The sequence below is a fragment of the Nesoenas mayeri genome (genome assembly GCF_963082525.1).
Source record: "Nesoenas mayeri genome assembly, chromosome: Z".
In the NCBI taxonomy this organism is placed as follows: Eukaryota; Metazoa; Chordata; class Aves; order Columbiformes; family Columbidae; genus Nesoenas; species Nesoenas mayeri.
In genome coordinates, this window is record NC_137542.1 from 44894460 (window position 1) to 45038638 (window position 144179).

The window sequence follows — 144179 nt, forward strand, 5'->3', positions numbered from 1 at the left end:
TGCACATTTATAGTTATCCCTAGTCAGTCTTGTGCATTTCTAATTTCCAGCTCACTTTAATTGGGAAAGAACAGCATCACAACAGACTCAAACTACATCCATGCAAAGTCAGAGAGGTGACAGACTATATTAGTGTAAAGAGGACACCTTTGTAGTTCAATGAAAGTCTTGTAACAGCAATAAAGGCCAAAATATTGCTAAGAAATTATATAAATTCCCCTCTTGAGAGAGAATTTTGCAATGTTTGTGTGTAAATCAGAAGGTGCTGTACCACAACTTTCATGTTTGTATTTCACCAAGCCTAAAAAGCCTTGTAATGTCAGATTCACAGTAAAACATCTGAGCTGGTCTTTTGGTAAGCTTCTGTTGTTCTCAAACATATCAAAAGAAAAGGGGGGGGCTTCAGCACTAACCAAAGAAAGTTGACTAGAGCACTTGAAGAAGTCAAGTCAAAAATTGTAGAATGACTCCCCTAAAAAGTGAATCCATCATGGTTCTTATGCATCCCATGGAGAGAGATGCCTTATAATGTCTACAGAATTTTGGGGCCTAGAACGTTGATTCACATGCTTACCAATAACATTGAACTTGGGAAGCATTAGCATTCTTAACATACAGGCCATTTTAAAATGTTAGCTTGTGTCTGACGAATCAGCCTCCTGGGACTCTGTACCACAGTGGTCCCTGCAATATCTGACAAAAAAAAGGTGTTTCCTAGTAACATTGATATTCATGCATGTATCTAGTTACACAGTTAATGTTTATAAAACTTTAATAAGGTTTAAAAAGACAGTTAAGTTTTACCATATTCAAATACTTCCTGCGGTAGACATGTTTCCCAGAAGTGGGGCAGGGAGCAGATGGAGAACTTGCACTCTAGGGTCATTTGGAAGAAGTTCAGTTTTATTTTTAACAATGCATCATGTCATAATTTTGTGATACAGGCAAGGATAGACTTGTGTGTTCAAAGGAGGAAGATGTAGATAGTGCAGAAATAAGAACTGATTGGCTTGGTATACCATTACTCAATATAGTTCTCACCAAAATTAATATTTAAGAGAAATCGCTAAAGTTGTATATTGTATGTGTTTGAATGTTTAATTTGAGTGTGGACTTGATTTCTTAATTGCAGCTATTTCCAAATTATGTTAATTTTATTTGAGTGAAAATGCAAATTCACTAAGAATGCTCCAACAAGAGCAGATCTCATACTTTTCATCTGTGGAGAGATTTTTTTTTTAATGTCCCTTTCAGTAAATCAAGCAGAGTGAGCACACATAATCAGGAACAAAGTACAGCTTTTAGTCATTCCTCTGCCTTGTAAAGACTTGTAAGAAAATTAACCCTCTGGTAGATCTACTTTTCTTTATTGACATGTATATAAAGTTGAATTTGTATTCTTGCCTTAAACATCTCTTTCTTCAGAAGTTTTTTCCACTTGAATGATGTTAAATTGAAACATGGTGTATCAGTCCTGACAAAACCTTAGTAGATGGTTAATTTACCCTCTCTAGGGTCAGAAAGACCAAGCATGTATTTGCAAAGATTTGCAGCAGACAAATAGTTCCTAGCATACAAACTGCATGTTAAGTACAGCAAGATAATGTCAGCAAGCCTAATTTTTCAGGTTTTATTCTGTTGTGTACTTAACTTTGTACTTCTTAAGCTACCTCTGTCCTAAATATAGTAGCATCACCCTGATGTAGATTATTTGACCTTCTGTCTTTTATTTTTTCTAACACATACTTCCTCAAGTTTCCAACACTCTTGTCAGAAACTATCATTTACAAATGTTTCATAATTAGGTCGTTCTGCAGCAACTTCAGTGAAAGAATTGTCTGGAAGGTCATTAGTGTAATTCTTCCATGTTGTAGTACACAAATATTGCAGAAGTCTCATGTTTGCAGTACTGTCAGAGTATCCTGTCTAGCAACAACACAAAGGTTCCATGATACCCTCCTGAAGTAACCAGTGATGTTATGCTATTTTTTCTTGATTATGTTTGTGAATTCTCTCTTCTTTTTCAAAATATACATTTTTTAAGTTATTAATTCTAATTACTGTATAAATAATAATCTTTTGTATCTGTTGCATTTTCATACTCAAAAATCAGTAATATGGTATCTTAAGTTAACACCAACCAACAGCAGTCTAGCCCAGTGCTTAGAACCCAGGACATGTAAAAGGAAATAGTCTTGCTCCTTGTTCACCTCAGGCAAAAGGAGTAAGAAGAATACACTGGGATTTACTCTTTCCAGAATGTTGGTTTTGAGTAAAGTCAAGTTGCAGATGGAAGATGGAGGGAATGGATTTACTTGTTCATTTCATTTCAATGGCCTATTCAAAATGAGTTGACTACTTAACTAACTAAAGCCAGAAGAATTTGTCTGTCCTTCTAGCATACACTGCATGAAGAAGGGACACTCCAAATTCAGGGTCAGTCAGTTGTTTGAAATTACATCATGTAGTAATTATCAGTTCCACATGTATCAGTGCATCTTTCCTCAAATGAATGCAAAGAGGTCTGTCTGGATAGGTTGGCCTATTTATGACAGTTTATATGCTGAATCAGAAAAGGACTCTACATCTTATGTTTAATGTGGGGAATAAAATACTATTCTGTAGGTAATTCACAGGAAGGACTTTAAAACCATGGTGAGTGTTAATTTTCTAGACCTCTTTAGCTTAATTAAGATCTTAAAAATACACGTCTTTACATTAATCAAATATTACAAACCATATTAAACCTGACTGCTGTGCAACAGGCATTATAAAGTTTTGAGCTGAAAAATGGAGCTTCAGATTAAGGTCTAACTCTCAACACTAGATCCCACCCCCTACCCTTGCCCAGAATACAAGCAAATACAAAGAGATATCATTATATCTTTGTCAGCATTTGTTGGGAAGATACTTTTCAGCTTTGTTTTGATAAGAACTTCTCCAAATGGTTCACATTAACCACAAGAACTACTCTGAACTTAATATATTTATTTGTACAATACCAAGTTAATTTGTTCTCTGAAAGTACTGGCTGAAAGACAGTTTTAGTGGTGGGTTTGGAGTCAGGAAGCCATATGAAAGAATCTTTTTCGTGGTTTCGTGTTAGACATCCTTCACTGTATCCTCAGAAGTAAACAATCCTTACATGTGCATAAGAGAACTAGGACTGAGCCAAAATAGCAGTAACTTTAAAAGCAAGCTCACTTTGTTGTGTTCTACAGGCTGACAGATGTATCTAGATTTACCTTGTGCAAGAGACATTTCTGTTTTTCTCTCACCTTCTTCCCCTTTTCCCCATACCCTGCCCCTAATTCACACATAGGTATACCATCAACAGGTGTAAAATATTTTAGATTCTGTTGGTGTGCATTCTCCAAGGAACCTGCTGTACAAAGCACCTTACATGCAGTACATAGATTGCCTTTTCTTCCAGACCAACACAGCTAAAGGAGTACAGTTTGTCTTCTGATCAAGACACAAGATCATTCAAACAGCAAACTGATACAAATGTGTTGAAAAAAAGCAGCAGAACTTGTGGAAGCTGCAGCTAAGAACAACAGAATAAGGAAAGCCTCTCTAAAATCTGGCCTGTGGAACACAGATGGAGAAAAATGTTTAAAACTTCCCACTGCTCTTTCTATAGACTACCAGTGAAAAATTACCTTTGAAGTTCCCTATTTATGGTCAGAGGTCAAGATTAATAGATTTCATTTTGTTTCCTTATAAAGGCTTGTGTTGTTCTGGGCACTGAAAAGAAACTCAGTAACACCTCAAAGCAAATAAAAACAAAGCTGGTATTCTTCAACTACATGCATGAGTCAAAGGTGGTCAAATTCAAGTATTCCCTAGTATTAACAAAAGTCAGCATCACTGCAGAAACACCTCTCCCGTGGAGCACAAGATTTCGCTATTAATTGTACTCTGGTCAGTTTGCTTCAGCGAAATCAGTGTGAAGTTAAGCTGAAAATTAGTACATAGAGTCACAAATTTCATTTTCATGCTCTGATCACCAGCATAATCAGTGATGTGTGGGTCTGATCTTTAGAATTTCACACACAAAATAACACAGAACCAGAACATAAAGATTTAGTGGAATCCAAAATTCAAACTGTGCCAAGTAAGGCACCAGCAACAACCCTGCATTCAGCTCTCTGAAAAGCTACCTTAGACTACAGCTGCAGTGACACAGGCTATTCATAACCCTCATTCTATGCGCTGCAGTTGTCAAATGAATGCAGTAGTGAATCATATAATCATCTAAGTCATAGCAAAGTAATAAAGCAATAACAAATCACCTTTTCTTGTCTTCTGCAGGGGCCATCTTCTCCCTGCAAACCATCTTGGATCCCCACTGCCTGCAGGAGTGCTGATATAAATACATGCAGCTGTGTGTAAATTGGTAAGAATGGCTTATTCTCTTGAAAGCATCCAGATTTTGCAATATGACTCATAGACTTTGACAATTAAAAAAATATTCATTATCAATAGTTGATTCCATTCTGAGCTACTATACATATATAAAGTAACTACAACATTAGGGAGAGCACTTCTAAAAACAGTACAGGCACTAAAAAAAACAGAGCTAGCACAGTCTTTATTGTAGGCTTGATTGCAGAAATAGGCTGTTTTTCAGAACCTATGAACTGTATGGCGAGTGCTATGTAGAACACATTGAAAGGATTTTCTCATATTATAAAGAAATTTCAAAAACATAAAGTGGGTTTTAGGTTGTAATTAAAATTTGTTGTATAAGCACAATATTTAAAATGTCAATACTATGTATTCAAAATATTTTTGCCAGGTTTTTTTGAAGAAAGTATTTTGTTTCAGTAAACTTATTTTTATGCATGCAAGACCAAATCATTACAACACAACAACAAAAAGACTAAGCAGATAAAAGTACAGAATTTTCTTTCAGTCACAATCAGAGAAGCTATGGGTAAAATGCATTATTTCAAGAAGGATCTGCCCAATAAAGAAAATAAGAGCAGAATATTAACTGGAGAAAATCCATCCTCAGATAACTATATTAAAAAATGTTAAGCCACTGATTTCAAGTAAGAGGCATCACTGAATTTTACTTTTTTTTTTTTTTTTTCCACTAATGCATTTTATTGCTCTCTCAAACTTAACTTGGAAATTTTCTTTGGTTTTGATCAAAATGAATAATTTGACTAAATGGTTCTGAATTTCCACTATTCCGGTTCAGAGTCCCTGAAGGATTTATTATAATTCCTAACAGGATAATAATAGTGAAATCTTTTCATGTTATTATGTAATACACCAACAGATTTAAATAATTTATGCAATTTCCCTTTTAAATATGGAAACAAATTAAAATGTTAATCTAATGGAATGAATATTCTGGTCAGTAAAGTGCCGAAACTGAGGGATTTATCCTATTATTATGTGCTACAGCATATACTCTCACTGGAAAATCTTGTAATTTCTGATTTACTGAAATTTTCAAACATCATGCAGCTTCGCATGCATTTACAGCTGCCAATGAACTGGTAACAGTGAAGCAAACAAAATTATTGTATATTAATCATAGGTAATGGGCAGTTTTTAAGGTGACTGTATCCTGATTACAGGTTTCTAAACTCAGGAATGATACTAGATGTCACGCCATGCTGCTCAGATGTATCAGCTGCTCAATAGATTTTAAGTAGGAACAAAAGGCAAAGAATGTTTTGAAATGCAAATTCACATCTCGAATTATCTTTCTATACTTACTATTTAATCTTTCAAAAATGTCTGAATAAAACCAACAAAACATCACAGCCCAGCTTAATTTCAAAGCATCGAACTCCTTTAATTTAAAAAGCAGCTCAATTGTTATTTGTTTATGCAGAAGCTACAAAGACATGCATTATACTACCCACTGATTAAGTTCGAAGCATGTAATTTTGTTTCTATACTTCATAATGATGAGTCCTTTCTGGCTATGGAGAATGCAGTACTATTTAGTGAATATTTGCCTTGTTCCGTATTCCCTTTTCTAGCATTTACTTAATAACAGCTAGTTAGATTCAGCTTAGTAGTGGGTTGCATTTTTTATGATTATTACTGCTCAATTCCATGCCAACTTGCAGCAAATGTGCTCATATAGCATAGATAATTATGTGTGATTTTCTTCTTTAATGAAAGATAAATAATTTGGCAGTCCTGCCTCATGTATTTTTCTATTTCAATACAACTCATTGTTTGGATTAGGTCTTTTTTTAATATGGCTTTGCAAGCAGAATAAAATGTATTTCTTGGATCAATTATGTAGCTTTTAATGCAAGGTAGTGCTATTTGTATTAGAGATTTGCATGTGATCATTAAGCATTAATAATACATTACGATTTAATCATAATGATATAGTTCTTTGTTTACAAACTAAATAATTTGCTATATAGGCAGAATATTTTCAAAAGAAAGAACAGAACGTACATTTATAGTAACCAAATAGAATAAAAAGCACTAGTCAGCTCTAATTTCCATTGGACCCTATTTCTTCTTGTCAACAACTCTTAATGCAAAGATACACAAGTCAGAGCAGGACAGGACTGAAAAAGGACAGAAATATTTGACTAATAACTTTTATTTTCAAATCAGATTGTACTTCAGGGTGTTAGTCATAAATCTCCGTTGTTATGGTTGCACACAACACAGTTTTTTTCTTTTGACAGAAGAGAAAAATTTGAACAAACTGACACTTGTACTTAAAACTGTGATTACAAGAGTAATCTTCACTTCTAATTTTTTAATTGCTGGGAGTGAGCTTAATAACCTGCCAGACAGCTCTACTTCAGTGTTCTCCAATGACCATGAATGATGCATAAAGATGTTGAGCATTGCCCAGAATGGTCAGACAAAAAAGATAACAATCAGCTTGGCAGTTTTGGTTTATGTGCTCCAGCAATTTTTCTGCAGAAGTGGGGCACCACATAACAAGGAGAACAAAGGGTGCAGAGTGGCTTAGGGAGGTCAGAGGGCTGGTTTATCATCCTATATTTTTTTTGACTGCTGGAAGAGAGATTTATACCGGTAAAACAAATACTGAAAGAAGTGGGGAAATAAAAGAACTTTCAATTCATCTTTTGCTTAATAACCCTTGCTAGGATAAATTCAGCAAGAAAAAAATTGGATTCCAGTCAAAAGTGAAATGGTTACAGTTAAGGACTGGTATGAGGAAATTATAAAGCTAAACCCAAGAAATTAACTGTTTGCAAGTAAATCTGTTTATGAGGAAATGGCAAAGTTTAATCTAAAAAAACACCAACTTGGAAATCTGCATGAGACCAGTACACATTTTTTGATGAAGTGTTTTTCATTGGTCCGCACCAACTGAAACACGTACCAGCATAATTCTGGCAGCAAAAGAAACAAGTCTACAGGTGACAGAGTGAATATGCAGCTGAATAAACCATTGGATTAGAACACTGCTGTGCAACAGTTTTTATACATTAAGTCAAGCTGTGCTGCTCAGACTGGGAAAAGGAAATTCCAGACATGTAGCTGCCTGGGGCCACCACTGGAGTAAAATATTTAGGTATGACAAGGTCAATGAAGAGTCAGGGCAAGAAAAGCAGGAATAACAGTTTATTACTTGAGCAACTAATATCGTACTAGGCTAAAACTCCTTGATCCTGGTAGCCAAGTTTAAAGCAGAATTTCCCATAGTGGAAGACAATGAGATCAGGATGGATAAAGGGGGAAAAAATCAAGCCTACAAACTGAATTATGATATCATTAAACCCTGCATTTCTTTGCTAACACCCAAGATTAGATGTCTTTGAAAGAACCCATAGATATTCTTTGCATATTTTATAAGCAAGACATGGTTGCAGAACATAATGTACAGGAGAGGGGAGGGGATGTGAAACAGTTAATAGTGCCTGTGTCAGGCACCTTGTATAGTAATGTAGAGTACATTTCAGACAGAGATGAAGAACATGTGCACACAGAGTTCCTCATGTTCCAACTCTGAAGTAACTTCTTCCAGTAAAATAAGGTAGACACTCTTTATTTCTTTATTCTAACATAGCATGTGGGAGATTATATGCATCCAGAATAACAGACATGATAATTTCACTACTCAAATACTACAAAACAGTTTACATATTAGACTTCGGGATATCATGTACTGATTTCACATATGATCTTGCAGAAAAGTGACTCATTATATGTTTCAGTCTGTTCAGTGCTATCACACACAAATATAATGTCCATCTGTAATCTATGGAGCACTTGAGCCCCTTCAATACAAATATTTAGAGCAATTATATATTCACTATTCTCTCCAGATTGTTGGAAAATCATCAGAGACAAGAGAAAGCTAGTAGCTAAAGCTGTTCTGAGCACCCAGAACACTAAGCCACCAAGTTGTTACAGAACTCATCAATATTAGCTGAACCTCAGGAAAAGCAGATAGGCTATTGATGAACCAAATAGCTAAGACAGAAAGAAAGGGGGATTGGGTGGAGAGGAAAAAGTAAAAATAAACCCACCTTATGAGTCCTACTGTGTCCAGCAACTTTATTTATATTTATTGTAAGGATTCTGAGATCTTTTAAATCCCTTATACTACATTATCCTGAAATCTGGAAAACTTTTAAAGAAAGACTCATAATTTCCACACCATTAAGCCTCTGTTGGTGCCATAGCTATCTGCCCATTGAACTTCAGGGGGAAGAGCTCTAGTTTTGCACAATTTCCTGATTTCATTGCTGTCGACATATCACATTCTGTTATTTAGAATAAGATTTCTTATAAAGTCATTATTCTGTTTGTATCTAACAAGGTTTAATAATGTGTTTCCTTTGTTTGCTGCACAAGTAATGCCCTTAAAATTCATTGCAAATCTTAGTATATCTGAGGCTGAGATTAGAATTGAGGATTGTGGTAAAACAACTAAGAATTAGTAAATTCAAATAACCCTGTATTTGATACAATAATTCAATGGCACAATTCAAAAGCAATCTGTGTTTTCACTGTGAACCAGAGAGTACAAATGAGCTTAAACTGTTTCTGTCATGTCAGTGAAATAAGCAGGTGGAGTCACTGCTTTCAAAGGTGGTATTGTAAAATGCAAATAAAATGTGGTGTGTCTCTGTTCCATACAGTGTCACCACTTGTTCCTTCTAGCTTGTCTCATGACATCTTGCAGCTCTCCAACCCCTACTTTTTTTTGGAAAAGCCTTCCCACCTGCCTTTCCCCTTTATCTTTTATTCAACATACCAGAAGACAACATGTTCCTGCAATATTTCACTATATTAGATCTTAAGAGCCCTAGATGGATACTAATCCCTTTGCCACAGCTGCCAAAAGCTGCATGGCGCCAGAAGCAGCTGAGCACTGATTTTGACTGAAGCATCACACTGCAACAGCAGCTGCATGGGCTCTGCCTCCAGTCCTGAACTGACATGAACCCTGGGACGAGAAGGTAAGTAGAGCCGCTAACATTTTCTGCAATGAGCAGATTGTAGTAGGCAACAAAACCAGGCAAGAACACTCATGCTTTCGGGCAACATTTAAGGAGTACTTGGATCTTGTGCCTGTTCTCTGCTCAAAACCAAATTTCACCTGCAATAAATAAGAAAAAAATTACGAACTGGGTAGGAATGTAAATTTACTATTATCACTGTGAGGCACAGTGTTTCATTAAAAAAAAAAAAAAAAAGTTCAAAAAATGTGAATGTATGTACATTTTTTTCTGAGATGTAACTTTTCACTTAAAAGCAGAAGAATGTGAAGTGGTATTTATTGTACCAGAACAAATCATCTATCCTCTGCAATTCTTCAATACTTAGACCATCATATTTTAAATTCAGAAAAGATCTTGCAAACTTTGGGTTATAGTCTACCTAGTAATGTGGAGGAGATGTACTCCCATTCACCAACAGCTTTGATGCTGTAGAGGAAGACAAACAAGGAAAGAAAAAGAAATCTGAAACATAATGGATACAGCCAATTTAGGAAACATCTAGTAGGACAACGCATTGACATATCCTTTGTGCCCTTGAAAAGTAAAGATGATCCATTCTGTTTTGATATAAACCAAGTAGATTTAAAGGAAACAGACTATGACTTTCAAGATCAGACAGATACGCTGTTTAAGAACACCACTGCAGAAAAACACAGCTCAAAGTCTTCTTGACATCCTATTCCTTGTCCATTTCTGTGGGCAGATTTTTATCTTCCCCACTCTTATTCTTTACAGAAAATCAAGCCTTCATTTGAGTCACCCGGAGTACAGGAGGATAGGCACAGTTTCAGCACTTGTGCTTGACAGAAATGACAACTATTACTTCGTGCATTTGCAGGATGGCCAACCACTCCTTGTAAGAACAAGAAGTACTCAGCAGAAGGCAGCCACCATTTCAGCTACAGCAAGCTAGCAAAACCCTCTTTGCATGAGTGAGTCTTCTCACAACGAACCTTAGTACCTCAAATACATTGGAAATAGCAGGAAGGACACCCTTCCACAAATGAGAGAGAAAAAAAAAATTAGTCTCTGGAGACTGCCAGAATCCCCACTTTCATATTGTAATGATAGTTTAACTGTGGCACAATGCTTTATTATTTTACAGCATATTCTTAACCATACTACTAATTAATTCAGCAGTTTACCTTATGCCTTTCTTGATGTATTTACTCTATGTTTCAGGAGTTTAGCATTTCGTGGGTTTTTTTCTATTTAATCATTCAGCTATACCTTCCCTAAAAACTCAGGAGGAGAATTCTCATATGTCCACTTAAAATGTGGATTTTTAATTAAATAATTCACTCAAATCAAACATCCTCACAGCAGTGCAATATACTGTTCAGCATTAATTATTTTCCTGCCAGATTCTACTTTTCAGTCTAAGCTATTTTATCTACATGAGGATTTTCAAAAAAAAGCCATCGTGTATCAGAAGCAAACAGAATAAAAATAAATGTTACACACACTCAGAAAAATATTCCTTCACCATTTCTGGACTCAGCAGAAAATCCAAACTGGTTTGGGTCAAACAGATACAAAGGGTAGTTATTTTGACAGAATTTTGAGAAATTAGTGAAAATACACAATAATCAAATCAATATTCTGCCAACAAAATTGTTTCCTTATTTCATGGCATTAAATCAGCCTCACTTTACCCTGCAGGTTGTAAAGGAAATATTAAGTTTAATGAATCTTTTTATTTATTACAATTGTCATTTGCAAATATGATTGCTTTCCTCCTGCTTCTTAAAACTCTACTGTTACTTTTTCAGTTTGGCCTCCTAGCTGCTTAAAAAAATGACACAAGTAACCTAGATAGCACATAAGATGGAGAAATAATACATGCAAAATTAGATGGAACACAAAAGTCTAAGCAAAATGCACCTGGCAAGACTCAAAAAGCTCTGACAACACATTTGGGGCACAGAGGGAAGATGGCAGGGAAAGCTTAAACAGAAATTCCTTGGTTTTCCTACTTACGCTATTCAGTATAGAGCAAGTGTAGTAAAGATTTAACTGCAAACCACTGGTTTAATCACTATTTAGGCACAGTATATAAGTGAGTTGAAGCAAGTATGAAAAACTCATACCTTTCAAGAAAATATTAATTTTCATATGCTAGGTAAGCCACATTTACAATGAAGTACAAAAATTCCATAAATTACAGCTCCCTACAAATCTGACATATTCAGAAACTTATTGGTGCAAGAGTGTTTTGCAGGTGGTTGTTTACTGGTGCATGATTTTATGTTGGGTTTTTTTGTTTGCTTGTTTGTTTTACATCTAGAATACCTCAGTTTCAGAAGAAACTGTCTTCTCCTTTCTCCTTTATACGTTAAGGTGGGCAACCACTCTCTCACATAAACCAAGGAAAATGTGCTTTCCCAGTAAAAGGAAAAAAATATTCTTTCTCCTATGAATACAGTCTCCAATTGGCAGAACAATGAGGTGGTGGACCCCCAACCTAGAAAAGGTCTTTTTGTAGGAATCACATTAGAGTTGCAAAAAGACAATCAGGGTGTGCTAAGCTCTAGCAATCCCCTGGTGATGATTAGCAGTGAAAATATCTCACAAGAGCTGCAAAAATGCTTAAGAAACACTGAAGCAAGAACTGGGGAAAAAAAAAAATCCAAACCAAAACCAACATCCTTAGGAAGTCACAAGGAGCTTCTCTATGGTGATATTCCCCTTTCACTCAGATGACTCCTCCTCCCACCATTCCATGAAAGCTACACCTTTGACCTTAATGGAAGGAGGATAAGACCCCATGAAAACTTCCTATCATTTAAATTATGAGAGTTCAAATAATACTACTACTGTTCAAGATATAAGTAGACATAGCGGTTTCCCGCAATGCATTCCCCTGCCACATCAAGTGCATTTGAGTAGTTTTTTGTGCCTTTCAGTGCAGATTACAAAGACTAAATATGTAGGAGCAAGCATATCTGAATGCAAATAAAACTTCATCAAATGAAAGACTTTCCTTATCTCCTTAACAAAGCACTTCAGTAAAGGAAATTTTGTAAGACAAGATATTCTTGAACACACTAATAAAAAATGAGGCAATTCTTTCTGAAGTATGTGATTTTCTAATGAATATTTCTTGCCTAGAAAAACATTTTTAATAGAAAGACTAATTCATAAAAAGAAAAACTTAGCCTGTTCTTATCTAGAATCTATCCACTATACTTAAAATTCAAACTGTAACTGCTAAAGTAACATGCTGTTTCCAGCTGGTTGGCTACAAGGAAATAGCACAGGCTCTTGTCACACTGTACAATATTAATTATCTTGGTTTTTTGTTAAGTATTTCAACCTGGAAAAAAAAAGTTTTCTTCCTATCCAAATAGAGGTCAATGGGAGGTGAAGTTGTGCAGTCCAGCCATCACTTATTAATATGGGGACTCTTACTATTGTAATACAGACAAGGCAGGATCAAGTTGATTTAGTTCTCTAGTAATATTAATAATGAATTTGACCAATGGTCTCTTTATATTGAGAACAAAAATAAGCCTCTCAGTTTCACAGACCAAATTATACAATATTCATTATAGTTCTCATCCATCCACAAATCACAAGATTTAGTGAGAAAAAACCTGTCCTAAAATACAGGCATAAAACATCACACTGAGATGAAACTGTAGCTGACAGTTTTTGACACCACTTGCTCTGCACGGATCATGCAAAGAAAGAGAAATCGTGGTAAGAAATAGACAAATGAATATTCAGCCCTATGCCTCGAAAAAATAGCTGTTTAAAAATTCAAAAGACAGTAACATGGTTATGAGAATATTTCTTTCATATTACCAAGCATTAATCAAACCTCCCTGATAGCATCGCAGGGCAAAAAAAATGCAACAAGCATTTTTCTGTCATAAAGAAAACTGAATTTTCCATATTTGAGGTCACTTCTGGCACATATATATAATTTTCTGTACATTTTAAAACATATTCAGCTTTGCAATTCATTCATAGATCATATATATTATAAGAATTATATTTCTTAAAGGAATTCAAGACTACAAGTTTCTTTAGTCGTCTATGTCAATTATTGGATAAAACACAAACACAGTTAAAGAAGTTTCTGCAGCAAACACATGCTTAGTCTCTGTTTGATGATTTATTTGTCTTCAGTATCATACAAAAACAAAAGGATGTCAGACACCAAAAGTATTTCACAAGTATGATGCTGAAATGCACACGCTAAACACATGTTAAATCTGGTATATGCATTAGAGGCAACAAGTATTTGTTAGATCTATTCACAGCATATGGTTATTTGATTTTTACATGTGTAACTATATATAGCTATGCATAACCATGTGTATGTGTAGGGTTAAAAATCCTCCTAATTTGGAATACAGTACATTTTTCCCATGAAGGCTATATAGACTCTGAATTAGCTTTAACCTCAACAGGCTAAGTAGAGGCAGCTACACAGACATAGCAGTAAAGTTTCTAAAACCTTCCACAGAAGGTAGAATCGATATTTGGCTCCAGGTAATTTGAAACATAATACAAGCAATATCAATTCTGACAGTGGAAGTACAGCCTTATGTGGTTCTTTCAAAAGTCAGCTCACACACAGGTTTGTCAGACAAAACGGTACATGCTAATTATTTATCACTGATTCATAATGTCAGATCTGTCTGTGAAAAGCAAAGAGGACTAAAATGGTAGAGACATGAATTCTTCCCTTATTTTCTACTTTCTTTGTGTCCTGTGCTGATTTTACGATCTCTGTTAACCTCATTAAAAAACTGCTTGATTTGAACACAATGCTTAGTCGAAACAAGATTGTTAAATGTTTGGAATATTGAGTGTTAGTTCTGAAACAGGATAAACCCCGAAGGTTTCTTTGCAAAGGTGCTTACTGTCCAGCATGGTATCATGGTGACCTTGGTAACAGTATCTGCCTGGTACATACTGAAACTCTGATTGTTTTCACATATTACTCAGATATTTTGTCCCGAGTTTGAGATCGAAGCTTAATAATGAGGGATAGGTACTTGCAGTTTCTAAATTATGCCTGTAGGCAAAAGCAAGTCATCACAATAGCTTGCTCTTGCCATAAGCAAAAACATAAACCCCATATACAGTAGCAGAGTACAGATAAATTAAAATGCATCATTTACACATTTCTCTTTAAACATTATTATTGTTATTATTGTTGTTCATATGAGAGTAAAAATACATATAGTTTTCATTGCAGGGGGGAAAAACAAAGTTTCTGTTCTGAGAAGATTAAAGAAGTATAAAGCAAAAAACTAAAAAGAGGAAAACCAGAAAAGGTATATGAGGAGCAAGCAGGGGAGGACAACAACTCTTCCTTTTTCACACATTCCTCTGTCTTGCTACAGGCATTCTTTTCGACCTTTCGTTAGTCACATCAGAAATTATAAATTTCTAAAAATTTTATCCATGTGGGTTAAAAAAAAAAGTGTCTAAGCAACTGCTTGACTATCCTACTGCCTACCCTGCTACAACACCTTCAGAAACGAGTAGCCTCACTTGACTAAGTTTCTAGTTGTAAACTGAACAGTATTGAGAATTAGGGGTGGGATGTTTCCCTGCAATATATGAAAATCTCAACTTAAGGTGATCCTGTAAGGGCCTATTGCAATATTAAGTTTCTGCCTTTAGCTGTGAAGAATATTTGATAGTGATTTGCTGAATTTATTGTTGTATCTTTTTTAGTACTTTCAAGTACCTATTACATTTTTAGTCCTTTCTTAATTTTCCAGTGTTACCACAATTATTGCATTTTCACACAGAATTTCGTAATAAACATAGACACTCATTTTGTATCATTGATGAAAAATATGCAACAGAGTATTCTACATCAGCAATATATTTGGTGGTATCTTAAGATCATGTAAGGTCATGAAATGCTGTGGAAAAGGCTTTCTCTTAGACACTCTATGGAACCACTTAGAGAAAACAGAATAAATATCAGCAGCAAAAGCATCACTGGGTTTGACAAAATGTCTTAAACTTAGTTGTACCTTCCAGTAACGATATATCTCATCTCCTTAACTTTATGGCATTTATAACTGTTAAAAAATTATGCACAATGTGCTTTTGACAGGCTTGAGTCCTGGAAAGTGCTAAGAACAAACAAAAATATTAAAAGGACTGTGATACCTGACTCTATCAAACCCCACCTGATATCTCTAGGGATAGTAAGAGAACCACGACTGAGCACTGTAGAAGACAGTCTGACGTCTTATATTGTAAGTTATATTCTGAAAATATTCTTCAAACATAAAACAAAGAATGATTCACTGATACCTGTGATCATCTATGACTAAGTGAAAAACAGCCAGAGAAGCACAAGAGCTTGCATTTGCTAGCTAGATACCATTTAATGTTGCTCAGAAAGTGAGAAATGTGACTGACGTTTTCCAAGATCAAGCTGATCTCCCTGGAGTTCTCTGTTAATGTGCACACAATGAACACAATTCTCCCTGTTGCAAGTCAAATAATGAAATGTATTCATGAGGTTAAAAGAAAAGCAAGCCTGGTAAATCTGTTTCTTGACTACCTGGACACAACAGAATGTGTGCAATGAATAGACAATGCAGAGAAGCCAAGTGGAGGAGTGGTAATGTGTTGGCTGAGAAAAACAAACAAACAAACAAACAAACACAAACAAAAAAAAACAAAACAAAGCAAAACAAACAAACAAGAAAAGCAAAATAAACAAACAAAAAAACCCTCTCTTCTTAAAACCTGAAATTCTCTTGAATTTCTCTTGAACTCTCTTGAAACATTATCTAGGGACCAAGAACTGTAATTCCCGTTATACCCAGCCACGTGTTATCCATAAAGGTATGGAGCCCGGTCTCAGTGAATACAGAATTTGGAAGTGTGGCACAACAGAAGAGAATGTAATCACAATTGACAATCTAAGCTATAAGGAAAGCACTACTCAACACTTCCTATCTTCAGTAAAAAATATGGACATTAGAAATATGCAGATACCATAAGCAAAAAATACTCATCATAATTTCCCTTTCTATTCCAATATAATTTTCAGCCTATTGCGTATCTTATAATTTCATTCTAAACACTTAAAGAAATTTGTTTTAAATACATATAAATATACCATAAGCTAGAAAACATTTCCAGCTGCTGGGAAAATGAGAATGAGAATGAGAAATCCTGACTATTGCTATTTAGCAATAGATTGAAATTGCTATAGAAATGTATTGGCAATTAACTGCATGATATAAGGACTTTTAAAAGATGTCTTGGCAGCTATGTAACAAGAGTTCTTCCAGTCTCTCAGTACTTGAAATGAACTCTGCAAACAAGCTTCACAAATGAGCATCTGGGATGAACAATATAATTCTATACAACTAACTCTTTAAAGATCTGGCAGAATAAAATAAGCACAATAAGAGCTAGCTCGTTAGTTACTTTCCCTCTGAAAGAAAAAAAAAATAAAAACAAAACAAAATAAAGCAAACAAACAAACAAAAACTGAAAACAAAACAAAACAGATTTTTTTTAAAAAGCCTGCATCTGTTCCAAAGCAAAGAGAGCCTCTTCTCAGCACCCATCCACATTAAAACACTGGTGGACGTGGGTTATAAAGGTCAATCTGTTTGGATTCTAGCCAAGGACTAGAAAGATGGACCCAGAGAATGTATGGCAGCTCAAAATGACACGTGCAGGACAAAAAAACTCTGCTTTGCTATAGGCAAGATCTTATACTTAATTTCTAGTAAAAGAACACTTGATTAGAGTAGAATAAAATGGAGTAATCAATTACCTACACAGTTTAGGAATAGTATGATTACTACCAATTAAGACAAGTGAAAACTATGGGAAGTACATACAATAGTCAAACAGAATTTTCTCGGCAGCCAAGCTCAAATTATGGAAACAAGGCGTCATAACATCGCGGCTAGAATCACATTTATTCCCTAGATGAAACACACTTCTCTGATCTCCTACAGCAGATATTTAGTAGTTTCTATATATAAAATTAAATATGTTATTTAGCTTGATTCAAAGACACTGATGTTCTATAGTAATATAAACAATGTAAGAATTTTGAAAGCAGAAAAAATCTATATGGGAAATATAGTAATTTTTGGACTATTTTTCATAAATAAGCCTTTTTCTGTCAAACAAGGTAAAATTTGTCTATGCAGATAAGTGTGTAAGGCAGATGATCTGGTGTATTTTCTGTGTCTCTTCAAAGGAATATTAAATTTTACAAAAAAAGCCAAAATTGTTTATACAAAGCTTTTTTGTCCATTTGATGTGTTATACTAATACCTAGCTTTTGTGACGCACTTGTCATCCATAGATGTGCATTTAATTAATGTAAAATGTAAGACTGCATAAAACTTACCTTAAATTTAGGAAGACAAGAATTTAATTGAGTTCAAAAGTAAAAGGTAGTTGGTATGTTGTACCACCTCCACATCAAGTTTACATGAAAATTGTGGTGGTATTTGATCATGAGAGTTTTGCAGCACAATATGACCATGGCAGTGAATGCAGACACACTTCCAGGTTTGCTCCAAGTTTGTGATTTACAGATTTGTCACAGCATTTTGTGACACAAAGATAAATACGGGCTAACAAAGATGTAGAGGGCACACAAACATATGAATAAAGTCCGAGCACTAACATGAGTAAGAACGGTGTAGTGAAATCTTCTAGGAATAAGGTAAAAGGTTTGGAAATATAAGGATCATGTTGTGTGGAGTGTTTGGTTTAGTGAAATATTTAGTAGGAAGGATCTGTACCTGACTCATCTTACAAGACACAGAGTAAAATTAGAAATATAGACTTTTATGATAGTAAAGAAGTTACATTTCTATTTATATTAATTTTAGTTAAAAATCCAGTTAGGATCCAGATCATAAGAGAATAAATACTCTGAGCAGTTGCAAGCAAGTGTTGTAATTGTGAGTCCTTATAGGGTCTTGAGCATATTTTTAGTAAGTATTAGTATATTAAAACACCTGGAAGGTGTATTTCACCCACCAGTCTTTAGATTCATACTTGAGAAGAGCATGAAATAGACAAGTTATTACATAAGCTAACATCTCAGTGACATCATACTTCCAGTATTTTACTGTTAGACTTCTGATAACAGGAAATAAGAGGCAGTAGTTTGGAACAAAAAAATTACAGAAGCAAGCCAAAGGTAGAGGCAGGGAATTATAGACTCCTGAGGCCTCACTGAGCACTGTCTCACTAACCAGTGAACTTCTGTCACATTATCATTTCTAAAGACACTCAAAGTAAGTTGAAATACTGAAAGAGAATTCTGTAATGTATGAGATGCAATTATCAGATAATTAACAACTTTATGTGTTCTGGATCTCCAATACTGACCAACACTTGGTGGAAGTATCTAGAATTTAAACAAATGATTTGTACAGGGTTAATTGGGAGAAAATCTCCTTAGCATTCAACTTTCCTGCTGTAAGACTTGCCAGAGAGGAACAAAAATTATGCAGAAAATATAGAGACAAACCAAATAATGTCTCCACTGCAGGTTGTCAATATTCAACTCACAATATTTATTGCAAGGCAACCAAATAAGGTTTACCAGTTTGACGTTAATTTATCACAGTTGCAATAGCCTGAAAATGGCCTTTATATCAGTTTGGTGAAAGGGGACAAGACTCAAGAATAAGCAATAGCAGTTTGGCCATATGAAGACTGGTACAGCAAAAATCCATATCATGGATTTCCTGTCTACTAGCACACAGTCTAAGCCTGTGGCTATGGTGAACAGCAGGAAGATACCTGAAGAAAGTAATGTAAGAAATGTGCTCCTCTAGTGCCTTTCTTAAACAAGTCCTATAAGGTGGAGCGAAAGGAATTAATGGGGTTAAACAGTAGATAATTCAATAATGACATCTAGTTCAGCTACTCATTATTTCTTATCAAAAGGCAGAAAGAAAAATAAAAGGATCCTCTCATAGCTTTTTACAGAAGGCTGATGCTCCACTCAAAATTCTGGGGGAAAAAGCTGAGCTGCGGGGTTACAAATAATGATGATCAACTTGAGCAAATAGCAAGTCTGAAGAAATTATTTTACTGGAGCTTTACCCTTGAGTTTCCATGAGGTAGTTTGTTACCAAGATTTTCTGCTGTTATATTTTTTCTGTCTATCTCTTTCTGTTAGCCCCGTCTCTGCTGTTTCGTAGCTTCTTTACAAAACTCATTGTAATGTACTTTTTTTGTATTGACTTTATTTCTCTCTCTGTTCCTCCATAAGTCCTGCAGTTGTTTAAACCAGACAAATTAATAATTGCTAGCACTGTTATGTCATGCAGTGTAAACACAACACCAAAGCTACAGGTATGCAAGCTATTGGCCAAAATGGGTAGTTACCACTATTATCATTAGCTCTGCATTGATCAGTTTTATTCTCATCCAGCTTTTTGATCAGCTTTGTCTTATGATGGATGGCACATGTCCACCACACATGTGGACTGAGTCATTCTTCGATAGATTTTGCGTGATGAGGCTTGTAAACAGTGATAGATCTACAGCAGGGTTGTCAAACTCATTTTCACAGGGGGCCACATCAGCCTGGCGGTTGCCTTCAAAGGGCCAAATGTAATTTTAGGACTGTAGAAGTGCAAGAGTAGTTACATTTACACAGTCCTAAAATTACATTCGGCCCTTTGAAGGCAATCACCAGGCTGATGTGGCCCCCTGTGAAAATGAGTTTGACACCCCTGTTCTACAGGGTAAACTGCATTGGGTAAGGAATTACCTCTATAATGTGTAACTTAAAGATATGTAAAGGATTTATCAAGCTGATGTAGCTAACACAACAAAAGTGACTATGTTCTTGAGAAGTTCAAAGAAAAGTGTGTTGACAAAATAATAGAGAAAAACTTCCTGTTTCTTACCAGTCTTTTCTTGATAGCTTAACTACATGCACAAATAGGTTAGAGACACCACCACTCTTCCAATATGATAAACCTTAAATTCACATCTGTATAATTCAACACCTTTTCCAATAAGTGGCTTGGATCTTTATCATCCTTTGAATCTAGATGAAAAGGAATTGTACAGTTGGAGGAGTTAAGTACCTCAGAATCTGAAACTCTCACACAGTGACCCCCTATATTGCATAAACAGTTCATTTTTAATATACACTAGCATATTAGAATGGTTTAAAGTTTTGTTGAATATAGTAGAATCACAAAATGGTTGACAGTAGAAGGGACTTCTGGAGGTCATCTAGTCCAACTCCCTTGCCCAAGCAGGGCCACCTGGAACCAGCTGACCTGGACCATGTCCAGATGGTTTTTGAACATCTCCAAAGATGGAGACTCCACAACCTCTCTTGGAAACCTGTGCCAATGCTCAGTCACCCTTACACTGGAAAAGAGTTTCCTGATGATCTAATAAAACCTCTTGTCTTTCAATTTGTGCCTGTTGTCTCTTCTCCTGTCACAGAGTACCATCAGAAAGAGCCTCTTTCAATCTTTTTTGCATCTTCCTTTCAAGTATTTATATACTTTAGTAAGACACTTCCTCTGGGCTTTCCCTAATGCAGGTGAAATGGTCACAGATCTCTCAGCCTTTCCTCAAAAAGCTATAGGCTACTGTTCATGGATTAATGCATGCAAGTATGTGTGTGTTTATAGATTTGTAGATGAGCTTTTAATCATATACATCTGTGTGCATGTTTATATGTAAGTGATTTAACTTTCTCTTTTGTAAGCACAGTGTGACCCTTGACATCATTGAATCTGTAAACCAAGTCACTGTTTTAATTTGTTGTGGTTTAACCCAAGCTAGCAATATAACCACAATAGAGGCTTACTCACTCGCTCCCCATCTCCCAGCCCCAAATATCGAAGAGAATGGAAAGAGAAGGGAGAAATTTGTGTATTGAGATAAACACAGTTTAATAAAATAACAAAATAACACTAATATACTACTACAACTAATAATATATACAAAATGGAAATAAGATATAAAATAAGAGAAACTCAATGCAATTCCTCACAAACTCTGTCTGCATGGGGCAGCCAGACCCAGGAAACAGCACCTGGTCCCAAACAGCCAATCCTGAGAGACAAAAGAGAGAAAAAGGCAGAAAGGCCTCTAACTCTCCTTAAATATTAAGCATGACACTAATGGTATAGAGTATTCTTATTGATCACTCTGGATGTCAGTCAAGGTCTGCCCCATATATGCCCCTTTCCTAGCTGCCTCACAGGTGTGGGCAGAGATCTCAGAGACCTTGGCTCCCAGACAGCAACAATTAAAAACTTTAGCTCTGCCCTGGGTGATATTGTCTCGTTCTCAAACTAAATCCAAACAATGACCATGCTAGCTATGAAAAAGAAAGGTTTCTAACTGCATGAAGAAAATTAACTCGTTTTCAATGCAAGCAGTGCATAATTGTAATAAATCCCATTTAATTGTTTTAAGTAATTTTATTAATCAGCTGTTGATCAAGCATTATCAGAAATCATACTTTAAACCCCAATTTGCTGCTGGATCAAAGTTGTGTAATCTTCCATTCTGCAACACCTTTCTTGTACTTGTTTCTAGGCCTTTAAAATATATTGTAATGCTTACTAAATGCTTGCAATAAATAATTCCATACTATTGTTTGCTCAGTGCTGACACATACATTTTATACATTACACAACAAATACAAAGAAATAGACTAGTGCAAGACCAATATGTTGTACAACCTATTTTAAACATGATGCAGTTAGAAATCATACGAAGTGATGTGGAGATGCCAACAGGGCAGAGCTTGCAAAGGTTTGGTAAGATCACAGAGGCTAAATCTGTGGGTCAGACTGCTTCCATAGCGTGTACTGCAGCTCTGGTCTCAGTTTACTGGGGTAGATGAACATATGTCTGAAGTCAGCTGCCTCTATGAAGCCAGTACCTTAAGGTGAGGAAACTCACAGAGCTTCTTCATATGGACTTACCTATGAATATTCATTTCTCATCTGTGTGCTTCCTAAGAGGTTCCGTTTACCAGAGCATTTAACTTTATGCAAAAATTTCAGAATTAAGAGCGAAAATGCTACATATCTGCTCCTTGTATATTGCAGAGCTGCAGAGACATTCACAGCACTGGTCATAAAGCCATTATAAGTTTCCATTGCAACAACATTAAAATTGTTTTGAGTGAATTGAAACAATGCATTCAGCTCACAGTTATGTTCTTCTGATATTGAGGAAGATTCTGGAAGATGACTTGTCGTTGTCAGTTGACTCAATACTTAGCTTCTGTCCACATGACTGAAATGGAAATGAGCTGTCATATTCTGGATATTAATACAGCTTTCAATACACTTGTTTGTAAATATTTTTCATATTTTTACCAAATCTACATATATCATTTCACGACCAGGAGTAGCAATGTAGGCAGTCATGCGCAGCAGATGTATTTTTCACTCATGATTTTACTGTAAGAAGTATTTTGTCCACTTTCAGGTAAATACTTTCAAAATGAAATTACTTGTAAATTTAGATATGAAAAAATGGTTTAAAAATTAAAGAAATAAAGGGAAAAAAGTTAGCTGGAGCCTTTATGTGTTATTTGAAATCAATATTACCACTAAATTTCACCAAGAAATTAAATGGCTCTGTTTTCACAGCTGAATGAAGCCCAGAGGCAAATCTCATTTCTTCCAGGTAACAGATCCAGTATGTCAGAAGACATTGGCGTAGACTGTTACATTTCTTCATGCTTTACAACACCCACAATTTCTTTGTTTCTTTTGCCAATCTGTGAGTCACTTGTGAGACAAGGAGAAACTCTGGACATCAGTGTACATTCTTATCGAGGTCAGGTCCTATTGCATCTCTGACTTTTGAAGGAAACATTCACATGCAGGCAGGGTGCTGGAAGGAACTATAGGTCACTTCAGTAGGTCCTCGTCTGGGTTGTCAGGAGAAGAAGTACTGGACAAAGTATCAGACAGCAAACTATTGCTCAAGTGCAAACGTGTTTAAATGCATCACTAAGACCTGTTGCCCATATGCATTTGGTAATCTTCTCATGCTTAAATATGGCAGTAAGAAATTAGATGACATATGTCTAATTGTGGCCAGTTGATAAATGTTTACCAAAAGCAAATTTTAGACTGTTTTGGCAGTGATTGTTTAGTAGAATAAAGTGGATGAGAGTTAGGTGCAAGACCGTGGCATGACACTGAATATAAATCATCCCCTATTTCTCAGGTAAGCAATAATATATAACATCATGTCACTACTACACTTAAAGCACTAGATTTTTTTAGTGAAGACAAAGATAAAATGTATCCTGTCTTGCCCTCTCCCCTGGTAGACCTGCATATAGTGTCTATGACCTCATTTGTTGTAGTAAAAGATCTGTCTTATATATGATTTTAAATAATGAGACACTGAATTAACTTCTGCATAGGTGAAATTGTCATGTCTGCCTTTCCTAGACTAAGAGATGGTAGCAATTTTGGTGGAAATGGACTTGAACACAGGAAGTCATTAAGTGAAACAGTAAATGGAAGTGTCTCAGTAGCTAAGCTGCTGAAAAAAAGAACATTAAAGAGAAAGAGGTATTTTCCCCGTTCCGCACTCCCTCCCCCCACCCCCCACCCCCACCCGCCTTTCCTATTAAGGGTTACTGAGCAACAAACTTGTTTAAGGCAAAGACATCGGTATGGGTCATTATGAGAGCGGAGTGAGCTCCGTATTCATAAGGTACAGTATCCTCTAGAACAGAAGAAAACAGAGCAATATATAAGCATATGTGACCTTAACAGACAACAGACATGAATAAGAGAGGGGGACCCTCAAAGCCTTAGTATAAGCACAAGGATTCTTCCAAATTTGTCACATATTAGCATTATCAGTAGTTTTCTTTATATGGTCTTCTAGAACAAATTTGCTTTGCATTAACACAAACTGAACTGGTTTATTGCCATTATTCAGGTCTGGACCAACAAACCTTTAATAAACTTACCACATGTAAATTTTCTTTTTTCTTTTTACGCTTTCTGCCCTTTCTCTCCTCACAGGTTTTTAATTTTTTCTCTTTTTCTTTTTAATACTGTTTGTTTTGTAATATGCTTGCCTTTTTGTTTGTTTTTCTGTTTGTTTGTTTGTTAGTTTCTTAGTTAGTTTCTGTTCCTATTGACTTCACATCAGGACAAAGTCTGTGGTTTGGTTTCTGTGTGCAGAGCGGATTGGAGCTGATGGCCTTATCTGGCTGTAGCCACTAAAGAAAATGTGTAGTTGCCTTAGTGTCCTCTGTGATTTCTTTTTTATTATTATTGTGTGTTTGATTTGGCTTTCTTGCAATGTTAATGCAAATGCTGTGTTTTAGGGTATGGTTGGTGATTTCAGGACAGGTTAATTGGTTTTCACTTAGCCCAAAATAAAAAAAAAAAACAGTAATCCTCCAGTGCAATAGCTCTGTTTGATATCCAGAGAATCATCTTCATCCAGTCTAAATATCCAAGATATTGACAAAATTAAAATTATTATTGTTTGTATTCAGCATACTTATATTTTTGTTTGTTTGTTTAAAATGATAAAAAACTACTTAATTTAAAAGCCATTCTATTAAAAAACAAAAAAACAAAAAAAGCATAAATCAAATAATTTTCCTTGAAGTCACTATAAACACTGAGAATATGGTCAAATGTTTCTAGTGTCAGATTGCTGATGTTTCTATAACTTTTGCAACATTTTAAAGAGATAGCAGTTTGAAATATTTCTAATAATTTGTTCCCTATTCTTTAAAAAAATCAGAAGGTAGGTGTAATTTAAAGACAGTGTTAAGGAAGCTGTGGAAAACGATAGGATGAAATGACTTAGTCAAAGTATTACTATTGCTCTGGTTAAATCTCCCGTATGATAAATAAGGCAAATTCCTGTTCGACTTAGCTGTGACACAGCCTTAGAGAAAGCTCCACAATTGCTGTTTTCCTTGGAAAATGCCCTTTTTATTCTGGACATATTTTCAAGTGTGGAGTATTCCAGTGTCAAGATGCAAATAACAGACATGTTCTCTTGCATCTGATCATAAACCAACAGAGTGTGTATCAAGAGCAACAGTGAATGTGCAATAAGCAGTAACAAACAGCCAACCAAAGGGGCTTCTTATGATTTTTCATTTATTTTCATTCCTCCTGACTTTGCCAGATTTTGTGACAACTTCACTCACTGCTGCTTCTTACAGACTTCAAATATTTCTCCTGTATTTTTCACCCACTTCAACCAAGCTCAAAACTGTCCTAGAAGTCTTTGTCCATTTTATATAAGATTTTTTTAAAAAATTTCTATAAATACATATTATGCATCTTCTTAAAAAGAACTGTGTTTTTTTGTGCTCCCAGTTAAATATCTTAGAATACAAAATGGAGATTGGTTAATGCCTCCTGTCTGCTCAAAATGTGTGCAGAGGAGTGATCAATGAGAGAACCTGTTTTCATGACTCCATGTGGGAACCTACAACAACACAGAAATATCTCTTTCCATCGATATCTTTAAAGTCCCATCTTCACAACTATCTGCTGGCTGCCATAAGGATGTTCAGGACAGCCTTCTAGCCCTTGCAACCTTCCCAGGTGATCATGGTCTCATGGAAGCAGTTTAAATTACAAAAACTCCCAAGAATCAATGGTAAATTTTCCTAGATAGTCTCTTGGAGAAACAAGTCTAAAAAAAACCTGGTGCAATTTAGAGGGTGATGCTGCAGAGCTGAGTTGGAAGTCTGGCATCACGGGACCTGGCTAGCTACACAGGGACAAGTCAAACCCCACAGACCCCATAAGGAACTGCTCTTCTGTCTTATATGACTCAGAGATCATTTCTTTCCTCCAGCTTCTGATTTCGTCAGTTATACCTCAGTTTAAGGAACAGGAATAATCCAGCCTGTATTGAATTCATGCAACTAATGGCAGAAATTATACTGCAGTCATCCAAAAGAAAATCTAGGCTGAAGTAATAGGAAAATTAACATAAAGAAACAACACAGGAGTAAAGAATGATGCAATGCGTATGTAGAAAGAAAAATCTCATACATCTATCTCATGATATCTTATATTTTTTAAAAAACTGGACATCACCATGATACAAAAAAGATGAAATTACTGAATACAGAAGTGTTGGAAGACTTATGGCAATGCTGTCCAAAATTTATACATTCTTACTTTTCTTAAATTAACATATATTTATTTTTATATTTATATATATATATACTTATATGTACACATAGGTATATGTATACTTTAACGACAGATTTCCAAGTACAAAATTTCCAGCATGGAAAATTCTTATTAACATCTGTTTATGTCAGTCCCAAAAATACTACTTGGCAAAATGCATCCCTCTTCTAAAATCAAGGTGTCTACAAAAAAATAGCATCAGGAATAAATACATCAGAACAGTTTAGTTAGTAAGTCATCTCCTAAGTCATAATACTGACCAAGTATCTAAAAATATTTTTCCTGATCTAATAATTTTAAAGAAAGTTGTAACTACTGTGTGAAAAACAAAATTTAAACCTTATAGAAATATCACTTTTAACAAACTGTTATGAATAACACACAATACAGTTATGACAGACTGCCAAAATGACATTTGTGCCATATTCAGATATGAGCCCTGAACTTTTCAATTGCCAGAGGTAGAGGGAAGTCTCCTAATGTTCTTTTTCCTACTTCCCTTGATTAACATCAGCTGTTATACGAAGTCACACAAATGAAATGATCTGTGGCAGTGTTTGTTATTGAACATCCAAAGGGATTCAATTTCACATATTCAGTGATAGATTGAATGTGCCTAAAGAAAAATGTGAAACCAATAAACTACTAGATTACAGTTTATGATATCAATGTAATGTCACTAAAGTGACATTAGCCTCTGAAATACACAGTGCAGCAATAGCACTATATTCATATGTTCAAGACAGAATACTGGGTTTAGAATTTATCACAAGTTAAATTAAGATTAGAATTAGATTTTAGCCCTTTCTAACTTGAAATCAGTCCTGCAAACCTCTCCTGAGGAGAGGAATACAACAGATATCTTAACAGAAGCTTGTCTAGTCACTTCATGTACAAGTCATTAAGAAAATGATGTCAGCACCTTGAGAACAATGAAAAGTATAGGCTAAATGACAAATATTTCAGTCTGGATGAAAACAGCTTTTCCATATACAAGTAACCCCAAACAGTACAAAATCTCCCACAAACTCCCATAATCTGCAGGCAATTCAACCAGCTGGAAGAAACAGCTCTGCTCCAAAACAGAATATAGGTAATGCTTTTCCGTCTTTTGCCATAAACAACCATACCTTCTCATTAGACACTTGCCAAACAACTTCATTCTGTCTACGAATTGCATATAGTACTTTATTACATACACACACGAGAATTACATTCTACAAATGACTCTTTACTTTTGTGATTTCAACTTGTCATTTGTCCTATAGGTAATAGATATGTCTTTGTTCCACAGTCATTCTGCAATAATGAAAGAGAATGAAAATGTCAACAGCAAAGCCTGTTCAAGGGAACTGCGTTGACTTGTTCATAGCTTTTGCAGTCAAGTTGAAATCACTCTCACTCCTTGTTTGCAAAATGTATTAACTACTACTGACATTATGAAATGTTTTCCTCTAAGCAAAAAGGTCATTTCTTCAAAATATTTTTTCCTTAAAGATATTTTAGTACAGCATTGACCCATATACTCATTCTGTCTATTAGCTTAGCTAATACCTCTAAATACTGAAGCACAACCACATCAAAAGCAGGATTAGGTTTATCCAACCTAAAACTGAACTGCTCATTCCAATTAACAGAAGGCCAGCACGTACTCAGGGATTTGACACAACTATTCTGTCTGAAATCCATTTAATCCATTTGCTTTTACCTTTCCTTTATAGTTCCGAAATATATTTTTATTCCGTGTGGCATTACAAGTCACGTTAAAAATTTAAATGCAAGACTTAATGAAGGAAACAACTTACATCTCAACAAACCAGGCCTAATCCTTCTCTTATTCTATTTTTTTACTCTCCTTATGGTGATGAGCCTACAGCAGTACTTCATCTATTTCTTTATAACTTATTGCAGATAGACAAGAGGTGCAATAACAGTTGTGACACTAATCAGCTTCTGAACTCCTTTCTGAAAACTTTGGAGCAGAAATTTAGAATAAAAACATTGACAAAGCTACCACTTGGAAATTAGTCTGATTGTCTCTCCATTACGTAAATAACCAATACTGATAATAAAAATATTACCTAAATATCGAATATGTAATAATCTTGCAATTTGTTAATTTTTCAGACTCAGAATTATTGCCATTTTCTATTACTTGCTTTATGTTTGGACATTCTTTAAATGATGGAATTAGCACATCTTTTTACTACTATTACAAGGAATTTTTACTTTTTGTCTAAAAACCTGTAGAGCAAGTCTTCCCAGAGAAATGACTGAAATATTTTCATTTCATATACATATTTTCATTTCATTTACATTATTTCCCTGGTTAAGGTGCCAAGCAGTCATGAGTGTATCTGAAGTAATAGCTCAAGTACAGCACATGACAGAACAAAACTGACGCAGAACCAAATCCATCATGTCACTGAACAAATTCTTAAACTTTAGTTGCTGGCTTGAAGAGAGATGAAATCTTCATTGGACGTATTTTATGTGCAACAATTTTCTCCTTTGTTAACAAGTCCTATTTGAAGTACTCCCTGCCTCCATAGACCAGATTCATACATTTCTGTCAAGACTTACATGCATATAATACATATCCTGCAGCTTGATAGAGTCAATTATCTAATAGGACTTTTCCACCTCAATCTTCTGTCTTACAATAGTACAACTTGTAAAGGATACATTATTGGATATCAGTCTTCTCAAAAACAATGTAATCACCATCTTTCAATAAATTGCATTCTTGACAATTTATGGCTGACAACTAAATAGGAAAAATTTAAAACTACATTCAGTAGTCCTACTGAGGATTTCTTTCTGAAAGCACAGAGATTTTGTTAGAACAGGCTTGGTTCTTTTCCATGCATTTGGATTAGTGGTGGAACAATGGCATCTGAAATATAGTCAGAAGAGAAAGGCCGTATTTAGCCATTATTTTATAAATCTAATTTATGATTTCTAGTTCTCTAAAAAATTGGTGTCTCTAATATTTCCACTAAATTAGAACACTAAATCAATAATTTAATCTTCTTTGCACCTGTTTCTGGAAACACAAACCCCACACAAAAGCAAGGATGTATGAGAAAAGCAAGGGTAGATTGGGAAAGAGGAAGGGTAGAATCATTTTGGGTAAGGGGGAAAGGTGATTTCTCCAACTACATAACAGTATCATGATAGAAATGAAGCACAATACCAAATCTGTAAGTGTCTTGTGAATAACTCAACAGATCCAAGGTCCTCTGTGGCTTTGTGATAATATAGGAATAGATGTTTAAATATATTGTTTCTTTTTCTAGTAACATATATATGGGGTATTTTCTTATGGAAAAAAGTAAGTGATCTACAAACTGAATGAATGGAATTTGTGTAAGTTTTTTGTCTTTAACATGTCAGTAGAAATAAGTAACATTTCTGATTTTACTGTACATGCCAACTGGAAATACACTGTAAGAGTAAAATGAATTTCTCATTACAGCTTTCAAATTATACTACATTTATCTGTCAAACTGGGAAGCCTACCTCTCTTAATCACTTCCACCATCCTGGGTATCAAGGTTGAATAAATATTGAGCAACTATTGAATAAAGAGCTACCGTTTCTTCTCCTCTGTGAGACTGAATTGGACATCATGGGTCTTTTTTCAGTCCCCTAATCAATGCTAGATATTTGTCTTCCTTGTTTCTGCTAAGAGTTTTCACTTAAGGTTTATTACACTTATAAAAACTCCTGAAAAATGTTTTATGATTAACTTAGTGTCTACTGGTTAGAAAGATAATACCATGGTGACTTCCTTTTAGTTGCCAGTTTTGTTATTGTTGATTTCAACATTTCCATTCCTTTGGGTTTATTTGCTTTTCTAATACAGCAGATACTATGCCGATTATTATGTAGATAATAATGATTAAGAACATCTCCGTGCATCTTTCTCAAAAAAAGCACCATTATTTGCCTTTCTTCCCAAACATTTAATCCCCTAAATAGCAAATAACCTGCAGCAGCTGGCAGAGGGTAAGATACACTCTGAGATAAGCCTCCAGGTGACAGCAGTTGATCTCTGAAATAAACTTTCCTCTACAACCTCGTCTAAACTTTCCCTGCCTTTCATAGCACAGACAGATGTGTTTCTAATCTTAGGAGTGGTTTAACACCATTTCCAGTTTTTGTCACCTAAGAAGTGAACAAACTTTTACAAATGTTGTATACTTAGATGAAGCAAAACTTTTTCTATTAATTTGTTTTTACTATAGCCTTTAGGAAACACCTTAGAAATACTACCTGTACACCCGGAATCTTGCAGACAACAGTTTGAAATTCTGTTGTCAGAGCTCATGGAGGAAAAAGCAGTAAGTCTAAAGCAACAATTATCACTGCTTTTTTTTAAAAAAGGGAAGTTTCCTTTAGCAATAATTATTTTTTTAAAAGGACATTCTATTAAAAACAAAAAAAAATAATTTAGATACACATACACCACTTCTAAGGAACTGTGCTTGGCTTTCAGTGCCAGTCATAAACCGGCATATGACTTTAAACACTTTCTCTCACATTAAAATGGCAGAAACAGATAGGCTGACAGGCATATCTGAGTAGATGGGAATGATCATGTCTCTTGATCTGCTGGTGATGCTTTCCTAATGCAGACTAGGAGGCTGTTAGCTCTTAATTGCTGCAAGGGCATATTGCTGGTACATCTTCAGTATGAGTCAGACAATACTCCCTTTCTTTATCAATTGATCTATGTCTGTTCTATTTACTGATTGTTGTAAACTGAGAGCCTGATGTCAGAGAAGAAGAAATTAAACACAAATATCACAGTTTTCAAAATGTAAAGGAGAAAATGTACTTCCTATTTTCACAGAATAAACACAATCTAAAAAAAAAATAAATAAAAAAAAAAGACAACAAGGTGAGGAAAGGAAAAATAAAGTGAAAACAGGGAGATGAAAAGGAATAAAATTTATCAAAAAATCACATCTGAATAGTTGAGGGATTAAAAATGCAATAAGCCTTTCAGCGTACCCTGAAAACAGTTTTCACTTTTGCATATGCTCATGTATTACAAAGATGAAGACTACAATAAGACCATATTTATGAATAGGTACATTTTCATGTGAATGACAAATCACATACAATGTAATACTTCATGGATTTGTACCTTCTCTTGAAGATTTCATGTGATTTTTTTGTTGTTGTTTTTTTTGGGTTTTTTAACAGGGGGGGTGTAATTTCTGGTGTGAAACAGGAAAGAAGATAGCACGAACTACTAAGTGATAGCCGATAGGGGCGTGAACATCTGAGTAATTTCAGTCCATCAGCTAATGCATTTATGAAGTTCTATAAAAAGTGGTACTCCATTATGTGTATATCAATAGAGCAGAAAAGCTCAGAAGATCCTGTCAATTAAGTGAATGTGCACATGATTTTCAAAAGATGTTTGTAACTGTAGTAAGAAAATATCTTGTGACTGTAATTACCCAGCTAAAATAAGAAACCTCTCCATGTGTCTTCTTTACTATCTGCAGCAATAAGAGAAGAATTACATCTCTTTATTTCATTTAACATTAAAATTTTTTGGCTACTTAGAGGGCTTTCCCCCACAGTAAGAGGATTTTGTAGTTGCAATTGATGCTCTTGCAGATCAGATTATATCTGTTTTCCTCTAAAATGAAAAAAGTGTAGGTAATTTAGGGGTTTTCTTTTACCTTTTTACATCTTCTAAAATGTAATATCATTAAAATTAAGTTTTAAGTTTTTAAGTCATTAACCAAGTAAATTCTGTCCTCTTCTGGAAAATAAGGGAGTATGAATAACAAGATAATACTGGCTTCAAACTAAAAATTATTAGGGGGTTAGGTTCTGTTATCAGCGTATGATTTGTAAGAGTCTGAAGTTCTTGGAAAATGTAGAAACAGATGTTTCTAATTCTCCATGATTCTGCCTTACACCTTTCTTTGCCATTGCAGTATAATTCTCAGAGAGACTGAAATTACAAAGGAAACATCTCAACTAAAACAAGCAAAACAACCCAACACATTCTTGGACAACCATTTTGTACCTGTTTTATGATGTAACCCCACAAATACTTGGGTTGACAGACATATGAGGTTGATGACACAGGTGAGGGATCATTAAAGCAGCTTCACCACTTAAACCAGTGTCTCATGGTGCATTTACTTCCTCTGATCTACAAGGATTTTTTCCCTGTTACCCCACTAATTCTAATGAAGTTGCTCAGCAAAACTGTGGGTTGTCAAATCTGGATTTGAATTATGCTCTCAATGAAAGGCTATATATTCCGTTGGTATCATTTTTATCAAGACTAGCAGTCAAAAAACTTATAATTTCTATCTTTTTTTTAATCTTTCAGAAAACAGTCATTATTTCTATTTATTCAGATATAGTCACATACATTTTCCATGTATTCGTGAAGAGTGAATAGCATTTTATGTATTCACAGGTTTATTTATAGCATAAATATAGACATATAGCCTTATCTAATCATAACATACGAACAAGAATACTTCTTGTGGTACCCAGCAGTCCTGCATCTTAATAACAATGGGTTTTAGGGCTAATTTCAAAAAGCAGAACCTTGAAGTATCATAATAAAGTCATAATTTCTAGTCTGATGCACTTGTATTCCAGGCAAGAATACTCAACATACATAATTTCTGTATAAATTTTGTGATACGTGTATCTGCAGCACTGCAGAAATAGCAAAGGCCCATTCTTTGCTTCGCTGCTTTTAATACAAGTCATCTAACAAGGTAATGAGGTAGATGACAGGAAATTTAATATTAATTTGGCATGGCCTATTCAAACCTTTTTTTTTTTTATAAGAGCTTTGTGATTTACGTAAAATAATATCATCTAGTCAGTGATATCACTATCTGGATCTATTTACTCAGAACAGTATAACTTACTGCAACACAAAATTTACCATTGCCAACATTATCCATAGCCTACAGCAAGACAATAAAATCTTGGCTTTCCAAAGCAAGAGTCTTTTTATGCAATGCTGCAGTTGATTTCCTTTCCTACAATTGATTTTTATTATATTCCATAGTCAAGCACTTTCAGCAAATTTAAAGATTATCTGCAATATGTATTCTTGGAATAAACTTGCTGTAGTCATACAAGTTTTGTAAACTACTCCTGTAAATGCATCTTACAGTTTAATATCCTGAGATTAAAGAGACCATCACAGCATTTTATATGCTGAGGGAGGCAAAAAATTTACAATGGGCAAATCACTGATAAACATTACTTTGAGGTTTGAGAGCCCACTCCACATACAGCACTTAAGGAAATTGTACTGAATGAAACAAACATTATTTTTTCTGGAAACATCTTCATTGGGACCCAGTCTTTATAATAAAAATGATCTTTTCAGTGACCTTTTTTTCTATGTACATTAATGCAAAATATAACAAGTGTGACTGAGGATAAACAAACAGTATTCACAGTACAGTTTCCCATTTCCCAGTACTACAATAAATAGATGAATAGTGATGACAACTTTTCTGAACAATGGAAGATTGATTGGAGTTTATTTTACCTGTCCATTCAAGCAGTCATTGAAATGACATTTCCAGATAAATATCCTTTGATCTGGGATGACTGCTATTTGCCACAGGTGCAAGCTGCACCATTGACTGAAAAGACACAGAAGTTGAAAGGAGTTGGACAATGATACAAAGGGCTTGCTCCCTATAGTGTTAACTGTTTTCTAACATATAGTCTTCTGATGCTAGAAACTGAAATGTCAAGAAGAGCCTCTTAGCCACAGAGATACAACCTACCTTCTCAGGTGGTTTTCTTGGCATGAGAATGGCAAGGACAGACCATGGGAGACTGCTGTGCTTTTTAACTCTTTTATTTCCTCTGATTCAGGGTATGGTTCTGTTTCTAGCATTATCAACTTTACAAACATGTGAAAAGGACTGTGAATGTAGAACTTCTTCAACCGTGTCATCTGGGCTAATAAAACATGGTTCTTTTCCCCACAAATCTAGCTGGTTTTGTACTCATAGACCATCACTGTTGCAAATGTACCCTTAGAGGAAGAATGGCAAAGTTTCTGCTATTGTGTGGAGATAAGACACTGGAAACACACTGCCTTGCCCTCTCTCAGCAGCATGTCAAAGCTTGTGGTACTTTTTGGTATTTTGAGCTAAAAGACCTGAAGTTTGCCACAGGTTGTATTTTTGAGCTAGGAATGGGTATTTCTGTTGTTTTTTTCTGGACTAAAGAAGGTCATCCACTGAATGTACTCACACAGATATGGTAAGATCTAATTTAAGCGTGTGTTTCATATGTTCTGTCCACTGATAAAGATGTTACATTCTTTTTTGTATAGTTTTTAGCAGTGATGATTGCTTCTTTGCAGGGCTCAATTACTTAGAAAATAGATGTTTTCGGAAGTCTATTTAGATATTACATTAATAATTCAGAACATTTCCTTCACTGTTCTCTCTTTCTGCCAAGCTTTTGCATTTATATTAATTGTATAGGTGCTGTTTTCTCAGTTACTCAGTTCATTAGCAGTGCAAAACTCCTGAAGCTCTGGTGGTATAAATTTTTTAGAGAGGTTCACCTTTCTCAAGGAGCAATGAAAAGGGCAAAGTCATGACATAATTTCTCATTTTGTAATGGGAAATTTATTCAAACATATTTTTGTCACCATTTATCACTGAGTACACCTTACAATTAAATGCCTTCATTTGCACATAAGTAGCCCAGAAACCTTTTAATGTCCCATGGAACTCACTCTGGATTTTCTTTTTTTTTTTTCTTTTTTTCTTCATTTTCACTCTCAGCTCACTGCTGCAATCAGAAATACTCATGCCAACACAGTTAACAGTTTTATACTTGCATATTTGAAGAATCAGTTTTAATTAACAGTAAGAGGCTCGTCAAAAATGCAAATTAAAAATTACTTTAAAACTGTATGTAAGAACAATGATGCAAAGCAGGTTTGCAGCATGGAAAGAATCCATATAATTTTCTTTTGAATTATCAACACATGGATTAATTGGAACAATTGTGTTCCATGCATAACAGACAGAAAATCAGACACTACCAAGAGTCATGAAGAAGATTTGTCAATAGATGATCTAGAACAATGTCAAATGAACATGACAAGTTAATTCTTAGGAAGCCAAATAGACTCTGTAGCCCACATACTTTGGTCATTCCCATATTTGTACAAACTCTTCCTCACATCACTGGTTGTCTTTTAAAGTCCCTCTCAGAAAGTTACCTCATTACACCACTATCGTTAAAATGTTTTCATGAAAGTATTTTTCATTGTTTAATACATTATATCTCTGCTTATATATATTCATTTATTTAATAATTGTTTGGGTGTTTTTTGTTTTTGTTTTTATTTAAAAAAAAAAAAAAAAAAAGAAAGACAGAAAATAGAAAGAGAGAGAGAAATTGAAATACATCCCTGCAGAGATTATTTTCTATCTAAGGTGGTCTGGCTGTGCACAGGTGTCCATGTTGAGAACTGAATTATTAACACATTAATTATAATATGAAGAGAACTGATGTATTGTCTTTGGATTACTGCAGGAGTATCTAAAGACTTACAATATAGGAGCATCTCAGCTGGCACAGTGAAAAAAGTGACTTTACAGCTTTCCAGTCCCTGCCATCCTCAGACACCTACACCTTAAACAGGAGTTAATATGAATTACAGTTCAACAAAAAAGTACTGAGATCCAAGGGCTAGTAATAGATTTCTGCTTTCCTCAAAAGCACCCTCACTATGCACAATCGGTATCATAAATCACTGTGTCTTTTTTCTTCTCTTGAACTGTTATTCTCAACACCAGTTCTTCTGTATTGTAATCCAGCCCTTATTTTTGCACCTATTTCTCCAGCCTCCCATCTGAAACTTACGCTTTGTGTTATATGTTAATGTCATCTCCCAGCTTTTACCCCATGAACTGAGGAAATGATATTCCTCTGTGCTTCCTAGAAATGTCAGGAAATCCCACAACCCGTAATAACGCTGATCAGCACTGGGGCAAGCACATTCACAAGTACTGACAGCATTGTGCCATCAGGCTACTGCTGATATACCTCAGGGTTATTAACTCAATAAAATCTGCAATTTTGAAACCTGTAGATGTAATTCTTTTTACAACAAATTACCTTTAGAAGTGTGGGCTACCTGTAAACATAGTTCAGAAGTGTTTGCAATAACTAATAGCTCTGCAATGTGAGAAAAATAGACTTTCTTCAACTCTGAAATTAATAAGAACATAAATTTATAGGAATATTACTAAAATAAACACCAAATCACCTATTTTAGCAGCCTGAGAACTGTGTTGAGATGGTTGACAGTAAAGACAGCAGAATTTATTCATTTCTACTAACCTACTTCAATCATCAATATATAGTATACTTCTGTTTATTCAGATTTATGTACTACTGCACATAGGCATTGTCATATGCTTTTGTAAATGCTGTAGTATAAATCATACTAATGTTTATTCTACACTGTTAGTAAGCTCGAGCACCTAATGAATAAAAGACAGATATGAGAGTGTGATTAACAAGCAAGCCACTTTTCCATAAGAAAACTGAGACCGGTGAGTTGACAGAACTGTAGAAAGAGGGTGTCTTTGCACCCCAAGCAGCAATAGAGGCTCTAGGGATTCACCCCACAAAGCAGGAAAGTTTCTTCTTGGAAAGTCGATGGGCTTTTGTAATAAAATTTCCTGGCCAGCTGTGTGCTATTCTGCATGCTGTAGTCCCTTCTGCTTCCCAGACACTGCCCTGGAGCAGCAGGGTGCTGCATGCCCTGCTTGGACTGTGGCTGCAGGAAGCACGCAAACCCACCAGCACCCACACAAAATCAAAGTTACATGGGGGTGGTCTGTCCAGATGCTTCTCCCAGGGAAACCAACGGAAAAAAATTTAAAAGTCACCTCTGCTTGCCCTCCCGCTTCCTTTGTGTTGTCCTCCCACAAACATATTTCCTGACTTTCTCCCACACTATTCCCCTACCAGGAACAGCATTTCCACTCTCTTAGCACAATATCAGTTTCTTATTAAGTCTGTCTTCAATAGCCATACCGTTCAGGGCATTTACTAAACTCTGCAGACCATAGCATTTTTAACGAACTACAACAGCCTGGCAATGGTGTCATATGTATATAATGCAAATTACAAGAGATTTACTTACTCTTATTTTTCTAATACCTAAAGGTGTCTTTTTTTTAAGTTCATTTCTGCCTCTGTAGGTTCCATGGTACTTGGAAGATGTGCCTGTCCTTTTACATTTACGTGTGTTTAAAAAAGTTGCATAGAAACAGGAGCATCCTTTGTCTCCATTGAACCCTTAGCTTTTAAAACCAATCTATTTTCTCATTTCAAGCAATACAACTGAGAGAGTTTTCATTTTAGGGCGAGCATACAATCTGAATTTACAGATCCAAACATCCATTTTGATCTCCTTCCATGTGATCAACAGGCATCACTTTTCTCTCTCATTGTAGTTTGCAGTTCAATTTGTTCTTTATATGAATAAAAAAGCATTCAGTTGACTAGATAGTCATCTGGCCCTCATTATTTGCTTGTAGAGACCCAGATAAAAGTAAACATCCTAATTTCTTGTGTATTTTAAGTTCTGGAAGCATCTATAGGATCCTATAGCTCTTTAAAAGTTACACTGAAATCATACCAACTTGTCTTGCCAGTTTCTGTGATGTTTGTTACATTGTTTGTCTGAAAAAAACTCCAGGTTATTTTGATAAATAAAGTGAACATTTTTAACACATTCTTCCCTAAGTTAAGACAGATTCTTTTTGACATTGTGAAAGGAAAAGCAGAAAGTAAGAGAAAAACATCAGTAGGAAAAATAAATTTCTAATAATCAGCATGGAGTTTTCAGCTGTGGACTGTCATGTAATATTTTAAGTCAAACGAAAGCAAAGGAATTTCAGTGTAGGTGTAGGCAAACAGTAGCAATGTTGTGACCTGGTCTTTTTTGTTTCACACGGGAAAGGAATCTCAGTAGAGCATGTACAGGCATCTGAATCCACTTACTAACTTAAATAAACATGAGCTATGAAGAAAAATGTCTCTTCACTAGATTACTTTTCACAGTAAACAGTAACCACTCTGTTAATGTTATCTTTTAAAATTGTGTTTTACGCTTCATATTCTAAGAACAAGTGAAGTATTATATTACATAGGTCATTAACAACACTAGAAGGGGTCAGTTCTGACATGTGCTTGAATGTAATGATCAAAACTGAAGCAACCTTTGCCTATGAGCCATTTGTAATTCTTTCCTCTCAGAAAGGCAGTTGGATGTAAATGTGTATATTACATCAAATTTGGTCCAAAACTAGCTGGCCTAACCCAGGAAATTGCCTTTAGCTTGAAAGAGGAAACTTCAGTTTACAACAGAGAAAACTGAGTTACAAAATATGATTGGTGCAAAAATCCATTGAGAAGTCTGGACTGAAAGTTTAAAAAGAAAAAAAAAATATGAAATCAAAGGAAAGGACACTCAGTAGTGTATGAGTTGTTTATTCCCCATGGAAAAAAAGAAAAAAAAAAGTGTGACTAGGTCTCATTTCAGGTCCCTACTTGCAATAGCTTTCACTTTTCTACAGATTCTTTTGAAGAAAAAGAAAACAATTCTCATTTCAATGCTGATGGTATGTTTGGTTCTGTTATTTTGGTTTAGAAAGTGTATTTGCCTCTTTCTGGTTTCATTTCCCTTTTTGCAGTTAGGTAACAAAAATTTCTAGGGACAGTTAATGTTTTCTGACTAAAAAAGAAAGGATTAATAAATAAATCTGTAATTTGAGATTATATTTTTTGTTTACTTTGATAGTTTTTCACTTTTCTGTTAGGAAAACATTAAAATCATAAGAAAGCATTTTTCTTCTACTTTTATTATATTTTTTCCTTTATTTCCACTATTTTTTTCAAGTGTGGAGGAAGAACATGATCAAAGAAAGAAAAATAAGCATTAAAATCAGGTTTTTTAAAGTAGTCTAAATAACTGTTGTGGGTTTTTTTTTAAGGCATTTGGTATCTTGATTGAAAAAATAATAAAACATAGAAAAAACTTTCAAATATTTTGTTACACCAGGATGTCATAAAACAGCTGAAGAGAACTTGTTCATCACGATGCACTGAAAACAAGTGCAAGCATTCCCTAAAAGGAAAGTTCATCTGTCCTATTAAATGGTTGCTTTTTTGTTGTCCTCTAAAGAGAAAATTTTGCATTCACTTTAAGGAGGAAATTAGTTTTACCTACAAAGATACTATCCAATTCAGCATATTGAGAGGGTTTGGCAATTAAACTGTTATACTAACATACCAGAACAGTGAAACAGGAAAATAATGTTCCAACAGAAACGGGTTTCAACACTAAGGGTACAAGCTGTACAAAGAAATGTGTATCTCTCTTAACACCTTTTTTTTCATTCATTGGTCTTACTTTTTTGCATTACTATATATTGCTTGTTGCAGTTATGCAAAACTGAGAATTATACTGTATGTTACATCAGTTCCTCATTTAAGGAGCTCAAAACCTAAGTCAAGATACCACATTTACTAAAATACTAATGCTTGTATATCTGGGTCCTGGATCCCCAAGAAAAAACCTCAACATCTGCAGATATATATCTGCCACCAGTAGGCTACACCAGTCTGTTTTCATTAAGCATTTCTGATCTGATCCCATGTTCCAGTAGCACAGAATCATATCCCAGTCCAGTGTCTCCCACTGCTCTGAAGCCTTAATGAAACATAGGTTCAATGTTGTGAGTCCCAACTCAGGATAAAGAGATTTATTCCAGTTACCAAAAGGTTTGTTTCAGCCTGGTTGTTCTACTCCCTCCAATCTGTTCTCTATGTATTTGAAGTTTCTCTTTTGTCTCCTTTCTTGAGCAGATCGAAGACTATTTCTGGTTTTCCATTTCTCCTCCATGGTAAGGAGTTTTTCCACAGGCTTACACTATATCTAGTCTGTTGATTTTGAGCTGGTAACTACCCTCTCCAATTACAAAGGGAAAAAATTCTCTTTCTATGCATGTGATATCATCTCTCCACACTGAAAGCCTGTTGATTGAGTGACTTTCAGCCTTGTCCCTCAGTGGTTAATGCAGTCTGTCCATCCTCACAACAAAATAGAACAGCATTTGGCCTTTCCTATCTCCATATCTATTTGATATTTGTTTCTGGAGGATGACCTATTGTATCTCACTCAACCTCAACTAACAGTTACATCATCTGATAATAATAGAAGTAGGTAAATGCTTATGCAAAACAATCCACACACACATTTCCACTTGTGTGTTTGTTGCACTTTGATTTTAAGCAGGCTTCTTGATGCAGACAAGCTCCTACCTTTACCAATTTTGCACTTCAACAAAATGTCACAACATATAAGCAATACTCTAATACTGTGACTGCAGCTCCACTGTCTTTCTCAATAACAGAATCAGAGTTAAGGTCACCTGTAGCAAGGTCTAAAACTGACATTTCTGAAATGGCACTGCATTAACAAGTACTATGAAAAAAATAAACAGAAAAGGCAGAATGGAAAGAGAGAGAAGAATTAGCAAAGGAAAATGAGAAAAGTGAAAGAAATTAAAAGAAGGAATACACAGCTTATTAATACCTCTCCACATACTGCGGGAGAATTGCTTGACCATTTGTTTCTCAGTTTCTCAAGCACAGATCTCTTTCATGTGGGCTACTCCTACCTGTCAAAGCACATTCTGCCAAAGTGAGAGAATGTGGAAACCTTCTATTTTTATTTTTATGGTAACCCTTTCAGCCCTCATCAGTCTTGAACTAGCATTCAGAAACTCAAAATGTCATGGCTGTTTTGGTTCATGTCTCAGAATTTACTCATCAAGACATACTGAAAAGGTTAAAAATCTTTTCATATCTGACAGAGTTTTAAACATCATTCAACAATTAATGATGATGCAATGTTTCATTTATATTTTTACTTTATTAGAAAAAGAGTTATTCAGACTATACTCTCAAGGTAGATCTTGTAACTTATTAAAAGCTTGATTTTTAAAAGTAGGATGAAATAAAGATATTGCCATAATGGGTGATGTTATCTTTGCTGCTGCCAAAGCCTATAACCTTCATGCCTACGAAGAATGAAGGACCACAGATTTCCTGCTGAAGCATTTACCGGGTTGTATGTGTAGCAATATGAAAAAATATGTGTCTTTTAGGAAGCCTTTAAAGCACTGTTGATGACCTGCAATCATGTAAGGTACACTTAGAGCTGGCGTCTAGCACCCAAGTGTATCTTGAAGAATGACATCGTTACATTCTTGTGCCACAATTTCTATTTATTATTTATTCCGAGGATGTGATCCAGAGAGGCACTGTGTCCCACAAGTAATGGTATTTCAGCCTTTAATATAGTGGATTATTGCAGCTATTGGCATGTCCTTTACATTCGACAGCTCTTTGTGTTTGGTGAGTCGAAGAATATTACGTTGGTTTTACAACTGTATGCTTTGCATATACACGTGTCCATATGTACACACACAATTACCTGACTGGGCTGGTATGCCCACTGGGCTTTCTCTGAACACAAAACGTGTACATAGGCACTTATGGTTCAAAAGCAACACTCCAGTTCCTTCTTGTCTTTTCTTCACCACCTCATGAAATTTGCAAGAACTTGCTATTTTAACTTTCTCAGCTTGGTTTAAACTAGCCTACAAGATTAAAAGTTTTTGGAGGATGAAGAAAGAGGTTTGAATCAGCTTTGTTTACTTAGGAAACGGAGATCATTGGTGTCCCCTTTGTATAGCATCTAGTACGTGGGAGATCCTCAATTGATCTTTAGTGCTACAAGTAATAATCCTTGTAAATATTAATATTATTTACTTCTACTACTGTAAAAGAGTATAGGAGTACCACTGTTACATACTTTTTGTATTATTCTATAAGATAAATGAATCAAGCTTCGAATAACCATGATTACCATATGCTTAATGCTGCCTCTTAAAGGTCTCTCTCACTTCTTTAGTTTCTAATTTTGTTTCCATTTTCTATAGAAAATGAGAGACAATATCTTAGGCCACCCACATTTTCTTCCAAATACACATGCGCGCACACACACACACACACACAAACACAAAAAAAGTTCAGATTTTCTGGAATTCCTTTATGTACAAAACTTGAACTTCGCTGTGTAAAACATGATTTAGGTTGGAATTCAGCGGCAGAAAAAAAGGAGATAAATGTAAGTAGATGAAAAGGCTAACAGAACAAAAGTTGCTTTCACTTTTTTTTTAACACTATTTACAGACTGACATGAAACATTGGAGCTTGTCCGGTGAAAGTGGAAGATTATTGCTAGGGAACCCTATATCTATACAGCTGTCACGCGTGTTTTGGAACAGATGTGAAGTCTGTGTATGAAGAGAAAGAAAAAAGGAGATTAAGTACTTTCCATACTTCCGTGTCCTAAGTTTTCTCTTGGGAGACAGAGACATATAGCATGGCAGTTGTTTATTTAACCTTTTCTGAGCTGTTCTAACAGTAACGGAGCAACAGCAGCTTCATCATGTTATTCCATTTGCACTAACTAATGAAGCACTGTGGAGAGCTATTAGTGTAGTAATAAAGTTGGCTCTGGGATGACAGAAATTCTCTGATGTCACTTTTTCCCTTTCCACTCTGTGACCCCTGTAAAAAATATGGTATTATTGTACAATACAGCCATACACTGTGGGGACCTGGCTACTTTCTCATTCCAACAAAACTTTGGTCATCATTACCTCTGCCACGTTCCCCTTCCTGTATACAAAACACTGTCCTACTGCACTTGGGGAAAACACTCACAGGAGTAAAGGCTGTAACATCAAGTTATACAAGCTTCAAATGTCATAGTGCCCATGCTGTGGGACTGTCTAGGTACACTAAGTCACAGGGTAGCAAAAGATCTCTCTAAAATTCCCCAAAATGAGAAGTCCCTTTTGAAAAGGTAAACATGATTCTTTTGGCACCAACTAAAATGAAAAATTGAAAGCAACTGACTGGCTTCTATGCAAAAATCCATTTTGATTCTGGGTACCTAATAAGTGTCTTTAAGCCACTGCCTTACACTCTCAGCATGTGTCAAAATAAGTCCTAAAGGTATAAGGTAGCTGACAAGAGAACATTTTCATCAAAAAAAGAGAAATGGAGCTTCAAGAGTGGAAATAATATAGTTGAACTCTTTGTTCAGGGAGCAGTCCAGGGTTACATGCTTCAGTTTTAGTAATTTTAGAAGGATATGCACATATGCACATACAGGATAAGCCAGATTTTTAAAGTTATTTGAATGCTTGAAGATTTGTACTGTTACTTAACTAGGTTTTCAGAAACACCTGATGTCTGAACCTTATCTACAGATAAACTTTTGAAAAATTTTCAGCTGGCATCCACCTTCATCCTATATGAGTCCGATGCCAGATTTGCCTTTCAAAGATTTAACACCACATTAAGATAATTTTTAAATCCTTTCTTTGTGATCTTGAGCCCACTCTATGAGTAGGCTCCAGGTGTACTTCTAAAAGTATTGCTTATATGTTTTTCTTTTTAAGTGATCTACTGTTTCTGAAGTCTGAGAATAACTCTGAAAGCAATTTTCCATAACTAGACAATCACTTTTCCATTTAAAACAGTAACCAGGAGTAAAATGCTGTTATTTAAAATTGAAATCTAACTAGCCAGAGAAGCCATATCATGAAGAACAGTGATGAAAGCCTCCCAACCTCCATCACCAGGCCCATTATTTGCTGACATAAATTTTGCTGCTAATTCTGGATACAGGTATACCTAATTCCCTGGACTTCCTCCCTTCTTCATCACTGACCCTCAACATATTTCACATACTGTATGGATGTTGTCTTCTGAGCTTATTGGAAAGAGCAGTACACTACAGGAAGCCAGTACTGTCAAAAAGACAGCTATGTGGTTTCATTAAGAAGTTTGTGTTTCAACACTGATCAAACTTGGCTAGTACCTGAAAGAAATATGTGTATAAGATATTTCCAGTATTTTTTGTGACATATAAATAAATAGAAGATAGAAATTACTTTCTATAATTTCTAGGCGAAGCTACATTCTGATTTTCAGTTTTATTTTTATTGCTTCCACTATAACTGTAGTGCTGAAATCCTTTTAACATTACAGGACAGTGAGATTATCCAGAACAAGGTATTTTTTCTGTTCAGTATCTTACTTGGAGCTGTGATGTGCACAGGCTGTACATTTTCCTCTGCAAGATACTCAGGTGAATAATCGTTAGAATCGTTAATTAATTTCAAGGCAAGACAACTGAACATCAATACTTCGGAATACTGCTGCAGAGTGTTATGGTAGATTTAACATATATGTCTATGTCATCATTCTCTTTTAGGAGCCAGCCTCATAATGTAGACTACGAATGCTATGAGGCATTGCAGAAACTCAGGGAAATGCAAGTTGATATCCAAATGATAGGCATAAATACTCCATGTTTGTCTAGCAAACCTCTCTGAAACTTCTCAATTTGCAAATGTCAAATCCTTTGCCGATTTGTTCGTTTCTAATAAAAAATTTATTTAAAGTTTCTTCATAATATTAAATTCCATGGAAAATGCTATTTCAAGTATTTCATCACCAAAAACAAAATGATAAACCTATTTCATACAACCAAAAAGGAACTCCAGCTTCAGTGTAATCCTTCCTACATCAGTTACTCTATGTCTTTGCCACAGCAATAAAGTATTCAAATACAGGACGTGTTCTTTAAAGACCTGCCACACTTTCCACAAATCTCTCGTGCACTTAGCATACAGGTTTTTTTCACTTACTCAGCTCAAGCCTCACAAAGCCTACTGACAGAGAACACTTTTTCATACTGTAAAACTGTTTTGGCCTTTTTATTGCTGTGTGAAAGAAAAAAAAAAAATGGGAAGTATTGCAGCACTATGCCTGTTGTCCAAGATCTGTGAGGACCTCTATATTGGTGTAACCATATACTGGAATGACAAATTCTATATGTTCCCCAAAACTTATAGTACAGCAGAAATCCTTCCTGGCCTGATAATGATTTCTATTGGTGCTACAAAGTCTCATACCCTTCATCTAAAATCAGGATTAATTCTGTTACCCTTTGAATGTGATGAAGGATGTTAGGATTTTTTTTAGAATCTCCAAAAGACTCAATTTGCAGATCAGTTGTCTCTTGTTCTTGTCTAATTGCTTGGAAAATCATGCAATGCAAGCCAGATTAAGGTAAAGTGCATGAGAGAAATTACGTTACTGGACCCAAAATACACCACACAATGACAGAGAGAGTTCATTTACAAATATCATGTAATCTTTTTTTCATTCTGTTGACCACTCAAGAAGGGAGGAGTATCAATTCTTAATTTCGGATGTGCATACTTGTCTTTTGAAGCAATCGCCACCACCCTCCATTCACATCACTTTGGCAGGCAATTCTTTTATTCCCATGTAGTTGTTCCTCTCTTTCAGTAGAACTTGCTTAGCTATGGCTGGAGAAAGAAAAAGAAAGGAGCATTTTATAGTCTGACAGGCAAAATGACCACAGCCCTTTTTTCTAACATATTTATAGTTTTTCCAGTTCTTTGAGAAGTGCTATTTGATTATCAGTACTTCTACTTTGCCAAAAAACACTGGAGGTGATAGTCTGTTTTTCCATGCCAGACGAGTTTCCTGGCATAGAAAACCAAGGCAGTTAGAGGCTGAAATTCTGTAAATTTTAAAATCCAATTGCATTTTGACAATATCAAAGTGTGCAAATGTACACACACGATTTATTCAATGACAGTAAGTAAATTGCTTTCACCGGGGTCCTAGAAACATTTGTAATTTCCAGATGGTTTCTCCAAAATTATCTGTGTTCTTATTTCAGATGATGTTTTTTCTTTATTGGTCTTAAAATTCTAGAGGTCTGGGAATTGAGAGTACTTAAGGTTGGAAAACACACAAATAAACACATAAAACCTGTAATTCAAAAAATAAAAAATAAAAATAAGAACCTACTCAGTTACTACATCTCTTGACACTTTGCTATATGAAGCACCTAGAAAAAATTTTCACCACAGTAACAAAACCATTTATTTTTATTTATTCAAATGATAGATGAAGGAGCACATTGTAGGTCCATTCTAGTTGAAATTTTTTATTCTATATCTATTCTATTGTATTCTGGATGTCCTTGCAGCTAGCTCTAAAACATATCTGAAAACACACACAGTATTTTATATTTACCAGCAAATACGCAATAGCTTTTGCACTGTTGCGTTAAGCATTTCCTGTGGCAGGAGCAGGTATGAGCCAGAAAACACCTTTGAACAATTGATTTTGAAAGAAAAGTAACACCAGAAATGTAACAAGGTACTAATGTATGCTGTAGATGTGAGGTATTACTGTAAACTACCATTGAAAATCACAGCTTCAGGCTTGACAAAAAGAAGTACCACACAGGTATGAAAAGGTGAAGGAGTTTTGTTTGATTATTTTGTTTCCTTCACATTAAACCAATTGCATCATAACTTCCTTCTCATGGAAATTAATTAGCATTAACAAGTATTCAAATATCAGTCCCTCTTCAGATAATCAACGAAAGTTGAGAATAATGTATATTCCTAGTTAAGAGATGCCCAGACATACACCACAAGGTGAAGTGTTATAAAGGTGTTTCTAAAGTAAAATTTTCAGCTATGGAGCTGCACAACACCAAGGGCAAATGAGTCATTAAAACTCATTTGTTTTGTCTGAAAGCCAAGCCAGATTTATATGTGAACTTTAAAACTACACTATCTTTGCCTAATTCCTTGATCATCTGTTTGTATTTCAGGAACATAATCCATTAACAGACAATTAAAGAAAGTACTTACAAAGTTGAACTTAAGTATTTAATACCTCAAATTTGTCTAAAATTTCAAATCTATATTAAAAAGCTGCCATAAAGTTTTTCCTTTATGCAATGTGTTGACTAAACCTGAAGAAAGTTTTCAATACAACAGCAATCCATGAAGTTTTCTGACCTAGTCTTTTTTCTGTAACTCAAAGCTCTAAGAAGAAACTTCTGTGAAACATTTCTTAAACTTGAATAATAGTCTAATAGTCTGAATAGATTGATACTTGGAAAAAAATGGTAAATCTGCAAGCAATTCTCAATGCCATAAAAAATATCTTGCAGATAAATTAAAAGCTCCCTACCTCTTTTATATGTATTTGTGAATTAACTGTTGGGCAGACAACTACCGTACAAACACAGAAGCAGAACATGCTGAAACTAACCTTCACTTTTGAAAGTCTTTGACCCATAGTTCTTACTGGGCTGTCATTCTGATTCTGTTTGCAGTTTAGACAAATACAGATAAACAGACAAACCACATGATCACTGTCATGATTATCTTACTTTCATATGCTATTTACAAATTTGTTTGGATCCGGATGTTTTTCTAGTAATCTTCACACCAAAAACTCCCTAGTATAATTGTTCTGCCGCTAAGAGACTACCAGTCATAGACATCATTAAAGTGAACAACTGCAGTAAACCTCATCCTTTCCGGTTAAGTAGAAGGAATATTTAAATATACCTTAGTACAGTGATAGCTGAAAAGTAGAAGCTATTGCCATAGGGGTAGATTACCTGGTACAGCTAATGAGTACCTAAGCCCTGTGAAGAAAAGTTTCCCTGGTAACTGATCATTAATAATACCGGGGGTTGCAGAATGGATATGTTGCAGCTATGTCTACCTGTAAATAAGAGTCACTGGAGAAAGCTAAGCAAACAGTAGTCCTGGGGTGAAGCCAAGAAACAAAGCTACCTTTGAACAGAGTTCTCACTGGAGAAAGAGATTTAGATTTCTGAATAGGAAGCTGTCTTCTATAAATCATTTCTCCAGAATGTAGGGAAACAGGATTTTGTGCACAGTCTTTGTAATAAACAAGATAGCATCAAACCAATACCTGTCCACTATCACCGTTTACTTTCTAAGAGAAATAAATCAGCAAATGGAACAAAACACTGTCTATACAGCTAACTAGATGCACTTAGTATGCAGGAGATGTTCATGTAGATGTTATCAAGGGTGTTATGCTTGAAGAAAATATGGGTTTTGCAAATGACAGTTGTTACATAAATAAATCAGATGAAAAACAGATGGTTATATTAATTCTTTCCAACAAGTAGTTCTTATTATTAATAAATCAAAGAGAAGTTATGAAAATACTGTTACAGATGTTAACACAATTTACTTGAACAATGGAACTTTGAAAATAATGAATTAAATCAGCTTATCCATATAGTTCAATTCATCCTAAAGCATCTAACAAATAGAAGAGTTAACAGAAACGTTATATTTATATAATTCATATCATTCTGGCATTTCAGTGAAATTAGCAACAAAAACTGTCCTTAGGAACAGCACCTCAGGCTTCTTCATAATATATAGCTCTGAGACTTGGGAAAAGAGTAAGTTCAAATATTCAGCTGCTCAAGTTTCTGTCCTGGTTTTGTTAAAAATAAGACCAGTTCTTTTTCAGTGAATTTTCCTTTCATCTAAGTTCTCCTAAGTACCTTCTAAGTAACTGCATGTTTTTCAGACACTGCATTCCAGACTGAGAAGAGTGACCAATGGAATGCTAAAGAAGCTCATGTTTAGATTTATTGCTATGACAGCCAAGAGTTCTGATAAAATTTTGCACATTCCATCATGAGAGGGGCATGTTTGCAAGGAGGGGCAAAGAGAACAGGTAACTAAAACTGATCAACTGAGTATTCCATCCCATACACACTAAACATCCTATAAGAGAGGGAGATTATGAGCATCTCGCTCTCTTTGACCATGGCCAGCATCTGAAGAGGACCCTGCCTGTCGTCTCTGCAAATTCGAGGCCTGAGACCCAGCATCCCTGAATCCAGATCCAGTTTGATGTGAAGTCCTGCCCAGGACTTCCGAGTGCCTGTCCTGCAGCTGCTGAAGCCACACCGGTTCCCAGCTGCTGGAGGCATGCCAGCTCTGCATGAGAGGGGCAAAATGCTGCTACACAGGATATTCAAGATTAGTTTTGTATATTTGGTATTGTTTTCTCTATTTATTAGTAGCATTAGTAAAGCCTTTAAAACTTTTTTTCCAACTTGCAAGACTAAGCCTCTCTTCCTTATCCTTCTTGTCACTTTTTCCTATCTATAGACAGGGTGGAGCGGGGATTAACAGAGAGCATCTGCCATGGTTTATTGTCACCTTGCAATTAAACCTTGACAGTTTCACTGAAGGTTTTGTGTAACAAAGTAAAAGTAAAGTAAATAATAGAATAAAGCTTATGCTCAAGCAGCCCTAACCATGGGGAAGAGATGACACCTCAGATACCATTTAAGAATGCCCAATAACCATCTATCTAAAGTGTTTCTTCAGCAACCCCAGGGCAGGTTTTCACTTGAGCAAAATTCATCACTAACACAGTTATGACAGATGAAGTTGGATAGAAAAGATTTAGATAAAAAGAGTATGGAATAAGGAGCCTTAGTACTCCCGGGCTTTTGACCTGTGAAATATGTGAAGGAAACAGCATTTACAAGAAGCAGCTGAGGAGACCTTCAGGCCACTGGACGTGAGAATTAAAGAGGTCAGAGACTTGTGAGGAGATTTAATCAATTTTTCTTGTCCCTATTGTAAGAAAGTGCATTGTATTTTCTTGTCTATGCAGGTTTCAAATGTGGGAATAACAGGGTCCCTTCTATGACAGAATATATGGCAGATTTATTGACAGGATATTTTGTATTCTGTTTTTTCTTACCTTTTCCTGACAAGTACCTGGATGTACAGCATAAGCATAGATGGAGCTAGTGTTTTTGGCATGAACCCAGCGTTTTCACATTATTATAAGATCCATAACTACAAATGCAAACAAAAATAACAACACTTGCTTAAAAGAATTGAGAAACCTCTGTAAAAGCTGTGGTGGGTGGACCCTAGCTGAACACCAGTACTCCTCCTCAGCCGGATAGGAGACAGAAAAATATAATGAAAAGTTTGTGGGTTGAGATAAGGACAAGAAGGAATCACTCACCAATTGCTGTCATGGGCAAAACAGATTTGAGTTGGGGAAATTAATTTAGTACCAGTCAAATTAGAGTAGAATAATGAGAAAAACAAACAAACAAACAAACAAAAACAAAACAATGACAACAACAACAAAAAACAAATCTTAAAAATACATTCCCATACCACTCCCTTCTTCTGAAGCTCAACTTCACTCCCTATTTTCTCTACCTCCTTCCTCCAATTGGCACAAGAGGGTGAGGAATGGAAGTTGCAGTCAGTTCATCACACATTGTCTCTGGTACTCCTTCCTCCTCACACTCCTCCCCTCCTCCACTGTGGGGTCCCTCCCACAGGAACAGTCCTCCATGACCTTCTCCAACATGAATCCAGCCTATGGCCTGCAGTTCTTCATGAGCTGCTGCAGTGTGGGTTGCTTCCACAGAATGCAGTCCTTCAGGAACAGACCTATAGCATGGGTCACCCACTGGGTCACAAGTCCTGCCAGCATGGGGTCTTCTCTCCACAGGTTCTACCAGGAGGTTTCTCTAGTCAGTGCTTCTTATGGAGTCATAGGCACATTCACTTGCTCTGCCCATGGGGTTGTCCACAGGCTGCAGATCGATCTCTGCTCCACCATGGACCTCTATGGGCTGCAGGGGGACAGATGGCCTCACCATGTTATGCACCATGGGCTGCAGAGGAATCTCCGCTCCAGTGCCTGGGGTACCTCCTGTCCTTCTTTCTTCACTGAGCTTGTGTCTGCAGGGCTGCATCTCTCACATATTTGCACCCTTTTCTCTGGCTGAAGTTGCCATTGTGCAGGTTTTTTTTGCACTTCTTCAATATGTTATCCCAGAGGTGCTACCACCATTGCTGATGGGCTCAGCCTTGGACAGCAGAGAGTCTATCTTGGAGGTGGCTGGCATTGGCTCTGTAAGATGCAGGGAGAGCTTCTAGCACTTTCTCACAGAAGATACCCCCGTAGCCCTCCTATTATCAAAACCTTGCCACAAAAACCCTATACAACTGTAAGCATAAATGAAACAAAAAATTTGGTGTAACAAGGTTTTTCTCAAAAAATCTTTTCTATTCTTCAAACTCTTTGCTTTTGAGTACCTCTCCTATCAATGTTGCAGTGGTTTCTGTCATATGTTACACAAAACAAACACATCATTCAGACAGAAAATCAAGGGCCTTGGTATTCTTTTTCATTCTTTTGTTTTGTTTTATTTTGGTTTGTTTTTAGCAAAGAATATAGTATAGTCACAAAAGTTAATCAGGTTTGCAGCAGTAGTTTCTACAGACATGGAACATTTGTTACTAAGCACTTCTCAAACATGTAAGAAGGCATTAAAACCATGTCTACAGGGAACTCAACACATTATTTTGAGATTGAGTGACAGAAAATGGAGCATGATAAAGTGGACACAATGTGCTGCCATCCACCTGTCCCCACATTTGTGACTATGACAGCAAAACCTCCCTTGGGAGACAGGACTTATAAGTATCTTGACAGATAATTTCAGTGAGAACTATCTTCCAAGGAATGTGTACACACACAGAGGATATACCTTTTCAGTTTTGGTTTGGTTTGTTTTTTCTCTAAATAAGAATCGGACTAATTTTTCTGACTAAGGAATCTGATTTACTGTTAGGTATCAACAGCTTCCTATGGACCTGGACATTAATGGACCTGTAGTTATTCACTTTTTAGTAAAGAAGCTGTTTCAATGAGGTGTCGGACAATAGCCTTTGAAGATATCTTTTTTTCCTGTGGTTCCTCTCTTGTAACTCTTACCTTATCAATTCACAGAATAGCTCTGTGTGTTCCTCTTTTGTTAATAACTAGTTACCATGAAGGCAGAGACCTGTTTGCAGGATTAGGTTTTGTCAAGTGCAAATGTGGCAAGTGACAAAATCCCATTAAGCTCAAAAAGAACAATTTTCGGGGGCTTTTCTTTGTGATATTACCTAGTGCCTTATCACTTTTTGGATTACATGCCCTTTTTCGTCGTATTGATTTCTGTCTTATTATCTGTTTTATTAATTTCTTGTTTTCCCCATATTGACTGCTGCATTTTGGGCTCTCTGCAAATTTGTCTTTAAAGTCCCACAATGATGGCTGCCTTATTACATGTCATAGTTTATCTGAAATATTGCTTACTGCTGTCTTTGTACAGATTTATTTGTTGCCTTCCTATTCCTGCTATCGATTAGCAGTTATCTGTCTGAGTCTGTGGCCTTCTCCCTTCGTCTTCCTGCTTACCTCCCATATTTTTGCTCTTTCACTTTCAGATTCTTCAAGTTTCCTTTAGTTTGCCACAATAGATTCTGGCCTATTGATCCTTCAGGCTTATCATTACAGCTGTCTCCATTGTCTCTCTAAGTGCCTTATGTATTTTCTCATTCCTCTTGTGTTTTCGCATTTGTCTTGTACACTCTACACTTCCTTCTACCCTTATTGCTTCCAGGGAGGGAACTCTGTTCCTTCAACCTTTCTCCTGTTATGACATCTTCTTCTTCTTCAATATGTTCTCTTGTTTAAAACATTTTATCGACCCTGATGGGGATAGGAAAGAAAACGAGTGTGACTTACATGGCCATTTATAAACAATGACTAATGAAAAGCAAAAATATCAAAGGGGCGGGTTCAGGGTTCATACTTCAGCCACTAGCTGAAACATTTTTGAACAAACTGCTCAAAAAAAATACAAAGAATAAATGCATTCATTAAAAACATGATCCAAGAAAAATTAACAAATCTGAAAATAAAAATGTTACATTCATCAGATTATACACTGTTAGAGAAAAACTCAACCAGTTACTGATGTTTTACATGTCTTCCAGGATTCTTAACTAACTTCTTGAGAGCTGAGCATATATTACCATATCATTTCACACATACCAATACATCTTGGTTTGTGTTTGCATATTTTTTTGCTCTTGGAAATTGCATTTTGGAACTAAGGCAGCTGCTGTCTCTTGAACAATGATGTGTTCTTTGTGATTATGAAATATTTGGTCTCTCTGGCATGACATAAGTTCTTAAATTAAACAAATTAGCCAGTGTACTTTCACAGTTTGCTTCAGAAGTATCTACTTATGTTCTCAAGATCTGTTAATGTTGGTTTGCTTTGTTTAACTTTTCCACTTCCTATCTCTTCTTAAACATATCTTTCAAAATTTGCCCAGAATTTTTTTACTTTAAATTCAACATAAAAGTTTGAAAGTGTCCCATAGAAGCTTGACCACTATGGGCTCACTCTGTGAATGATTTAGAAGGGGGTAGGATTACATGTCTAGCTTCATGCACGTGTCTTTTAACCATTGCTTTTTATATTTTTGAATGCTGTCTTACAAACTTGCCATATGCTTGGTTGTATAGTGATACTTTCCTGCTGCACTTTTGTACTCTAACAGTACTTTTGGAAACCCTGGCCACACCATGTGTTCTGATTCTGCACACATTCTGATTCTGATTCAATAACTGGATATTAAATTAGACAGTCAATTTAAAATTAATTGAAATTTGTCCTGCCTTTTTCATCTTTTATGTCCTCAATGTAAAGAAAATTTTATTCTCAAGCTGTTTCTTCTCCTTGGGTTTGTGAGAATTCTCCATTCTCACTATTGAAAGTCCCACTCACTTTCTTTGGTCCTTGAAATAGTTTCTACCTCTTCTTCTTCCAAGCTATCCTTAACTTTTATTGATGCAGCCTACCACTCCCATCTTTTCCATAGCATTTTAAAAGTTTTAAGTTTATCTTTTTATCAACAGTAATCAGATGTATTAATTCTCTTTTCTGTACATGCAAGATATTGCTTTTGATACAGTAGTTAATATCTAGTGTAAAATATGTGAGTAATAAACTCTAATGGTAATATTGGATACTGATTTTATATTTTTATATCTTTTTTTTACGTGGGGCTCAATATTCTCCTTCTTTAGGACCATACATTTTCAGTAATTTTATGGAAGACCAACACTGTTTTCTGCTTCACAGCTACCTACCATGTATGCAGACTGGCAAAAATTACTTTTAAAAATAGGTCTTTCATTTCCAAGGTAATGAATAATATATGATCCATGTTGTGACCAGAATTACTCCATTCATATATGAAGATGTTTTGAGCATAAAAGGGTAATTTTTTTCTTTTTTCTTTTCTTTTCTTTTCTTTTCTTTTCTTTTCTTTTCTTTTCTTTTCTTTTCTTTTCTTTTCTTTTCTTTTCTTTTCTTTTCTTTTCTTTTCTTTTCTTTTCTTTTCTTTTCTTTTCTTTTTTCTTTTCTTTTCTTTTTTTCTTTTCTTTTCTTTTCTTTTCTTTTCTTTTCTTTTCTTTTCTTTTCTTTTCTTTTCTTTTCTTTTCTTTTCTTTCTTTTCCTCTTTTTTATTTTATTTTTTTTTCTTTTTTCTTTTTTTTTCTTTTTTTTTTCTTTTTTTTCAGCTTTTTATGTTCTATAATCAAAGTTATATTCTCTCTGTGTTAATCTATACCTTTGGCTCACTTGCACAATTTCTTTGTTCAGTCACATGCATATACAATAAATATCAAGTGATTTTGAATGGTACTGCTTTGCATAATTTCAAATAACTTTATATCTTCGCAAGTAATCTTCATTGAATTTATTAAGTTTTTAATCTCAAATAATATAATCACACACATTTGTTAAAAGAACTATTACACAGGGTCACAGATACGGTATATTTAATCTCCATCAGGTGGTTTCCTGCTGCTTTACCCTCCACTATACATTTTATTCTTGCTTTCTGAAAACAGCTGAAGTGAATTCTTCTTTGCAATTTTAGAATTTTTAGGAATTTATATATGATGGGAATCAGTCCATCCTCTACACCTGTACTATACCTCAGTAGACTGGTAGATGTAATCTAGGTTAAAGATGAGAAACTCTTTGGTTCAGAGCAGGTTTGCAGGTCTCTTTTACTAACCTCTACACTGTTAACACAAGGCATTGGACCCACAGTTCACCTTTCTGGTAAATAAGATTCTTCTCACTTTTCTTCACTCACCTTTCACAACCAACTCAAAATAACTCATCCTAAAACACTAGTGTTGCAAGGATTGATTAGTTAATTTCTGTAAATGGTCCTGAACATGAAGGATCCCTACTATCATATTGTAGCTCTTCAAATATAATGGGGATAAGAAGTGCCTGTCCAACATGTATGACTTTTTTACTTTAACAATGTTTTCATGTGTGGGTCTTATTGCCTCGTAGTTTTATATTTCACTTCCAGTAATGCTCACGGAAGAGGATGATTGGAGTAAGTTGCAGTTAGGTCTTAAATCCATTGAGCAACTGGAGCTGTCTCGGTCACATTATTGTGTGTTTGGCAACAAACAAAAAGCAAGAAGCTAAACAGCTCTTTTGCCATAATAGAAGTTATGTACTGAAGCCACAGTGGTGAAAGCTCATGCTTGTAGAATAAAGCAAATTATTTTCATGACAAGATAAAAAGGGTTTTTACCTGTTTCATCCGCAACTTTGCTCCCAGCATACAGACACAGCAGTGGTGACAGGCTAATTGACAGTGGAAGCTGAGGAAGATCAATGATTCTCTTTTATTGTGGCAAGTAATAGACTCTTGCCTTCAGATACTGTACCACAGGAAAATTATATTTGTCAAACTTTTTTCACCAAAAGTATCATTGAAAATTGAACTCACCAAAATAAAGCTGGACTAGGGAGAAAATAGTATGTAAATTCATACAAAAAAAAAAAAAAAAAGTATGTTTTCTTAGTTTATTCTCAGGCTGGCAGTCAGAGGCTTAACTTGAGACTTAATCCCTTTTAGCTGAAAGCTCCTTTAGCTGGAAGCTCATCTGCCAGCTCTCTGTCAGTCCAGATATTTCTCATGTCAGCTGACGATGAACAATTACTGACACATTAATCCTGTATCACTTCCTCACAGACTGACCTTTGGCTGAGTTTCAACAGAATGAGATGAGATATAGCAACTACTTCGGACTACCTAGGGGGAAAAATAAATAAGGAACATAAAATATTAAAAGGGACTCTGACCTTTTTGAAAACTAATTGTCAAGATCAAAAGAGACATAAACATCAACACAATTTACAGTTTATCGTGAAAATATGGGATTCAATTCTGAAAATTAAAAGAGCAAAAGCCTAATTTTTAAAAAGACAGTTGGAATTTAAGTAGGAGGAATCATTCATGGAGACAATTATTACAGAATTTCCTTCTGCATCTTTACTGCAATTCAGTTTCAGGTTTGCCATAGAGTTTCCTTTATTCTTAACTATTTAAATATATTGCAACATTAAGAAGCATTTGTGAACCTCAGGTAGTAAACTTACCTGTAGAACTGGCAAACTGGATTTTCCACTGAACTTGCAGTTATTCTAAATTTTAGTTTTTCAAAGGGTGTTAATTGAAGGTGAATCTAATAAAACTGTCATCTAAAAACTGTTATGAGTGTGTCAACTTTTTTATTTTTCATTTTAATTAAGTGATTAACCAATGAAATCATATTAATATTGTGCTGGTTGTTAAAAGATTTTTTAAATTACAGTATGACGTATTTTATAAAGTAATAGCGTAATATACTGCCGTGACCTTTTCAATTTTCTGAAATTAGATTGGTGTTCTATTTATCTTCTTCTAGTGAAGAAGAACAGCTGAACACTCAATACATGTAACTAGGAGAAAGAAAAACAGAGAGGGAAAGAGGGAAGGAGAGAGGGAAGGAAGGGAGGAAAGGAGGGAAGGAAGGAAGGAAGGAGGGAAGGAGGGAAGGAGGGAAGGAGGGAAGGAGGGAAGGAGGGAAGGAAGGAAGGAAGGAAGGAAGGAAGGAAGGAAGGAAGGAAGGAAGGAAGGAAGGAAGGGAAGGGAAAGGGAGGGGAGGGGAGGGGAGGGGAGGGAAGGGGAGGGGAGGGGAGGGGAGAGGAGGGGAGGGGAGGGGAGGGGAGGGGAGGGGAGGGGAGAGAAGAGGAGAGGGAAAGAAGAGGAGAGGGAAAGAAAGAAGAAAGTAAACCTATGTTTTCCAGAGGAAAATACTAATAAAAATATTGTTTTGAAGTATTTTGATATATGTGTAAGAATAAGGCATTTAGCAAACTTTCTTTCCCCACTCTATTGTTACCACTTAGTTGCAACCACAACTGATTCATAGCTGGCTTAATATTTAGCACTACGTGGTCTCCAGGGTTGATTGTTCATGCTGAACAATGAAATCATCAGCTCTGAAGTTTAAGACTTGATTTCCGTAGCTGTAGAACCAAGAGTATCAAAACAGCTAAACATACTGATGGTCACATCTGACCTGATTAATATTTAAACTAAAAATCTCACTGAGAGGTCTGTCACTGTGTAAATTCTGTTTTCCCACCAGTGTTTGCTATGCTTGCAGATACTTCTTTATCTGCTGAATATTTTTTCCTGTCTTTAACAACTTCTTCCTACCAAAGGGAATGTAACATAGAAATCATTTAGCTAACTATTATCAAAAGCATCATTAGGAAGTGTCACTGCCATAGAGTCTTTTTTCAGAAGGAAAAGAAAGGATCATTTCTTTGGCTTTAAAAAAAGTAATCTTTCTCTTTCTTGGAAAGATATGTCTGCATATGGATGATGTTACAGAACAAGATATAATATAATAACAATGTTGCAGTCTTATAATAATTTTATAGTGTTATAATATTCCAATAAGCTTATTTGAAATAATTGCCAATGAACTGGAAGAGCTTTCAAGACTTCGACTTAAATTGTGAAGTAATTTACACATTTATTTGACTTGGAAACACATGATTAGAGTGTTTGAGACTGCTACTACATTTAAAGTTGAGTATCTAAGTATGTGAGTAGATATTTGCAGTTGAAAATTTTGTTTTTTCATGCATAAACCAGAACTAACAAGTGAACCTCAAGCCTGAAATAGAAATTGAAAAAATAATAAAAAAAGAGTAGATTGCACTAGCAAAAAACTCCACTTTCTACTATGAAAATGTCGTGTACATGATTTTTGAAAATTTAAATAATTTGAAACATGATTTTTGAACATTTTGCTAACCTACTGACAAACTTATTATAGCCTTTTTAATTAATGGATTTGTTATAAATAAATATGCTAGTAAATAATGATGATCATTTTGGATAAAATCCACAAAGAAATAGAGACCATCATGTAAAGCAAGAGCTTGAGTACTTGAAAGATAATTCTGGTTGAAGTGAGACACATAGTCTTGTAAGCTGCCACACCACATTCTTACAAACACTAAATAATACTGCGTTTATCTGGACTTGTTTCTCTGCCTGATATGAAACTCTTTGTGGTGACTGAAGTCTTATTTCTTCACATATCAAGATGAGTCTTAATTTGACCCGGGGTACTTTTTGCATAGCCATGTTTATCTGGACTTGAAGTACCAGGAGCCCCCACTTGCTTGGCCAGAGCAGAGAGAACACCTAACACATACACAGATACAAGACACGGCAGTGAAACAGTGCCAAATTTCCACAGGGTCACATGTCTAGACTGATTGTCCAAAAAGTGGAAAAGCAGGGTACATTTATTAAGTCTGAGTTGTGTTTCACCACTTCTCCTGTAGTGACAAACAACTAGAGACAGACTGCGACAGTAATTTCTCCAGCAAACAAAACTGCATCTTAGAAGAGGGCAGGTCTCTTTGTGCTACACATTTACAACCTAAATCTCTAATCCAAACCTTTAATCTCAGCTTTGGTAGCTGAATACCTGAATTGAAATGCTGCAACATGTAACTCCCAGACAACAAAAAGTTTTCTGGGAGCTAGCTCTGATGCACTTCCATTCCAAATTCAACACAGGCTCACGGGCCCCTCAGAGGCAGTAGACCATGCACGACAGAAAGGCAGCAGATCCAAAAATGGGGTTTCTGCATTGCTAGAGGCTGGAGATCTACCAAAGCAGCCAATAGAGACTTCTCTAGGACTCTAGTCACAGCTCCAAATGTAATTAAATGCTTGATGTTGACCTGGAGGGAAGTTTCAGTTCACTTAAGCTGCTGAACATGAATTTTATCCCAAAATTAGGCATGCAGAATAGGTATTTCCTATAAAAGATATAATGAAGATCCAATAGGTAGGACCTTGATGTGAAATCAAGGAGGTCAATTTTCAGATCACCACGCTGACTTTGAGTAGGAACAGAACTTGAAGTCCCAAAAACAGCAGAAGAGACATGTAGACCTTGGAATCCCAGGGGAGAGACACTCCTAGTCTGTTGGTGCTGTTTTATTTAGATGATTAATTAAGTTTTAATTGATTGAGTATGGGTAGCTAATACTAATCTCTCAACTCACAGAGTAAATGTGCAGAGTATTCTATCTCTCTCTCTGCCCCTCCTTTGCTATGTTTCTGTTCAAATAATAATTTAATTTTGTTTCCAGAAAGTAAGAGCTTCAGGAAGAGAATCTTAGAGGGGCATGATGCATGGCCCAATGCTTTCGTATCCAGGTGAGAGAAAAGTAACACCAATATACCTACAATGATTGGCTTGTAGAAAATCCCCTGTGCAATAATCAGACTGGACCTTGCTAACTGAAGATGTAGGAGGATGTATAGTTCCAGACTTACTTCTAAACATCCCAAGAATACCATGGGTTAGGATGAGCTGTTTCTTCTTCCCCAGCAGAGGCACCTCTTCACCATAGGTGCAATGACATTGAAAGATGCTCTGAGAAAATGGTAGCTATAATGCAAGGTACAGTAACTATGATGATATACTACTGCACTGGGATGCTTGCGCCATTTTCAGAAACAAGCAATTTTCCATTATTTCATGAGTTTTTCAGTCACACCTTGCGTAAATCTATTAACGTGGGTGACTGGTAGCTTGATCATCACTATTCCTCCCACTCCATTGTAAGGTGTAGATAAATCTTACTCAGAGAAACAGAGAAGAACTGAGCAGTAAGTCTTCAGGAAGCTACAAGAGCTTAAATTTAAAGCATAGAAAACTAAGGGGTCAATTACACACATAAATCTAACTGATTTAACTTTTGTTGTGACATAATAACAATCTTCATGACAGCTGGGTGGGAAAACATCACCAACATGTTGTGCTTTTGTTCAGGATCAGGTACAAAGAGGGGTAGTATGAGGAGAGCAAATACTTTGTGATCCACATCTCCAATAAGATGACTTATTCTTCTCAGAATAAATTGTTCTTTATACATCCTCCTCAAGGAAGATGAAGTTGCATATTGCCTATAACTCCACACTTCTCAGGAAATATACGTGGTTTTAATTTGACACTTGGGAGTTCTAGAATTAACAATGAGGATATTTTGCTGAAATATCTCATGGATTTAGTCCTTTCGGTTCATTACTTTTAGTTTAACTAAATTATTACTCTGTGTAAAATGGGGAAAACTATAAGCCCCTGATATTTTTCTGTTCTAACTCAAAGCAATGTCTTTTTAATATAAAAGAACATACAGGTTGAGACACCCCAGAATACTGCTTTTTAAGCATATTTTAGAACAGTTTATCATATGGACTACTGTAATAGTTTAATCACGCACAAGCTGCAAGCTGTGAAATGTAAAAGAATCAGAATATCTGAATATGAATAAGGGTGAAAAACTTATGTTTTCTTCCACATGATTAAGCATAACTCAACTAAACAGACTATATTTTCAATTTCACATCATTTATTAGGTCAGGCATTTACTCAGCCTAAACATCTCAAAAGCATTCCGATACCTGTATATGAACCACTGCCTGCTTCCTCACATGAAAATGACATTATACAGTGACAGAAGAATGTAGGACCAGAATTTGAACCCATCTTATGCATTGCTGAGCATCTACTCACTTTAACAGGACTTTTCCTTCAAGAGGATCTATCTGGTAACTAGCTGCCAAAGATACTAGTATCACATTTAATGAAATTTATTATTCCCTTTATTCAGATAATTAGGTAACACAAGGTTTTGTGCTTTCAAAACAAAACATTAATGTTTATGAGACAAGAAACTTGTTCAGAGGCTAGACTTCTCTTCAAAGGAGAATCCACACCATTTTTGGATTTCATCTTTGAGCTGGCTTAGAAGTAACATCGTAACTATGAGAAGTATTGTACTGCCTGAAGTTTTTCTATGAGGGTATAATACCTTGCTGTCTTGTGTGCAAAATGAAATGTACATTTGGGAGATTGAAGTCTGTGTAATCCATTTGCCTGTGAACAGGTCCCTTGGTTCTTAACCTGGATATGTGGATTTATGTATAACTCCCTGAAAACACTGATTTTTTAAATTCAGACTGTATATTCCTGTGTATTCCTGTGTACAAACTGTGCATTCCACAGTTTGATGACAAGCATTCAGTTTGTTATGTAATTTAACTTAAATGAAACACTAGTGTATTTTAACATATCTATAAATAGAATACTAAGGAAAACAGGAGCCTTGTGAAAAGATACTACTATATCTCATGGGCAGTACAGCTGTTGAAAAGTGAGGTAGATTCATTAAATATACCTTTGACACATACCAAAATTTCTTATAGAAAAGTGGATTATTTTGGAAGTTCTTCATGATTTTTTTTTTAATCACAATTTGGTTTTGGTAGAGTTCACTGACTGTGAAGTCTGCCCAGCTCTGTTGCAACTTTTAGTTTTCAGGAAATACTGTGGGTTAACTCTAGTAGGCAGCTAAGCCAACACAGCCCCTTGTTCACTTCCCCACCACCACCCCCGGTGGGACAGGAGAAGAGGAAAGAAGAGCAAAACTACTAAAATGGATGGGTTGATATAAAAATAGTTTAATAAACAAAGAAGGATGGAAGATGAAAGAAAGACAACAAAACAAGTGATACAAAGGCTATCACTCACCTCCCACAGGCAGACTGATATTCAGCTAACTCACAAGCAGAAGATGGCAAAGCCACCTAAATGCCCATCCTCTCTGTTCTCATGCTGAGAATGGAATTACATAGTGTGCAATGTCTCTTTGGTCAGCTGGGGTCAGCTGTCCCAGATGTGTCACCTTTAACCCACCCCAACAGAGACAGAGAAGACCTTGACTGTGTGCAAGAACTGCTCAGCAACAGCTAAAAGTAGTGATAGTGTTATTAACAGTGTTTTGGTTACAAATCTAAAACAACACTATAGGGGCTGCCATGAAGAAAGTTAATTCCATCCCAACCAAACCCAACACAGTAAATAATTTTGCTAATACTAAAAAAAGAAAACAAAAACAAACAAAAACAAACAACAAAAACCAAACCAAGACAAACAAAAACCCAACAACAACAAAAACAAACAAACAAACAAAAAACAGGGCAAATATAGCTTTCAAGCAGACGTTTAGTAATCTTTGTATAAGAAATTCTTAGAGTTCCTGTAGTCTGCTGGTAACAACAGGATGTGAACTCCACAAGACAGCACAAAATATTATGAAGTTAAGACCACAACTCATGCAAATGTCTCTATTTGGGACTGTGCATTGGGAACACATGTAAGTACTCTTCTGTCTTATACTTGTGTATTTCTGTGGTATGACAAACCTGTTGTTTGGTATACCATCCTAATAATACCTCTACATGAAGTTATCTATATGTTATTCAAAAATATTTGATACAAAATGGGAATTTATTTCTTGCACTATGTACTATACATGTGATCTATATATTACATTAGAAATATTACAATGTTGGTATTATATAATCAAACTAAAAATGTTAGGCCTATATAATCCATTAGAAAGGAGCTTTCCAATAAATTTCAGTAAGCTACACACTATCAAAAGACATTGTGTTGAGCTAATACTATCAAAATGTCAGCATTTTAAAAATAACCTCTTTATCTGCTACAGTTTATTTGTGTAATTCTCATGAAGACATATTTTAATGACAATCATGACAGAAATTGTAGTGGAAACCTTTAAACAGCTACGAAAGTTAACGGAGCAAGAATTAGTACCTGTCCAACAGCTCATTGATCAACTGTATTCAAGGTTGATAGTTAAGTCCGTCTGGATATCATGTCACACATTCCATACCAAAAACAAAAACAAAAATAAAAAAACAAACAAACAAAACTAAACAAACCAGAAAAACCTGAGAACCAGAAAGCCAGAAAAAGGTTTTGAACTGTTAAAAACAGAAGAGTGGTTACCAGTTTTTCAGACTTTGTTGAAACCAACAGCTGCAGACTCAGTATGCAGCAACAACCTAGAAAATGCAAAGACAAGTTAACTATGAATGTAGCCATTGGCAACAGCCGTAAATGGGTTAAAGTGTACAAGCATTTGATTGATTTCTTTCTTTTTCTTTCTTTCTTTCTTTCTTTTTTTTTTTTCAAGCTAGCTCTTTATATGAGCTACGAATGCTGTTCTGACCCCATCTCAAGGACTATAATTATTTAATAATATCACAGATAACATAATTAGGTCCTCAGATCTGGGTTAGTTGCATGGCATATTTAACAGGCAGCCCCAGAATAACTCTCCCCTGTGAGACACCGTGCATTAGCAGCAGGAAAAAATAATATTATCAAATTAAGAGCATGAATAACATAATGCAATATTAATACAAATGTTTCATAGAATCATAGAATGATTTGAGTTGAAAAGGATCTTAAAGATTATGCAGTTCCAAAACCCCTGCCATGGGCAGGGATAACTTCCACTACACCAGATTGCTCTAAGCCCCATCCAACCTGACCTTGAACACTTCTGGGGATGGGGCACCTACAACTTCTCTGGGCAGCCTGTTCAAGAGACTCACCACCATCATGGTGAAGAATTTTTTCTTTATATCTAACCTAAATCTACCTTATTTAAGTTTAAAGCCACTGTCCATTGTCCTATCACTACAAACCCTTGTAAAAAGTCCCTCTGCAGCTTCCTCGTAGGTCTCCTATAGGTACCAGAGGGTTGCTGTAGTGTCTCTCTGGATCTTTCTCTTCTCCAAACTGAAAAAACACACATTTCTTAGCCTATCTTCATAGGAAAGGTGTTCCAGCCCTCTGATCATCTTCATGCCCCTTCTCTGGACCCTCTCCAACATGTTCATGTCAATTAATGTAAGGGTCCCCAGAGTTTAACATAATACTCTAGGTGGGTTCTCATGAGAGTGGAGTAGAGGGGAAGAATCACTTCCCTCAACCTGCTGGTCACACTTCTCTTGATGCACCCCAGGATATGGCTGGCTTCCTGGGCTAAACATGCACATTGCCTGGCCATGTAGAGCTTCTCATCAACCAGGTGTTGTGAAGGGAGTAATTTAGGGTTCTGCTTGCTGCAGAACAATGTTTGGATTTCGTAGAGAGAAGCATAACTTAAAAGAGTTTGGTGGTAGGTTCACTCCATTATTTACTTCATGGGGGAAGTATGCCAGGCTGAATGCTGCTGACCTTCTCTCCAAATGTCTGTATTTGTCTTCCCTCCCAGATAACCATTGACTCTGGAGTATGAGTCCTGGAGCACTGGAGGCAAACTTTCAGGCGAGACAAGTATCCGTCATGGTGCAAACTGTCAGGATTCTTCTTTCCCTGATAACTGTTCACTCCAGAGTCTACATTTTAGAACCCCAGTAGCAAACTTTCGGGTGTCTGATAACCATATGCAGAGCAGACTTTCAGTAGACAAAATTCTCAAGAAAATAAAAAATGTAATGGAGTAGAATAGCAGAAGGGCTGGCTCAAGCTGGATACCTGCGCAGAGGTCTGCCCAAGCATAGAAAACTACAAATTTTTATATCTTTACAGACCATTCATACCAAGATCCAGTCCAACAGTAAAATTTAACCACCAGGTCCTTTGCTCCCCTTTGGACCCTTTTTCCCTGACTCCATGTCAGCCTCTGTTTTGTTCAGTTGTAGACATTGTTTTTGGTCCATATCCTTGAAGGTGCTGCTTTGTCTGAATAAATTCTTTCTTTTCAGTGAAGTGCAAAATAGGCCCTGCTTTGCAGATGTCTGTGATGTCTCTGCGTTAGCGCTGAGTCATTGTTTTCCCAGTCAGTTCCATTTTTCCCAGCAAAATGCAAGCTAGACTTTATCTTGCGTCTGCAGTTGCTTTTGGTAAATATGCGCTTAAAATTTCAGCAAATCTAGTCTACCAAGTAACATGAATCAAAGAGTATATTTAGAATCATACAACCTTGTATCTCTAAATAATCCATTACATTTGGTGTGCATCTACTTAAGCTAATTGATTAATATTGACCTTGAATTGCGCTTATCCACTGACCTCTGAGTAGTAAAACCATTGCTATACAGCTTACTTATTTAGCAGGGCATGCCCAGAGTGAGCTCATCCAGGCTGTTGTGTTTATAGAATGAAGTGGTTGACTCACAGTCAAATTGCATACAATAGGAAAAGTGTGCATGAGACTCCCTGCACCCATAAGCCACCGGCATTCAGTGTGCTGTTCGGCTTCCCTGTGGGTCTCATGGAAGGAGTTCTTGGCCTGGCTGTGGCTCAGGCCCTTACCTCCTCTGGAGCCTGTACCAAACTGCTCTTGGTTTGGCTAGCGGGGGTCGAGTGCATCTGCCACACCAGGCCCCCAAGTCCTTCTCTTTAGTGCTGCTCTCAAGACATTGTCCACCCAGACTGCACTTGTGCTTGGGATTCCTCAATCCATGTGCAGGAATTGGTCACGTTTCTTTGGAGGCAGTCCAGGATATAGTTGGCTTTCTGGGTGGCAAGCACATTTTGCTGTGTCGTTCTGGGCTTCGCATGAAGCAACCAAGTACTTCTCAGGGCTCCTCTCAACCCATTCTCCACCCAGCCTGTGTTTGTTCTTGAGATTGCCTTGACCTATGTGCAGGACCTTGCATTTGGCCTTGTTGAATTTCATGAGGTTTACATGGGTCCAGCTCTCAAGTCTATCAGGGTCTCTCTGGACAGCATCCCTTCCCTCAAGCATGTCAACCATACCACACACATTGGTGTCATCAGCAAATGTCCTGAGGATGCACTCAATTCCAGTGTCCATGTTATCAACAAAGACATTAAGCAGTGCCAGTCCCCATACTGACCCCTGAGGAACACCAGTTTTCACTGATCTCCGCTTGGACATCAAGCCGCTGACCACAACTATTTCAGTGCAACCATCCATCCAAGTGGTCCATCTTTCAAATCCATATCTCTCCAATTTAGAGACAAGGATGTCATGTGAGACACTGTCAAATGCTTTGCTCAAGTCCAGGTAAATGACATCAGTTGCTCTCCCCTTATTGACCAATGCTGTAACCTCCTTGCAGAAGGCCACCAAATTTGTCAGGCATTATTGGCCCTTAGTGAAACCACATTGGCTGCCACCAATTACCTCCTTAATCTCCATTTGCCTTAGTATAATTTCCAGGAGGATCTGCTCCAACATCTTGTCATGCACAGAGGTGAGACTTACTGGCCTGTAGTTCTCCAGATCTTACTTTTTTTTCCCTTTTTAAAAATGGGGTTTATGTTTCCTCTTCCCAGTCAGTGGGAACTTCACCAGACTGTCAAAACTTCTCAAATATGATGCATAGTGGCTTAGCACATTCATGTACCAGTTCCCTCAGGACCCATGGACGCATCTCATCAGGTCCCATGAACTTGTGCACCTTTAGGTTCCTTAGCTGATCTCAAATCTGATCTTCTATAGTGGGCCATTCTTCATTCTCCCAATCTTTACCTTTGCTTTCTGCAACTTCAGTGGTGTGCTCACTCAGTGCTTCAGCCTTCTCCATAAGCCAGGTAACCAGATCTCCTGTTCCCTACAAGAGAGGGCATACATTTTCCCTAGTCTTCTTTTATCACTGACATACCTATAGAAGCTTTTCATGTTGCGCTTGACATCCCTGGCCAGATTTAATTCTATAAGGGCTTTAGCTTTCCTAACCTGATCTCTGGCTGCTCAGACAATTTCTCTGTATTCCTCACAGGCTACCTGTCTTTGCTTCCACCTTCCACCCTCTGTAACCTTTCTTTTTTAAGTTTGTCCAGGAGTTCCTTGTTCACCCATGCAGGCCTCCTGGCATTTTTACCTGAGTTCATCTCTCTTGGGATTGGTCCTGAGCTTGGAGGAGGTGATCCTTGAATATTAACCAGTTTTTGTGGGTCTCTCTTCCCTCCAGGGCTTTATCCCATGGTACTCTACCAAGCAGATCCCTGAAGAGGATGAAGTCTGCTCTCCTAAAGTCCAGGGTAGTGAGCTTGCTGTGCACCCTCTGCACTGTCCTAAGGATCTTCAAGTCCATTATTTCATGGTCACTGTGGCCCAGGCTGCTCTTGAGCTTTACATTCCAAACCAGACCCTCCTTGTTGGTGAGAGCAAGGTCCAGCACAGCTCTTCTCCTCATTGTCTCCTCTAAAACTTGGGGAGGGAAATTGTCATCAGCACATTCTGGGAACCTCCTGCAATGTTTATGCCCTGCTATGTTGTGTTTTCAACAGATGTCGAGGTGGTTGAAGTCCCCCAGGATGACTAGGGCTTGTGAATTTGAGGCCACTCCTATCTGTATATAAAGGGCCTTATCCACTTGGTCTTCCTGGTCAGGTGGCCTTTAGCAGACCCCCACTACAATGCCACCTGTCCCTGCCCTCCCTTTAATCCTGACCCATAATCCTGACATCCCCTGGCAGACCTCCATGCACTACAGCCACTCATTGACATAGAAGGTGACACCCCCTCCTCGTGTCCTCTGCTTGCCCTCCCTAAAGAGCCTACATCCTTCCATTCCAACACTCCAGTCACAGAAGCCATCCCACCATGCCTCCATGATGCCAATAAGACCACAACTCTGCAGGCGTGCACACATCTCTAACTCCTCTGGTTCTTTCTCCATGCTACATGTATTTGCATAGAGGCATTGAAGTTGGGCCCTTGATGAAGCTGATTTACTGGTTACAATGGCTGGAATTTCTTTATGCTGCTCTTCAGGTGCTCTCCTGATGACCTGTGAGCCTTCTTCAGACTCTGGGCATCTATTGCTGGCACTGCCATCAAACTGGTAGGAGTGGCATGGATTAATGTTCCCCCCACCTGAGGAACATTCTTTTAAAGCCCTCTTCACCATCCTGTCAAGCCTATGACTTAAGATGTTCTTCCCCTTCTCTGACAGATGGACCCTGTGAGCCCCAAGTAGACTGGGTCTCCCAAAGCAAGCCCCATTATCTAAGTGGCCAAAGCCCTTGTTGTGCCGCCAGTCCTTTAATCAACTTTTGACTTGCCAGATCTGCCTAGCCTTTTCAAATGCCAGGAAGACTGATAAAAAACTACCTGCACTTCCGAGGCCCTCACTGCTGTTCCCAGGGCTCTGTAGACTTTCTCAATACTCCTCAGCTGGCTCCTGGTTGTATCATTGTCACCCATGAAACAACAGCAGCAGATAACAGTATATGGACTGTACTAGTCTTGGTAGTCCTTCAGTGACATCCCTGATACAAGCCACTGGTAAGAAGCACACCTCTGCAGAGAGTATGTCAGTCGGCAAATGGTGCCTCTGTACCTCTCAGAAGAGAGTCCACTGCTGCTTTCACCCATCAACTTTTCTTGGTTTTGCTGATTATTATACAGGGAGCAGATCTGGTTGACTTACTTGGCTCCAGCACGTCTCTTTATGTTACGGGTCTTTCCTCTTCAGGCACCTCAAGCTTTGGGGAAAGTCTCTTCCTCCTGCTGGTCTTTGCCATGGCAAGCTTCCATTTTTCTGCCTTACTGCCACCCCTCCCTTCTGTATGTCCCAATGGGGGAGCTTTTTGGTTGTTTGTCAGTGCGCTGTGAGTCCACTGCAGACTGCGTTTGGAAAGTGCTGCCTGATTCCTTCTCTGTCTCCCTCACTACCTCCTGCTGCTCAGCCACCTGCTGCAGGAGGTCCTCCACCTGGGCACAAATTTGCAGGCAGGTCTGCCACCTGTCTCTGCCCCAGCAGAAGGATCCAGGCACTTCCTGCATCCTGATGTCTGCACTGCAGCCTGTGCCTCCGATGCCTCTGCCTGTGTAGAAGCACTGGCCACTGATAGGGTTTCACTGGAAGCAAGTAACATGTTCTAGAATTATAAAGTGTTCACGTATTGTTGTTTGTTGAATAAAGATGATTCATTAGACCAGAAATATCCATGGAGTGTGATTCATTAATATTTACTTGTTATGCCTTGGTTACATTCGCTATGCACCAGTTTCCGTTGTTTTGGTTTTATTTCTTTTTCATGATTTGTTATTAGGTTTGTTAGTGTTTGCCGAGTCATTTATATTATTGACTTTTGCTTCCCTCATCAACAAAGGTGTAGGGTGAAATCTGGATCACTGAAGAGCATCATATATGAACCAATGCTATGGAGGCATTACTGTAGTCAGATCCATCTCTGCTGGGGTTCTGCAAGGGCTATGGAGGCTCCTCAGCAGGTCAGGCAGGGAGTGAAGAGGCAGTAGAGCAGCCAGGGGCAACTACAGAGCTCCACATCTACTCATTTGTCATTGGAAAGCTTGGAGACGCACCATGAAGAGATGATCCACAGCATGTATTTTTGAGTTTTGTAGATTCAGTGAATTGGACTGTTTCACACTGCAAACAGATGCCTTAGCACAGTTCTTTACTGTGTCTGTTTCACAAGGTGCATGACAATTGAAAAGAAGGCAGATCACCAATCCAAGTACTACACAAAAGATGGATAAAACTGCAACATGCACATATTGACATCTGAACTAAAATTACTTTGCACAATTTTAATGGGCCACAGTGAGCTGATGCAGCAAATTAAAGCAGTCATATTTCCCATAAACAATCTTTGGTGAAGTTATATTTCCCCAGGAGAATACAGGAAATTAGATTAAAAAAAAGCTTTTGCTTCAATGTCTTATATATATATATATATATATATATATATTTATTTATATATATATATATATTTTTATATATATATATATATATATATATATATATATAAACGCAACAAACAAAACACAGAAGAGGTTTGATCTGCATTATCTGTATGAAAACACAAAGTGCTGTCTGGTGGGTTTTCAAAAAAACACAAAACCAGTCCAAAAAGGGAAGGAGACAGAGAGGCCAATTTGGAAAATACACTGCTATTTGAATTTACTTTTTAGATTTAAAAGTTCAAATTATGTTTCTAGGGATATATAGTGCTCATGGCCACAAGTAAGAAACTGTACAATGTATAATATTTATCTAGGGCACTTAACCAAAGACAAAAACATCTTTGGATAGCTCACATATAAGGCTGACTGGCAAAATATGTATTATTTCCCTGTTCCTTGACAGATACAGTAAATATCGCCAGAGAACACATTAACTACATATTCCAAGTAAATAAGAACACATGAAGCCAATCTACTTTTACCAAACTAACTGTTTCGAAACAAATAAACAAACACCACATATATCTCAAAAACATTTATTCTTATCATCACAAAAACACTCATTGTATCGAATTCTACCACCCAGCTGACCATTCTGAAAATGAAGAGGAGAAAAAAGAAAAAGTGGTAAAAATTTGTAGTAGAAATCTGTGAAAAGATAAAAGTTATAACCTCTTATTCCAGTCAATTTTTCACTGCAAGAAAAATGTGTCAGATTAAAAAAAAAATCTATTCAGAGAATAGCTATTGATATTTATTTTACAAAACAAGCATTCAGATATTGTAGTAAGAAATCAAATTTTATAAAGCCTTTATAGATAAAATTAGTTCGTTTCTAATCACCCCAATATTTAACCACATAGAGAGCCTCATAATTCTACACTCTAAACACAAATGTGACTGTGGTTCTTGTATAGTTAAAATTACCTAAGTGCTGAAGTACTTTGATGTCCAGAGACATCATATCTTTTATTGCAGAGAGAGTAACCCCTCTTCCTTAAATTTAAGAAAAAATCAATTTTTACATGAGACAAACCAGACTCCCAAGGACTTGGATGGGATAGGATTTTCCCTTCCACCTGTAGAACAGTCAGGCAGAATATCATTACAAAACATCTTTTCAACAGATTCATTATGTATATAAATACATATAACCTGATTCCTACTTACGATATATATATCATCTCTTTTGCTTAGATTTAGGTAAAGACAATATAACTTCTGCCAGAAAAAGAAAGAATAAAGACATCTTCTTCACAAAAATTGTAATGGAATCATTATGCAGCACAGGCTTTGAAGGGAGTAACAGCTGGTTTCCAAAACAAAAGAAATTATTTTTGGATATCTTTTCTCACACAGAAGCCTATAAGTAAAAAGTTAATATACTCTTTTTTTTTCCTAGCATTTGCACTGCTCCTAAACAAAAGTAATTTGAAATTACAGTCAGTCTAACAAACTTGTAACAAACTAGACAGTATGTGATATATTTCAGAAAACTAGATTTTTTTTTAGTGTTCTACTGAAAACTCTACTATTGACAAATTGTCCTCCAGTGTTATAAACATAACCTATCTTGGTATATTTATTAGAAATCTCATATTATGTCTTTCAAATCATGGTTGAAACTAAGCATAAAATGGCCCATGTGTCTGTAGATATGTAGAAAGGGGAGTGATTTTTTATACTTGCTGACAAACACAAATAAAAAAGTAACATCCAAGCCATGATTGCAAGCTGAGTCAACATTCAGACCTGAGGTAGCACCCATGAGCAAAGTTATGACTGCTGAAGAAGGAATCATCTGGAAACTTCAGGATGTTCAGGGTTTCAGAAAACAAAAAGCAGTTACATCCCCTAAGAACTGGATTATGAGCAAGACAGAGGCTTTAGAATTAGAATACCTTTTGGGTTTTTGTTTCCCTAAATGTTTTTAGAATATATACAGTGCAAATAATTTAGTACATTTTAAACTTTTCTCCTTTTTCCAAAACTGCTATATTTCCTTTTACTAGTTCAGACTAAGGATCCACTTCATACATTTACAGTCAAGGCTTTTGTCTTTGACAGTTGCTTTAGGCAGAAAAGGGTGAAGTAGACAAGCATAAGTGTTGCACCTCTTCCAATAATTTTTCATTGAGGAGACCTCCTGAGCCTGTTAGAAGGTGCCTCTGCAGTAAACTTGAACTTAGTAAATAATAGGCGCTTTTTCCATCTCCTTTTGAATGTCCCTGCAGTTGTTTAACTCACAATTCCCTTGGGCTAGGAGTTTCACTGACTCTCGTCTTCATTTGAAGGCCCCAGTATTTATACCGAAAGAGGTAACGAACAGTCAGTTCCTATCTAGCATTTTCCTTGTATGGAAACTGTCCTATACTTCAGACCATCTTTCTTGCCTGTTGTTTACAGATGTCTTTATTCAGAAAGGCGGAGTTTAGTGACAACTGTATTCTTAAGAAATATGATCCTGTTCAAAAGCAACGTTTACAATACAGTGCAAGTACCATTCTGTTCAGGTACATGGAATTCTTTTCTGACCAGCAGTAGAGTTAACCTCTTACACATGATTCACAGTTAAGAGTAAGAAGTCTGTTGAGGAAAATGAGGAAACAAAGGTATGCAAGACTAATGAGATTTTATACAGAAACATAAGTTCTTTGTAGAATGGAGGGATTTATTTTTTCTTCTGGTTGGAAAGCCAGGCACTAAGTTTGAATTGGAGTTAAACAAAAAAGCATTCCCAAGCCCAAAGGAGGTACAGAGGTATAAATGGTCTTTATTATGACTTTCTTTTTGTAGTACATTTTCACTCACAAATGAGATTTCTTTTTACCTTTAGATTCCCAGCAATGCTGCCTTCCATTCAAACTGCAGCAAATACAGGAAACTTCATTTTACGGGGAGTTTGTGAGGTAGCCGCTTGCAAATGTTTGTGTGGAACACTGTAAGAGTAATGGTTGGGGAACCAGAGACTGACTATTAGGTAATGATAAATGACTGCTGAAATCCAAGGTACTTGAAGCCAGTGGTGAAACTGCTGGGGTGTGTACTCAGAATAAAACATAGACCTCATGCCTTCAGCAGTCAGTTGATTGATTAGTAAGATAAGATCTGGCTTTCCCACATCTCTTCTGTACACACACATATTCAGAGCAAGTTTACATTCCAGGGAGAGAGGCAAGTACCTCTAAAAACAACACACTCCACCAAACAAAAAAAACAGAGCAAAATAGAAAGCTTGAAGTGTGCAAACCAAGACCAGACTACAAAAGGAATAGATGCAGAAGCTGATGTTTTGGAAATAATAAAAATTAATGACGCAGTATTAAATTTACTGGTTCTTCTTGCTCTTTGTGCCAATGAGTAGCAACTAACTCAGTCATCGGACTTGACGTTTAATTGTTGGTGACAAGTAGATGCTACATTGGGCAAAACTCAAAGGACCATCATCATTCACATTGCTGTACATTATTGTGAACTTTTTTTTCTCACGTTCATGACTTAATTCAGATAACTCCATGCAATGCCACCTTCAGGTGAAAACAACCTAACCCTCAACTGCATTCACAGTAAAGTGTGAGGGGACTGCCTTCCTTAAAACTAGATCTATGAGCTAAAGGAACCTGGAACACCATAGTTTTTTTCTCGTGTTTAAATGCCCAGATGACTAAGATCTTTCAATAACTGCTTTCTATCTGAAAGACCACTGGTTAGTGCCCAATTGAATTTTTTAATATTAAAGCTGCTATAACAAAATTTCATTAAATTTACTGTATAATTAAGTGAGTTAAGCAATCTGGAGCTCTTGTTAAGTATCTTTGTTTCTTGAAAGCTTGATGCATGAACAAGATGTGCATTTTCTCTTATCGTAAGACTTCGTTGAGAATATGGCTTTATAAGATAACTTTATTTCTCTCAATATTATAGTAAGAAAATATAGAACTGTAATATCAAGATATGATATGCCTATTTGTACAGCAGTATCCTATGCCATGTTTTACCCTATGGCATCACTGTGCTAAACATAGAGCTATCTGCTTTTTTTTGTATATATTTATTAAAATACATGATATAACATACTGTATATATCATAGTTATTGGTAATTTTCAAGTTCAAAAATCCAATTCCTTTATGAATCCCGATATTTCAAGTGAAATGAAAAACTCTATTCTGGTAGGATTTAGAACACATGCTTAGAACTACTATTTCTTGCATACTGTCATCTGTTACAGCCTAGCATGTTTCATTATTGCTCAGAGTCTTGTTGGAACACTGTATATTTCCCCTTTGCTTATAGTAGGGATTTATGCAAAGAGGGAATCTCCAAAATAATGTAAAACAGTTAAAATAATTAGACCATCTTTAAAAAACCAAAACTACCTCTTTGCAAAATGAGCTTGATGCATCTTTATGACAGAAATAAAAATTTCATCTTAGAAATTATTGCAAGAAACAGAATAATTATAGTTTGCAGTGAACAGTGATAATTATATACACTAAATAACATAACATTACTATAACCAGAAATTATAAACCACACTCTATTTAAATATAATTCTATCTTAATGATAGAGAAATGTGATACGCAAAAATTACATCATAGAGTGCCTGCAGCATTTAAACATTTAGATCTTCTTTGTAATAAACAGAAAGAGATGAGTGCTAATACTAATACACAGTAATTTCTGGTATGGGTGACTGTAAAGATTCAGAAAGTTTTCAGGACAGGGAAAGGGAAGATTGTAATCTGTGGGGTTCAATAGGCTCCATGGGAAACTGAACACAAAGTTAAATTTCTAATAGTGCCTGTTTTTACACTTACATTACCCAGTGGAAAAGCAACTATGTCAACACATTTTTTATGTTATTGACTTCTCTAGAAATGACTGTTTATTCGAACAGTTATTGGAGATTTGCCAGGACACAGACCTTATAGTTGTAGGATCACCTATGTCACAACCCATCTACTAATCTTGTAGCTATTTCTGTCTTGCATTCACAGAAATATGAATACATATTTTACCATTTTGGATCAGTTAGGTGAACTGAGTATTACAAAGAAGCATTAACACTTGCAGTACTAGTTGTATCTTACACTGTTTTATAATATTCGTGGAACACAGAGAAAGTTATTACTTTTCAAAATAACAGCTAATATAATTGAAAATGCTTTTTAATTTGTAAAGGCAAGAGTACTGGCTCTAATAGCTCAGTTGATGTCAACCATGTAAATCAGGATTCACAGGAGTGGCTTAAAAATATAAGCAATTTTCCATAAATAACAGAATCTGTTTAGACATTTTGACCTCAACAGAAAGAGTCAAGACAATTGCAGTTCCTAGACTATCTTCCTTGTTAAAAAAAAATAAACAGACCGAAGCATAACATGGTTTGCTTTTTAATCTTTCAAGGGCCAGTATCCTAAAATACGTTTAACTATGGACCTGTCTTACAGATATAAAAATTTTAAAAATGCATAAAACAAAGAGAATCAGAAAAATGGGTCAGTGTCAGCGATATATTAATTTTTCAACACAAGAATGCAATTCTCCAGCATACTCTTTTCAGGACCCTTTGAAGTAAACAGCAGTAAAATTAGAACGCATTTGAGCTCAGAATTAACATATTACATTTTTTCTTGTTACTGCTTTTGAGTACAAAGAAAATTAATGAGTTCTTTAAAGCTACACCATTTTATGTTTAGCTTTGAACATGTGGTTACACTGAGTGGCAAGGTTTGTGCTAAACTGGAATAAACAAGAAAGAGTGACTATGTCTCAGCAGTTCAAAGGAATACCATGGGGAGCCTGCATCAAACCACTAAGTCCTTATCCTTCATTTTCATTATATTTAAGCAGATATTTGGGGTCTGTAATTGCAAGGGAGTTGGGGGGACTAGCTTTTTAAATTATTTTTATTTTTTTCTTTTTGAAACCCTAACTGCATGAAGATTATGCAAATGTATAAAACCATGTTTAACACTAACCATGAACCAATTATAGGCAGCCTGACCTTCAAAAAGCCATCCAAATTTCAAAAGCTCAAGCTATCTTGAGATTCATAAACTAAAGTCCGCTGCTTTTAGGACTGTTATTCTTCTAAATCATTTTTGGAATAAAGTTACTTCTATCAAATTTCTTACAACTGCACAAATGGTAGTCCTGTTTTCAAACAGGATTTAAGTAATACAGTGTTGTCTACTCAGGTTGCTTTTACATTGCAGACCACAAAACATCTATTTGACCTCAAGTGCAGCTGAATAACTCAACTTGTTACTAATCTGTTACTTTGATTTCCTGACCTGTTCTTAGATTAGTTGATATAAAATTAGTTCAGTATTCCTAATTTATTCCAATGCGGCAAATAAAATAATCAAAACCAAATAAAATGTTACAAAAAGCCCTTCTAAGAAAGCCTGTAATATGTGTCCATGAAGCACAAAAATAACTAGGTATCGTAACATACCTAAGACTAAATAAAATAAAAACATCTTACCTCAAGCTGTGTACCTTCAGTCACAAAAATGGTAATAAAAGCATCCTATTATGTCCTATTATGAAACTCACCACCATTAATGAATTATTATGCAGATCTATATCTTTCATTAATTATTGGCCATAACTATATGTGCTTAACATTAAATCATGGTGAGATAAAAAAATTATTTTTGATACATTTTTGTTCCCTCATGAGTAGAGAAATGTAAATTCATTATATTCTACATTTTCCTTGTCTCAATAAGACTTTTTCTCTTTTATGTGACCACTACATCAGTGTCCTGGTTTTGTTAAAAACAAGTTTGTCTTTTAGCGGATTTTCCTGTCAGCTAAAGTCTTCTTACTAACTGCATTTTTCTGAAAGCTAGATACATGTTTTGGTAGACATAGCGATGGAAAGCAAGTTAATTGATAATTATGCATCCCACATGAGATGCGAGCAGGAGGTGAGTGAAACTGACCAACTGAGTATTCCATTCCATTCACATGATACTTTATATAAAAGTGGGAGATCACAAAGGTCTCATCCCTTTTTCCCTATGGCCAACATTAGGAGAGGACCTTGCGAGTCGTCCCTGCAAACTGAAACCTAGTGATAGACCGAATCCAGTTCCGGTTGGCTGTAGAGTCCGGTCGAGGACTTCCGGGTGCCAGCCCTACCTCTGCCGGAGGAGTGGCCGAGACTTTCAAGATTGGTTTTGTATATTTTGTATTATTTTCTCTATTCTTATTAGTAGCATTAGTAAAACATTTTTAATTTTCTCCAACTCTCTTCCCTCTGTCCTTCTTTTCCTCCCAATCGCCTCTCCTTAGTGGGAAGGGAAGAGAGGGAGGGGCTAAAGGGGAAGAAGTGGGGGAGAGGGGGTTAAAAATACATCTGCCACAGTTTATTGTCACCCTGCAATCAAACCTAGACAGTCAGAAATAACTACTCTAAAATCCACATAGATACGCTTCTCAGAAGTGATATGAGATCGAAACAGGACTAATAATTTTCTCTCCAATTCTTTTTTATGCTATGTGCATATGCACGCAAAGTAAACAAAGCTTTGGAATGGGCTAATGGCAATGATCTGCTTTTTCATGAGTCACAGTGAGTAAAAGGAGTATTGGTAGATTTTATATCTCCGCCAGATCACTATCAAGATAATTTTCCATATATGTATACAAACATACAAAGCCAAAATATGACTATGCTTCACTAAAGAGTAAATTAAAAGCAGTTATTAGTCTCTTGTATAAGCTCGGTTTGAACAGTTTAATGAATACTTAAATATTATTTTTCAACTTCCAAGACTTTATTTTACAAAATATAGAAAATATTTCATAATATCCTTGTATCTAAATCTTTCCCCTAAGTCTATAATATAATTGAATCACAAAATCAATTTGCGTTTTGCTTCTCACCTGAGGCAACTATTCCTGATGCAGTTTAATACTAGGTTTTACACTGACTGTGATTTTGATGGTCATATTGCCAACTTGGAACTAGAGAATGGACTAAGAGGTTTCAGAGCCATCAGCTATCACTTGTATTGATTTGAACTCATTGTGAACATAAATCTGACTCAAAAGCTCATCTATGGATGAAGAACACCATACATCAGTGGCAATCTCTTAGCCATCCTCTTACTCTTTTTCTTCATGGATGTCATTTCTCAGGGCACATGTCTCTAGACTTTAACTTGGAATAAAGCCATATCATTTACAACAGCACTTCATCATGGCCTAATACTGGTTACATCCTTTAAATACATATAACAGCAAATAAATTATGTAATACTGTAATATTTTTGCACCATATGCAAATCTTTCTATAGAGGATATCTTGAGTCTGATTTTCTGTTTAATTACATTGTTAACAACTTCACTGGAATCAATTAGATGTCTTCTTCAAATACTGATGAAAATTAAATGATCATCTGGCTATGATTTTTTCATACTGAAAGATGGTATATAGAATAATATATGAATAATACATACACATAAATAATACATCTAATATAGAGAGATAGTGTATAAATAAAAATATTTAAAATTACATTTATAAAACTGCCCTGAATCTTACTCGGCAGGAGAAAACAAAATAATATCAATTTTTGCTTTCTTTATTTTTTTTTCTTCCATGTCTGAAAACAAAAACTTCTTACCCTCAAATTTAAATACCTTTGAAGCTGGCTAATCCACTGTTATCTCCCACAGGGCTGTACATATTTAATTCTATAAAATAATTAAATATATCCATATGATATTAATGAAATTGGAAGTAAATGGCTTTGTACAGGAAAAGCAAACAGAACTCATTCTTAAATCATACCTACTTTAAGCAAATGCCAAATAACTGTCCCCTGAATGGAAACCTACTGTGTATTCCAAGTTGAAGTGCAGCTCTACATCCCCAGAAAGGAAAAGCCTGAGCACATATGATAGTTTTTTCAGTCTCTTCAATTGTACAAGTTAATGTTGAGCTCCACTGAGCAGACCTGTGCCCATGTTGGAGGGTGAGCTGCTCAATGATATTCCTGGATTTGGGTGAAGCTTTGGCAGCCTGAGACTCCTGTCGATATACGAAGTATAAAACATGATCCTTCTAGTGGAATACATGTGTGCATTGAATTACAGACAATAAAGAATAAATCAGTATCAAATCAGGCTGTGAATTCTAGTTGCTATTTGTACTAGTTACACCTTTACCATGCTTCTGTAACTCCTTTTCTTGTGGATGATTCATCTTCTATTTAGCTCTCTTCAAAGTCCCTCATCCCTGAGGCTATTCAGTGACACAAAGTCACACACATATCATATATTTAACTCCATGATATAAAATAAAATACTGCAATGTTTGTCAGATTCATCCTTTCTTATAGAGCAAATAGCTGTCACAGGAGCTGAGGATCTGACAGTTATTTGTAGCTGCCTTTAAGTTTGTCTTGTTCTTATGCCAGCTAATAAATATCTACAGATATCTACAGCTCCTCGATTTCAATAATAACGAATAGCAATTACAGGTTCAAAGAGTCAGCTTCAAGTCAATGTCAAATCATTATCAGCATGAACATCCAAAACTGATGGTTTATATAAGGTTCTGAAAACATACTAATGGCAATGAAAGTAGAGTTCTGTCTGATTTTTTTTTTTTTTTTTTTTTTTTTTTTTTTTGAATATTACTATAGTGTCCTCAGTATTGACAGGCATACTGGTCTTCTGGGAAAAAAATCTTGACTAAGTCAAGAATTTCTTGTTCTTCCCAATGTTTCAACTGAAGAAAAGGAATTAAATACATCACTGTCATAACATTCAATGAATTATGCAATGCCTTTGATAGACAGAATTTTCAATTGTATCTCTTAAAAAGATTTTATAAAATTTTAGTTATAAAATGATGGTCATAAAATAATGTTTATTAAAATAAAAGTGTGAAATGCAGATAAAATCTAAAAAAAATGGGGAAGAAAGAGAAAACCTTTGCAAATGCCCAGCCAAGATATGAAGTGTAGGAACACAGGCTCTAGAGGCCATGTTGGTCTTACGGTAGGACTGGCCCAAGAGCTTCATTAATTCTTTCCACGCCTAAATCAAGCTTTAGTACAAACATGAATATGGATAGTCTATAGGAAATGTTTTTGCCTTTTTGACAAATATTTTCCATTAATATGTATTTTTAAGACTGCTGAGACTTCTATCAGCAAGCCTGTTTTCACAGATCAATAACTTGGCCATGAAAATCTCAGTTCCTAGCTGCAATTTAGTACCAGGCAAAACTCTCTTTGTAGTCTATGTGTTGTACCAAGTGGAAGTTAGATGAAAATGTTCCAAATTATTATTAAGCTAGGCTTATTTTACAATAAAAAGTTAAACAAGCTAACATACAACAGCAGGGTGCTACTCTATATTGTTAAGTCATCATTCCCTTCAACAGTTGGGTGAGATTTCATGTTAGTTCACAAGTCTAAGAGTTTTACTCCACAGGATTCCTGCTTCCAGCTCTCAGAAAATCCACCTATCTTTTCTTTAGATCCTGACAAGATTTACTGGAACTAAAATTCCTTTAATTATAGACCTATTTAAACAGTTGTGAAAGAAAAGCCTCTGTGCAAGTCAGGAAAGAAACCAAACAGCAACTTCTAACACGTAGTGAAATGCGTACAGCCAAATACAGGAGTAATTGAAAATTTAAGCTACAAATCCAAATTTTAGGATATAAAACCTTGAAATAAATGTCACACAACTGCTACATCAGTTCAGATTCTGGTTTTCACTCAAGCCAGGTCAAGTATCTGGAAACAACCACCAAGAGGAACTACTATGTGAACTCTCACTTGTACATTTTTCTCCCACTGTCATACTTGATAAATCTCATGTTTAATGCCCTTCATTTTTTTTTGGTCATATTTTATAGGTCAGTATTATTCCACCTCACTAAGACAAAATGACTGTTTAAAAAGCTCATGCATTTAAGGTTTGTCTACACAGTGTAACACATTGCCATTTTGAGCTGCTATGCTCTCTGAACCTGGTGGCAGAACACTGAATTCTGTTCTTCCACCTTCTCCAAAAAAATTATCAGGTTAATACTCTAATAAAGAAATAAATATAAATAAAATAATAAAATAAATAAATATAAAATTAAAAAATAAATACATATAAATAAATAAACTGCAGTATCTCATATCAGTTCCTGAGTCAGCAAAGCCAGTGTGAAAATTCACATTAATTTCACTGGGGACAAGATTAAGACTTTATCATATTTAGCTGAAAGAGGTGTAGCGGTATACTATCACCCCAATTTCTAATGAGAGCAAAAATGAATTAAACAAATGTGGCAGAAGGGCAGATGAAGATCCTGTCTTACTCCACATACAGGAAGTACATTTTGATTATTTTGTCAGAATCCCCATCTGTGAATAACATAAAAGACACTGGATATACTCAGAAAATTCTGTGCTGTGTTTTTAAAACAAACACATCTCCGACTTATTCGATAAAACTCTTTGTCTCATATTTGATGTACTTCAGGCACTGACAAATTATTACTACCCAGTCATTCTAAAAAATTAAAAATATAGACTGAAGCATTTTGTCTTTTTTCCCTCAGAAACATCAATCTCAATAAACAAGGTTTTGGTTTTTCTTGTTCTTGTTATTAATTCAATTGAGATAGATCCCACAGGAAAGATGTTATTAATTTTCAAGAAATTTTCTTCCTTGCAACAAAAGTCTGGGTGCTATGCCAGGCACATACAAGCAGTGAATTTTTATTTAAGTACTGAGACAAAAGTTAGTTTTATGATCTTCTCTGCAGAACAGAATTCCTACAGTATGAATTTTATGTATCAAAGTCTGAAAGGAAAAGGTTATGGCGATTCCAAAGACAATTTGTGTGATTCTGCCAAATATTGTTGCATTATCTCAAATGGCAGTTACGATTCTATATCATCATTCATACAGAACAGGCTAATAAAAACATTAACATTAATTGATAGACAACTCTAGAGCTTTCTCTGTACCTTATAATACACTAAATAATCCTTCTGTACATCTCTTTTGTTTTGCATTCTAATCTTTCTTACATGTCATGAAAAATAAAAGAGATTATGCTACAGAATCTAGGAAAATAGGACAGAAAATAACCTTAAAAAATCCAAGGAAGGATTAATGATTCTTATAGCATTTCTGGCTAAGCAGTTTCTGAAATCTGTGGTGAACAATGTTCAGTTGCCTGCTTCAACCAATTATTTTGGTGCTTAAAGTCTTTACTACATGAATGATAGCTACCATATCTAAATCTTTCTTGCTGCAATTTTAATTTGGGGGTTGAGGTTTGGGTTTTTATTTTTAGTGAGGTTTTATGTTTGTTTCTTTGGGGTTTTTTGTTGTTTTTGTTTGTTCATTTTTCTGTGTCCTAACTTCAATGATCACAAATAACTTCCCATACTCTTAATCTCTGAAGCTACTATTTTGTCTTTGGAGACAATGCAAACTGCTTCAATTTCTCTTCAGATGTTCTGTGATTCTATAGTCATTCTCTGGACCCAGTTGGCCCATGTCTTCCTTGGACTGCAGTTTTCAGGATAAGCTAGTGATACCTTTAGGCAGAAATCTTTGGGTCTTTAGACAAAATCTCACCTAATGTAAATGGCTGTCTACTCCCAGCTGACAAATGTGACACAGGAGAAATGGCTAGTGAAGAAAGTGGAAATGGCCCAAGCTCACTTACTGTTAAATTCTTGGTTACACTTTTATATAATTCGTATTCACCTGTCAGAGTCACAAAACATACATTTTTTAAGACAACCTTCATGCATTTTCTACTCCCACAAATGAATTTTTTGTAATCAAATACACAGATGTAGAGAGATCACCCACAGAGATCCATGGGAGTCCAAAGTGTCTCAACATATGTATGTACTTTTTGTTTATATACTCTTTCAAATTATCTGGGTACCTCCAACTGGGCCAAGGCAGTTTGGAACAGACAGGGGCTTAGACAGGATAAACTTTATTATTTTATTGTTTAGCGTAGCTTAACCTATGCCAGGAACCAGGTGGGAATAATTTTTGATAGGAATAGTTTTCCCAGTGTTTCCACTGCTGAAGTTTAGATCTGTCTGTAGGAAAATCATAATTCAACTTAAGATAACTTCTTTCTCAGTGTGATGCCCTTTTGACAGGGCCATGTGACACACGCATCTAGGCAGATGTGTACAACATTTCTGAGATAGAAATGGTAAGATTCTGAGATCAGCTTTATATGCTCTACATTGCAAATGATATTCAGACTTTAAGAAAGAAACCAAAAATAACTGTAGTCCTGAAACCTGCCTGACCAGAAAGGAAAGCATGATGTATTACTGTAATGACAAGCAGGGAGAAAAAAAAAAAGGTCATACTTACCTATCAAACTTCAAATAAATGATCGCTAAATTGCTGTGTGAACATCACTATATAACATAAAGGCACACATGTGACGACCAGCTGCATGGTCTTTACAATAGGACTAGATTTGTATTTCATCAGTTTTTCCCCTGGATTCACATTCTCATTTCATCCTCAAAAAGACAGAATCTGTTGGGAAAAAAAAAATAGTTATTATGATACATATAAACAGAAAGAATGTCAAGGATAGAAAATATTCCCTGTAGTCTAGAATGGCAATGTGAAATGCCTTCAGTTTTCCGCTGAGCTACAGTGGCCATCAGTTTGAGTACAGCCTATTAACAGTGTGTTAAGAGCTAGTATGTACTAGAAGTCAAAGACACTCCCTGGGATCTGAAAACACATTAAATTAGTAGTTAGTGGATGTCATGAGATCAGAACTAAAGCACAAGTTGTATCTCTCTTCTAAATATGTTAATTAAGGATGTATGTTTTCCATTTTTTTTCTGCCATAGACAGTGTCACTGAGCAGTTCAGAAAGCTAAACGTTCACACAGTCCCCTTCATAACATCAGAGAGAAGCAGCACTGCTGTTTCAAAAAACTGCTTCTAGATTTCAAAGGTTTTAGTTTAGCAAATTTTCAGTTCTTGTGCTCTTCCTTATTTTGAGAGACCACTTAGTGTAAAAAATGGGTGGATCTATACTGTCTATACCAGCCAAATATCTCGCTATGGGTCTGAAATGCATTTGATTCTGCTATTTCAGGTTCCTTCCCTGTGGAGGAACTGAGGTACAATGCTTACATTTTCATACAGAAAGATACAACAGTATTTATAAGAATAGTAATGATTCTACCTGGAAGAAGTAAAGCATCTTCCAAGTCTTTATCGATCAAATATATATGGTTTGATTTTTTCTCTCTTTTTTTTTTTTTTTTTCATTTTTAGTGGTTCTTGGCTGATGTTCTAGAGCACAAAGATAAACAAAACAGCTTTATGTAACACTGCTCTCCAGGATGCATGAGAAAGAAGTAGCATACTATAAAGCTAAGGTATATATCCCTTACAAGTTGCCATACTGTCTATTTTAATGTGGTAGTTTATCAGTGTTATGTTAATCTCATTATGTAAGTGCTGCTAAATTCCAATATTCTGAAATTTTGAAGGATTTCATATGCTCAGTGTGTATACTAAGAAATCCATAATAATTTTAGAGGATTTATGGACACTTGGAGCTTATATTTTTTATATTGTAAGTATGTTTTGTTCTGAATTCTCTCTCTTGATTACTTAATTACGTGTGTGAAATCACACTTTGCAAAAAAAAAAATCTTCCTTGGTATATTTATACTGATCTTATTTCCATTCTGCTTATATTGATTATTTAGCAGTTTCCCTAAACAGCAGATTGATCATGATTTCTTTGGTTAACCTTGAAACTTTCATATAATGAAAAGTAAATAAATATTACAGGGGTATTTTTTGGCTCTAAATTTGGCTTTTACATGACCAAAACAGTGAATTGATTCACTCTCCAGCATTACCAGTTAACGGAATTGATGTTTTAAGATGATAGTTTTGCTACAAGGCACATGCCTTTTGTGTGACTTAGTGTCTGATGATTCTGTGGAGTAGACAAGAGAGTGTTTGTGATACTGGATGATGTGTCAGTAGGCAGAGCATATGTCAATAGCTAGAAAAGTAACAATTACGGAGATGAAAGGAGCTACCTGCCAAGTCATGATTTTAATTTTTTAATCCATGTTCTTACTTGGCTTTGGTCAGAATCAACCAGAATTCTCTGATTCATAAATGGCTTGTGCCCGTGTAAAGCACACAGACAACTTAATTTGTCTCATCAAAAAAATAGGGACACAAAAGCACCAATCCACTCATATTATTTTTACTCTCCATTACCATCTGTAAGAGCGGACTGAGAAGACAATGAGAAAGCAGAATTCATAAATGCTGTATTAAGCAATAATAAATCAACACATGTATCTCTATGTATGAGCACAGATTGACTAACTTATCCATTCTAATATTAAGAATGTTTTGTTGTTGTTTTATACTCTCCTCCCTTATTCTTGATCTTTTGAAGGAGAATGATTTCTGGTTAAAGCTTGTGTTAATTTTCAAGGTAATCGGCTTACCAATTTACCATCAAATCAAAACACCTGCTCTTCATCCTTTTAAAAATCCCTTACAAGAGATATTTCAATTGCATAAAAAAGAAGATCCAGGCCCACAGTATCTTACAGTGGGTTTTTCTGTTTAAAACCACAAAAGCTCATTCCCCAAATGGTAACTGTGGAACTCAAGTTAAAGAATTAAATGCAAAGTTTCCATACATTATTTTAACACTGTCTAAAGTAACTTACATTCACGAAAGTTCAGAGCTCAGCCCTTGGTTTGAAATGAATATATTTAATTCTCAAACAGAAGTACCAAGGTAACTCTGGAAGTGAGTAAAATAGTGCTTTTAAAGTAGACAAATGTTCATACTTTCTACTAATGCTATTTATCTTTTTTGTTTAGTAGCCCACGCACATAAATATGCATACACTTGCATATGTCTCTGTACTACACACACATGGAGTATACTGATACATGTCTGGAGAATTTTAATACTGAAATGAAATATCATTTCTTATTGAGTGTAACACTTCTATTTTTTTTATTTTTATCTTTTGCTTGGCAGGGAATGGAGAAATTAAAAGCTTTCTCCACAACACCTTGGAATCTGATAGAGATGATAGCTTCTGCAGTGAAACATGAGGAGAGCAGACTAAGAACATCAACAGTCAAGATTTAAGGAGGCCTGCCTAGCAGCAATAAAAAAACCCACTACATCTCTTTTTCCAGCTAAGAAATGCTGGGACAAGGAGATAAATTTTAATAAAGTCAGTGGAATTGTTGTAACGATGCACTATACAGAATAGACATTACACAGGAATCCTCAAGACCTTGAATATTCTAAGGTGTAAAGGGAAACGAATTGGCTATAATGATGACAATACAGTTAAAGCTTTTAAACATAGCCAGATGCAAAAAAAACCCCTGTTGCTTACCAAGTTCTCACTGATTAGGTACCTCGTCCAAAAAATAGCTATATGTTCTGGAATCTTTCCTGTGATTTGAGAACTTTCTACATCAAGCCCCACATCAGCTGCCTAAATCCTCTTTCTGGAGTTCATGCAAGACTTGTCAATAAATAATTACAAATCTTGCTCAGTCCTATTGTATGGATGCTTCTTAGTGAAGACATTGCATAAGGTTCAAGAACTTTGGTTTTTGCAATTAGAAAGAGAGGAGGAATGGTGTTAACTGATAGCAAAATCTATCATTTTTCACTAATCATGTGGCTGAGGAATGTTTTCCTACAATAGGTAGATTTTAAACTTCAGGAATATTTTCTTTCATTTAGAAATATTTTATTGTTTAATTGGACTGCCTTTGTCTCATTTTCAGACCATTAAAGCTAAGCTATAAGCTATCATTTCATTGGTTTTGGTTTTGGTTTTGGTTTGAGTTTTTGTTACATTTTGTCTCTGGAAGGTAGCTGCTATAGAATGTAAGCTCTCTTTGTAGTGAAAACCTTACCTTACTGGGGATTCCAGCTATATTCATGGTATTAAGATAGTCCTTGTTTGTCGTTAGAGATGCTTATTGACTACATAAGTTCAATGTCTATAATTGAAAAGTTTCACAAAGAGCAACGGAAAGGTTTTTGGGAGTTTGGAAGAAGGAAAGTGTATGGAAGGAGTATTGCTACTTTTTAGCCAACCAAAAAGAAAAACTGATTTTTCTGTTGAAGAAAAAGAAAGTTGCCGTTTCCATGTTCTTATCCCTGTTGCTCAAATGTTCTTGTCTCATACTATCTACCTAATCTTTCCTGTTGATGAGCTGACACTCACTTATCCTCCTTTAAATTCATCTTTCCGTATCTTTGGCCTCCATCTGCTCTCATTTACCTTTGACTTGACATCTGAAGGGTTCCATACTCTCAGAAGTCCAATGCTATCGACAAGGGACCATCTGTACCTTCATGGATCTCCTGTTTCACCACTAGAAGAATTTTTATTTTTCCTTGCAGGCGACCTTGTTGCTTTTCTCATATCAGCTTTGATAATATTCAGGTTTTCAGGAAAAACAAATCTGTCATTTGGCCTCTCTGAAATTTATTTATATAAATAATTACTCACTATTATATCCAAACAAATCACCTCTGCATATTTTTCCTTCTAAATTTTCATGCCATGAAAAAGGAAGGCCCAACACATTTATTATGAGCTGAGCAATTAGCTAATATAAGTATAAAAACCACATCCCTAAAAGGGGCTCATGTATCTCTATGGTTAATAATTTCCTATGGATTCAGTAAATTTCTGAAAATAAAACAAGTCTTTAGAAGCTGATGGGCTGTTTTCAGGCAGGGTTTCTACAGCTTTCTATGTCAGACCACCCATATTGGACAAGTGGGTTTAGAAACTTCAGCAAAAGCTTTTACCCAGAACTACGTTCCAGTCGGACACTGTGTCTGAGGCTCATTTCCAGAGAACTACCTCAATACTTCTTGAATCTCACCCTTTTTGGGTGGATCAACAAAGTTATTTCCTAAGGTAAAAAAAAAAAAAAAAAAAAAAAAAAAAAAAAAAAAAGGTAGATTCCTTAATTGGAGGTCTCGAGAGGAGATCTGGGGATCTCTGGGTGAATAATATGACAGTCTGAGGTCTCCTTGGGCATAGCAATCATGAAATGATCAAGTTATTCTATTCTTGGAGAGGTAAGGAAGGGGGATCAGCAGAACTGCTACTTTGGACTGCTGATGGGCAGGCTTTGACCTGTTCAGGAGACTGGTTGACAGAGTTTCTTGGGAGGTAACTCTGAAGGGCAAATGAGTCCAGGAAGGCTTGTCAGTCTTCAGGAAGGAAGTCTTGGAAACACAGGAACAGACTGTCGCTTTGTAAAGAAAGATGAACCAGCCAGGGAGAAGATCAGCTTGGCTGACCAGAGTCCTCCAGCTAGAACTCAGGAATAAAAAGAGAATTTATAACCTTTGGAAGAAGGCGTAGGCAACTCAGGAGAACTACAAAAACGCAATGAAGATATGCAGAGAGAAAATTACAAGGGCCAAAGCCCAACTAGAGCTGAACCTGGCTTCAGCTGTTAAAGACAGGAAGATATGTTTCTATGAATATATCAGCAACAAGAGGAGTGCTAACGAGAATCTCCATCCCCTGATGGATGCAGAGGGAAACATAGTGACAGAGGATGAGTTAAAAGCTGAGGTAGTAAATGCCTTCTTTGCCAGAGACACCAGTTGTTCTCCAGGTACACAGCCTCCTGAGCTGCAGGCAGGGATGGGGAGCAGAATGAAGCCCAAATAGTCCAAGGGGAATTGGTTACTGACCTGCTGCATCACTTAGACACCCACAAGTCTATGGAGCCAGATGGGATACATCCAAGGGTTCTGAGAGAGCTGGTGGAGGTCATCACCAAGCCACTTTTGATTATTTATCAGCAGTTCTGGCTAACTGGGGAGGTCCCAATCGAATAGATGTTAGCAAAAGTGACACCATTTACAAGAAGGGCCAGAAGGAGGATCTGGGGAATTACAGGCTTGTCAGTCTGAATTTGGTGCCAGGGAAGGTTATGGAGCAGATCATCCTGAGTGCCTACACGTGGCACATACAAGACAACCAAATGATCAGGCCCAGTCAGTACAGGTTTATGAAAGGTAGGTCCTGTTTGACCAACCTGATCTCCTTCTATGACAAGGTGACCTGCTTAGTGAATGAGGGAAACGCTGTAGATGTTGTGTACTTAGGCTTTAGTAAAGTCTTTAACACCATTTCCCAGAGCATTTTCCTGGAGAAATTGGCTGCTCATGGTTTAGATGGGTGTACTGTTCACTGGGTAAAGAACTGGTTGGGTCTCTGCGCCCCAAAGAGTTGTGGTGAATGGAGTCAAATCCAGCTGCTGGCCAGTCACAGATGGTGTTCCCCAGGGCTGAGTATTGGGACCAATTTTCTTTAACAGCTTTATCAAAGACCTGGACAAGGGAGTTGAGTGCATCCTCAGGAAGTTTGGGGAGGACATCAAGGTGGGTGGAAGTGTTGATCAGCTTGAAGGAAGAAAGGCTCTACAGAGGGATCTGGACTGGCTGGATTGTTGGATTGAGGCCAGTTGTATGAGGTTCAACAAGGCCTAGTGCCGGGTCCTGCACGTGGGTCACAACAACCCCAGGCAACGTTACAGGCTTGGAGAAGAGTGGCTGGAAAGTTGGCAGGCATGAAAGGTCTGTGAGTGTTGACTGGTAGATGGTGGAACATGAGCCAGCAGTGTGCGCAAGTGGTCAAAAAAGCCAAGAGCATCCTGGCATGTATCAGAAACAATGTGGCCAACAGGACTAGAGAAGTGATCTATTCGGTGCTAGTGAGGTGGCACCTCGAATCCCGTGTTCAGTTTCGGGCCTCTCACTATAAGACATTGAGGTGCTGGTGAGTGTTCAGAGAAGGGCAGTGAAGTTGATGAAGGATCTGAAGAACAAGTCCTGGGAGAAGTGGCTGAGGGAACTGGAGTTTTTAGCCTGGAGAAAAGGAGGCTGAGGGAAGACCTTATCACACTCTACAACTACTTGAAAGGAGGTTGTAGCATGGAGAGTGTTGGTCTCTTCTCCCACATAGCAAGTGATAAGATGAGAGGAAATGGTGTCAAGTTGCACTGGAGGGGGTCATATTGGATATTTTTTTCACAGGAAGTGTTGTCAGGCATTGCCACAGGCTGCCCAGGGAAGTGGTGGAGTGACCATCCCTGGAGGTGTTTAAAAGATGTGTAGCTGAGGTTCCTAGGGACATGGTTTAGTGCCAGAGTTAGGTTAATGGCTGGACTCAGTGATCTTTACTGCCTCTTCAAACCCAGATGATTCTATGATTCTATCTGGGAAGTGAATTGGCTACCCTGTCAGTTTCAAAGTACCTTGTAATCCTGTGACATTATTCCTTAAGATGTTGCTGTTTATGCTGAGGTGGAAATTATTTACATTAGCAGATATTGACTGATTCTACGATCAACACAGAAACATGGATGCCTCACAGGCAGACTGTGCAAATCACCTATTTCATTTTATATTTGTATATTGGCATTAAAATATGAGCTTTAAGCTATCCTATAAGCCTCAGAGTCTCTGTGATTAATTGGATTGACTGTAGAAGGCAATGGAAAAGAATATTTTTTAGTGACAGGTAGGTGAGAGGTATTGACTAATGCCTATAAGGTCATTGTCATCTAGCAGCATTCATCTGTGGCGCAACAACTGTGCAACACTTGGGTAAGGGTGCCAGCACAATCTGATATACAAGTGACAGGTTCAGTAGTTGTGCTGTACGAAGTCCACTTAAATCGGTATATCATCAGATACCTTTAACAGCACTTTATCAGCCTCATCTACCCCTCTTCCTCCAAATAGTAGAAGTCTGTTCTGAAACTTGACCTGTTTTATGGGTTACACCAGTAAAAATTATGCAGTGGCAGGCTTATTGCTTCAGTTCTTTCCAATGGTTAGGGTAGTGTAGTTGGCAGATTTTGAAGCTTACTAGAAGGAACTACGTAGTTCAAAACCTACTGACAAATACACTCTGGTGAAAAGCATCCATTTTGAAAGTGAGGCTTTTTGAAGTGTAAGTAACACTGGTGCTCTATTCACAGCAAAAGTTTCCTGGTTCCACAAAAAGTAATCAGAATAACTTTCTAAAAGTTCAAAGCAAATGATATTGACAGTTACAAGACAGTGCTGAGTAGGGAGTGGAATTAACACTGGGAAAAATAGATGTTTGGAAGGTCTAGCATGAGTTGTCCAATTTGTCTTATGAAACAAAATATCAAATAAACTTCATAAGATGTGCACTGTTCTCAGAAACTTATAAGCTCAGGTGGAGTAGGAGTGTGATGAAAGGTAAAGAATCTAAGCAGAAAAAGCAGAAATAAGGGGGGACAGGAAGGATATGCCTATAAGCACAATGGAGACATGATGTCTGCGAAAGATCCTGTAGTCAGCCTGAGGATATGAGAAAAAGTGGAAAACATACCTCTAATTTCTCTGACAATATCAGATCAACTGTGGTTGCTCAGGCAAGAATGGTGATGAATTTGATATTTTGTAAAAGATCTTTTCTGGATCATCCTGTGGGATTTACACAGCTGAGAGCATATACAGCATGTCAATGGATTTAGAATCTGGGCATCACTGAGTTTGAATCTCTTAGTTTTCAATAGCATCTGGATATCTCTGCATACAGAATGTTGGTAGGTTGCTGTAATGCCCCAGGAAGCTAAATCAAATATCTTTTGCTGGCCATTCTGCTACAAACCTTTTATTTTTCACTGAGCATTGTCAGCACTGTAAATTGAAATGTCAGCTGAAGTCTGCAAATATTGACTGTAGGCTTGGTTTACCAACATAAACCAAACCAGACTATTTCAGTAGATTTCTGATTTACTCCTTTGTAGTACTCATTGCAAGTACCTGACTTAAAATGTCAAATCAGTTATTAGTTTGGTGATACACATCTGCAGAAACAATTACCTCTACATTTTGCATTTGTTTAATAAATTCATGGAATATTACATTTGCATAATATTTTAATTTTGGATTAGTAAAATTAGTAGAATTTTTTATAAGATCCTTCTTTTTGTTATAGTCAGAAACATACACTAGATTTCAGTTTTAAAACTGAATTTAGAAAAGTCTATGTTATAAAGCCTGCAATAACACAGTTACAGATAACCTTGGGTCAGAATTTCTGTTGGAGAACAGTTGGAAAATAAGTATAAACTTTTCACAGTTCACTTAAAACTTTATAAGGTATTCTACACTGCACAGCATAGTGTATTAATCTTTTAAAACTAGTTTCTGTTGTGTTTTATTGTTTGGCCATATGTTTTGGGTCAACATTGCAGCATCAGGCAGTTGATTTAACCTTTTAATACTGTTGAGAATGCAGATTTTTATAGTTCACTTGTAAATGTGCTGTGTAAACAACATCCTATTCACACAACTGATCTGCAATTATTCTTTTGGAGGTAGATGTGAAACACAGTAACCATACCACCACCATTGTGAACTTCTCCATGTCAGTCCAAAGTATTTCAGAAGGTCTTTTCAAATGTTGCCTCTTACTGTGTCTAAAATACCTCACTGAAAAACAACTTAGGTTCCCACCATTGCAGTGAGGTTGTATGCTTTGGACTTAGTACTAAGTTACCATGTCATGGAAATATAAAAGTGTGCTTTGGAACACATAGCTTAGGTAGTGATGATGATCTGGAGAATGTCTATTTCCTTGCCTAGGGTATTTTAATACATAAACCTCTCTGTTACAGGAGTTTGGATCCCAGCTCAACACACCAGGAATGTTCAAACCTCCTAAACACAAAGCATGATAGAAAAAATTTATTTTTTCAACTTCCCTTCAGATTCATTAAGAAAATACCATCCTAGAGGCGGAACTTGGCCACAGGACCCAATCTAATCCATTGACCAGTAAGCCAGTGCCAAAACTCTAATTTATACCGCAGTTTATGTACCAGATAATTAAGTTCCAACTTGAAGTAACTTAGTGAAATCTGAGTTTTGCCATGGCTGAGATATCAGGGCAATTCACTTCAACCTGGGTAAGATCAAAAGTTCTGATTAGCATCCTGGACATAGTTAACCAAGCTCACTTGACTCAGAGCTCATTATTCTCCAGACCTGCCTAGCCTTATCCTTTATCTGTTCTCACAAGCTCCACAGGCTCCTGCTTCCTCTTGCAAAGATAAATTTGTAGTAACTCCACACAAGAAGATGCAGCAAGATAAATGCTACATTTCAGAGCTTATAAACTATAAAGGGCCGCGAAGGTCAGGCTTCAAAAATACAAGAGAAAATAAATAGGAAAGACATTTGATAATTACGTACTTCAGCCATATTATAAAAATCGGGTAAGAAACTTACCTGCTACTTACGCTCAGCACTTGTGTCTAAGAACAGGTGAGTGCCTTGACCCTTCCACTGTGGAGATTTACACCTCTACAGTGCAGTGAACAAGAGAACTGCCATAATGCCTAAAAATAGTGTGCCAAAATGGCTTCTTCTGAAATAATTTAAAGTTTGAAAGTTGTTTTATAATTGCTTGTTGTGTCTCACTATAGATGTCAAAACTAGATTACTCTAATCTGATCCAGTACATCGAGTCATAAATCCCTGCATGCTATACCTACCCTGTGGACAAAAGTTTTAAGTAACATGACACTCAGAAAATACTAACTACGAAAAAATGGATGACAGTGATTTTTTTTCTTTTAGTCATATCTGTAAGCTATGGAGTTATTAATTTCATCTCAGTATTTTACAAACTGAAAAACTGATCATATGACAAACTGGGATGAAAATTTGGTAGGACAGGTACATTCCACTTCACTTATTTCATACATCCTGTAACTTTTCAAGCTGATCTAATAAGTATATGAATAAATATGAGGGCTGTGATCCAGCTGGGTTTTTAAAACAGATTTTTGGCTTTCTAAATCTGTCTCAAAACATAAAACTAAGTTTCTTTTTTTGTCTGGTAGAGGAAATGGTATTAATAGATAACCTTGGAAGTAAATCTATTTGGACTGTCCCTGGAGGTTTTTCTGCTGATTTTAAATTGCTTAAGCTGCAATCTCGCACTTTAGGACATAAAGCAGAGGCTTTTAAGAGAAGGACACTTTTGCATTCAGTCCAAATTTTTAATGTACCTTACTAACATGGACTCTCAGAATCCAGTTTTGGATTATGTCTACAAAATAATACAGAAGAATGTTTAACTGGAGTTTTTTTCTTCTGAAGAATACATTTTCAACATTTCTCTTTGTGCTGTTGCTGTTTCCCAATTCCCATGACTGTGGGTTACAGTCTTTTTGCAAGTTACCTCAAGATTACTCACAGTATTAATGCAGTTAGTTGAAATGTTTTGACATCATTGCATAATTAAATTCAGTTCAAATTTTCGAGTAGGCAAGTTTATAATGCCCCAAAGGCACTTGAGATAAAGGTTTTTCTATGCTAACTTCAGGCTCCATATCATCACCTTTACCTAAGACCTTACATTACCCAAATTTTCTTTCTATTGTTCGTTCTGAACTTCTACAGCTAGGTTTATTGAGTATCGCATAGATTTTTGCAGCAGATATAACAGTGGATAACAAATCCCTTTTCTTGTTGTTTATGTTACCCAAGAGTTTAAAGATTTCTCAGATGACACCTTTTACACAGCAGGCTGTTTACTTAGTTTCATTGCTCCCTCTGTGGAAGCTACATCATACCCTCAATCACCTTTCACTGCATCTATAGCATTTTGCTTCAAGCTGTAAAGACAGTTTTGAAGTAAGTCCTGTTTGTCCCACTTACATTGAACAGTTTTTATGCATGACAACGAGATTTCTTCCAGAAAAAATGTCAGCCAGGCCAGGTACGCACCAAGCTAAAAGCTTTGAACTATATGCGTGGTATCATAAAATCATAGAATGTCCTGAGTTGGAAGGGACCCACAAGGATCATTGAGTCTGACTCCTGTCTCTGCATATGACAACCCACAGTTCATACCATGTGTTTGAGGCCCTTATCTAGTTTCTTCTTGAATATTGTCAGGCTTGGAGCCATGATGACCTCCCTGGGGAGCCTGTTCCAGTGCTCCACCACCCTCTGGGTGAAGAGCCTTTTCCTAATGTCCAACCTGAACCTCCTCTGGCACATCTTCCTGCCATTCCTTTGGGTTCTGTCATTGGTCACTAAAGAGGAGAGTTTGGCACCTGCACTTCCTCCTCCTCTTGTGAGGAAGCTGTAAACTGTGATGAGGTCTCCTCTTAGACTCCTTTTCTCCAGACTGAACAAATCAAGTGATTTAGCCACTCCTCATACGGCTTCCTCTCTAAACCTTTCTCCAACTTCATAGCGCTCTTCTGGACACTCTCCAGTAGCTTTATAGTTTTTTTATCCTGTGTCACCCAGACCTGCACACAGTGCTCCAGGTGAGGCTGCACCAGTGCAGAGCAGAGCGGGACCATCACCTCCCTCACCCAGCTGGCAATGCTGTGCTGGATGCACACAGGACATGGCTGCCCTCTTGGCTGCCAGGGCACACTGGTGGCTCATGTTCAACTCACCATCAACCAGAACCCCCAAATCCCTCTCTGCAGAGCTGCTTTCCAGCATCTCATCTCCTAGTCTGTATGTATAGCCAGTAGAAAGATTTGGCTAGAAGATAAACTGCCAAGACATATACTGTGTATTTGTAGAGTTCTTAACACTACCTACTCTGTTCATTTACTTGCTAATGCAGATTTGTTCTCCTTCTCCTTTTTCTGAAACTTCCCTAATTCTAATACAATGTCTTAAAGATAGAAGAAACTAAGCTACAGCCAGTATTCAAGACTGTGTTATGCATTCAGCAGTATAATAACCTCCACTCTTCATTAATGAGTAATCTTTGTCATTCAACCTGGCTTCTTGAACAGTATTAATCTTTAGGTTGACATTTCCATGGAGCTTTCTCCTACCAGCCTACAATCTTGTTGAAATCTACTACTCCTTTATAACAATTCTGACTTCCTCTGAAGATTCTACTCAGGTGAAGATCATCAGTATGAGCTACAACTGATTCAGATGCACTTAGTTAATAATGCCTCTAATTCCTCAAGATGTCTGTGAATATACAGAATATGCTTTTTGCAATCATGCCCTAGGTTCATCCTCCTGCTTTAGAATGAGAACTTAACAGATCCCTCGGAGAAGCCTTCCTTGCTCTCTACACTAAGTCCACAGGTCCTCTGCGGTAAGGAATCTTTCAACTGACAAATCTATAGGACATTTTGTACCAAAGAAGAAAAAAAAAAGAGCCAGAACATTACGCCCAAACACCCTATATGAGCACGATGAAGAACATAATCTTTGGAATTGCTGGTGAAGGATCAGAATAGACAAAGATGTAGCTACATTTTATGCTTCTAGCTGCATTTTCTATTTACCAATTTCTAATCAATAGATCTAACTAATACAGAGGAAAACTAACACTTGAGACTCTATTTTTTGATGCAGTAAATACTAGAACTATGATCATGAAATTGCAAGGATAAGCAAGTGGGGTGGCACAGGCTGCCTGGAGGCTGTGCAGGCTCTCGCCCTCCTCAGGGCTCTAAAGTCCTGATGGAACAAAGCCCTGAGCAGTCTAGTTTGACCTCATGGCTGACCCTGCTGTGAGCTCCTAGCATCATGCACCTCTCAAGCTCACTCTCCAACTGCAGAAGTTAATTTTGCAGATTAGGGCCCCAGTATTACAGTCCTAACCCAGGCATGTCAGAAAAGATTGTGAAGTGCCATTCATTTTAATCTTGTTGCTATACATTGCTATATATTTCAGATACCATAAGCCATCCTCGTATTTATTGTGTGATGCACCTCTTCTTGAAACCAAGTGAATTATCTCTTGTTGCTATGAGTTATTTAAATATATTAGGCAAACTATAACCACACAATTTTCTACATAACAGAAAAAGACATTTGAGGATAGACGTAGATGTAGATGTAGATGTAGATGTAGATGTAGATGTAGATGTAGATATAGATGTAGTTGTAGGTGTAGATGTAGATCTAGATCTAGATCTAGATTAGATAGAGATAGAGACAGAGACAGAGACAGAGACAGAGACAGAGACAGAGATAGAGATAGAGATAGAGATAGAGATAGAGATAGAGATAGAGATAGAGATAGAGATAGAGATAGAGATAGAGATAGAGATATAGAGAGACAGAGAGATATTTGCATCCAAAGTTAGAACTGTGAACTTTCTGTTTAAGGCTAGTAATTAAATTGTTTAAGCAACACAACCAAAACCAAACCAAACCAAACCAAACCAAACCAAAACAAAACAGTATTCTTATTGTGTTATTTTTCTACACAGGTTATATCAGCAGTCACATGGATAAACTTGTTTTTCTAAGTTACTCTCCTTAGTTTGTTTGGAATAGTATAACCTGGAAAGTTGATCCAAAATAGAAAGTTGTTTTTTTTCAGGTTTACTCATTACTACTTACAATGTTCTAATGCTACATTACAGCTTCACATGGCAATGAGGCTTTTCTTCTTGGGTACTGAGTAGATTGTAACATGAACTTTGTGAAAGCAGGTTGTATAATATTTTCTTTAAATAATAAAATAAATATTTAAAAGGATCATGTTGCATGAATAGTAATAAAAAGGGCAAAAGATAAGAATAATAAGCAGTGGGAATTTTCCTTTAGCATTTGTTTTTATTTACTTAGGTTGCCTTGCGGGGATCCAGCTGATATTTAACATCTGTTTTATACTGGGATCCTGTGAAGCATGTAAAGTTTGTGAAAGTGTTAATCAGTGTCTATCTCAGGTATTCTAAAATACTCACAGTTCCAATCCTCAACTTGTCTCCCTTTATCCCAACTTTTACAAAGCATATTCTCTTAAGTTTCATTTCAGGACTTCCTTACCTACTGTTTTCTCATCTTTTTTTCATTACTTCCACTTCTAGATATTTCAGCAAATAAGTTCCAGTCCCATATATTAAAACAAACAATTCCATAAGAAGTCACGAGAGCACTTTACAATCTACAACGTATTCCCCCAAAGTTAGCTAGTGATCAGATTTGATATTTTCAGAAGAACCTATTTCTTCAAGGGTCTGACCAATTGCTTCAGAATAAAAATAAAAACTGAGATTCAAATAAAACAACTATGTTCAAAATAACATTTTTGAATAAGCTGAAAGGACCGCTCTATCAGAGAAAGAAGATTCACAGTCAATATCACATTGCTTTAACACTGAGAAACTTGAGGTGTCAGCAAGACCCTTCTACTTGTATTTTTTTTTCACAAATGTGCTTTCTTCTGTTGTCTTTTTTTTTTAGTATACATTCTATAGCTACCATCCAGATTTTTATTTTCTTAATAATACTTTGTTTTCCCTTTCACATTCAGCTTTTTCTTGTCTTTCCTCTTAGCTCACTACATATTTAAAAAAAAAAAAAATCAACATTTCACCTGTATTTTTCTTAATATCACAAGACGCTGTGAAATAATCTTTGATCTCAAATATAAATTCCATTTTGGTCTCCATAGAAGAAGAGATGTTGTTCACAGCAGCTATCTTTCCTATTTGACAAAAGTAATTTCACAATTATCTAAAGAAGTCTAGTCAATATGCATGTTATTATTGTTATAGTTTTGGTGAAAATAAAATCTTTAACACTTTACATTTGCAGTATTTCATACTTCACTGACAAAAAAGTTAATAGTAATGTAATACCTGGAGGCCAGTATCAAAATTGGCAGTATCATTATGCTAGATGCCACAATACCAATATAGATACAGATCTGCATAAAATAAATTGTTCTGCTCTAAGATGTTTTTTACCCAAGGTGGAGGACAGCAGGCAGCGATATTTACAGTGCATGACTGAATCCTGCTGATCCTGTCAACACTTCGTCTCTCCCATATGCATTCCTTTCCTTTTCATTTACTGTGCTCTTTGTGGTACAAAATACATATATGATTTGTCAGGGCTAGATGACTTAAAAAAAAATAATAACTTAGAGTTTGCCTTCCACCTTTCCAGATGAAAAATGGACACTTGACTTCCAACTTGTTGGTCCCTGCATTATTTTATATACTGATCCTCAGAAATCTTGTTCATCTCTTAGCGCTACCTATTCCTTTCCAGCAACTTCACATTTAAAACAAAACAAAAAACAAAACAAAACAAAACAAAAACTAACTAAATAACTCACTAACAAAAACTGGCCAAGTAAAAATAGTAAACACACAAAATTCAGACAATCCTTCATTTTTCATGCATAAAATATGATGTATGTTAAGAGCAAGCTGGAATGAGATCCTGACAGTGTTCCTCCACATCCAGACAAGGAAGTAAATAGCAGAACTTCTATTGACTGCAAACTGGATAGCATTTCAGGATTATTAAATGTGTGCAGCAACTCCTCTAACAATCAGTATTTTGACATATTCCCTGCAAATGTGTTACCAAAAAAAAAAATCGATTTTTAAACCCCCTCTCTTTATCCTTTGATTATCTTTGAGTTTACCACAATCCAACTCTTCTGTTCTGTCTCCTTTCTTTGTATTTTCTTCTCACAATTGTTGAGTAGAGGATGACCTTTGAAGAAGAAATTCAGCATGGTCTAACAATGCTAGATAGAAACAACAAAAACTGAATGAATTTAATATCAAAAGCAAATATAAAAAATGTTCTTTACATTAGCTATATACCTTTCTACCTTAGTGCTCCTCTAACAAAGTGAAACTGATAAGTGTTGCCATGGCTGCTTCTATTACCAAGTTACACTTTTCTCCTTCATTAGTGACCCTATTTTCGTTTTATCTCAAAGAAAATATCAATTCTTTTTTATGGACCATTTTCATTTCATTTCCAAATTTATAAATGTATTGAGCTGTAACATTTTGTTAGCTAATTTATTATTTTTCTCCAAAACTGGACTTTTCTAATTATTTTTTTGTTGTTGTTGTTACAGTCTTTTTTTCAGTACACGATTTGGGAGGAAGGAAAAGGATGGCTGAGAAGTCAAAGGTGCATTGAAGACACAGCCTGCCTGTTTCTTATTCATTATGGTTTTTTCTGACCATGATAAAAAAATACACTACAAAATCAACAGCAAATTGAAGTGGCATATGCAAGTGGGTGTGTTTTTAGCTTTGACTGCTCTTGTGTAGGGCAGAAAATGAAGATAACAGGCACCCAAATCAGGAACAGAGGAGCAGAATTAAATTCTCTATAATGTAGTTCTGACATTACCATGTCACTATAATAGGATTAGCCTTCACTATGTAGTTTATCTAACATAGTTTAAAGCCTTTAGTGTACAATTAATTTGTGCTAGATAGCATTTTAAAAATCACAGTCCAAATTCCTCCTTAATGTTACTTCACTGACTTTAGCAGAATGACACAAGGGATTAATTTGGTACAAGCAATTTACTTAATAAAGTTTCTATTACTTTTTATATTTTCAGGTGTTATGGCATTTTAAATGCTCCTGATACTTAGAAGATGAAAGTGTTGTAAGTATAGAGCTACATATGTTTTCACTGTTATGTTCAGAGCAAAGACCAATTGCTAAGATACAGAGAACTAGACTTTTACTCGGGTTCATGGTCTAATTATTTCCTCACTGTGAGAGAGAGAAAATTTACTTCTTCTGGCACCTCAGTGCAGGACTTCTTCACACAACACTGAAATAAATTGATGTAGTCACTGCACAGAGACCAAAAGCATAAAACATCTTCAAAAAGGCATAAGGCAAATTAATTAAGGATGGATCCATCTGTAGCTTTTCCGAAACAATGATCTGACTGTAACACGCAACTTACAAAATCCTTAAACCTCTGGCTGCAACAAAATATCATGAAGATATTATTTTTCCATGCTTACGCTGTGTCTCATGTAGATAGGGTATCTCACCCCTCAGATACCATGGTTATCAATATATTAGGTACGTGAGAAATGAGCTGTACGGTTGCATATAAATTCAAAAGCAATAATTGTATTCATTCATGCCACTTAGAGTCATTAAAGCACTTTCTCCTATGTTTGGCCATATTTAAACTGTGAATCATGGTAAATTTCCATATTTTATTTTTGAGCTGGTTTCTAGATACAGAAAGTAGGAGACCTCATCATTTTCTACACAGATGAATTATATGTTGCCAACTAATCAAAATGCAAGGAAATATGAAACCTCAATATTGCTTCCTAGTGTAGACGCAAATGGGATCTAGGGTTGTTGTTGCAGCAGGGGACATGTTGTCAATCCCACCTGCATTGCTTTTTAAATAGTTCATCAACAGTTAATTTCATTACATGTAGGAATTTTGATTTCCACATAATTTAGACACTTAGAACCAAAAAGATCTATTTAGTGGTATAAAAGCCAATGGAATTTTCTTCTCTCCTGCTCTTAATGGGCAGCTGTAGTTTGTTGAGATTTAACAAATATTTAACAAATAAAAACAACCTAATAATAAGTACCTGAACATTTAATTAAAGTAGTTTCTCACTTACAAATAGAAAGGGAAAATATAGTTAATTTATTCTTAGTGAACTTGTAAGGTAAGCTCCATGAGAATCCAACAGGTTCTTATCGATATAATAGTTTCAGGGAAACTTGTCCAAAAATAGTTTGTCACATTCTTCAGCTCCACTGTGGTTGACTAAACAGTGGAAGTGGCATGGAAGGAGCAAAACAAAGGCTCAATCTCTCTGGCCATTTTAACATACATGAATGAGTCATCTTACCCACAACAGCTCAAACACAGCACAAGTAGATGTGGCTCTTGGTGATTAAATTGAACCTTGCTATGATACAGCACCACCCTTACTTCTTTTAGCATTTTCTTCAGCCAGATACACCTGCCCACTAAATCCCAGACAAGCTTTTATCATAACTATCATGGTAGCTACAATCACCGCTCACCATCAAATCAAAGTCTTGAGCATTATATGTTATGTGTGTACTTAATTAGGATAATTAAGAAAAAAAAAATTTAAACATTTGTTGGAGCTGAAGTTGGTTTTTTGCCTATATCAGGGATGGCTGGGCACCAGAACAGTAATGATTATCATGCCACATGTCAGATTTTACCTATAATATGATTTACAATGAACAACTACATAACTAGAGCCAAAGAACTGACTGTTTTTTTCCTACCATCCATGAAGAGGAACCATTTATACTCCAATTACGTTGGTGCTATGCAAGTAAATACTACATAGCTTTAATCAAAACTAGCCTTTTTTTTAATATTCCAGGATTTCTACTGAAGTTTGTGTTGTACCTTATGTTGCTGAAAATAAAATACTTTATACAACGTAATGTACAAAAGCATTCATGCTACTACATTCTCTAGCAGACATGGAAGCTGATCTGCTTAAATGTGTGTGTTCCTGCTATTTCAAATCAGAAGCACAGGTTGTTAATGTTTTATTGGTGACCTTCATACAGTACCCTTTATACAAAAGGTTTTCACATAAGCTGATTATAAAAGCTGGCTGGCCTTGTGATTTAACAGTACTGAGTGGGTGTTTCCTGCATAAAAATATATAACTGCTGCACAGACTATAGGATGTTAAATTTCAGACAGTGTGAGACAGTTGAAGAAACAAAGTCCCAGGGCTATTATAGATTAAAACGACATAATGAAAAAGGTTCCCTCACAGCAGGACTTTGTCCTGTTGAATTTAATCACTATTTCACTCTTTAAAATGATAATTTTAGATTTTTCTGAGCATAAATCCATAAATTCTTGCAACAATGAACAAATACAAAGATGTTTTTCTCTATTTCCTTTTTTAGCCTTATCTGAACACATTTTTCACTAAAGTAACAGTGCAGAGATGCACGTGAAGATGATTACTTGAGAGGGAACTCATGAGATTATTTCAGAGCATTCTGGTTGGTACTAGGGCTTTAAACCATGCACTTTTGTGTTGAGGAGAAGCAGTAGGAGGCCCTTATCCATGTCTCCATTTGAAAAGATGTAGTGATTACTGGCTACTGGAGCTGTGGTGGAGTAAGATTTTGCCTGCTTCTCATTACTTAGAGTCACAAGGTTTGGACCACAGCATGCAAGTTGTCCACAGCTCCTAATCTTCCACAGACTGTTTTATACCTTCACCTTGTATACAATGTTCTTCTATTCTCCAATTTCTTCAATTCTTGTGTACAAAGGAGAGACAGTGTTAGTTCTTTGAAGCAGGAAGAAAATGTGTGCAATGAGAAAGCAAACATGGCTGATATCATAATTCATAATTTTCTTTTATATTCATATTTTATTGAACAAGTTCAAGCCTTGTGGTATTTCAGATAAGCAGAGTTTCTGATTAACAAAGGAGCACAACTGTTGTGTAAAAACTTTACTCCACTTTTGTAGTTCTGATATAAAGGTACCTGTTTCTTCTTGACAATATTTGTTAGGCTGTTCTAAAACTACACCAACTACAATCAAGACTGATTAACAGAAGCTACACATAGCTGATTTTTTGTTAAATTCCTCTATTTTTCACAGAAAATCAAACATTGTCAAAAAATCTCTGCCCTGTAGTTTCTTTTAATTTGAAACACCTTTTGAATATATTCCTTCAAAAACATGGTGTTCAACTATAGAGCCAGGTACTCAACTGCCAGAGCAGAATCCATGACCTCAAGTTAAATGCTACTTGCCATACACTGCACCTGAGGAGATCTGAGCACAGCCAACTGTTACTCATAAAGCTAGTGTTCTTGCACAGACCAGTTCAAATGTGTCTCCTAGAACTCAGAACTTCCCGTATTAGACCATAAAAAAACATAGGACAACCATGCAGATCAAACTTCATTCTTCTCTGTGACTCAGATACCTCTCACTGTAACTCGAAAGCTTGTACACAGTATTCACAACCCCGTTTTCTCTCCAAAAATAAAGCAGCAATAACCTGTTTTAGGAAAGTGCAGTTGTCATTCCTCCAACCTCCATTCTATGTCCCACATCTCAGTACCTGAGTACTTACTCAGTACTGGACAACATTGAGTAGTGTAGGCATAAAATTAAAAACTGCTCATTTCTTTTCTCAATATGTTAATCCTTTGTGTCTTTTGCAAAGCATAACAAATAATCTGAAGGCTAATTTAAGTGGAAGAGTGTGTTTTCCACCCGTTCATCTGAGGCTGGAACTTCCATTTAGCACAGATTGGTTAAGCTTTCACTGACTGAACAAAAGGGGTGTACAAGAGGTATTTGGTTCACTTGGCATTTGGCTGGCAGAGGGTTAACATACCTTTCAAAACCTGCTCTTTTTCAGGATTTTACATTATTTTTAATGTTACATATAGGCAGTCTCCAACACCACCATTGGAGAAGTGCTCCAGCTGTTGATCTGCCATTAAAGTGGGACACAATTCACTCTTCTGCCTGTGTTTTGTGCTTTTTTAAGTAGGGGTCACTGAATTCACATCCTGTTTGCTGGTTTTAGGGTTTCCATAACTAATTTAAGAGGAACGAATCTGAATCCCACAAAATGTTATCTACTTTTAGTTCTGTGGTCTGGAATGGGAGCTATGGATGCTTAGTATGAAGATATTATTCTTAAAATTACTTACAGGTAGTTGTATAAACAGTACTGTATCAAGATGGTATGTTATGATAAGCAGACACTATGTGCTCTTTATTGGAATAATTCCAGAATTTTTCATATTTCCTAAATAATAATAAAACTAATTTTATATCTCTGTTATGCCCCAAAATTAAGCACTGAGCTTGAATTCCATCTAAGAGGTTCTGGATGGGAGATCTTATAGAGAAGCCCTTATAGATTACATCTGGCTTTTTTTAATTTTTCTAATTTGGCTTGTAGAACATTACCATTTCTGGCATGCACACCAGATGGGCAGTAGAAAATAAATGGATAAATAAAATCTCAAATGTCTGGAGCCTTTGAATTGATTGCTCTGTTAGTTAAATACCAAATGACTAATTTGCATGTGCACATTTCGACTGAGCAAAATTTATTTTATTTAAAGGTCTGACATAGAATTGAGTTTTGTTTGTCATACCACTTCACGCCCAGCTCTTTACACGCAACCCAGCTTTAAGTAACACGTGCAGCTGTTAAAAACAAGTCTGTGGTAATAACATAGTTACCTAGAATTCCTTTTTCAATTCAGAAATATTTCAGTCTGCCTTCATGATTAACAAGTGTGCTGGGACATTAGGTAACCCAAGGAAAAATACCTGTCCTGATAACATTCATTGTAGTATTAGTTCTAGATCATTTTTTCCTGCATAGTATACTACAAGTGAGGCAGATCTGCTTTGTGACTATGTGTGTAGGAGGATGTCCTAAAGCTCTGGCACCCTAAAAATAGGTCCTTTCCCTGTCAATCTCTTTTTACTTCTGAAAAACTTCTGAGTTTAGAGTTGTCTTCTCTAGCACATGGATAGAAACCTCCATTTCCTGCACAGGGAGAAAAGCAGGTTCTTCAACACCCACTAGTACTCAAACTAGCTGCAATGATGCAGCAAGTACCTGGTTTCGTGGTTGCTCGAAGGAGCATGCAAATAGCGACAGCCTAGCACTGAAGTGTTAAAGCAGCACAGTGATACTCTGTCCACTAGTTTAGCTCAGCATAATCCCTGATCAGAGCAAACACTAATTAACCTACTACTGCCCTGGAAAAGGCAGAACTGACTTGTTCTCCATATTCAGGTGGTACATTGCTGGGGGCCTGTATTCTTGCAGCAACCTTGCTGATAGCAGTCAGAGACTTGCCAGAAGAACCTGTGCAAGCCTGTTTCTGCATCCTCCAGGACATCTGTAACTCAGCACCGTGCTCTCCACTAGAGCTGAGGTTCACAGTGGGATCTCAGACTCCCAAGGCTAGCAGCCCGTTAACATCTGGAAATAAGGTGGTGACCTGTGGTGATATCCTTCAAACAATCAAGAGAGAAACTGTGGTGAGAGACACTGTACAAGACTGTCAGAGGACTTGGCCCCAGTCCCCAAAACAATTTTCTCCTTAGTCTTCATTTGTATGTGGGCTCCTGCACTTGGCCTGAGCACTGCAAAGGAATTCTGAGGACTGAATGGAATACTGAACAGTATTTTTACACTTGCTTGAGGGACCTCTTTTGTTCAGGAACATTGTAGATGAGAGTCAAACCCAACACATTCTCTATTATGTGGCTGATGTCCTCCATAATTTACCTTATTTTTCCCCCCTTTTCTTTCAAAATACAAAATAACTCTTTTATTCTGTTTTCAGTTATTAAGTTGCTGCTGTTATTTTTCTTTCATTTTCTTTCCAAATACATTGTTCTCATTTTTTTCTGGTACTAAAACCAGCCACCTTTCACCTCCTATTATCTTGTGTTTGCATCAGAGAGAAAATTCGTAGTTTGATGCTGTATGCTCATTTAGATGCCCATGTAATTGTGCTTCCATACAGTTATATCCTATTCATTTAAAACAAAAAGTAGAACCAAGACTGTTAGCCCCAAAGGCTACGAAGATACATTTGCTTTGCCAGTTATTTACAATTTTTTCAAAATGACAAATATGCAGCTATGAATACTTGAGCGTGGTTGCACATTAATCTCAGTAAGAATAAATCTTCTCATTTGACAATCCAGGAAGAAAAAATAAATGTGAAAGTACTGAAGCTCTAAAATCCAAGGTTTATTTTAGCTGGAGTAAGTGCATCATGATTCATCTGTCTTGACAAAGTACTGGGAGAGAGGAAGAAGCATCTCATAGCAGGAAGGTTTAAAAGTTTTGTAGCAGGGTAGAGTCATTCTAGTTTTGAAACTTTTCAGCCTTACACAAATTTGTATTACAGATGATCTTATGTCTTTTCCACAAGACTACTTTTATCTCTCCATGCCTCATTTTTATCCACAGAATCTTCAGATATCCCTGCTTATATTTGTTAAAGCTTCTTGGCTGATCTATGCTTTTCACTGGCTTCTTTCTAATCATCATTGCTTACAACATACATTCCTTCTAGTCCATGCAAAGATGCATGTTTTCAACTGGGATTCTGGCTTCCCTAGTCGTTGGCCCACCTCCATAAAATTAGCAAAGGTCTGGAAGCTCAGCAGATGGCAAAAGCTGTTGTGCACGCTTTAGTTCGTTATGGGTTTCCACCCTTCATAACAGACAGGGAAGGTGCCAGAGCAACTTTTTTCACCCATTTCTGACATATTTAAACAGAACCACAGGAGGATACAAAGACTGTCCATTTCACAGCTATGTCTATGCTCTACTGCCTATGACTTTGGATAATGGTTTTGTTTCCTGTCAATATAATACTGAAGCCTCAGCAGAGCCAAGTGTTCAGGCAAACTCAGAGGGAGGAAGGAGAGGAGAGAACTGCTCTAAGTCACCTTTCCTCCGTCCGGAGTGACAATAGCCTCTAATATGATTATGAGTATCATTAGCCCAGATAGTGTCCAGGCTCTGCCAACAGCACAAAACCCTCACCTCTAAGCAAAGCCAAGCAGAAGGATCCTATCCACCAGGGCTTGCCTGTGCAGTCTCTAGTTCGTGTCTACAGCAAGTCTGATGAGTCTGTTGCTACTCTAAACTACAGAGAGGAGTGCTTTCCTCTTAAAAGAGCACCTTTAAGAGCTTCAGCAGACCTTCTAGATGGGATGGGGCAATCAAGGGTATGATGAACAGGCCTGGAACAGTTTCCTTAGCTGTGATTTTGATCCTTGTAGCTTTAATTCTGCCAATTTAACTCTGATATTAACTGAGTTAACTAGATAAATAAATTTGTCATTTTACTCTTTTCTTTATTGGAATTTTTTTTTTTTTTCTTAAATTCATTTTGGTATTACTTCAGGCAAGTATATTTTAAACAAATGTCATACAGAGTACTATCAATAAACACATAGATCCATCCCATCTTCGAGCCTTACTGCTATGCAGAATTCTTCATTGTCAGAAAATCATAACACACATTTGAGATATCAAATTATAAACATGTTTTTCTAAGGAGGATGGATGTTTCCTAGGTGTATAAATACTTGCAGATATCATCTTATGAAATACTCCACTAAATATCTTTGAGAATCTGTCTCAAAGTCTCTACATATAACAGAAAAATAGTTCACAACTTGATATAAGAGATACAAAGGAAAAAAAAAATAATTAACCTTATAAAAGCTTAAGCCCAGAGAAGCACCTGAAGTACATGCTTAATTTCAGTGAGATTTCTCACATAGTTACTCAAAAACTTTAAAATGACACTACATGTTTTACTTTTCCATTTTACCTTTCTATGATGAATGATACCATTTAAATAAGTTATTTGAGGATTTCCTTGGGCTGACTAAATGGAATCAAAAGGTTTTGGAGTTTTCAAAAAAGAAAAAATCAACGTTGCTTAAGAGATTTCAGTTTTGATTTTGTTCATTTTAACCTGAATACATAAAAGGAATACATAAAAGTAGTAGCCATGTGGTTGGTAAAATTAAGCAAAGTTCAAAGCCATTTTGCATCTGCAATAGTCTTGGTGAAAAAAAATGCCCTTTTAATAGGAGTAAGTAACCTGTCAAATTTAAGTGTTAGCTGCAACTCAACTATATTTTCTCTGAGTTCTTCATAGTACTTCAGCAAAAGGAAGTGAATATAAGAAATGTGCCCTTGGTCCTGCCTGCCACATATAATTGTGCCATCACTGCTGGAACTTCTTTTGTATCACATTCCACAATATGAACAAAACAGTTATTAGCCTCATGAATTCTCAAACACAAAATACACTCCCAAAATGGGCAAAGATATATTTTTGCATAGCAATTACTCCTATGCAGTTGAATGCGATGTGATTAATGAGTGCCAGATGAGGCACAGGAAATGAGAAAGAATATACGTAACCATATAAGATCAGACAACTTCACACAAAGTATATTCAGAATTTCACTTCCAATTGCAAGTACAACAATTGAATTTAACTGGCAAGTGACAGAGGTTGAACTACTATGATAAAACAAACTGTCGTTCCCCAAAGTGTTCTTTTGGGGATTCTCTAACAGAGAAGAATTTTGCATATTAGTTTTATATATATATTTAAAATTTACTAAGGACTTTTGACAAATTCCATCCTAAATGTTATTGACAAAGGATATTGTGAATAGAAGAAGTTAAATGAATTCAAGGGAGGATTTGCTAAGTACTTGGAAAACAGAGCCACTGGGGTTTAATAAGTAGGCAAATCATACCAGGGCCAGGATGCCCGGCACTGGATAGAGTTGGAGGATACACATGTATGAGAATGAAAAATCAGACATGTTTGCACTTTTTGTAACCATCCTCTTCCAAACACCATCAGACACAGAATCTGTCTCTTTACAAGCCTGTAGCCTGAGGCAATATGAGCATTTCCGTATTTTGATATAGCTAAATATTAGTTTGTTGTAATTTACCATCATCTTTCACTGTGTGACATCGTAGTGCTCTCGACAGGAAAAGAAAAGTGGAGTGATGTTAACACTGAAGCAATACAAGCACATTTTTCCCTTTAGAACAGAATAACTGCAGTGGTACAGATGCAGACCATGTTTATAAGAGAGAACAACAAGTAGGCATTTTTTTTTTGCATCTAAATTCAATACATAGCCAGATCTTTGCTTCAAGGAGTGAAAAATGAGCTCAAGATTTTTTTTTTAAATACCGTTGGATTTTTGTCCCTGAAAAGTGATGATAAGAAAATGGCAGGTATCTTGAGATCTTAGATAGATCTCATATAGCCCAAGATTTGTTTTCCCCTCACCCAAAATCAAAATACAGAAGGGTTGCCTAGCAAGTACTGCCAATCTCCCTCAAATTTGTGAGAAATTACATTTTTCTTGAAGAAATTACAGTATTTGATAACATATCGGTTTGGGCTTTATGTTACTTTGTATTATACTGATATTATGTATCCAAGCAAGGATAAAAAAAATTACTCAACATATGGGTATTTTACTTTTTTGTTACTTTCTGCGTTGCATATTTAGCCTCTATGTGCTATATGGTGTTGCTCGAGCTTGTAATTGCTTCTAAGATTATTAATATATTGTTCTACCTAATGAAATATAAAATCGGCTTTTCAAATAAACAAAAGAAAAATATTAGATCATATAAAAGAAGGATGTTGAATGTAGGCCTTTGTGTTTCAGACTATGAGAAAAGTGTATCCTTCATGATGACTCCATTCATTACAGTGGTTGCCTGGTGGCAACTTCGGTAGTAAAAATACCCAGAGACTTTTGGAGTGTAAACACAAAAGAAGAAAGTATTAATTCCCTAAACTGAAATTTTCTCAAAGTAGTCTCTCTTACTGATGTCTTTATTTGAAAGTGAAGATAATTGTTTCTGTCATGCAGATTTCAAGACCTTTTCATAGCATGACTTTAGCAGAACTTTCCAAATTCAGTGTACATTGCCTAGAGTGAAATCACTAAAATCACGTAAACAAACATATTTATGAGCCAGATACTCAGTTAGTTTAAATCAGCTGGTAGCAATGACAAGTTTTCATTAGCTAGAATCAGGCTGCATACCTAGATGTTACACACTAGTGTTGTTTCCACCTTTAGATTCCACTTCCTCTGTCAGGTTGAGGTATCATTACAGGCTAAGACTGAAGTATTAAATATCCTATTCTACAAATGGCTTACTTCAGCAAAGCAATTTACCAATGAGTCTCTGGAAGACATAGAATTAACTGTTGAATAAATATCACTTAAATTCAAAGAATATCACCTATTTTCTTTCTCTCCCCTCTCTTACTGAGACTTCTTCTGTCTACCTAAGAAGTCAAGTAGCTTTCTAAATACTTCTAAAACTAAAAAAAAATATTATTTCTAGATGTGCATGTAAGGACAGAAAAGGGCTGCAGAATTTGCAGCCGTGTCCAGACACCTAAATCCTTTCATTTTGATGCCTCAGAGCCAAAGAAAATCCCACCAGATATGTGTCTGTATCATTAGGTGTGTATACAAAATTGAAAGGCAGGCCCCCAGAGGCCACCAAGGCATTCTTTCAGAGCTTCTTTACTCTCAGAAATATCATGAGATTAGTCTATAAGATTCAATTCCTGGGCAGCTTAAATGAACCCGTTTTGTCATGCAATGAGTTGTTGCATTTCACCAGGCAAACTATAATAGCATCTGAAGTCCCATTCCAGCTCTGGCTTGCAACCATGTGAACAAATCCAGACAACGTAAATAAATGAGCTGGAGTAAAAAAGTAGTTAAAACCTCATAATAAATTAATAAGATGGCTCATCCTGCAATTCAACACTGTATCACAAAAGTACTATCTGTACACCTTAATAGTCACATTCCTCTCTTCCATGCCTCTCTGTATTGGCTTTATGCCAACCTAAGTCTGTCAGCATAGGTTTCAGCTAAGTTGTGAAGTGAGCATTAATCAAAACTGTTTGCTTATGTGTGTTTCAGCATTTTCACCCAAGTCAATCTCTTCTTTTTTGTCCATATTTAAACTGACCATCTGCTTTCCATGAATGGGTTGTTCATGCAACTCAGTAACTTATGCCTTATGTTTGAGAAGCGTTATCTTACCTGTAACAGCAAAATTACTTACTGGGAATCTGTTGAACTAGATTTCTTCATCATTGGAGTAATAAAACTTGACTATTCTAGCAATCCTGAAAGGTGGCTTCTTAATAAACTAACTAAATAAATTAATAATGAAATAAACAGACCTTTCTTAATCAAGTCCTTAAGCCCAATTTCAATTTTTCTTTCTGTCAGAAGAAGAGGATAGAATTTTCTTAGAAACTAATTGCAGGAAGATAGAAATTCTCATTTATTTTAGTTATTCTCAGTTTGACCAATGGAATTTGAGGGATAGGGCTTCACAATGACTGAAAAATTTGACCAGATATTAAAACATGACTGAAGTGTTGATTTGATTCAACTTACTGTTCTGAAAGTCATATATTAAATGTTTAGACAATTTCTTCAGATTGCTGGATGGCATGAGAGGGAGTAGAAAAATGTGTGGTGAGGACAGTGTGTGTCTCACCTGACTGAGAAGATGTCTAGATGCTAAAAGACATCCAGCCTTTCCCACACACTATTATACTGCAGCTTTATGCCTAGAAGCTATTTTAGACTAAGGTGATTAACACTTAAGTTTCATTGGCACATTTGCCATGTAAAAACATTTGACACATATTTTTCTTAGAATAGATGGTTACTCTACTCTTGGAAGCTATCTAAAAAAAACAGCTTGGTGAAACCTTTAAGGGAGTAAGTAGTTATTTTTAATACTTCTAATAATGATCTTAACCCAAAAGTTTCTATTTACGTTGTGATGCATTTCAGGCATCAACTGAAGTTAAAATCAAAGCAGCTTTTCATTGTGTTTCCAGCTATCAGGTTTTACTATGATAATTGAGAGGAGAAAAAATATAGCAATATCCTTAATGAATTTTATTGTGATCCATTGGATGCAATATTTAACATTAAATGGTACAACATGATGAACAATGTGTGGCTAGAAAGAATGAAGCATGGCCTAAAGCATTGTCTCATATCTGAAGAATTGTGAATACCTAGATTTTGGTTTGGTCTTTTTTTTGAGTGCCCAACGTCACTTCATATGGGAAGCCAGATAGCTTTTCAGGCTTCATAACAACTTCAAATTGCTTCCTCTGATCTACAGAGTTCACTAGTCTTTCTCCATTCTATATTATGGTGGAGTTACAAGGTTGGTTTTCATACCAAAGGGATACTTCTTCATTTTAGAATAAAAGTCCTAATGCCAATACTATTCTCATTGAGCCACTGCATATCAGTTCCTTTTCCAGCAATAGAATCAGAAATTCCTTTCTGACCAGTTTCAGTGTAAATGGACCAGACTCTTGAAAGTGAGAATGGAAAAGAAAGCCATAGAAGAATCCGCATGTAAGTCACAGAATGTCAAATATTTTACTTTGCTTTGCTTTGCCTTCCCTTGATTCTCCAATGTGCATATGGAGGACTTCTTGCTTCTAGCAACATCTCAGCTGTGGATCCAGATGGAAAACGTACTTCAACATTTCCTCCAGACTTTACAGTTATTAAGACTAGTTTCCAGTGTAGGTCAGCCTAGTAAAATCTACTCTTAAATAACCTTATGGCTGTGTTCTTAGGTGTATAGCTGTGACTGCTAACTGTTTATTATTATATTTCACTGCTGCCAGATGAAAAATAGACAGTGTGAGGAGAGGGTGAAGAATACAAGAAAAGATCAGAAAAATATAAAGGGTATCTGTATGGATACCACTGTCATTCGCTTCTGAGGGACATGACAAATGCAGATGGATTTGAACTCATTCAAACCATGTAAATATCCTCTTTTTCTAAACATTTTTAAATTCAAGTAATTTTTTTTTAATCTGCCTCCAGAATGTGCCTCTTGCAAAAAATCCCTTGCAAGATCTCAGCAATCCGACTTTAAGGGGAATAAAATATAATTGTTTGGAAGACTGTTGATGGAATGTTACTATTCATATTCATTTGTAAGTACACAGAAGAATTGTAAGCTATAAAAATTTAAAAAAAAAAAAAAAGAAAAATAAGAAAACACACCCCCCCCCAACAACAACAACAAAAACAAACAAACAAACAAAACACCCCATGCCTAACTAACATATGTCCATGTATAATTACAAGAGAGACTCAATTCCAGAGTTTCGGCCTGAACTCATTTGGAATGTAAAGGATCTGAAACACACATCAAAACATGGATCATGATCTGGCACAACTCGATGAATCAAAGTTAGTAAGAGAAACAGTTTTGAATTTACTTCCAAATGAAAGAGTTCTGAAAGTCTGCATATTGTTTTCCATTAAATAAAAAGAGTAGCACATTTTTCAGAGTAATCAAATTGTGTATTTCTTCTAGTACGTTGATAACTACCATATGTGAACACACACATTTCTAGACAAATTGTTCAACATATGGGCACTCAAAGATCCACAGTTACCAAGTCCTGCACATACAATTAACTCATCATCTCACAGCAGCCAGAGACTTACACAACTCCTATGAATAGTCTCTTCTCCAGCAAAAAGACTAAGTCATTTGTATGGGGATACTGCTTGCATACATGTATACCTTAACCATAATTTACAGCAATCGCACTTCACTTTCTGGCACAAACTGTGTAATATGCATTAAAAATACATGATCAACCATTCTGGGAAGAAAAATCTATGAAGATAACTTATAGTGCAGACTCTTTAATTAATTAATTAAACCAACTCACAGCCTCAGTAATACCTTCGTATCCAATTTTATTTCAGCCATTTAACATATACAAAAGATTTGTTTTATTAGAACAAGGTGATGAAATAGTTCGTGTTTAGTGGTGAAATAATAATTATGTTTTGTCTTTGAAAAAATTACTAAATATGTGATAATTGAGTAATACAGCAGACTGGTATGCTTCTCTCAATTTGTCCCAGGAAAATAACACCAGGAGAGAACCTTGGTTGTGGAAGACTTTTAAACTGCAGAATTATTTTAAGATAGGAATAGAAACAGACTTTAGATTATAGGAGATCATCTATCACTGATTTTCAAGCTGAAATAAACTCAAAGATTTAAAAGCTCTTTTCCTTGAAGCAACAGATGAAGAATGTCACCTTGCACCCAAATCTTCCTGAACACTTGAAGGAAATCAAATGGAAAGACAAGATTCTTATCTACCACTTTTCCTGAATCCCCAGTGCACATACACAGAGGCAATTTGCAATACAGTGGGACTACTGTAATATCCAAATGCCTTTTGTTTTGTTTTGCAATACAACCTGTTTAATAAAAAGAGGTGTTTTAGTCATCCAATTGATAAAGGTATCTTTTAGGTCACACTGTATTCATGCTGCAAGTTGCACATAAATTTTTCAATTCTCTTGGTACATAATGTCCATTTTAAATTTCATTTCAGAGTAGAGTGGCTAGGATTTTACTTCAGAGTTTAAGTTGCTTCTTTCTAAACAGATGTTATATGAAGTCCATATGTAACCCTGGATGAAAGATTTCTACAGAAATGAAACAGCATAACACATTGGTGTTACCAACAATGCAGGACGACTCTGTAAACACATATATCTTAGCAAATATCAACATCTATAATACGATCTACAAAACTGAAAAAAAAAAAAATTAACAAATTATAGTTTCAGATGAAGCAACAAAACTATATCTATAATCTGGAAAGCATAGTATCAACATCACAAGGGTTACATAACATTGTTATGTAAGCACTGGTGAAACTTCTCTCCCAATGTAGTCTGGAAGTTTCCCAATCTTCCTTACATCCTCTGTACTTGTGATCGTTACATGTTGAGAATACTAGTTGCCTGTTACCCAGGGCTCTTTGAGAAGACTCATAAGCAATGTTCATGCAAGCAATTTCCAACCAACAAAGAATAACAAATATTATAAAAATATAGCCTACAACAGCTTTTTTTCAATGGTGTTCCAAGGAGTAAATGATGGAGTTAAGGCAGTTAATATGACAGCTAAATTTTGAGTCTTTCTGAACCAAACCATCAGAAAATTACAGTGAATTTAGGAAGCGCATCTATCCTCAGTAAAGAAATACACAAGAAATAGTAGAGGATTTCTTTCAGGTTAGGTGCCACAGAAAATGAAATTAATTGCTAGGTGTGTCATTGAGAGAAAGAGTAAGTTTGAATTTGTTACCTTATTGTGCCTGTTTCCCTCTCCTGTGCTTCTGTTTTGTTTTCTTTTCTTTTTGAACAAGAACTGAAGCTTAGCTATGGGTCACCTTGGATAGCTACCAAGAAGAAAAATCTCATCCCTAAACCCACATAATTCTCTAACAGCTCAGTGCAAAGGCGATTGACAGCACTATTTCATATGTTAGAGAAGCAATAGGAATCCTTATACAAAAAATAATAATAAAGCAGATAACAAATCAGTGTTTGATCCCCAAAATACCAACAAGATCTAGGGAGGCAACAGATATAAAAAGTTCTATCCCTTTCCTCAACAACTGCAATATCATTTCCATTATTTCTCCAGGCTCCCATTCTGAATTCAAAGCAATTTATCTGAAGTTCAGACACTGTCAGTGTGATTTAGTTTCAGTTTTATGGCAACTGCAGGTCTCTAATAAGTATGCTCCTTTCATTGATTTTGTTCCCCTTCAGCTGCTGCTGTAAATGTAATTGAAATTTTTGTTTTTTTCCCCTGACTTAACTTTTTTTTTTTTTTTTTTTTTTTTTTTTTTACTGACAGAAGAGCAATCAGAGTAGTATTCTACAAGTTTTATATACCTTATTAATAAGAACTACAGTTTATCCTGGAAACAGACATCCATAATAACCAGTATGACACTCTTATTAGAAGTTGACCTGATTTTGCACAGACAATTTTACACAATTTCAGATTTTCATTATAATTTTACAAGTATATCTAACTGGCATTTTAGCAGTATAAAACTGGTTTTTTTCCATCTTGGTATATAGGCTAACTGATGTACACATGTGACTATGGTTTGTCCATCAGTGTACAAGACAGTATGTGGTGTAAGACTCATATATTCTTCCCTGACTATAGATGGTAAGTGAACAACAAATCTTGCCACAGGAGAGCTTAAATGAAAGTGAATTATGCATTTATTACAAAAACAGTCAGGTCATTTTTGTTTCTGGATAAACTGTTCCACATGCCAGCTCCTGAGAAATGTTTTGTTTTCAACACTGGCAACTGTCTCAGGGTATTCAGTAATACAGATGATCATCCTAATGGACATCACCATCGCAGGGAAAGCTGTTGACCAGAATGGAAAAGTGATCACTCATTGAGCTAGAGCCGAACCTATGAGCAACTTTAAAAACTACACTCAAATATATCTCAAACACATATTAAATGGAAATCCAGTGCACGGGGCAGAGTTACTTGTTGAGTTGTCCATGGTGGAAACCTATGTGGTTAAGCAAACAGACTACCACATTCAGGACAGAACTACACATTTTTTGTGTGTGTGGTGCTCCAATGCAAGGCTTATGTAATGCAACAAGAAACACAAGTCTCAAATGATAAAGTTATCTTGCACTCACTTGCAGGCAATCTTCAGTTACACAATAATCAAAGAATGGTGAATTCCAATGAATACAAAGGCTGCAAAATGTACTAGAAACTTAGAGTTGGAATGATGAAACAGTAAATAAAATCAAATTACTTGTTTTCCCTGCCTGGTTCACTGCTGTCCAGCTGTTATCCTCTTCATCTATAGCTGAATGCAGCTAAGCTAACAAAAAATGCACCCAAGGCTCCACATCTCATTGCATCGAAAGTATCCAACCACACCATCAAAAAGTCAATTAATAAAACAGCAATGAGGAATGAGCCTTGTCCATGTCTACTTTCTGCAGTCATTGTGGAATTTATATGTATCAAACATTTTTACTGCTCTTCCAAGAAGAAACCATATACTTTACAGGTAATTGTACCCAAGAGGCTCAACAAGCAAAGTGTTATGTGGGTCTGAGTGCCAAGTATAAGGAGAAGCAGAGCTGTTGTCTTCTTAGTCACAAATTTAGGTTTCACAGAAAATCGTAGAATCATAGAATGGTTGGAAAAGACCCTGGAGATAATCAAGTTCAACTGTTAACCTAACACCACCTCTAAACCATGTCTCTGTGAAGCTCATCTAAGCATCTTTTAAACACCTCCAGTGACAGTGACTCAAACGCTGCCTGGGAAGCTTGTTTCAACACCTGATAACCCTTTATGTAAAGAAATTTTTCCTAATAACCAATCTGAACCTCCCCTGGCACATCTTCAGGCCATTTCCTTTTGTCTTACCACTTGCTACTTTGGAGAAGAGACCAACACCCTCCATGCTACAATTTCCTATCAGGTAGCTGTAGAGAGTGAGAAGGTCTCCCTTCAGCCTCCTTTTCTGCAAACTAAACAGCTCCAGTTCCTGCAGCTGCTCTTCATAAGACTTGTTCTCCAGACCCTTCACCAGATTTCTTGAACTCACTTCAACACCTCAGTTACCCATAGAACAAGCAGCTCTTGCATGGGTTACATTTTTTTTAATCCATTTTAGCATTTGAGTAGGTATTGAGACACAACACAACTTCCTTTAACACAACTTCCAGAGGATTCTTGGCAAGTCCTTTGCATTATCATGCCCACATGCCTGATGGCAGACAGAAGCTTGGGACAAAGAGGGGCTGAGGAACCTGATTGGTCTCCTCAGTGGTATGAGACAGCTGCTGAGGCGACTGAAAGAAGAAACCCTGGTTGATAGCAGGGGGCAGGGGGAATGCACTCCCTTTAGCACAGAGGAGCACTGAGCCCTGGTGAAAGACTTTGGCTAGCCCAGTCGACATCACTCAAAAACTAACTAAAATGTATTATTGTGCTGTAACATTATATTGCATTCTCCATACTGTTATGTATTATGCATATCAGGCACTGCTATTACACAGCATAATTGTTTAAGCAAGTAATTCAGCATAATAATGTGATAAATGGAGAGACATATCAGCAGAGCTTCGTGAAATGCAGAGAAACAAAAACCACTCCTATCAAAATCTTACAAAAACACTGAACAGCCTCCCTAAAATAATAATATATAGTATTCTAATACTCAGACTTTGCTCCTATTTCTAAATTAGTAGCAGGTTTGAGGAGTTTTTTCCATCAATAAGAGCTTAAAATATTGATTTCCATCTGTCCCACTTTGGGTGCTGCAGTTAATTAGAGACCTCACGGTGTAAGGATGTAACTCTGGCACTTCAGTCTATGCTTCCCAGGGAGAGGCAGTTATCCTTGACACAGGGCAGCTGACAATCCTGCCTGTTATTAGCCAAGCCCCAGACATCTGTGGTTTCAAAATCAAAATTCTTGGATGCATGGAATCAAAGTGATAGCACACAGAGTTGCAGTGCCAGCTACGTTTCATTTCCACAATAGCTGTCAAGACCCCTGCAAAAATGAAAGTAATACAAATGAGTAGTCACCTCAAAATGTGTTTGAGAAACAAAATTTATCCAGCAAGTATTTTCATGCAGATCAGTTAATTGTCCCTTTGGTATGGATCTTTGCTATAATGGATGTTAATGCTTTTTGATGTCTCCTTTCCAACCCTGATCAGAAAAAAGCCAGTGAATCAATGGATTATACTCTGAGAGAACCAGTGACTGGAGATAATCACTTTCAGAGTGCACACAATAAGGGCTGCTGCTTCCTCCAGCAGAGGAAAGCGAGTGTGATCCTCTTCAGTCTGCCTTTTGTTCACATCCCTCTTTCTCATTTTCCTTCCTTAATCTCAGAATAATATCCTGTCTTGTCTGCTGCCCTGAAGGTTTGCTTAATATAGTCATAAAAAGCTGCCAACGTACTTAAAAAATGTCAGAATAATGAATGTTTAAAGACATGCTGGGGATGAAGCTGTAAACAATCAGCACAGATATTTGTTCAAACATTTGTATTTAGTTTAAAGATGAAATAAGATTCTAAACCACTCTCTAACCAAGTACACATATTTAGATCCAGACCCCACATGGAAAACAGCGTTATCTTACGGCAGCTCTGATTAGTAGGCATTGAAATGCAGCTTATTTGACATTTTTTATGACCAGCCTCTTTGATATCAACCCACTAAGGGGTAAATCTGTCTAAGGAGTAAATCTGGTGCAGGATGGTTCTCTGCAGTAACACAATAATAGGAATTCAGCCTCTGAGACTGCAGAGAGGATGCATGGGAAGAACACAGTATCATCTGTAGAGCTCACATCTCCAGTACAGAAGGACTAAGGAATGCAGATAAAGCTAGATCATTTGAATCTGCTGTCCTTCAGAAAAATAAAGTATCTTCTTTCTACTGGAGAGAAAAAACTACAGAAAAAACTACAGAAAAACTACAGAAAAAAGACACCATCATTTATAGTGAATTTTTACCTCATGAGAAGTCCCTACCTTGACATCCTTTTTTCTCAAAGTAGGAGACCCTGCAGACCTCCAAACATCAGGCTTAAGTGCATCACTAGTACCGTACCAGCCTCAGGAAAGAAAGCAAGGCAAAGGCAAAATAAGATTGCTGTGAAAGCAGAAATGGAGGTGAAATGAGAGGCACATTTCTCTGGCTTTTGGGTTTATCCTTTTTTTTTTTTTAATTTCATTAGTTGTCCAGCTCAGTTGTGCTGTGGACAGTAATTCTGAAATACAAGTCACTCATTCCAAATGAAATAAAGGAGCATCTTCTTCCTGGGATGCTCTGAAAACTACCTGACTGTTAAGGACAAAGGAGGAGAGGGCTTTAAAATCCAACACTATCTGTGCCTGCCAGAAAGTTGCCCACAGCACTCATATCAATACGTCCTCAAGCAGACATATTTCCTGACAGATCTTTCCACAATGTTCTATGTAATGAAATTATATCTTTTAATATTTCCGAGAAGTTTGGAGGACACCAGAAGCAAAAGTTTATCAAAACAAAAACAAGGTGTGAAACGTATTTTGCCTCACAGTTCAATATGAAAACAATGAACAAATTGCACTGCCTCCATTTTAGGTTTCATTCTATTGAGTTTGTATTGTGTCAATAAATCTTTATAATCTAACGTAATGCTAGCTGTTATGATATCTGTAATACTAATGAAATGTCATGGGCTGTACTGAGTTCAGTGTATCACAAAATGCTGCACTTTCATATCAAATTAGTGTCTTAATATCTGATTCCCACTGTACTTAATGTATATGCTTAGCAATTCCTTGCTGGAAAAAAATTGGTTCATCAATTAATTATCCTCACTAATTCAGTGAAAAGATTAAGTAGAAATCTCATTTACTGAACAGTAATAACTTCAAAGCTACAGATTCGGCTAGTCTTCTAACTCATGTGAGGTATATTTAGGTAAAGATAAAAACAGCAAAGGTCTCATAAATCAGCTTTTTTATAGAATTTTAAAAGAAAAAATAAAATTAAAAAAAAAAAAAAAAGACACAAAACCCCATGCTCTTTCTGGAAAGGCATATTAATATATGCTCTAATTATACTCAGGTGTAACTAATGGTGAGTTTATGGAAATGAATGAAGGAGCAACAGAAGTGCAAAATTTGTCAGTCACACCTGTGGTAACCACTGATAATTCTCGTAGCCTGATAACAGACATTTGTTGCACAATTAAAAGGATGACATATATTGATTCAGCTAAACACATAGGAGAAATGGCCTTTGCTTTCTCTCCCTGGCTACTTACCTTATTTTAATTGTTCCCTTCCCGCCTCACTAGTTTCCAGAGTTTCCCTCACTTCCATATTTCTTCCAGATACAAGTTTTTCGTTTAGTAAAACTAAGCTGAACATCAAATGTACAAATCATTTAAAACATACTGTTAATGTTAAATATACTAACGTGAGGAGAGATCTGGTTGCAGACAGAGGGAGTGAAGGCATGGCTGAAGAAAGGCAGAGCCACAATACAAAATTGTCAAACCAAGTTAGATAACAAGTTTATCTTGATGTATGTACTTTTGACTATGATCATTGCCTTCCACTTAAAACGGAGGTCTAGAAAGTCTGTTGGGGATAATGACTGAGAGAGTTTCTTCCTAATCTCTTAAATCTACTCAGAAAGACAAGTTGGGTGGAGGAGGTTGCTGAGAGACTAATCTGGAGGCTGAACAGGTGGTATCACTAGACTTCTGCTCTGCTGCTGTATTTTTTCAGAGATACCCCCTGAGGACCCTTATTTGTGTTGCGATACCAGGCCAGGCAGATGAGGGTCTGAGTCAGACTGGACACCATGAAGCTCCTGCTTAACTCTGGGCTCTGCCAGGGTGCAGCAGGTTTCACACTCTTCTTAAAGGACAGCAAAGCAAAATGGAATAGTATTTACAAAACCCTTGAAATGTAAGAAAAATATATTAGTCAACTACAAAGTATGTTAATTGATTTAATTTCTTTACTATGATCACAGAAGTTTTGCCCCATAGAAATGTGAAATTTTTTTTATTTTTTTCATGTGGACACAACACCAAAATTTACTTTGAAGGTCTGTTGAGGTTATATTTAGACAATTACAGAAAAGTGAAATTATAACCATTGGGTTTTGTGTCAGACCTATGCAATTCTATGAAGTGACCATCACTGAGACACTTACATACATCACACTGACTGTTCACTCATAGCCAGGCACTAAATCATGCAAAAAATGAATGAATTTCCAAGGTTCCTAATCTGTGTTTTGAACTCGTACCAGCAACCAGTGCCAGGAGAGCTACACATTAGTTCAAATCTCATGGGAAATATTGTTCACCCTTGTGTAATACTGTTTACATTTATGTGGTATAAGAATCCCTGTGGACAACCTTTTAAATATGGTAACAGAAAACACTGTGTAGCCACAGCTCAATACAAAAGAAGGTCATGCCATTTTCCAAGACCAATCCAATTTATTGCACTAGGTTCAACAGCATGACCATGGCACAGTCACCTCTTAATCAAACCATGAACAAAGCACACACACTACAATTAACTTAGTGGTATACTGGGCTATAGGAGAATTATTTAAAAACCCTAATCATTTTATTAAAAGTTACTGAAAATGGTACTCATTTCTCTGTGATTTCCAACAAAGAGAATGTAACAGATAATTCAATAACTTGTTGAAAAATATTTAATGCAACAGAAACTGCCCCAAATGGGTAATATTTTGATAGTTTTAGCTAAGTTAGTATGGATCTAAGTTTACATGAATTTGACACCACTTCCTGCTTCACAGGCAGGTGTCTAGGATCTAGAGGAGAAAAAAAAACTATTTAAAATAATTAAAAGGAGACAACAATGGTTGAAATAATGAAAGAAAACACCAGGTGTGAGTGAAGGTCCAACTTAAGGCACTTGCCATATAAGTGCAGAGCAACTGTCATTGTCTTTCAAAAACCTGAAACAAAAACAGGAAATGCAGCCATGGGGTTGAAGTAGCTGCCAGATGTTATCTGGTAGCTTCCTACCCAAGAGCTAATTGAAGCCCCACTTCAGGCTCCATGCAAATGAACAGCTGTACTCTCACAGCCTTGCTGACTCCTCTGGGGATACACGGAAGTGTGAGCATCCACCTGTGCAGGCACAACTGCAAAATTAGAGGTGAGCTGGAACACCAGTGAGAGAACAGTGTGTGCCACCCTGACATTGTCTAATGAGGAAGGCAAAGCCAGTCAGCATCATCAAATCAATTTTAGTTTGCTCCATAAATTGTCATGGTACTAATAGTCTATTCAAACTGAGTATTTATATTTTATTTTGTTACTTTGGAGACTCTTCTCCATACATAGCATGTAATCTATCAGAAGAGTAACTACATGTTATTCTTTTAGAAAAGCAAAGGACTGGTGTTTTACAGAGATGATCACTTGCTAACACAGTTCAGAGTGCATTTATTTGTTTCTGAATAACAGAAAAAAAAATGCATTGTTTTTCTTCAGAATCACGGTTCATTGAATTTAATTGTCCAGAGATTAAATCCAATAATAATTGTTTTACTTGAAATTAATTAATACTATCTTTACAGTCAGGTGTGATGACCTGTTCTAACTACTGAGACGATAATAATATTCCATATAAAGAGCAGTGGCAAAGTGTATGTATATACTTTTTTTTTTTTTTCTTCCAATTGTATAGAGTTTTCAGAACAATGAGTGAATACTAGAAAAGCTGCAGGTCAAAATTGTTATAAGTAGTTTTGGTACCAAAATTTTCAAATTTATTTTAAGGAAAAAATGACCTCAATAAAAGATTAAAATGTGCATGTGATTTTATTATTATATTAGTATTTGTAATTTACATAGTTGGCTAAAAATCTGTTGAAGTTTTCTGTGACTTAATAAGAGATTTCATCTGAACTATGCCATAGCAAAAGCGAATTAATATAGTATTTAATTTTGGGGGTAATTTGCTCAAGATCTTCCAAGAGCAATTAAACTCTTAATCATAAAATATTTCTTGGGTAGAAAACTTTCACTTTCAATAGCCAGTTATATCACTTTTTGAAATGTGGAAAGGCAGTTAAAGCTCTTTACTAGGTCTGCTTGTAGGAAATATTCAGTTTGTTTTGTCCATCTTTCATAAGTGCCCTAATGGATTAACCTCACTGAAAACCATGACTTTCAATTTTGTAAATACAAGAAAAAAAAAAAAAAAAAAAAAAAAAAGTAGTTTCTTTGAGGTATATCTCTTGCTACATTTTATGAAATTTTGGCCAGAGCTTATGAGTCATAACTTCATAACTTTTTTTCCTGCATTTTCATGTTTTCATCAAGAATTTGACTTTTAAGTTGCTGTCTTCCAAGCAAACAATATAACACTTTTTTCTAGAAATAAACCAGTAAAATTCCTTTTTGTCCTACAATTGAACAGTCTGGATAAGTTTCAGTCTTGTGCTGCAGATCCACATTGCATATATAATCCACTAAAATGACATTTTACAGATCCAGAGCAGACCGATAGATTCACAGATATTCTGTATGGAGTGACAAAGCTTAAGGGCTATTAACACAAAATTACCATTTCAAACTGTTCTGGCAATGTACTTTAATACTAATCTCAGCATGACAATTCTTATTACTCTTTTAAATAATAATTATAGACCTTTTCTTACATCATAACCAACCCAGTGAATTCTAATACTGAGATCATGATACATTTTTTTTCAGAGGTGACTTGAATAGATTTTGACCCTCAGTCTCAAAATATTAAGTGTACATTTAAGACCTCCACTGTGTAAAAAATTTAATCATCCTTCCTTGTCTACTCGGCACTCAATTTGCAATTTTTGGTAGTTTCAGGCTTTAAGGCAGGCATGTGGAAATTCTTTTCTACTGGGGGCCTGAACACATCTGTTAGACACATTTGGTATGCCACACTTTAATACACACCTCACTGTTAACCATTAGTACTTCTGGAGGACATTGTGGCTAAGGGCTATGTTAAATGAAGTCAGGGATGTGACCCAACTCCCCAGGATGTATATTTTTCACTCCATCTACAAAACAACCAAATAATTTCTACGAAGCATTTATTTTCCAAGCTAAATAAGCTGTCCAGTTATACCAAACTCATAATATGATCCCAACACCCAAAAGAGTTTGAAACTGAAGAGCTATGAAACTTTCTCCAGAATGTTTTTACCCTTATTTGGGGCTTAGTGAAGAAAAATCTGGCCTAGCAGTTTCATGCCTAAGAATTTGAAATTACAGTCTGGAAAGGATGTATATTTGTGACTTTGTTTAACTTTCTGCTAAGCCTCGACCCACTCTTCTTACATTCTTAAACATGTGTTGGGTGTTTTAGTCCTACCTTCCTACAGGACAAAGCTACATAAAAAGATAGAGGTAACAACAAGTTTTCTCAGATTTTCAGGTGTGCTAGCAATGCATTAGCTGGAATTTATTTATGAATTTGGCTGCATATCTTTGTCCATATATAAGCCATTATGATAACTCTGGAGTAAAATGACATATAGGAACTTTTTTTAAAAAAATTGATTTCTCTGGGTTTTTGTTTGTTTGTTTTGTCGGTGTTGTTTTGTTGTTTTGGGGGAGTGGTTGGGTTTTTTGGTAGCTACTTGCCTTTCTTTCATACTTTGAGGATATTGAAGTTTGTCGCAGGGGATAGGTTAATATGTTACAGGACACTGCAATTTATTGCCATTACTGGATTTCCTCTGGCCGTTGGCCTATGGAATACAATTAGAGCAAACTACCTTGCAAAAGCAAAGGCAATTGCTTTCAAGATCAGGCCATCAGCAAAATCTTCTCATCATTTGGAGCTGATCAAGAATTCTACCACCGTTAAAAAGAGAATTTTCCATCATGCTTTCAGCTAGTTTCATCTGCTCAAGAGTCTTTTGTGTTCCATAAGTCTTTCTAAGAGGGCTAAATCAAAAAAATAAATAGATACCTGGTCTTCTGTCAGATCTCTGAAAGGTAAAGAAAAATCAGTATATAGCATTAATTTAGCAAATGGATTTACTTTTGAAAAAAAAATCTCAAATTTCAGAACTCATTAAAAAATTAGCACTTTTTTCAAAATGACAAAGTTTTCAGTAAAATACATCTGATTCTTTGACTATTTAACAGCAAAGCCTCAGAAAAAAACCCTTGAGTAGTAATTAGGGCTTTCAAACTTAGCAGAGAAGAAACTTGAAAATGGAGATTCACACTTTTTTTTTTAATATTCCTTGGTATTCTGAATTAAAGCCATCTGAATTGAGCTCCTCTTTGAAGCAAAATGTGGAAAAATTATTTAAGGAGGAACAGAGGTCTACAAAACTAATTTTTCACAAAATCAAAATTTTTCTGTTCATACTACACGTTCTGCATATAGATTACACATGTACAAATATTAGAAATTAAATTTCAACATTGTTGGCTCATAAACAATCTAAAATTAACAAAATTAGCTACATTGGTTAAACTGAAGTTCTTAAATTAAGACATTTCTATTTCATTCAGGATTACCTAAATACCATCAACCAATCCAAAGTCACTGATATTATAATGTCATACAAGTTACTATAAGTAGAGAACACGACTTCTTTTTTTTGACTTTTTTTTTTTCTTTTCTTTTTAAATCCAGCAAACAAACCCCTGTCTGTCTTCATCATTCCTGACTACAATGCGAGAATTAAATGTGGGAGAGACCTGGAATCAAGCCACTCCTCAAACTCTCACAGCTATTTGTATAGGGCTGCTCCTAAAATATGGAGTTTATGGTTTTAATCAGTTTACTTTCAAATAAAAGGAAAACTCTCAAATCACAACATCAACATGTTCTGGTATTTTGGAAACTAAATTACAAAATAAACGGAATATGGATATTGTCTGGTCATCTATTGCTGCTAGATAAAAGAAATACAAATTAAAATACGTGTTATTATAGCCCATATATGTTTCCTGTTAATACTGAGATTTTGTTTCCTTCTCTCAGAAAAGACTGGTATAGCTTTGTAATGAAAGTATCCAAATAGAAGTTTTAGAAAAAAACTAACATTGTTCATGAATAATTCAAATTTGATTAGCTTTTATTTGTATTGTAGTGTAATACTGAGCATTGGGAAACATATTCTTATGTTTAAGTAATGTTTCATTTTGCCTGATAGAAAATAGCTGGTAGTTCCAGGAAACATTATGCCTCTAAGCCAGAGCTTATTGCTGGGTTCTATCTTACAGATTAGTTCAGATCACTAAGACCACAGAAGAGAATTCTAGGAGTGTAATAGGGCATACCCAGGAGCCAAAAGTGCATCTGAGAAGGCTGTTGAGTAGTCCAGAAAAAGACACCCCAGGAAATTTACCGCAGTAATCGCACAAAAAATAAGCCTGTCAAGACCCAGGGCCAGCAACAACAAGAATTTATTGAATAACATTCTACCAAGAGATGCTCATGAAGTAGTACTGCAGCGTGAAGCCAGACAAGCAAAGATCAGAAGATGGGATTGGCGATAGATTGTGTGTAGCTTAACTGAAATATGTCAGTGAATCTATTCAATGGCATATGAAATAGTCACTTACAATAGCAGGTTTTTAGCTCAAGATCAGAATTATCCTTTAAGTTCTGATGGACACAAGAGATGATTTATAAAACTGTCCTGAAACACAACAGAACTTTATGTCTGTATCTGTCAGTGGACTTCAGAAATATCACTGCTTAGTAATATGAGGAAAAAGACATTAATCTGAATAATACAATTCAAAATTTCTGACTGAATGCTGGGGATATTGGCAGAGGAAAGGAAGATCTGCTTCTCCCTCCTTCTCCAAGTTTCCTCATGGAACAGAACTCTCCTTCTTTTTACGTATCACCAATATCTGCCTCCAAAGTTCTTCATTTGTTTCATTTACCAGCACACGTTTTTCCACCTCACAAACCGAAAGTAAAGCCCTGCCTAACTGAGAATATTCAAACTACCATAAATAGATTTACAGAGCTGTAAAAACATCTTTCAAATCCTCTTCCAAAGTGAACTATCTCTTTCTTATAAGGTAAATTAATACTTACTTACCTCCCTAATATGTTTTGAGACTTAAATAGTTAAACTTTATTAACATACTGTGAGATCCTCTGATAAAATATGCTGTTTGAGTACCAGGTATTATTCACTGTTATGATTCATCATATTTCTTTGCTACAGCATGTGGCAGACTCTCTAAAATTAGCATCCGAATGTTCTTCAGGAGTTATTAGAGATTGTACCCAGTGACTCAGATGTTCTACATTTGTGTCTTGCAAGGTGTCTTTGCTTTCATGTAAACTAAACAGCAAATATAAATGCAACCCTTTAGTAAGTGGCCCTTTCTCATCTTATTTTTAATACCTTGAAACCAACTATTCATTCACACACAAGCATTACATGCTTCAAATCCTTGAACATAGATGACAGTACACAAAGATTTGTGAAAGTCACCCCAAAAAAGGTAGAATATTGTTAAAACCACAGTGTCAAAACTATTTCAGCTGGAAAACAGTAGGCATAAGGACAGTCATGTTCATTCTCTGTTCTCTATTAAGCCAGCATCTATAAGGATCTGTGTATATGGGTGGTGCGGACAGTGGGACTAAGTGCATCCTCAGCAAATTTGCAGGTGACACGAAGCTATGTGGTGCGGTTGACATGCTGAAGGGAAGGGATGCCATCCAGAGTGACATTGACAGGCTTAAGAAATGAGCTTGTGCAAACCTCATGAAGTTCAACAAGGGCAAGTGCAAGGTCCTGCATATGGGTCAAGGCAATCCCAAACACAAATACAGGCTGGTCAGAGAATGGATTGAGAGCAGCCCTGAACAGAAGAATTGCATTTGAAAGCTGATGAGGAACTCAACATGACCTGGAAATATGTGCTTGCAGCCCCCTAGAAATCCAGCCACACCCTGCATCCAACCACTCACCTGCATCATGAGAAGGCTGAGGGACGTGATCCTGCTCTTCTGCTCTGTTCTGGTGAGACCTTACCTGGAGTACAGCATCCACCTCTGGAACCACCAGCGTAGGAAGGATATGGACCTATTGGAGCAAGTCCAGAGGACGATCACAAAGATTATCAGAGGGCTGAAGCACCTCTCCTATGCACACAGGCTGAACTGGGGTTGTTCAGTCTGAAGAAGTGAAGGCTCTCAGAAGACATTATAGCAGCCTTCCAGTACCTAAAGAAGGCTGACAAGAAAGGTGGAGAAGGACTTTTTAGAAGGGTTTATAGTGATAGGACAAGGGGCAATGGCTTTAAACTGACAGAAGGTAGATATAGATTAGCTATAAAGAAGAAATTCTTCACCATGAGAGTGCTGAGGCACTAGAACAGTCTACCCAGATAAGTGGATGCCCTGTGCCTGGAAGTGTTCAAGGCCAGGTTGCATGGGTCTTCGAGCAACCTGGTCTAGTGGAAGGTGTCACTGCCCATGGCGGGTGGTTTGGAACTACGTGGTCTTTAAAGCTGTTTGCAACCCAAACCATTCTATGGTTCTATGATTCTATTATATCCTTGCTGCAATTATCTGACATGAGAGAGCTGCCTCAAACTACAACACTATCAAAGGCACAAGGTATGCTGGAAAAGGAGCTTCTGTTCCTGTTTTATAAATTATACTTACTGTCCAAAGCTTAGCCTGTTTCCCATTTCTCTATGCATCCAAATTACAGCAACACTGGCATTTTTTGACATGCAAGGTTATGCAGATTATGCTATACATTTGTGCAGATGAGAACATTGTTTCAGCAAGTCATTACTTTGGTTAGATATACGTAATTAAAAGTAGATTTGATAGAGGAAATACATTCTCCTTTATGAGCTTGATGGAGAAAATATTATAAAGAGCAACATGTTTTGGTTTAAATGCTCGTAGAGCAGATAGACTTCTGAAAGTCACTATGTAGTAAAAGTGCCTTTAAAAAGTAATAGGAGACTTGTACCTTCATGACAATACTGTAAACGTCTGGGAATAGAAAAACATAAATATCATCAGAATTTGACATACCTTGCAGTACCTTCACAGAATCATTTTATCAGGAAAATGAAGAGGGAAGTAGACAAGCAATTGAATATGTCTCCAACTTCCCTTTAGTTGTGAAAGAACATCTTTTAATACCATGTGTAGGTAGATTTCCAGTCCCTGCAAGGAACAGAAAATGAACAATTTATTCACGGCAAGTCTGTTTTGCCTTTTACTAGACACAGAAGCAGAAACTTTATAGTGAACAATCAACCTCTTACCAATAGTTCTGGCAGAGGTCATTCACAAGAATTGCTGCAAAAGCCATTTAATGTCCGTAAAAGTAATAAAACTCCCATTGTGTTTGATGCTGACTGTGTTTTATTTGAATAACCTTAGATGACATATTGAATTCTAGAACCTGTAGATTTGATCGGAAACAATGAGTCCAGCAGTTCATGAATTGGTAGAAAACAGACAGTTTACTAGAAATTTGATTTTCTTATTATTGCTTGCAGCAGTAATCATATGAAGGACAAGAAATGCAAAAGAAAACCTCAGGTCTGACTAAAAGTAAAAACTTGCATATAATATCACTATTCTTGAAATAATCACATGCCCAGATTGAGGTTTTCCTATGCTAATGGCTAGCTAGATACTTAAGCAGCCCTTTTTACATACACCAGTGGGATTTGCAGAAGCTGCTGGAAAGGCACAATTTTGCAACTATGAATAGATATTTGTTTCTGCACTGGTGGGTGCTTTTTCCTCCAATTAATCTCAATTCCACATTTTAAAAAGCTGTGATCCAAAGTGTTTAGTTAAAAGTATCAACTATCCCCACTTAATATTTAGAATTTGCTTCCACTTTATGTCATTTTATTTTGGAATATGTTTTTTCACATTTCACTTTACTGATTTTATAAGCAGGTGTTTACAGTAAAGTGCTTCCTGTTCCACAAAGGCACATGCCGTGCCATGGAGAATTGTTGACACTGATGGACACCACCTGAATAAATGTAAGACAAATACACTGGTATTTTTTCATTTATCCAGAGTGTACCTGCAAATAAGATTACCACAGTAGTATGTGTATGATTTCAATGTCCAAGAAGCCATGAGTTCATTGCTTCATATCTAAATAAATAAATCATTGCTTGCTAAGCATTTGTACTTTTTTTGCATAAAACTCAGGACTCTGTTTTTAGTGGTTTTAGTATTTTATAATAGTAGGCAAATACAAAGAGACCTATAGTAATATATTTAGGGAAAAGTTAAAAACATAATAGAAATTTAATTAAAAAAATATAGCATCCTATAAATCTAATAATAATCTATAATAAAATTAATAATTTCACAGTAATTGGCCACAGGGCTAACACTTAATACAACAGTGTTAAAAAATTAGCCCAGACTTCTGTAGCATTGTCTGGTTTATTCATTATTATGAATGATAAACTATCCAACACTGCCACTTTAGGGATTTCATAATTCCAGTACTCAATGAACAGAATAAAAAGGGGATTAAATTTGATGAGAATGAATTTCTTTGCTGTGAGAAAAGTATGCACTATTCATCTTTTTAATGGTTTAAAGACCTTGGAAAAATAGCTAGAGATCCAGAAGTAAGTAAACATCAGGAAAGCAGAACTTCTGAATCATATTTTTCCTAGTGTTTGTATAATCTCGGCGGATTTTAATTTCATGTTGTTTCCAGACTGTGTAGAGTGAAACCATGGAAAACAGTTGCAAATCAGATACTTTATTGAACCACATATACTCTCTTAGATTGCCAATGAATTTGGCACTTGAGAGGCTATCTGCATAACAAGATACATGGCCAATAACAGCACTATTCACATTAGAAACTTCCTTCCCATCCTCATCCAAAATGCCTGAAAAACTGTCTACCAGAAATTATACTTGATGAAAAGATATTTCAGTGTCCAAGATTACCCAGCCTCTAACCTTTCTTATGAAAGTGCAAATGAAGAGCGCAAACTACCCCACCATAATAGATATTTTGAGGTTTTGTGTCCACTAGGAACCATACTTCATTTCTTATAAAAATTGGGAAGAATAGTTGCAGCCATGGAGTTCAAACTTGCTCTTTTTTTCTTAAAAAGATGTTCTCTGACTCATTGTGGGAAATATTATGAAAATGTCTGTTCACTAGTCAAGAGGTGGATGGAATATTATTAATTATTTTAGAAGAGAAACAATAAAGAAAATAAAATTATGCACAGACATCTTGAATTCTGTGAACAACATCAGTCACTCCAACTAAGAAAATAAATAATAGAAGTAGATAAGCAATGTATAAGATGACAAAGATTATTAGCAACATTGAGCACCTTACAGCAAGAGAAAGACTTGAAAGTCCTTAAGCAAGGACTTGTCATCTCAGGAAACAAAATAGTACAATGGAAGTATATAAATCTTTGACTAGTACAGAGAAGCTGAATATGGAACTTTTTCAGCTATCATAATATTACTTTTATTATATGTGGGGTCTTTCTGCTTGATAACATCATTGATCACCTAAACTTTAGAAATTCATACCAATTTTTTTATTCTTGCATGCTGTTCCGTTTCTGCCATCAGTCACCATCAGACACTGCATTTTTATGACCTTTGATTACAACCAGCATAGTGATTCTTTCAGCTTTAGAGAGGGTATCATAATTGAAACTTGCAGTCATATAGGAAGCAAGGTACTTCTTCAATAACAGTGAAACTCACTGACTCTAGTAATAAAGATATGTATATTTGAAATGAGTTTGTGTCAAATTTGTGTACTCTCAATTTGAAAGTACTGTTCTACTGCCATGTGTTTCCAATTTTAATTTTAGCTACCTCAAAGAAATATAATTTTGACTGCTTTTGTTGATATATTATCATCAGGCTGATACATTCTCCTAGAATGTCTTCTAATAGTTTCAATTTAGCTAAATTATGTTCATTTAACTACCCTGATCCCTCTGTATAATTCAAGATCATCACCCATCCAAGACAAGATCAGTCAATGTTTAAATACTTGTGTATCACCTCACTCACAGATGCTTTTCATCCTAACTGTCTCTCAACATCAATGATCATTCTTATGCTTTTTCTGTGCCTCTATTAATATTTAATTGACTGATAAAAAGTGTAACAATTTCAATGGGAAAGACTGACAGCACGAGACCTCTCAGCCAAAAAACCTGTTTGGTTGTTAGAACCGTAGGCAGGAGATGGGACAAAAATTTCAGAGGATACAGAATCCAGTTTCAACCTTCACACAGGTTGATCTAAACACTGAATTACTGCCAAACCAGGCAGCTCCAGTGGAGTAGGCAGAACACTGAGACAAAGAGCTGCAGTAGACAAGAAGAGAAATTGTGATTACAGATTGGTGCTCCCCAAAATAAAGCTTGTAAAGTCTTCCATGGCAGAGAGTTCAAGAGCGATGCCCTTTTCACTAGAAATTTCTTTTTATTGGCTGTGGCAGTTTCCAACTCAGGTACAGTGCCTCCTTTCACAGTTGTACTGGACAGTAGACACAGGAATAAAAATAACCTAGCCTAGCAGTTACATTCTGTCAGCTTTTCAGCGACCAGATACCTCTTGCCATTACCAGGCATAGTCAGATGAAAATAGACATTATTTCTCAAACAGAAGCCTTTGTTCTCTAGACATATTAATTTACCTCTTTAATTATTTTATTCTTTTAAATTAATTTCTGTCCTTGCAAATCTCCTTTAAACTGTTTTTCTGTCATTGTTCGTGTGCTTAGCTCCTCCATATCACCTATAATTAACAACATTTCAGTTTATTGCTGAGGATTTTAAAATAAGGCTTTAACTAACTCAGGTCCTATTGTTCCTCATCAGACCCACAATAGTTTGCCAGTTCTCATTAACTTTTATTTAAGTCACACTGCAAAGAACATTCTGATGCTTGTACTCAAGCAGATCTCAATCAGTTATGATAATACAATTTCATCATACTTTACCAAGGCATTACAGAAAACCAACTTTAATCCATGTGTTCTTTTCTTTCCTTAATTTAGTAATTACATAAAAAGGGGAGGTTGTCTGCTAAGTTCTGGCTTTTTATCATCAAGGGTAGTGACATAAAGACTTTGTATTGTCTCTTATTCTGCCTGTAGTGAATTACTGGCCTCATTAATACTAACATCGTTTATGCATTTCAGGAAATTCCCCAGCCATACCACCTAAATCTAAACCATCATTTATTTCTAATAGTAGCTATTTTACAAAAACATTCTAAAAATATCTGACTTCCTCTAAACATGTTGCACCAGCCTATATAATGAAAGGATAAGGTGAAGGACTTTCAGCAGAACATAAAAACTTAATGGTCATAGAGAGTCTTGTTAAATGCTTGTGGATGCCTTTTCTACCATTTCTTCTTCATTAAATATGAATTATAGCTCTTTAAATACCATGGTTTGGAAATCAGAGGGGGTCAGTTTTCTTCTGCTGGTTCATATCGACAGGCAAGGTGAATCTTTTGTAAAGCTGATTTAAGAACATAAATTGGAAAGCAAATATGTGACGATTTGATGCTTTAAATCCTTGCATGCTATGTAGTTAGAAGCACATTGCATTGAATCTATGGAATCCTCTTTCTTAGCATACCTGGAAAACCTATTTTTCCAATTCGAAGCAGCTGGGTGTCAGAGTCATTGGTCGGAAATAGCTGGGCATTGGTGTGACCTGTTCTGCTTCTCCTTTTAGGTAATTGAATTTGATTGACACTATTCATGCCCTCCCAACTGAAAACCATCCAAAAAGGACACAGCCTAAAGAAACAGAAACTTACTATTTCCAAGGCAGATTATTTTATTATGAGAACATATTAGGAAAGGCAAGGTTGCTGGTCATCTGCAATAAAACCCTGATGTAATCAAAAATCTACAAGGCATTCAGCACCCTGTAGAGGATCTGTTTCCTGAGACCTATCACAAAATTGCGGCCCTAGATACTATTATTACTTATAATTATCAGGGAAAAGCCTCACACAAGAAAATGATGGTAAATATTTATTTTTTCAGTGGTGACTGCCACATCAAATATATCTGATGAATTAAAACATACATTTTTAGACAGTGGGCACCTACATTTCTGTCAATTTTTGTGGCAAATATGTGTGCCTCATGAATGTTACATTTAAGCATAATACTAGGTCACAGTTTCCTGAGTTGCATTGTATATAAAGAGGCATTATTAAATACTCATGGTTTGTTTTACATTACTGCTACTCTGAAGAGTTTTTCCATGTGTCAAAGTAAAAATAATTCATATGTCAATCATTTCATCTTGGGACCTATAACACAATAACATAGAATCTAACATGACATCAGAGTTGATGGAAGGGAAAGTGTCATGCTATATTGACATTATTATTTTAAACATTTCTTTGCTCTCAGCAAAGTGCCATAAAGTGATTTACTTCCCATTTGCCTGTAAAAGGGTAATTGACTTCTGAGGCACAGTATATGACTAAGTAATAACTCTTCTAGGTATATGTGAACTTGAATGTTCCAAAAATAGCACTCTTGGTTTCTTTATGCAAAAATTTCCCTGAGTATTAGCCAATAACAGAAAATTCTTGTGAGTGCTACACTTTCGTTTAATAACAACAACAAAACCAAAAATCCTACAGCTAAACATTTTTCATTTTGTTTCAAATAGGCAGAAACTAAGGCAAATTTCTGGCAGCATTTTCAAGAGCTTCCCTTTAAGAAATGAAAATGTATCCTACATGGTTCCACTCTGTATAACACAATAGGAGAAGTGATTGATTAGAATTGGTGAACTCATATGAAGCTGATTTATCAAGAGTTATTAAAACATCTTTATACACTCAACTGTAAGAAACACTAAGATAAGAAAGGAATGAAACCTCCTCATTTTAAGACTTCTCCAGGGCGATGTATTCAAATATAAATTAATGTGAAGAAAGTGATTGAAGGTAAATTGTACAGAACATTACTGGGAAAATTTCATCAGACTGCTATATACATGGAGTTGCCTGTCAGAAAGGGAGTAAATATCACCTTAGTTATTTACTATTGACTGAACATTTAGGACTGTAGATTTTGAGCTATTGAAGACCAAACTAAATGTTTAAAAACAGACTGCAAAAATCAGTGTATCAAAAGCTTTTTTTTTTTTCGGTAGTGTGTGTGCAGCTCTGAAATTCCTCTTCTCAGCCTACCTTTCTGATGATTTCCAGCTCATGTTGCTAAATTCTTTTCTATTCATGCTTTTAAATTTGAGAATTTGAAGAATGGGGAAATCCAGAAAAATGATAAATAAATATGAGGTTTTTTTCAGTGTCTGGGATATTTGTTTCATATTGGATTTTACCCCCACAGTCTGGTTCTCTTTGAGATACTCATTCTATTTTTAAATAAGGAGAGGGGCACTGAGAATAAAAGTGCTCAAGGTGAAGTCACGCCCAATTAAATTCAGAGAGACTTTGTCTTTAACTTCAAACACAATTTTCTCCTGAAACTCCTGTTAGTACACGTGTGAAAAAGGGAATGTTAAACAGTAAAGTGTAATCCTATATTACTACTGAAACAAACTAAATTTCCTCAGGCTAAGAAGAATTTACATGCAACAGTTCAACATACAGATTTGTGAAGTTTTTCTTTCCTTTAATATTTACTTTAACTCACTATTATTATGACTAGGTATTGCTAAAGTCTCAGCTAAGATGCTTGGTTGAAATCAGTCTCAGTTGAGTTATTCAATAAGCATTTGAGAGCCATACCGGATAGGGACACATTAAGTTTTATTTTATGATCAGCATAGGCTTTGCAACACAATGTCAAATTGCCTACCCAACCGAGCACAATATCTTTTCTCCCACAGTAGCCATGAACTGTTGTTTAGGATAAAGGGAGTAACTCATGCCAAACAACGTACCATAACTGTTTTCTGTACTAGGGGACAAATTTTCCTAAAAGCTCTTAAGAAAATTAACTTCTGTTTCTGAGTGGCGAGATGTGAGTATTCCTGTCTCAGGCCCTGATCCAGAAAAGCTCTTAAGCGTTTGCTTAATTTTTACCATGCTTTTAAGTGATTTGCTGGATTGGGGCCCTAAGAGATGTAACTACAAATCTTAGTCATCTGATGAAACAAGCACTTCTCATTGCTGTATTAGTCAATGTTTTCTATTTTTGTGAAGGGCACAGCAAGAAATTCATGGCAGTCACACAAACCTGTGCCTTTGTTGCTTTGTTTTGATTTGGTTTTTAAGTTACTTTTTTATGTTATAATTAACAAACAAACTGTCTTCAGATTCAATAGCAATCTTTAGTGCTGTGACTCATTAGCTGACACATGCCTATTAATCTAGCCTACTATCAAGAATTAAATTTTAATTTCTGAATTATTGTCATCATACAGTGTTAAAGGAGTACCTATGCAGAATAGGAGTACTACGTAAGTTAGCAAAATCAGAACTACCCAAAAGCTTGATGAGAGCTTATCTTTGCAGATATAAAGTTATTGCATACCAGAAAGAAAAGCAAAGGAACGGATCTTGTATGACATATATGTGAGATGAAGTGACATTTAAATTCCTTCCTCAGCAGTACCATAATTGAAAACTTCATGTACATATGTTGCTTGTATATATATATAATACTGTGTACTTCACGCTTATGTTTATCTTTTGTTATATATTCCCTCAGACTGCCTGCTTCAGAATAAGGAAGTCAATCACATATAATCTCTTTGAAATGTATTTCCTATTTTTGCGATGCAGAACATTGTATTTAACTCTCTGCAAGGGTTGCTGACTTCAGGAAGAGAGCAGGAGGCATGTTTTCTACAATGATTTTTGAAAGTTAGTGAGCAGGTACAGGAGGCTCTCTTTTAACTTAAACATATAAAACTTCACTCTGAAAAAACTAAAACCACACTACATTTGCTCTTAATGATTGTCTAAATCTTGGAGTGACGTTTTCAAATCTAGGCACATTCTTCTGTGACTGAACGGTTTTCGTACCAAATTTGCCTTTCTCCTGCTACTTCTCATTACATGCAAGGTCTTGCCTCATTTTACTTCTCTCCAGGGTCTTGCCTTATTTCATTTCTGAAGTGCATTTCTTAGGAACAATGTGAGTACTTACATAGTGCTTTTCTGGTTTTCTCAATCAGCTGAGCTAATCCCATAAAGCAGAAGAGACTACAGAAGCTACTGTGAATCATCCCAAGGCAAAGAAGCCTCTGTGCAGCTCTATATGCTTCTAAAAGCAGTCCTATCTGTACTGAGCAGTGGGCCTCTGTCTACAAGCTCATGTGAAAAACATGGTAAGTGCAGTTTTCCCTCCAGTCAACACAGCAAGGTACGTGCTGGGAATTATTTAGCATTTATTACTGTGTCCTGGAACTGTTTTGATATTAAGAAGTCCGTTGATTTTGCTTATTTGCAGTTTAACAAGAGAAATATATAAGCAGCCCAGGGTCTGAGAAAGATCAAAGATGAACATACTCCTAGAGGCTGTTTTGTCATGTCTAATCTCTTGATTTAAACACCCAAGGAGCTGTTGTATTTTCTTTTGCGTGACATTATTTTATATTTCTTCTTCATCACATTATAGTAGAGTATGTCCTAAGGGCAAGCATTCTCTGAGATCTGAGGACTTCCTCTGCTATGTGCCTCCTCCTCTATAACCTCCAGTGAATACACTGAATGATTGGAGCCTGAATAACAAGGACAGACAGTAAATGTAGGCCACGATACTCTTCAATCCCTTTTAATTATAGGTTCACAAAATAACTAGATTGTAATCTATCAGACATTGTATTAAATCCTACATTAAGTTTATACTTTTGGCTTGGAATAGAAACTTTCAGAAGCAAAAATCACCCAGTTAATTAAAGGAGCCAAGAAGGGAGGTTGACTGCTGCAATGTGAAAAATCATGTATACATATATATGCATATAGACATATTCATACATATACATATAATAGATATACAGATATACATATACACATGTATATATGTGTGTGTTTGTATGAATGTAGGACAAGAGCAGTTGCACTTTCAAATAAGAAATAAATTCTTCCTGTTTAGAGGTAAACAGCTTGTAGATATGGGAGGCTACTTTTAGGAACCGTAAGTGCATCTTTAGTCTGTTGTTTCTTTCTGCAGTCTTCAGTCTGTATGTCCAATTTAAGTAGCAGTAGAAATTAAGTGCCCTGTGGCACAAGCTTTCCTGGGAGATGGAGTGGAATTGCAGAATACAGGTACCCTGATGCCTCATCTAGAAACAATAGCAACCCGAGGAAAAGGCTGGAAGGTGCTAAGGGAAAGCAAAAGTATCTGAAGAGCAGTAGCCCATAGGAGAACATTACTTACCTGTTGTCATGGCTTAACCTCAGCTAGCAATATAACCATGATAGCCATCTGCTCACTTCCCTCCTCATACCTCCCAGTCAGGAAGAGAATCGAAAGGGAAGGGAGAAACTTGTGGATTGAGATAAACACAGTTTAACAAAATAACAAAATAATACTAATATACTACTAATAATATATATAAAATGGATATAGAATGTAAAATAAAAGACACACAATGCAGTTTCTCAGGAACTCTGTCCACACCGAGCAGTCAGGAAGCAGCATCCTGGTCCTGAACAGTCCTCAGGAGAAAAGAAAGAAGAAGGCAGAAATGGACAGAGGCCGCTCTAAAACAGCAGCATGGCAGAAAATCAGAACTAAAGAAACTTCCAAACAGAAGTCCCCTGAACAGAAGTCCCCTGGCACTGACCGAAACTAACTGGAAGATCCCAACTCTCTTTAGATATGAAGCATGGTGCTAATGGCATGCAATAGTCTTATTGATCAGTCTGGATGTCAGTCAAGCTCTGCCCCATCCATGTCCCCCTTTCTTTCTGCCTCACACCTGTGACCAGAGAGCTCTGAAAAACTGTGGCTCTCAGACCAGAGCAATTAAAAATGTTAACTCCGTCCCAGAGTGTCATCTTCTTGTTCTCAAAATAAATTCAAAGAATGACCATGTTAGCTATGAAAAAGAAGGATTTCTGAATGCATGAAGGAAAATTAACTCATTTTCAGTCAAATCGGCACACCTGTTATCCTTTTACAGCCACAAAAAAAGAGGACAATTGTCAAATGTCCTTGTGACCATCTAAATACAATGCCTGCAATTTGCACAAAACTCAAAATGATCCTATAGCTCCCGCAGAGAAGTCTAACTGTCGGCTCTTGTCTTCTGCAGTTAACAAGTACACAAAGCAGTGACTGTAAAATATGATGTTTCTAAGTAAAAGAGAAAGTCATAGGTGAAGAGATTTTCTCTACATAATGTCATTGACATATCATGTGCCACACTTAAAAGAAATTGTTTCTCATGCCAAATGTTTTCATTTTTAAAAAATAAAAATTAATCCTAGAAGAATATTTTCTTCTCAATATTCCTTCTCAATTCTGTAATGTTTTCAAACAAGTCAACACAATAAAAATTGCAGATTTCTAGATTCATCTTTATTGCTCCAATTCCCCAGCTGGGATCTTTGCTGGGATCTTTCAGCAACCATGACATATATACTTTGTGGGACCTCCTTTCTTATACTACAATCAACTTTTTTTTGAAGCATACACTGAAAGAGATCTAAGTGACTCATTTGATTGTAGCTTATAATCACAATGTAGGTAAATTATTTCAAACTGCAAGTGATTTAGATCTTTCTGTCTACACACTGACAATTTATGAAATCTTTAGGATATTTGTAATACTTCAGGTTTTCCAGTTAGATTGTTTAGACTTAATGTATTAAAGTCTATTTTATGTAGACACTCTCGGTATGTCATTTTCACAAATGTTTTTGCCAGTGATCTCATATAGAAAACATTGCAATAATCATGCAGAGGGTATTAAAGCAACATCATTTCTTTAAATACTTGATGAAAAGTCACAGGAATACTTGTTGTTGTATTTTCCCAGACTGCATTATATAAATACAGTTTTGTGTTCACAAAACTCTTCACAGTATCTGGAGTCTGGCATGGTTTCAGGAACAAAAAATATTTTCTAGTTACAACCCAGTTCATTCATCTTAATGTAGTCCTTCTCAACAGCAATAAAAGAGGAAAATAATCATGCTCTAATTTAAGGTTTGTAAATGATACTACTCCATTAAAAAAATATATATATGTGAATAAAACTTGTGGTTAAATGTCACAGAATATGAATTAAACTGCCAACTTAAAAGTGTTTAATTTAACACATTTTAAATTGTAAAAGAAACTATACATCAGCTACAATTAAAGGATAATAAGACTACACAGGAATATTTCTTTCTATGTAAATGAAATTACTAAGTATTTTAACAGCATGTGTAAAAGACTGATTTTAATCTCATTATTGCACAAAAGCGATTTCACTTTTAGAATTAAATTTGTGTTTGTGAATAGTCACTCCTTGCACAAATGTTGTCCACAAAGCCACAGGTTTTGCGTTAATGTTCAAACATGACTTAACTTGCAAAGTGTTAAAGGACTTTCCTGGTGCTGATGATTTCGGTTGAGAGAGTTCAGCGTCTTGCTAGACTTCACCTTAAAACTGATCAAATTTCTAGAGTTACCTGACAACCACTTTAGTATCCATTGTGATTTAACCTGAGAGGCAGCTAAATACCACACACAACCACTCACTCACCCTCCCCTTCCACTGGGATGGAAGACAGAATGAGAAAAAAAAAGGTAAAACTCGTGGGTCAAGAGAAAGTCGGTTTGATGAGTAAAGCAAAAGCTGCACATGCAAGCAAAGCAAAACACGAATTTAATTCACTACTTCCCAACAGCAGGCAGCCACCTCCAGGAAAGGTAGGCTCTATCACACCGAATAGTTACTTGGGAAGACAAATGCCGTAACTCAAAACATTCCCTTCTTCTTTATTCTTCCCCCAGATTTATAGGCAGAGCATGATGCCATGTGGTATGGAATACCCCTTTGCTCAGCTGGGGTCAGCTGTAACAGCTGGGCCCGTTCCCAGCTTCTTGTGCACCACTAGCCTGCTCACTGGTGGGTTAGCATGAGAAGCAGAAAGCTCCTTGTCACTGTGTAAGCACTGCTCAGCAATAGCTAAGACATTCCTGTGTTACCAACACTGTTTTCAGCACAGATCCAAAACATAGCCCCATACCAGCTGCTATGAAGAAAATTAACCCAGCCAAAATCAGAGCAGTATCTCAATAGCTCTTGAACCAGAATATTTTCTTGGGATTTTCTTGTGAATGTATGCGCGTAACATTGTATTAACAATTGTTAAATTAACCTTCTTTTATTCTATTACTACTAGTTATAGGGAAAAGCTCTATTTCAGAGTTTGTTGCCCAATCAATACTCTTAGTCTGATTATTTAAGAGAGGTAAAATAACCCGCATGTTTGCTTTGATTGGTCTCATTTGCTCTGCCTGATTGATCAAGCAGCACATACTAGTCACTGGGTCTACTCCAGAACAGATGGGGACTTAGCACCCAAGGAGACTGGAGATGTGTATTCTCACTTTAAGGATGGCTGTTAACCTAGCCTTGCTATTAAAAACCACCTTTCTTGCTAAGTTTATTAAGAGGGAATGTAAGGGGGCTTTATATACTACAAAAGGCTTTGCAGCCTGCAGATTGCCTGGAACATTCAAGAGAAAAAGCTCCTGCCCTTTGGGAGCACTTCAGAGTAGTGACAATTCAGAAAAATCTATGAAGACAAATTATTCCTGGCTAAGCCTTTGTTTAAAATTCAGGCATGACCTATTCTGAAGTATTTTCAGTTCATCTGAATTTTTGCCAAATTGAAGAAAAAAATATCTGTTTATTGTTACCAATGCCATACAGCAATGGAGAACACTCTCAATTATTAATGGTCTTTGCACACTAGGAAGGAGTGGGAGGTGTAAAACAAAGAGTTTCTTCATAGATTAGTTAATGTATTAATATTGTAAATTAGGGAAGATAATTAGAGTTCTCTCCCCAGTAAATATTCAGCTGAGAAATAATGAAATGCTACATTACCTGCAAGAAGTAAGTTTCTGGAATTTGCCCAATCCACACCAGGACTATGACTTACAAGTATGAGAAAAATACTGTGAAGGTAAGTTAAAAATAAATCAATGAAAGGTCGCATGACATCAGACTTTCAAATCTGCCTACAAAAATCCTCTCATTCTTGGTTACATTGAAGATATCACAGAAGTACTTCTTGTGGCCTAGAAATGGGAACAGTTTGCAACAAGGATGTACTCTACTAAGAACAAAGAGTGGAGAAAAATTTTGAATGAGTGAACAATGACAGAATACCCATTAGTTCCAGGGAGTCACAGTGCAGATCTGTGGAGAACTTTTGCAGAATATTTGAGCCAGTGTTCTCAGCTGTGTAACAGTTGTTATGATACTACTGTGAGCAGTGTGGCTGTCCTGGTGGTGTGGGACTTTGCAAAATGAAAACAGATCTATGCAGAGGCTGCATGGAGAGGACAGTCAGCAAACTGGGTACAGACTGCAGGTAGAGTTTTACCATGTATTCAGACAGCAGCATACATGTATGCTTTCACAGTCTAGGAAGAAATTTCTGAGGTTTCAAGATGAATTTATTGCATGAAAGAACACAATGCAT